General features: G+C 40.4%; 3 protein-coding genes across 3 annotated transcripts; 2 read left to right on the top strand and 1 right to left on the bottom strand.

Moving 5' to 3' along the window:
• Positions 1–22,307: 22,307 nt before the first annotated feature.
• On the bottom strand, positions 22,308–27,964 carry znf16l (zinc finger protein 16 like). The gene is made up of 3 exons (XM_031290830.2): positions 26,934–27,964; positions 24,841–25,050; positions 22,308–23,942 (listed from the first exon to the last, which is right to left on the bottom strand). Exons 1-3 carry the CDS (start codon positions 27,682–27,684, stop codon positions 23,224–23,226), a joined length of 1,680 nt encoding a protein of 559 aa, XP_031146690.1. The 5' UTR covers positions 27,685–27,964; the 3' UTR covers positions 22,308–23,223.
• Positions 27,965–31,982: 4,018 nt separating this feature from the next.
• Positions 31,983–65,340, top strand: LOC116043839 (SH3 domain and tetratricopeptide repeat-containing protein 1). Its single transcript, XM_031290819.2, has 19 exons — positions 31,983–32,213; positions 34,441–34,512; positions 41,189–41,319; positions 42,935–43,040; positions 45,314–45,454; positions 46,801–46,999; positions 47,086–47,162; positions 48,050–48,245; positions 49,605–49,735; positions 52,298–52,336; positions 52,452–53,804; positions 54,502–54,642; positions 55,057–55,278; positions 55,791–55,971; positions 58,689–58,839; positions 59,630–59,752; positions 60,400–60,550; positions 62,159–62,355; positions 64,508–65,340. The coding sequence occupies exons 1-19, from the start codon at positions 32,099–32,101 to the stop codon at positions 64,760–64,762; spliced, it is 3,981 nt and encodes a 1,326-aa protein (XP_031146679.1). The 5' UTR covers positions 31,983–32,098; the 3' UTR covers positions 64,763–65,340.
• A 16,755-nt stretch (positions 65,341–82,095) lies between these two features.
• htra3b (HtrA serine peptidase 3b) lies at positions 82,096–106,652 on the top strand. Its single transcript, XM_031290844.2, has 10 exons — positions 82,096–82,884; positions 94,892–94,991; positions 96,039–96,171; positions 97,007–97,096; positions 102,993–103,187; positions 103,342–103,374; positions 104,417–104,531; positions 104,619–104,676; positions 105,841–105,936; positions 106,059–106,652. Exons 1-10 carry the CDS (start codon positions 82,470–82,472, stop codon positions 106,225–106,227), a joined length of 1,404 nt encoding a protein of 467 aa, XP_031146704.1. The 5' UTR covers positions 82,096–82,469; the 3' UTR covers positions 106,228–106,652.
• Positions 106,653–107,977: the final 1,325 nt, after the last annotated feature.

Here is a 107,977-nt window from a genome sequence, read left to right as displayed (position 1 = left end):
AAGACAAAATATCTCTATTTATTAAAACAAAGGCACTTTGTGGTGTCAAAACAGTACTAATGTTTCGGTAATAAAACTGGAACACAGGTACACGCTCCACAAGCAAAAAAACAAGAATAAACAAACAAAAGAGAAACTCACACGTGCAGACTATTAGCCTGCTGCATTCATGGGAGTTGACTTAATAGCTCCTATACATCAAGTGATGCTTTACACTTTAGTTGATCCACTTTTTGCAGTGATGTCTTCGCTGCAGCTGCATATACAGTACCATACATCCATAATCTATTGTCGACCTCATATTGCCCTGTACGTGTCAATTAACGCCTGTTTGTCCAGCCTCTAATCCCATCCAGGCACAGTTTGTAAAAGATTTATGACTTTTTTTGGCATTTTGTTGCGAGTGTGTGATATGTAATATCCATGTATATTTGCTATCTAGCCATAGACCCAGGTAGGCCTACTTAAATTCAGACATCCTCTCCATTGGCTGACCATATAGGTTTAATGTTAGGGCTGTTAGGGTACTCCAAAAACGATAACTATGACAACAATGATGTGAGCACCCACACTTATGAATGAGTAGCGCCATGCACATACATAATACACTCATACAGCAGACATTGCCACGTAAGATTACAAGTATGTGTACTAATAATATCCTACACAATTCATGAACTCTGGTACATTTTATGAACCTAAAAGTAAGGTTATAGTCTGTGCTTCCGACTCTGCGGGCGAGGGTTTTAGATCTGTCCACAGCACCTAAACAAAAACACTGACACATCAGTGATATATGATAATAATAGCCAAATCATTCACTCTCAGTGGTTTCTGTCACACTTCTGTGATAAAGTTTCAAAATATTAATATTTAAAAATACTAAAAACTGCCATCAATAGAGCCGTAACCCCACCTAGTGGAAAAGTCCCGCCACGTCATTGACTCTCCGGTGTGGAACAAATACACTTCCATATTCCTGAGTGCTGTGGTTCATACATTTAAAAGGTAACTATTTTATTTCTGTTTTACAAAGGCGAGAAGGAAAATCAAGTCCTCATTAAATGTCATCTCTCTGCAATGACATCTGCCGTGTCAGGTTGTAAATTTGGATGGTCCGGAAAAATTGTGAATATTCAGCATTATTTTCAACACATTCTCACTACCATCGTGTCAAAAAGCAATGCTTGGTCACGTGTCTTTTGGCGTTTATTATTGACGCAAAAAGTCTCCTTTAGCGTCATATTTAGACGCGCTTGGTCGGGACTCTTGGCGACACTTTTTGACGCTCTGGGTCGGGATTCTAGGCGACACTTTTTGACACTCTGGGTCGGGATTCTAGGCGTCACTTTTTGACACTCTGGGTCGGGACTCACGTATAGCCCTTTGGCGTCATATTTAGACGCGCTTGGTCGTGACTCTTGGCGACACTTTTTGACGCTCTGGGTCGGGATGTACGTTTAACTGACATGCGGCACAAGAATGGGACAGTTAGGTTTAGAAAAAGACGCGGTTACAAAATGCACGTTTCAGTGACACGCGGGACAAGAACGAGACACGAACGGCACATGAACCCCGGTCTCTTGGGTGAAAGTCCTGTGTTGTTTAACCCAACCAACCTTGTGACGCAGATTTTCTGTCTTTCATACTACTCGCTACCATTGTCGCTAATACTACGTCCTCATACAGCACCGTGGTCGAGCTGCTACTCTGCTCGGTGTGTTCCATACATACGCTAAAGGGTGATTATTGCGTCGGTATCTGACGCTGAGAGATACTGACCAAGCGTCAGTATTTTTACGAGTTCGGAGTGAGAACAGGGTTGGTATTTTTTTTTTTTTTACTTTAGCAATTTAGCAGTTGTTGTTTACGCTATCCGCAATTTTTGTCAGTCAAAAAGTGTCGATCTCCGAATGCGAATGAACGGAATGAACATAGGAGGAAATGTCATTCTTATATGAGGCTCCTTTTTCAACTAAAAGATCAATATTGTTTTTCACTAACAACAAAACAACAAATTATCTGTGCATTAATAAGGAACTAAGCTTTAGGAGAGTTCCATCTTTACTCTCCTCCCTGTTACGTTGCATTCGGAGGTCGACTATTTTTGACTGACAAAATGGCGGATAGCGTAAACAACAACTGCTAAAGTGAGTGGTTCAAAACCTTTCTTTTTAGTAAACTCTGTGTACACAAACAATGTTCTCAATGCTGGAGTTCATGTGTAGAGCCCCTGGTGATACTTCGAGCAAAGTTTCATGTTGTGTCGAGCCTTCTTAGTGTTTTAAAAATAGTGATTTTGATGCTATCATAGTAGTGCCCCTAGCACTCCCATTCAAAAGGCCATTTGACTGAAAAAACGAGAATACGGTAAATCTTAAAAGTGGCGCTTCTGTCCTAATTATGCTTTTAAGCGAAAGATTGACTCAGGTATATTCACAAAAATACCCTAGGTTGCATTTTGGCGAGAGTTACGCTTTAACATTAATATTTTTTGGTGATTAACAATTTTTATCTTTTTAACAAAATACACAGAATTCGCAACATGAACACTCCGCCCCCCCCTCCCTTCGTCATCACCACCCACCCAGACAAAAAACAAGAAAAGATGACTGATAACTACAACATTCCAGACCATTCAACAAAATAGTAACAAAATAGACAATAAACCATTAACCAATAAAACATATGTATAAATGACAACACCATAAGCCCATCATATATGTCTCTCCCCAGCACAAAGCTTCTTAGGAGCCCTCCAGAAAGTTCAGCTACTTTCCCCATTTTCTAGTATAGACATCCAACCTGGCAAACTGTTTATATGACATTTTTTTAAACGTCGCCATCCTAGCCATCTCACAAGCCCACTCCTGGATTGAAGACAGCCCTTCATTCTTCCATCCCCTTAAAATAATCTGTCTGGCTATCATCAAACTGGTCTGGACCCAGTTTTCTTATATGCTTATCCATCCCGCTTATTGAAACATTAATATTAATGTCAATAGAAAACCTAATCCAAGCAGCAATATGTTTCCTTCAAAACATACATAATGTTGGAAATTGCCTGCGTGTGAATTTAATTTCTGGTGTTAAACGAAGATCATGAGATGCGATTGAAAGGTCCAGGAAAAGCCACTAAATGGACCTTATTCTGTCAAACTAAAATCCTCATCTTTGTTATGAAAGAGCTAACCTGATCCCAGTAGAGATCCAGGCATGAAAACAGACTGGAAATGTAGAACATTGTATTTATTTATGAAGTAGTGTTGTATATTTGAGCCTTAAAGCCCTCAGAGACTGATCTGACATCAGCCACCATCTGTCACCTGATGGAACAATTCCTCTTTTAGACACCATCTTATGCTTGTTTACAACCTCCGCTGTCAATGACCTTTTGCTCTCGCATAAATACATACGAATATCATGCATCTATAACAGCCATGTTACTGATGAGTGATTCATATTGAATGCTAAATGAAACCTCCCATGTCTGCTCAGTCATGAGGTAGCTTACTTGTTTCATACGGTAACAGGTTGTGTGTGTGTGTGTGTGTGTGTGTGTGTGTGTGTGTGTGTGTGTCACGTCATGGATTACAACAGCCCATTTGCTGTTACCATGGCAACCATGGCCCATAGTAGAGATACACACCTGACGATTATACATGTGTAGATATGTTTGTTCAGTACAATCCTCAGACCTCACTTTTTTTTTACCTTCATTAATTTCCTGCAGCCGGGCTTCACACTCAGTTATTCTCCATAGAAAATCTCTGGAGAGAGGCGGCGTGTGATTCTGATGTCACGACACTGATGTTCGCAGCAGAAGAAGAGTCAGATCCAGTGAGGTGGAACAACGGAAGCAAAGACAAATGACTGATGTTCAGGCTCAGTACCTGGATTTCCACTTTTTATCCGTATTGAATAACATCTGGTTGGGAATTCAGTCAAATTAGTCGCAATAAAGGAATAATTAATTCTGGAAATACACCTATTTGCTTTCTTTTTTCGATTAATATCAGTCTCGTGTGTGTGTGTGTGTGTGTGTGTGTGTGTGTTCCTGGAGCTTCGCTGTCGCAGTCAGGTTTAAAATTTGGTCCTACTGTGCCTCTACAGAGACCAAAACCTGTGTTAATGGACCGTGTGTGGCATCCTCCGCTATAGCTTGGCTATAGTTGTGTTATTGGGATATGTGCGATGCTTTTGAAATGTAAGTAAAGCCTTGCCGATGTATGTACCCATACCGCTAACATTAGAGCTAACGTTAGCCTTAGCTAACATGGTTGTTGTTAGCCTGGCCTGCCAGTCTGAATAATCCAGAAACAGAAATGTTTCATGACGTGGTGTATGATGTAAAGTTAATGTGTGATTGCATTCTACTAGGCCTGTAACAATTATTACATAATTGTCCAACTGTCCATTTTTTTAACGTAATCGCAGTTTCTTTGTTTAACTACAATTAATTGCAAACATTATCTAAAGTCCTAAGAGGCATGACTGTTGATGGTAATTGTTGATTTTGTTTAGATATGCCAAATTGTAATTATATAAGTGATTATTGGTCGGACTGCTGAGCTAAAGCTATGCTAGTTGGTGGCATTTGACGCTATACATGTTCATAACAACAAAAATGACGAGGGGGATATGGTTAGGAAAAAAATGTTTTGTGATAATAAAGAGACATGGTTTACATCATAGGCTGTGTACCTGTGTCACTACATTATCGGGGTCACATGACAGTGATAGAACCAAAAGATGTATCCTGGAATTAAAGACTAGATATTTGACAGAAAGAAACAATTATATTGCTAATCGCAATGATTCTGAGACAACTAATTGTACAGCAACATTTGGAATTGTTACAGCTCTACGTTCTACTAATAAGTTAAACATGCCAAAACTTATATAAGTATTTGGTTAGTTGGCTCTAACTTTCTGTTATGGATTAATCACACTGGCTGGCCAGGCTAAACAATAGCCATGTTAGCTGAGGCTAGCTCTAATGTTAGAGATAACGGTACATCGCATACATCGGCAAGGATTTACGGACATTTTAAAAGCGTCACACATATCCCAACAACAGAACAGATGAGAGACACTTATACATTCCTTTATTTACGATGCTGTCTTGCGCTACATCGTTAAGAAAGACAGAAAAACTCTTTGTCGGCCAGTACACCAATTTCGGGCTTCCTGAACGATAGCTGTCAATCAAGTTAGACTAAGGAGGTCCATGTGGGGAGATCGCCTTGAAAGTGACCAATCATAGGAGGGCCAGGCACTTCCTTGGTTTCCGCCCCCAAAATTTCATTAGAGCGTGCAAAAATCAACTTTGAGAGCAGAGCTTACCTGCGAGAGCGTGTATGCCTTCCAGCGCTCGCAAAGCAGATACTCGCGGGCGTGTGGTGGCTGCTCTGTGCGCATGCCATTCTTTCCCTTGCCCTATGTTTTGTTTTGTGCTCGCAGCTGTCTGTACAACTGTCGATTGTTGAATTGGTGCACGAAGAGTAATATCTGTGCATGTGAAATTATATAATTTGCTCGTGAGCATGTTTTATCGTGCTCGGGAGATTTGACAAAATCCTGAAGCTGTAACAAATCCCATGTGCAGACGCAAACCAACAATGTGTTAGTTTCTCTCTAAATCAAGGGTGTCAAACTCAATTTCACTAAGGGTCAAACTGAAAAATGAGAATCACATCAAGGCATCAAGGGCCAGCCATGTAAAAATAAATTGACATGCTTTTATTTAAGTGAGAAAAGTTGAATATGTTTACTGTATTATTGCATGTCTCATATTGCTTTCTCACTCTCTAAAAAAGTTGGGAAACAGGTCCTTAACCATCATAGAAAAAAGCGCCAAAAACGTTGAAAAAAGCAACAAAAACGCCAGAAAAAGCGACAGAATTGTCTAAAAAAGGGCCCCGATTTTGCCCACGGGCCTTGAGTTTGACACATGTGCTCTAAATACTTTCAGTATACTCTTATCTCATTATACTTAACAATGCCCAAGCTGGGCACATACTGCAAGGGCACTGGCCATGATTGCAATTATTTTTAATCATGTTATCTCAAGAGCATGATTCTGTAATCAACCGTCTTGTTTTCCAACAACTTACTGATAAATTAACTGGTGTTCTCGAGATAACAGGATTAAAAATAATTACAACCACTTCTGCTCTCGGATTTCAGAGAACAGAGTGCAGCCTCGCTGTAAGCATGGACACTGTAGGACTTGGGAATGAAGCAGAGAGCCACAGACAGGGTAGGGAAGTCAGAAAGTAACGAGAGATGGACTAACACATTGTTGGTTTGGCTCTGCACATATTTGTTGACAGTATCAGAAATATAAAATAACACCAGGCTAATCCTTTAACCTTATCGGCTCTGAATAATGTAGGATGTGTGCAGATTAGCTGTATTACGGGTTAGGGTCACTTAGGAAATAATCTCTATTACACTGCAGGGGTGCAAACTTGTCAGGTTTCGACAAAAAAAACGTACCGTATGGAATCCAATATAGCTCATTTGTGTGATTCGTGTAGAGCCGGTGAGTTTTTGAGATTTTAGGGCGGGTCTGAGTCTGCGAGGACAGAGTCATGGGGCACTTTTGACTGCCCAGCAAACCAAATTTACACATACAGTATACACCCTCTGACAATGGCTATCATCAAAGAACCTAATAACATAGTTCCCAGGGTGGATTCTTGTGCACTCCTTGGTTAAAAAAGATAAATACCACCTTAAAAAAAATAAAGGGATTAACATTTATGTGTTTTAGCTTCTTAATCAACATGTAAGGCTGCAGCGTGTTAAAAGCTTAGCTAAATTCAACAAACAGTAGGCATGGATAAGCCTTGGGGTCGTCTATGTGTTTACTGACCTGTTGTGTAATGCTATAAACAGCATCATCTGTGCCACACCCTCGCTTGTAAGTGAACTAAAAGGGATCTAATAGTGCAATTACCTCTTTTCTAAACAAGGACACCATGATCCTCTCAAAACATTTTATAATAATGGATGTCAATGCAAAAGGCCTAACATTACTGTTTATCTTCGGACACATTTTTTTAGGGACAGGTGTTATTGTGTGAATGCTGATTCAGCAACATTCACAGTGTTGTTATCCGATTTTTTCGTTAGAAGTTTGGTCGCCTACTACTTTTGCATACGCCTACTACTTCTGCATACTTTCAGCTACAAAAAACATTTAAATATCAAAATGTGTGCTTGTATTCAACTTTTTTCTACCATTTATACTTTAAAAAATATTAAGCTTTTTTGTTTTTACATTGAAAGTCAATTGAGCAGGCTTTAAAGATGCAGTAGGTAAGACTTATAAAACTAACTTTCTGTCATATTTGCTGAAACTGACCCTATGTTCCAGTAGAACTACATAAAGCAGGTAATTAAAAAAATGTAATTTAAAAAAAAATTAAAAACTACAGCCTGTAGTGCAATTTGCAAAAATCCACCACTCCCTGTTCAGATGCACCAATCAGGGCCAGGGGGAGTATCTACCTGCATGTTAATCACTGCTCATGCACACACATTCATTCTCCCTTGTGGGGGGAGGGGCTTAGGAGACCGTTTGGGCTTTAGCAAAAAGGGGGGAGGGGCTGAGAAGTTGTTGATGTTCAAATTCTTTGGCTAAGTCCTGGATCTTCACAATCCTACCTACAGCACCTTTAAATCCTTCAAATCCTCTTCCACTTCAAAATGCTACTCCTCCTACAAACTTTACTACAGACGTCATTCAAACTTTAAACTGTTCACAAAATCTTTAGCTATTACAGTTGTATTCAGCTTTTTGATATCTTTTACAGTTTGTGTGTTATCACTGTTAAAGTTTAGCATTTCTTTCGGATAATGTTAACTAATGTTACCAACCTCCCTGTACACAGTACAGCAGCAAAGACTTTCACGGACTTTCGCGAGGTTTAACCAAACAGTTACATGAGTTCCACCAATCAGAGGCATCACTGTGGGATTGTGGGATTGTGGGTAATGAAGTACTTATCCAAGGCATCGCGAATAAAAGACATTTATCTCAAAACAAGCTTGGTGCCCCATGAACTTTTGGCGTCTATATGAGCATATACAATCGCTTAGTCATGTCGTAGCTGGTTTTAAGTCTACCATTGACAGTTACGATTTTAAGGCTTATACTCCAATTGTCAATGGAGAAATTGTATTGTATTTTTACTTCTGGAACCGGCTGTGGGCGGGACTGTTCTATTAGCTCTATTAGGTGACATAGGCTACATTCACACCAAAAGTCTTAATGCCTAATTCTGATTTTGTGCTCAGATCTGATTTTTTTGTTGGGCTGTTCACATTACCTTTTAAAATGTGGCCAATATCAGATTCCAACGTGAACTGTTTGCGGTTTTGAAATGACCCGCATGCGCAAAAGAACAATAACAATGACATCAGACGCAGCACGCTGTTGCACTAAAGTTAGGGAGGTTATGGAGGAAGTAAGCATTTCCGCTTTTATTTATTTAAGTGCTTGTGTAATGGCACCCTTAACATTAATGAGCAGGTGCTGAGGAGGAGAAGAATTAAGAGAAAGAAAGACAAATTGGCTATTTTGGCCTTTTGTGGGGTTATGGCTGCAAATTCACTATAGAGGTCTGTGTGACCGGACGACCAATTTGCACGTCAGGACCGCTAGGGGCCTCCACCAGAGTTTCCTCTGGCTTCGCCCTTGCACGCGCTCACGCTCCACCTCCCCGACGGTGCGGGTGAGACGGCCCGGTGGTGCACCGGCCCTCACTTTCATTGCGCCACGGAGCGACCTGCGCGTTAAACTTCTTGGTCGGTGTTTCAAGACAGCTCGGGTGGGTTGCCGACATCGCCTTTTTTACGTGAGCCGATCCCCGCCCTGGCGCCGCGACGCGGTTGGGGCACACTGAGGACAGTCCGCCCAGGTTGACAGCTGCACCGGGAGCAGGGGACCCCGCCCCTCCCTGCAGGGAGAGAGGGCGCAGCGAGGGTCATTGAGGTAAAAGTCGCATCAAATCCGCCTTGGTTGTTCACACTGCGGCCGCATTGAAAAAAATCAGATATGGGTCTGATTCAGGACCACATATGGAAGTGGCCTGAATCTGATTTGAAAAAATCTGGGCTAGATTTGAGTGTTCACACTACTTCTGAAGAAGTCTGACCTGGTCACAGATTTGGGCCACTTTTGCCTTCAGTCTGAATGTAGCCTTAGAGGGGCTGATGACATCATTAGAGTGCGGAACCTTGATAACTTGCTGTCATGCCCACAATTTGTACTTGTCATACACCGTTTATACGTCAAAACGTAGATATTCTTGTCTACTTTCAGCCAATGTGCTTATTTAAGCAATAGGAATTATATATTCGCCGGGGTGAGCTTCCGAATGACAAGATGCACAAGCATTTCTCGCCTCACACAGCCATTGTTAAACATCCTCCACATTCCCGGACAAAAGCACAGCGTACCAGTTTTTCAAATCACTGATAAGCCCACATTTTTTTATTTTATCCACACAAATTATATATCAATATGTTCGGAAATGTTTTGTGGTGCCCACAGTGAGGTCATTATATTGATATCATGTATTGTTTTGGCTTTTTTGAGGCTTCTTTGAAGGGAGGCTTAATAGTGCTCCTTTAGTAAATCTCAGTATATAAAGACATCTATCAACCACCAGGTGTTGTAATTAAACATCAAAGCCAGGGCAAGGCCTGATCACAGCTCGAAGGACCAGCTGCTGTTTTACTATACCATGACACTGCTCTTTCCCCCAGACAAAATTACAATTAAGAGACAGTAATATAAACAATAACACAACATTACAATTGTTTTACATTAATTATATATATATAGTATACCGTGTGTATTTGTGTGTATGTGTTTATGTATTTGTAATAATAAGTAATAATGTACTTCTACTAATAACAATAATTGCACAGAAGACCAGAAGCCTACTTTGGTGGTGAAACAAAGCTGTACACCTATGTTTGTCACTAAAAAGAGAGAAATAGGTTTTTAAAAGCTCTCAGTACATTTGTGTGTGTGGCTGCTTCAAAATAAAATTAATAATTTTAATTTATAGCTCTACATTTTTTTAAATAAATAAAAATGTTTAATAAAAAAATAACAGGGGTTTATAAATGGTAAAGAATTTATGGTAAATTAACTCTTTTATAAGGCTCACACTGAAGATGTGTACACAATGGTGCTGTGGAGATAGGTCTGGCAGTGCGATACGCAGATGGCCTGGCAGGTTGTCCCAGCCCATAATCACGTAATGTATGATAATTAGGGCTGTCAAACGATTCATTTTTTTTAATCGCGATTAATTGCTGAATTTAATTAATTAATCGCATATTTTATCACATGATTAAAATTCTATTATTTTGCATTTCAGAACAGTTTTTAAGTACATATTGACAATCAAAAGAATTTTTTACAAGTGTATCTTGATTGGGAATCAAATGAATGCAAAGAAAGTGACTTTATGAACTTGATTTTAAGTAATTATTTATTTACTATAAACAAAAGAAAAATGTGTGAATCTGTCATTATTGCACAATTCCTCCAAGTACCTAACTAAAAAACTAAAAATCCCTATCCTTACTAGAGTCAATATAGTGTTTAGTAACTCGTAAATAATGTATAATAACGTCCAGTGATCACCGGTTAATGAGACAGCGTTTGCAGCACTTTGCAGCTGTTCTAGTTGGGCTGCTTTCTCCGTGTCATACAGGCTGTGTATCTGTGAAAACTACTGTCCCCCTCGACGGCAACGAGACAGGTCAACCGTAGTACGTCTTTAAGACCAAGTCCTCTACGATGCTGACAGGTCTGCAGTTAGTTGCCACCCGTTTCACAAGAGCTGTAGCAATTTTTTGGGATTTGGTTTCATCCACAGGTCGGCAAGTAGCATGCCGGTCAATGCTACAATTAAATGACAACGTAAGTTATACGAGTTACAGTTCTCAAGGACCACGCACACACGGACGCGACAGCACAGTCTCTTTTTCCTTTCTCTCAACTTTTCCACCTTGTGTTGCGCGTACCTGCTCGCGGTGTGAACTGTACTACTATGCTTAGCTCCGTAGGTGGTAGCTCAAGCTTGACGTGCTTCGGCGATATTTTAATTCGGCTTTACACAATGTGCATATGGCTTTCGACTTGTCTACGAGCCGTCCGGGAGTTTTGGAAAATAAAAAGCGCCATGATTTCATTGCAGCAGCAGGATGTGTTACAAGGAAGTGGCAGCTTGATGATAAGTAACGGTGCTGCAAAGGGTCGAAATAGTAGCCTGTTAGGCACGACGCAAAGCCGAGTGAAGTGTAAAATAAATTAATAAATGCCGGCATGCGATTAATGCGATTAAAAAAAATTTATCGCATCGCGTCGGCCCTTAATCGCATCGCGATTAACGCGTTAACACTGACAGCCCTAATGATAATACATCCAAAACAAATGTAGTTCTGCTCACATGTTTTTAATTAATGCATTTTTCAGCCAATGTATTTCACCCCTCAGCTCTTTAGGGTGATGCTTTTTTGTTCTATGCAATGGATATGTCTGATAATAATACAAAGTTCTTCTTTTCAGTCAATTCATTTGAGATTCCATTATTGACAGTATTACAGTTTAGCATTTTAGCTTTTCTAGCAATGTATTGTAACTGCATTACCTAAATAAGCTAAGACTCTTAGCTTATTTAGGTACTGCAGTTCATTTTTATATCAGAATACAGCATAGAAAATCTGATTAGAAGTATAGGAAATATTGAATAGGATAGAACAACATAATGTAATTCTGAATAAAACATCACATTCATTATTAATTTCACTTGTTTTCATTTTAAACAAATTGTATATCCGAAAACAATACACTTTTTCTATAAGCACAGCAAAGCGCAGAGAGCAAAGCGCTGCCCAGGTATTTGACATCAAGGGTGGAAAGAAAGCTATTTCCCGTTGCTAGGTCTCATTGGTTGCACTTCCGAAAGGTCAGCTGCAACTAGGTCAAAGTTGAAGTGGCCCTTCTAGGGGGCAGAGGGTTGAATTAATGCAGCCTCATGGATGAGTGGAGAAATGCCAATACATGAACAGCAAGTAATGTTGCCTGTGACTCATGCAAAGCCATTGGTGCATGTAGGCTCTGACAGTCTATGAGAAGGACAATAGCTAAAGAGAATTTGGCCGTTCTTGGCTTTAAAAAAGGGTCCCTGTCCAGCAGCTGACTCTTAGGGCTCAAATGTCAGAGTGTTCTTTAATGCACCAATAGCTTTCAAATCAGTCCCCGGGCCCTCTTGTATAAGCATGGAATAAAAAGGTCACCGTGATAGATTACCTATCTGAACAAAGTTTCTGCACAATGATTTTAATAGTGCACTGAGATGAGTAAAAAGCAAAAGCTGCCTGGAAGGCAGGAAAGCAATCGTAAACATACTGTATGGAAAATAGGTTTGGAATATGGGCAGCAGTAATGTAAGGTGTACAATATGTGATTTATAGTTATATAATAATATATAATGTTTGCATATTTAAATAGGGTATTTCTTGAAGGGGTGTTTTGCTATGCCCTGCTATGGCTCGACAGAAAGATTTTCTAGAAAAAATAGTACACAGTTCACTCTTACTTCGTTACAAAGTAGTTTTGGGACCACTGGTAGGGAAAAATCAGTGGTAAAAGTCGTAAAATTATGAGCTGTGCTGAGGAGGAAGGTCTGGCAAAGCAAGACTACTCGCCCACAGTCCTAGGTTGCTGTCAAATACTTAAAGAAATAAATAAAATAAAGACCTCCTATCTAGCAGAGGACGGATTGGACAGACGGACTGTCTGTCTTTTAACAGGAAGGAGAGGTGAAAAACACGGAAAAGCGCCTACTTTTAACAGACACAGTCCGTCTGTCCAATCAGGAGGATCCGTCCTCTGCTAGATAGGCCCTACCTTTTCCGGTAGAAGTTAATGTCGTTGTCTTTTATGATTTGTTGAAGTGTTTTTATATTTGCTGTCGTGTTTGCCTATTTGCTGTCATGTTTTCATATTTGCTGTCATGTTTTATGATTTGCTGTTGTGTTTTCCTATTTGCTGTCATGTTTTATCATTTGTTGAAGTGTTTTCCTATTTGCTGTCGTGTTTTCCTATTTGACGTTTTTTATGATTTGTTGAAGTGTTTTCCTATTTGCTGGAGTGTTTTCCTATTGCCATTGTGTTTTATGATTTGCTGTCATGTTTTCCTATTTGCCGTTTAGTTTTCCTATTTGCCGTTGTGTTTTATGATTTGTTGAATGGTTTTCCTATTTGCCGTTGTGTTTTATGATTTGCTGTTGCGTTTTTCTATTTGCTGTTGTGATTTGCACTTCAGGGCCACCGTAGTGCTGAGGGTAACCCAACAGTAGCAGCAAATCTTGCTACAGTGTTGTAAACATTAAAACAGCATAGCTTACGATACAAGTGCATACGCTGATGTGCTTTTTTTTTTGCACAAAGCATCAACATGAGGCTCAAAGCACAGTTTATCATCTTCACTCGGGGACGCAATCATTGGGACAGTCGATGTTATTGACGTGGGTTTGCCATGGTAAAACTACAATGTTACATCGGTTGACGGACAAACAAAAGGGCATCTGGATATGTTGCCTCGTGCGTTCTTACCGTGTTGTTTTATGCAGGCTCTACACGTGGACAACCGCTGGAAAATATGACTTAATTACCAGGGTTGGAATGGAAATAAAAAAACAACACTAAAGTGAAACGGAATGGTTGACAAATTGGGAATGTTTTTTTGCCCCCCCCTTGTCCGCTCACATTTATCCACATGAATCCCAATTGCTATGATCGCATTAAAATATTTTGTTACATTGATGCAAGATGAGCATAATATGTCAGGTCTACAAATCTACTGTACACATCATTATTCTGAAGTTTCAAACATGTTGAATTAAAATCTGCTTAAAATTGGTGTCATATTCCCTTTCCTTGAAAGACAGACTTCTGCGTTATGGTTAGGATACTGCTTATGATCTGGGGACTGTTGAACAAAACCAAGATAAGGGATTAAGCCGGGATATTCAAATTATACTGGATTAATTTAGCCTTGACTTGGTTGCACAAAAGCAGGTTGAATTAAACCCAGCCAAGTAACCATGGAGATGTATTTTTTGCAGTTAGCCTGCTAACAGCCAGGCTAAGATTAATCCCGGAGTCTTATGTGTTAAATCAGTTGTTGCTCTCATCCGAAATAAACATGTTTAACAGTTATACCATTGGCTTCTGAATGTGTTCTGCTTTATTTTTATTAACATGCATTTCAGTCAGGAACACTCTCGTCATAGATGTAACCATTTATTGCAACAAATGGAAATACAGTTATACTTGGCTATGAAGGTTCTTGATCAGCCAAGTACCATGCTAAGATGACACAGGGAGCACGCTACTGAGACCCCCTTGTACACAAGAGTGGGCCCAATCCAAGATATCTAAACAATTTCAGACATATTTATGATGACACCCAAAACCAGGAAGTGGAGGCTGGGGTGGTGGAGGCAAGCTTTGCCAGCAGCGGCGGTGTGAGGCAGCATTATGGCTGTGATTGGTTGTGACTGGCTGGAATGATAATTCAATCAGTGGGCCTATGACTTCCTTGTCCTGCATGAACTAACGCAATGCTTAAGTACTTGTCACTATTGCTGTCACAAGTTTGATTTAAATCCTACTATTGCAGTTGTTTAGATGGTTGGAAATGGTTGATGAAGTTGCAATGGTGGTTTCAATGAAGTCAGTGATGAGGGCAATATATAAAGTCCCATTCACCTATGTTTCTTCCTGCACCATGGCATGCCCATTAGTGTTGATGAACTGACCGAAGAGCCGGTTAATTAACCCGACTCGTGTCACTGAACCGGGAGAATCGAGTGCCATATGTAATGAACCGACACTTCTGTTTTTTTACCTCATTTGTGCCGTTGTGTGTAGCTGGTATTCTTCTGCTACTGTGTGTGTAGTAATCTAGGCCATTAGCACCTCCACTGGAGTGGTGGTAGAATCAATCAGGAAATGGGCTACCTGAGGAGACCGCACACCAGGCCACTGAACGAGACCAAATGTAATCGTGCAACCAGCTGATCGAGTCGAATGTAATCAAGCGCTGTCTTGGTTCTCGGCAAGTTTGAGTTATTAACCAAGCCTTGTTTCTGGTGCATCTTAGATGATTGTGTTCATGGCAATTCACACATTATCAGTGGGGAAGTACATCACCCCCCGCGACCCGATACCGGATAAGCGGACAAAGATGGATGAATAAATGTTTGTTACATGGTAGGCAGGCTGTCACGAGGAGACCGCGCACCAGGCTACTGAACGAGACCGTAACTGTGCCTAATGCATGAGTCTATGTAATCAAACGAGGTTCTCGGCAAGTTTGAGTTATCGACCGATAGCAGAAGCCTTTATGTCTCGTGCTTTTTAGAATTGTGTTCATGGAAATTCATAGGCTACATTACCAAGGAGAAAGTATTATATCACATACAAATATACGTCATGTTATCTTGGTAGTTATGTTAAGTTAAATGTTAGAAGTGAACTGTTGCTACATGGTAGTTAGACTGTCATGAGGAGGCTACTGAATGTAACCGTGACCAGTGCGTGGGTCTAGCGTAGGTCAGTATGAGTGTGTAAAAAGTATGTCGAGAACGAATGTAACCGTGCAACCACTCGAGTCTAATGTAATCAAACGGTGTCTTGGTTCCTGGCGGGGGATTTTTTCTCCGGAAATTCACAGCCAGACTGTCATGGCAGCTTGTTCAGAATACGATCTCATATTGTACTAAAATAGTTCACCGAAACGTGTTTCTGAAAACATTTTAAGCGAGAAATAGGCCATGCAGTTGCTGAATCTGTCTTCATTTCAGATTGACAAAGGTCAGTTTAAAAGATTTTCGTCAGATTTTGAGAGGCTCATCCGCTCCCCATTTCCGGGTGAGTCCTGACTGCCCTGTCTCCGACTGAACATGTCAGGTCGGCCCAAATGAAGGCCGACGGCTCCTCGGACGGCCGACGGCACGGGACACACCGACCAGACTCGAGTCACGGACCTCACCAGACGGCCCGACGCCCGATTATCGGGATGGTGTGTCTTCTCTCTTAAACTACTTAATAAAAAAAAATTTATAGCAAATCTTATAATTTTATAACAGCTTAGGTAAATCCTTGTGTGTGTTCATGTTTGTATTCAAATCTGTGCAAACTTTATCTTATTTTATGGTTTTGTATTATTGCACTAATAACTTTTTTCTTTCTTTCCGTTGTTTGTGAACACTGTTGTTTCTTGTGCCAGCGGTCTCCTAAGCCCCTCCCCCCACAAGGGAGAGCTCTGCACGATAGAGCATGTGTGAAGAGGGGGGAAGGGGAGGAAACCTATCTGCAGCTCCTGCGTGGGGAAGGGGGAGGGGAGGACGCTATGAAATGCGTGTGCCTGAGCAGTGATTGACACGCAGTTAGACACCCCCCCTGGCCCTGATTGGTGCATCTGAACAGGGAGCGGTGGATTTTTGCAAATCGCACTACAGGCTGTAGGTGGTGCCAGAGGAGCCAGATTTTTTTTTAAATGATCTGCTTCATGTAGTTCTACTGGAACATAGGGTCAGTTTCAGCAAATATGAGAGAAAGTTAGTTTTATAAGTCTTACCTACTGCATCTTTAAAGTGGCGATATGTAACTTTCAGTTTGTGTTGGTTCTAGCAGCCCCTTTGGACAAAAGCAGTAGTGTTTTTACCACACCTGCTGTCCTAAAGGTCTTTTCTTTACTGTGCTGTATTACCGAGTTAGTGTTACCGGGAGGTCATATAGTCACGATGAAAATCATTCATTTACAATAAGAGAAAATGTTACAGATGCATCGTTGCATTTCAAGTGTTACATACGGTAACTTAGCCTACTTTGGATCTTTTTGTATACTTTTATATCACTGTCACTGGGTCACGAGCCAAAACATTAAGAGATTGTTGTAGCAACCAACATAATAATAATTTAGATTAATATAGCGCATTTCATGAAACGCATGATGCTTTACACAAGTAACGTTACAGGGGGACAAGGGAAAAGAAAATAGTAGGCCAACACAAACATGGAGTAAAAGGAATAAAAATCAGGTGCTAAATGGAAGTGGGACGTCATTTCATGTTGGCTACTGACGTATAACCACATCGAGCATTGTCAAGTTAAATAAAAATATACATAGACATATTACATACCTCAGGGCCAATTCTGGGACTTTTTTTAATCATTTCATAAGTCACAGAATGATACTTAAGTAAAGGATCTGATTACTTCTTCCACCCCTGTCGGCATGCTTGGATTGTGTTTGACAGCCATTTACATATTTACTGGGTGTAACTTTAAAAATGTATAAAAGCACCGACTTTCCAAGTTGATTTAAAGTGGGTGCTTGGTGTTCTAATAATGCAGCAGCCTATAATGACATTAGATTAGATTCAATTAAATTAGATAGACTTTATTGATCCCAAATTGGGAAATGTCAGTGCTACAGCAGCAAATGATCAGCCCACACAGCATATAGCACATACAGAATATACAAGGAATTATAAATAGGATAGAATCCAAGAACACATATTCAATCAAGAAAGATTCAAAAATACAAAGGAAAGAATGTACAAACGTACGTTTTGTGTCATCTCGGCAGTGACCACTGGGTGGTGGAAGAGACCATGACCAAAATGTGAGGATTTTTCTTCATTGAGTACTTTTACTTTTAATACTTTAAGTACATTTTCCTGATGATACTTACATACTTTTACTTAAGTAACATTTTCAATGCAGGACTTTTACTTTTACAGTGTTTTTACAGTGTGGTATTAGTACTTTTATTTAAGTAAAGGATCTGAATACCTCTTACACACACACACACACACACACACACACACACACACACACACACACACACACACACGCAGCTGCTGACAATGTGGCTGAGGTCTAATTCAATCAAGAGAAACTTTTTTAGAGGTTACTGGATGTTACTGGCTCTGTGCCAGTGCAGGCTCCATGCAGATGAACAGAGCCAGTGGTGTATATATGTTGGCCAGAATTTGCCTTTTGGGGGCAGGTTTGAGCATCAACAACTTCATTTCCTGTATTCAGATACACTTTTATGCACCAATTTACAGTGGAAATACCTTTATTTAGCCTGTGTGAAGAAGAAAAACACAGATGACAATTCAAAATATATCAAAACTACAATGGAAAGTATGTTGTTGCGTGTCATTGGGTATTTTAAAGTGGGTATATGGAAATCCTGGAGCTTTCCTAGTGGGTATACTGCGTATACCTGCATATCACGTAGACTACAGAGCCACTGCTACAGCAGCTGCGATGACAGCGGCCGAGCTGGTGGCATGGAGGGAGGCGCTGCAGTGACAGAGCCTCTAGAAAGTCAGCAACGTTTCCCTTTCATCTGTCTGTCCTCCTCCAGAACGAACTGTTGCGTTGAGGGAAGATTGTGTGGAACCATTGCCAACAATCTGCCTACTTCTTAGCGGTCCAATCTAGTGCAAAGTGTTTGATTTACCACTCAAATATTCCGTTTCACTAGGAAATATGTCACAGAAAAGACGCTAAAGGCGCTCCAACTTTAACTGAATGGCAATATACCATGTATAAAATACAACTAACTCCAACCATTAGTTTTACACTTATTTTTGGAATTCATGGTCAATAAACCTCATTTATAGGAAATTATACCTAATTCTTGATTTAAAAAAAAAGCAGAAATTATGAATTATTTAGACTAATATTATAGGAAGGAAAATCACAGACTGGGTATATGTCAAAGTTCAGTGAGGATACTGTTTCGAAACATTTCAATTTCTTTTACAAATGCTAAAAAATTGAACAAAACACCCCAAATTCAATGGAAGTTGAGATCCGAGCTGTTGTTCTACTTATGAAGTGCGTGTATGGAATTTTTGGGTAATTAGAATTAGGTAGTTAAAAAGAAACCCATATTTCTGATATAGACATCTAATAAATCGGGAAGCCTCTGTGTGTGTTTTTGTGTGTGTGTGTGTGCGTCTGTCTTTAAACTATCTCATGAACCGTTCATCCAATCTACTTCCTACTTGGTTTCCTGGGTACCCAATGAATTTGGGGTTTGGATTTTGGAGCATTTGGAGCAGTATGGACAGCATTGGACATTGGATATTAAAGTTCTCATATTATGCTTTTTGGCTTTTTCCCTTTCCTTTATTGTGTTATATATCTTTTTTGTGCACGTTATAGGTTTACAAAGTGAAAAAGCCCAAAGTTCACCCCAAAGGGACTTACCATCTCCAACAGAAAACACTGTTCACAAACTGCTCCAAACAGCTCTATTGTAGTCCAGCCTTTACTTCAGAGACAAACGTGGTCACTTTGTAACACGTTATAATGCTCGCCTAGCTGCTAGCATGGCACGCCCTCATACTCTGCTTCTGACTGGCTAGTAGTCCTTACCTAGGTACTGTCAGGGCACGCCCTCATAGTCTGCTTCTGACTGGCTAGCAGTCCTTACCTAGGTACTGTCAGAGCACGCCCTCATACTCTGCTTCTGACTGGCTATTAGTCCTTACCTAGGTACTGTCAGGACACGCCCTCATACTCTGCTTCTGACTGGCTAGTAGTCCTTACCTAGGTACTGTCAGGGCACGCCCTCATACTCTGCTTCTGACTGGCTAGTAGTCCTTACCTAGTCACTGCACATGTGTGACTCCCAACAAAGATGGAACAGAAGTGAGATGTCTCACTCTGTAGCTAAAACAGAGAGCTCAACACAAAAGAGGAGCTGCAGCAATGTGCAGTACAGCAAAAATAATGTTTTTTATAAATTAAACCATGTAAACCTATTCCGAAAAAAAACATCTAAATACAATTATGAACCTGAAAATGAGCATAATATGAGCACTTTAAAACAAACGGGCAATAAAACCAAACGGCCGAAAAATAAAGGTTGAGGAAAAAAGTTGACGTAAAAAATCAAAACAAAAAAACCCTGCAGACGCAGCAGGCTGTTGACAACAGGTCAAATTGGACCCGAGGACAACTGGAGGGCTACGTAAAGCACTTTGAATTGTCTTGTTTCTGAAATGTGCTACACAAATGAAGCTGCCTTTGCCTTTCAACATACGATCATCACCCCCCCCCCCCCGCTCCCTGTCTGTCCTAGGATTGATTTTTAAAAACACTCACAACGTGACAACAACTGTTTATTAGATTGTCAATGGTTAGCGTTTCAATTCCACAGGCTTGGATAAGTTAGTCTTGCGCACGGTGCTAAGACCTTAAAAAACTCATTTTACAGACAAGCGTGAGTCTTTTTAAATGGGCTTCCACTGAATCCGATCAAATAAAGTAAACACTCCTTTGATGCTTGGCATGTTATTTTCCATAAAGGTTGTTTTTTTCTGACATCACAGTTTTCTTAGTTGTCATACAGGCAAATATATAAAATAACCAATATATATAGTCTGTAACATACATTACACTGGTTAAAAATGATATAATAAACTTCCTGCTCTACACACAGCACCAAGCAGTCTTGATAGAAGATCTTTTTGTTGTAGTTACACAGTCTGTCCACATGTGGGTGCTGGTGTCCCACTAAGTCAGGCGTCCTGGAGGCTCGGCAGGTTATGGCGCAAATGAAAGAATGGATTCAAACCCCCTCAACACTTTCATTGAGTACGTTCACATGCACACCAATATTCCACTACTTTTCCAAACTTATTCCGAATGTGATACAGGTCATGTAAACAGCATATTCCGGTTGGATATTCCGAATAAGGCCTTTTTCCGAATATAGCATTTTCCGATTAAGACACGTAGGATTTTAGAGGCATTCTTTGGACAAGTATACACCGCATTCAGAATATGCGTCTCAATCTGGGTTTTCACTGCAGTTTACGGCCTCTTGCTTGTTTACGGCTTATGGTCAGCTCTGTGCGTTGCTATGGTTGCTGTACACAAACCAACCAGCCGACAGTTTGCAGGGTATTTTGCACGGCTACATGTAAACGGGAATATTAGTGGGATATTCACTCTCATTAGCCATGTAAACGGCTTAGTCGGAATACAGTCTTTTTTGGAATAAGGGCAAAAACCGGAATATTATGTTCATGTAAACGTAGTCACTGTTGCATTCCACAAATCAAAGTCTCTCCCTATGATCCATGTAAGTCTTCCTTCCTTTTGGGAGTTCCTGTTGTGCTCCAAACTGCGTGTATCAGTGTGAACTGTACAGAGCCCCTACAGCACACGTGTCAAACTCAAGGCCCGCAGGGCCAAATCCGGCCCCTTGCAGATTTTGATCCGGCGCCCATATCTATTGAGGTTCACAATTCATTTTGGCCCGCCTAGCTTTGTCACTTTTTTCAACGTTTGACGTTGTTTTTCGGCCTTTTTGTAGTTTTTCCCCCCCCCACATTTTTGACGCCTTTTCCAACAATTGTTGGCATTTTTGTCGACCAAACTGTAAGTGAGAGCACTACGTGAGACATGAAATAATCCAGTCAAAGATATTTGACTTTTTCGATGAGATAAAAGCAATAAACTCTACATGTCTGGCCCTTGATGTGATTCTCATTTTCTAGAGTGGCCCTTAGGGAAGTTGAGTTTGACGCCCCTGCCCCAAAGGGACATGGGAATTAGTTTTTCTCTTGGTGCACACGAGAAACCAATCAGAGTAGCAGTCAAAATGGCTGCCGAGGAGGAGGTATTCATCTTCCTGAAAACACAACGAAATGTACCTGATAGTGTCTTCAACAATCTTAAAGATGATAAGGCAACTGTTAATTGATTTCATGCTGTGAATGTGAAATATTAACTTTAGCCACGTGATGTTAGCGTTACTTTTTTAGCATCATTTTGCTAGCCTTGGATTGGTTTCTTGTGAGGACGAGATACTTTTGCGTGTGCAACAGAAAGGCAGGCCTCAGAGCCGGCGCCATATCCTGTCTGTGACACAAATGTCTTGGTATCAGAAAGTGAAACAGCAGCTGGTGGGGCGCGTTACCGCAGGGGTGACCATACATCATTTTGGACCCATGTATTAATTCAATGACCCACGATCCAATATTATCGATGCAAAGTGAAAAACATCGATACATGTCGTCTGTAAGATGCCCCTTTATTTTAGATTCCCACTTCATATTTATTCTTTTTATTAAAAAGAGCAGTTTGTTTTTTTAATTCAATGTCTGGAAGAGCTCAGTAATAAAATTGTCAAATCATATTTAGGGTTGGGCATCGTTTTGATTTGAACAATTCTGATCTTCCTTTGGATTCCGCTTCTTATCGATTCTTTGCGGGGTGGAATTGAAACGGGTCACATGCTTATTTCACAGATAAGAGGAAGATTTTATTTAGATTGAATGGTGATTTACAGTTTTACCGGGCTTTTTTCTTCCATGTAAAATAAAGCCACACTTTAGAGCGCCGCTTACTGTGCTCCATGGCTGCAACACAACCAAGAAGCGTGGAAGTACGGCGATCGCTACGGAAACCGGACCTTGCCTGTGTTCAATTTGGAACCGACGATCGGATTGGAATCTAATTCATTTCTCGGAATTTCTGAAACAGTTTTCAAGTCGGAACCGGTTCATCGCAATATCAACTTGCGCAATATACACATCGCAAAAGGCTACAACATATCGCAATAGACACTCAGAGATTTTTAGTGTGAGTTGAAAGAAAATATCAGCCGAAAACTGCACATAAAAATGTAACAACGTTCTTTTTTTAAGTGGTGCCTTTTACATTCAATTCGATGTTCAATTTGTTCAATGAAAACATTTTGGAAATTATTTCCTTTATTTGTTTTAAATTCAACCAGCGATTTGCTGTAATTAGCAGAATACTAAGAGCAGCAGAAATGCAGAACTGAGCACACTTTGATATCTGTTTATCGCGAGTAATATCGTTATCGCGATATTCAACAATGTCATCACATATCGCATATTTTCCTCGTATCGTGCAGCCCTACTCGATGCCCGATCCTAATCATATTTTAGTGTAGTGTAACTGTGTTAAATGGGCGCGTGATATCGTCTCATATTGATCGCAGGCCCCTGAATTGAATGGTCATCGTATCGTGACAGACTTTGAGATATCAGCTAATAACCGTTGTACAAAGAATCAATATGATATCGTATCGTGATAAAAAAAAAAAAAAGTGTGATTTACACCCCTAGCGGCGTGCAGCGGTGGCTCTTGTACGTCCCCAGGTGGCGGAAGCTGCGGCCACACTGCTGGCAGCAGTAGGGCGTGGCGCCGCTGTGGATCCTCTGGTGGGTGTACAGGTTCCCCAGCTCCTTAAAGCGCCGGCCGCACTGTGGACAGGCGTACGGGCTCTCGCCTGTGTGCACCCGCTGGTGTCTCTTGAGTCCCGACAGCACTGAGAAGCCTTTCCCGCACTGGGGGCATGGGAAGGGGCTCTGGGCGCTGCTGTGCACCAGCCGGTGGCTTTTTAAGCGGGCGGCGTGGCGGAAGCGCTCCCCGCACTCGGGACACATAAAGGGCTTCTCCCCGGTGTGGATGCGCTGGTGCTGCCGCAGGTTGCCAAGGTAGTTGAAGCGGCGGCCGCAGTCCCCGCACTCGTACCCGCCCTCGATTTTAATCTCCTTTTTCACAGGTGCCGCTCCCCGCGCCATGCCACCGCCGCCAGCCCCAGCCCCTGTGCCATCCTCGCTCTGCCCCCCGCCGCCGCTGCCTCTCCTCGGGTCAGCGCTGCCATCCCCCATGGCGGGTGCCGCCGAGCAGGTGGACTGCAGGGCCTGGAGAGCCTGGGCGCCGGCAGAGTCCGAGTGTATCAGTTTGACATGTTCCTCTAGGAACACAGAGTCGGGGCAGAAGGTTCCACACAGAGAGCAGATGTAGGTGTGGCCGGGGAACTGCTGGCCTGAAACCACAAACAAAAAAACTAGAGCTGTAACAATTCCAAATGTTGCTGCACAATTAATTATCTCAGAAATAATTGCGGTTAACAATATAATTATCTCTTATCGTCAAAATTAAAAAAGATATATTACTTTTTCAAATAAGCTAAAGTTTTCCCAAGTACACAGCCTATTTAGTACACCACGTCTCTTTATTATCATAAAACATTGGTTTTTTTTTCTTAAATGAACATAAAAATGTAGCAATTCTCTCTGGCTTTAGGCAGCTACAGCCCAGGATGTTTGGAGTTGCTATGGCAACAAGTGACAGCTGCCGCTGGCATAGTTTTAGCTACACAGTCCGGCCAATAATCACTTATATAATTACAATTTGGCACATCTAAACAAAATCAACAATTACCATCACCAGCCATACCCCTTAGGACCTTCGCTAATGTTAGCATTAATTGCGGTTTAACAAAGAAACCGCGGTTATGTAAAAATATTGGGATTAGACAATTATGTAAGAATTGTTACAGGTCTAAAACAAACATTTTTTCTTGGCTAGTCTAGTTTTGCCAGACCTTCCTCCACAGCGCTGCGGAGGAGACAGCTAGCTAGACAACTGGCTGGACTATCTGTCCAATCTGAGTTTTCTGTTGCACGACTAAAACAACTTTTGAACGTACACATGTTCCACCAAAACAAGTTCCTTCCCGAGGCTATTTTGCAGCAGCACCGTGCTGAGCTTAGCGCCGCCCAAGACAATTGTGATTGGTTTAAAGAAACGCCAATAAACCAGAGCACATTTTTCTCCCATCCCGGAATGCTGTGTGGTCTAGCCAGACCCTCCTCCACACCTCCACAGCGCTGTGGAGGAGGGTCTGGCAAATCTCCCCCATCATTCCTTTTCTCACCAACCTGCCACAGGCCTGTCTGTGCTGCCCTGCAGGGGACTCCCCCCCTCCCCCGGAGAGTTCTGGGGCTCCATGGAGAACTCGGAGGGATGGACGTGCGACAGCGGGGCCTGGGCCGGCTCCAGCCCTCCCCCGTCCCTCCTCGGCAACTCTTCTTCCTCATCGTCCTCGGTCGGGGCCGTCGGGCTGCTCTCACACTCAGGCTCCTTCAGAACTGGGAAACATTACATCACATAAAACTTCTCCAGAGGAAAGTTGTACCGTGGGAATAAACCGAAAAAAAGTTAGCAATGATACAAATAAAGCTCTGTTTAGTGATTGATGAATCCGTTTGGATGTGGCCTTTTGTTTGCCATACTACAATTTAGGGCTGGGTGATATGGAAAAAAAATCAAATATCACGATATTTTTGACCAAATACATCAAAGTCCATATTGCAGGGTTGACTTCTGGTGCTTTCACAAAATATTAACAGAATGAGATTTTTGAATTATACATACTAGTGCAGTGCCCGTTGAAAATGTGCCTGTTTGGAACGGGCGATTACTTGGCCTGTGGTATTGCTGCTTGTAGAATTCATCAAAACCAAATTGTACCCCAAAATGACTTACAGAAGGACCCCAAACCACTTAATATGCAACTCCACTGTATAGCCTACTACTGACTTACAGTGTAGGCTACGTCTACATCAGAGGAAGACATTGTACTACTATATTTACCTGACAGAGAACGCTGCAGATTCAGAATGTAATCACAAAATATCACAATGAAAATGTGGAGTAATCAGACATAAGCCTCATGGACTCATGACAGTGGGCTACCCATCCGGCCCGTTATGAGAGCTAATCAGCACATATTATACCGGAGCTGTGCAGGTTACCTTCCCCCCAAACACGGACAGATACGTCTCCCTTTATAAGATAAATAGCCTGCCTATAAGTGGCATCACGCTCTGTCTGCACTCGTTGTCTGGTTGTGCTTTGCATGTGTGGGATTCTGAAATGTCCTTAAATTTGGGAATTGTCGTCAAAGACAGTCCAAAGTAGTGCTACTTTGCACATTTTTGTGGGTCTGAGGTGTATGTCACATTTTAGCTGCCAAAGCGCTGCTGCTCTCTGTCTCTGGTCCTCAGGGTGAGCGGCTAGAGCGGCTTCTTTTACTTATATATTTAACGATATCTTTTGTATTTCTAATCCAAACAACGTCAAACTTGGCACCGCACTTACTCGTGCCCGTAGCAAGACACCTGTCAAGTTTGAAATCCATCGGACTAACGGTTCGAGATATGCGCATAACACACACACACACTGACCGACAGAAGTTCCTGCAATTTATAGATAGATGCCACCATGACAAAAAACTGCTTGTTTTTATAACAAGAAACTGGTCTTCTCATCATCATAGTTCATGTTAATCCAAGATATTTGTCATGCTATTATTATTTTGTCATAACGTTTGTTGTTACAACAACATATCACATCATGTTATGTCATGAAACTTAATGTCGTGAAGTTATGTTATGAATCTCCTTATTACCCAAGATAATGTTAAATTGTTACCTCATTAGAACAATTTAATCAAAATGCTATCTTAGAATCTCATAATTATGACTCACTATCTCATAATTTTGAATTAGCAAGGGTATTTTTTTTACATCATTGCTAACTTTTTTAAATCAATTTTGCTGGCTGCAATGGGCTTCCACAGCTGTAAGTTACACAGTAATAGATCCATGAGTGCATGTCTTCAGAAGTGTCCTCCATAGTGTAGTAAAAACACATGCACACACGCACGCACACACACACACACACACACACACACACACACACACACACACACATAGTGCGTGGCTCTATCTTTGTGGGGACCCATCATTGACATAATGCATTCCCTAGCCCCTTACCCTAACTTTAACCATCGCAACTAAATGCCTAACCTTAACCCTTACCCTAACATAATTCTAACCCTAATCCTAAAACCAAGTCTTAACCCTCAAACAGCCCTTTAAAGTTATAATATATATATACGAATATAGTTAAATAAGAACACACACACACACACACACACACACACACACACACACACAGCTGTGTTTACCTTTCAGGTCTGAAGAATAATCCATTGGTGCTATCCATTCGTAGTCATACATCCGTTTGCTGCCAGAGGGGAGCATACTGAACAGGTCATCTGTGGTGGACTCGGAGTCTCCGTGCCCGTGCCCGGAGCCAGCCATGCCGCTGTCGGGCCACAGGTTGAGGGAGTGCGGGTCCGGATCTTGGCGAGGCTCCCGGTCGCCGCTGGCTTGGCTGCTCTGGTCTGCGTCCATTTCAGCACACCCCCTCGAGTTCTTGTCTTTCATCAGATAGTCGCAAATAGCATCTATATTCTCCTTCTTCACCCCCGGCATGACAGCCTTGGCTCTCCTTGGGTCGATACTATTGTGTTTGGTGCCTGAGCTGAAGTCATGTTTCTTGAAGCCAGCATCTGCAGACGGCTCCATGGTCGTAACGCCGGGGAAAGGGTCCCTGCCATCCCGCTGGACTGTATCTAGTCTCGCCTTTAAGACTTCAATTTCTTCGGTTTTCTCGCGCAGCTCCATTTTCAGGACTCGTATCCTGATGCTGACCATTTTGCGGATCTCAGACAGCGCTGTCTCCAGCACCACGGTGATGTTTCTGCCGAGGTGCTCGGTGATGTCGCTGACCGAGCAGAGCAGCTCCTCGTCGTGCTCCAGCTCCAAGAAATCGCCGTCTCCTCGGCTCGCTGAACCGGGAGGCTCCATGAAGGCGCCGTGGAGTTCAGGAGACAGGCTCGTTTCAGCGAAACTGTGGTTTCGTTTGCGACTCATAGATTAGCTTGGCTAGGAGCTCTGTTTTTCCTAAGAGTTTGGCTAGCTGAAAAGCTAACCAACAAGCTAATGTTTGGATGATGCTGAAAGACAGTAGTTAGGTTTTTCAGAGTTAGCGCTAGTAACGCCGGATGTAACAGGAATCTGTCTTCAAAACAAAAGCATTGTCATTTCAAACAACTGAAAGGACGTAGCTTGGCCAATTAGACTTTTGTTTTGAAAGCAGTAAATGGAAGTATCACTTTTGATAGTAGTTTACTCATGAGTTTACTTGACATACACAACAGAGTTGCAGTAATGGCTGAATTCGGCAGAGTTTAGATCGATTGTCAAGAGTAGCGCCCTCTAGAGTATAAAGTAGAAAACTAACGGTGGCAGTTAAATCAGTATTACTGTACTACTTGGCACCGTTTCTAAAGGATTTATAAGTTGTAACTAAATGGCCTTATTAATGGTTAATACAGTATTTACTAAAGATGTATGGATACATTATTATCCATTAATAAAATAACTTAGCTGGGTTGTATGGTTGTGGAAAAATACAGTTTCCACATATGTATCATTTCTGTTTGATAGAACTGATTGGTTTCTCACTTTTTAATACACCACAAATTTTGCAGTTATAAATGTTAATAAGTCAGGGTTTTAACAATAATTTTTGCAGTTGTAAATGTTAGAAATGGAGTTTGGTCCAGATTATCTGTATCCCTTTTCTATCCTTGTGAGGGACAGAGCTGTTAGGCGTGATGAGTCACAGACAGATTTTCAAAATAAGAGGGTTTTATTCACCTTAAAAGAACATATGCAACACACGTTCTAGGCCCACAAAAGAGGTCAGCTAAACAGAACTGAACTCAGGTCATGACAGCTGATAATAAACTGACTGGAACTGAACACACCAAACCAAATAAACTGAACTGAGCTAATACATTCTTAAGGAATAAACTACATTTTGTAGCTCAGAAGAAAGTGGTTGCAGGTGCAGCCATCGCAGTCCTCAAACGGTCTATCCACTCGTAGGGGCATTTTACATCCTGGCAACTATTAACAATTTTTTATTGAGGGCATATAACTAATCTCTAAAACAACTCATGGATTAAGCATTAATGAAGAAATGAGTAAACAACTTAAAAACCCTTATATAAAGGTAAACTTATAGCTACATTTAAAGACACACTCAATGATTTTGGTAGATGACCCAACACTGCTCCAATGCTCCAAATTTCTTCTAACTTCACAGTTGATGTTCAACATTGGGAGGGGGTTGAGATCTTCAACTCTCTAGGGAGGTCCCGGGACATGTCTACATGTATTGAAAAAAAAACATTGAAAAGATTGTGGGAAAAACACTCAAAAAATGTGTCAAAAACGACAAAAGGCGACAAATGTCGGAAAAAGCGATAACAATTACAAAAAAAAAACTCAAAAAGGCGACAAAAATATGAAAAGATTGTCAATAAAAAACTTGAAAAAAGGGACAAAAACGTCTAAAAAAGCTTAGTTAGATTAGTGTGTGTGGGGGGGGTGCGGGGTTGTAACCCCACTATCCCGCCAGTAAATTACACTTATGGTACTAACTACATTAACAGAGAGGAAGGAAGACATTTGGCGAATTTTGACTGAATTGTGGAAAACTACAGCCTTTTTAAAGCTGCACCATCAATTATTTTAATTTGTGGGTGGATCAGATGTCTACTGTAAAAGGTGTCGTTCGTAGTGACATACCCACAAAGGATTAACAGAAATCTTCAAATTGACTTCACCTTTTTCGGAGCTTTTCACCTCTTTTATCTCATTATCTCCAGCATTTCTTCAGGAGTTGGTGGAGACCAAAACCGAGCTAAAAGCAGAGTGAACATTGGACTTACATTCATCAGGTGAACACAAACATGACTTCTAATGAATGCTAATCTTGCCTCTGTGTCTGCTGGAAGCTGCTCGCTAACATTTTCACCATGGCTGAAAAATATGATGATGCAGTTTATAACAAGGAGCAAGGAGAATATAACGCAGGGATCATACTTTCAGGGATTCACACTCCCATATAATAATAAAGACTCCTGTACTTTACACTCCTTAGTCATCTGACTACTACTGTGTGTGGAGTAAAAATGAGTAAGTATTTTATGACACCTTGCAGAATGTGTAAGTGCTGAGCCATCGTGTATCTTGTGATCCTTTCCCTGTGATTGTCTCGTAGCTGCTGTTATAAATTCCTGAGCGTTGCTCCGGTTTTAGAACAACGCCACTGCAATTCGGAGCTGACAAGAGGAACTGACTGGAGGAAAGGAAACGCTGAGTCTGTTCCTGGGATGTTTGAGGGAAAACACACACACACACACACACACACACACACACACACTCAACCGAAACACAGAGGCAAACTTTTGCTTTGGGGGGGCGGCGTTTAGAATAGAAAGTGTGAAAGAAAATACGGGCAGTTCTTTGGTTATATTCCCCGAAATTAGTCTAGGTCACATGTGCCAAACTCAAGGCCTGCGGGCCAAATCCGGCCCTTCGCAAACTTTGATTCGGCCCACACGTTATTCAAGGTTCACAATCAATTTTGGCCTGCCTATTTCGGGTTCTTTCTTATTTGTAAACATTTTTTATGCTTTTTCCCGGCATTTTTTTATGCTATTAATGACATTTCTGGTGCTTTTTTGCAACATTTTTGTCACTTTTTTCAAAATTCTTTGCACGTCAATAAACTATTGCACTTGTATATACATGTCCATTTTTTTCAGTAGTTGTACTTTGCTATCTTATTTAATTTTTATCCTATGTATTATTTCTAGTATAGTTCTTGTATTTTCTGTAAGTGTGTGGGTGAGTATGTGTGTATGTCCTTGTAACTTGCTGCTTGTAACAGAGTAATTTCCCAATTTGGGATTAATAAAGTCCATCTATCTATCTATCTATCTATCTATCTATCTATCTATCTATCGATGTGATTGTCTTTTTCCAATGGGGCCCTCAGAGAAGTTGAGTTTGACACTATAGGTTATCTTTATGTATAAGAACATGATTAAAATTCAGCCCTGTGTCCCATATACTGATCTGGAAAATGGAAAGAGCTTTATTTGTTCAGTGAGTGATTATTAACCCGAAATTTCAACTGCACACTTGAATTTTGAGGAGGGATTGGAGCAACCTTTCAATACTTGAATCTCACCAAAGGTGAAGACTGGGTCTTGTTATTTGGATTGATACGCAGATATACAACCTGCAGCATGAATGTAAATAACAAACAGAGGTAATAACACAAACAGAATGAATATGATGATGGTTTTTAGGCCTGTCAGTGCAGATACGACAGCAAAGGGTCTGAGTCAAGTTAACTGGAGCTAAACAGGAAATGTAGTAAATGTAACTTCAAAATAAGAGAGCAATGTTGTATTATAACTGTGTAACAATGGTAGTAGGCTACATTTTTGCACACTTCACTGCTGTTGCCAGCAATCTGATTGGTACACACGTTGCACTCAAGTTCATATCCAGTTGTATGTACTGGGTAAAGAAATACTGAAAATAACAAACTAACAAATAAATAAAGTAAATAACATAACGCAAAATGAAGTGAATAAAAAAGAAATAGTGCCAAAATATCTACTTACAGCAACGCAAGCAGCCAATAAATAAGTAACAATAATGCATTCAGAAAAATGTGTATTTTGAAAAATAAAATGGGAATAAATGAATAATTACAAATAATAATAATAACAAATTCCTGCACACACTTTTCACCTCTGCGTTTGGTTTATTTATCGAAGGTTTTGGTCCCAGGGACCTTTCTTAAGACATGTATAAATAAAAATAAATACATATTAGTCAACAAAAAAAAAATACAATTCATACAATAAGTATGTGATATATTTGTTCAGTTATATTTAGAATTGAGTTTCGTAAAAATGTGGATCTCCCTTTACGTTCATAATGTTTTAAAGCGGTAATATGTATTTGTTTTTTTAATTGAGGAATTATAACAAAACTCTATTAACCAGCATTACATTAGATTGCAAAGCACACATTTGAGTACTGTAAATAGGCTATAACAAAGATCATTTATTCAAACATGAATTCCAACAAGAAGCTATATACATTTCTAAAAAATACTTGTGATTTTAATAACATCCTCTGCCAAAGACAGGAACACGTTTCTTAAATGTTGAGCTCAATCTCAATGTGCATTCATTTGGAAAAAAATCTACGACACAGGCAGGTCAGTTAAGGTCAAATGTTTTTGTCAATGGGACTTTTATTTTGAAAGGAAACACCAGCTCGAGACTTCCGCCTCTGCTCTGATACTTGGAGAGAAGTTTCGTTGGCCGCACCGAGCAGAAGCCTGTGATGTTGAAGAGTTGACCACACACCGGGGAAGTTGGGACACTGTAACCGTACGGTTGTGTTGGCCATGTCAGCCAGGTCGGACCGAGACATCGGCGGCCGCGGGCCCCGGAGAAAGAGCGCTACAGACGGCCAGCAGCACCGTGAGGCGGCAGAGAAATCAAACCGACCCAGCAGAATAGGTAGGCTATTACTAATATTCTAATACTTCAGAACCAGAGAGATAGGCTATCAGTGGTGGAAGTAGTAGAGTAGGTTATTTAGATCATTTACTTAAAGCACCACACTGTAAACAACTGTTACACGTAAAAGTCCTGCAGTAAAAAAGGTTACTTAAGTAAAAGTATGTAATTATCGTCAGGAAAATGTAGCCTTCTTAAAGTATGCAAAGTAAGAATAGGCCTATACTCAATGCAGAAAAATCCTCACATTTTAGAAACTGGAAACGATCTGTCAATCAGTCAAGTGTCAAGTGTTGTGTTGTCTTAACGTCGACTATGCAACTTGTCAAAATTGAAAGTGAACACTTTTTTTTGTTTAATTTTTGTAAGTTTTTGATCCTTTTTTTCGAGATTTGTGTCGCTTTTTTTCAACGTTTTTGGCACTTTTTCCCCCCCCACTACCACCAGTATCACTAATACCAACTTATAACCACTAGCTTTACACTTATTTTTGAAATGTGTGTATATATGTATATATATATATATATATATATATATATATATATATATATATATATATATATATATATATTAATGTACAGTTAGGCTTAAACATCACAGTCAAGAAACAATAGGCAACACATGTTTACTCTGTTAATTATCCTATTAGAATACCTAAATGATATAATTATTAATGGGCAGATTAGTGTAATGTTAAGGTTAAAAAATATATATACGTGAAGTGCTTTGTGCTGTTTTCATGTTGAAGCACATGTACACTGTATACTGTCTACTATACTTTACATGTAGTCCATAGTGTGTGTTCCTTATTGCTTTTCTGTTTCTTTCCTGTTTTGGAAAGAAATGTATTGGATGCCGTTGCCGCTAGCGTCTTTCAGTTGTCATTTTCAATTCAATTCAATATTATTTACAGTGTCAAATGTTTCATTGGCCAGTTATCGTGCCACTTGCACATGTTAGTGCACGTCAGTGCACGGGTCCACTATGTGATAAACCCTATGGAGCATTTCACGTGTGTACATATTACACAAATAAACGGAACGAATCAGAGAAGCGAAAGAACAGTTGTGTCCTGTTCTCTTTATTTATTGTTTTTATACTGTCCAACCAGTAATACATGTCCTGTTCTCTTTATTTATTTATTTATTTTATACTGTCCAACCAGTAAAACATGTCCTGTCCTCTTTATTTATTTATTTTATACTGTCCAACCAGTAAAACATGTCCTGTTCTCTTTATTTATTTTATACTGTCCAACCAGTAAAACATGTCCTGTTCTCTTTATTTATTTTATACTGTCCAACCAGTAAAACATGTCCTGTTCTGTAGACATGGTCCTTATTTATTTATTCATGTTGGACCAGTCCAATATGACTGTCAGTTGAAATAATCCTTGTGTTGCATTTGTTATGAATCTATTTTGATGCGTTTTCCCATAACATTTGTGTTTGTATGTTTAAAAATGTCGAAATTAATATCAATATGGCAATATTCATAACCGATATCGCAATATCACATTTTGTCAATATTGTGCAACCCTAGTTCCAAATATCGGTTATCGGTTTCATTAACGACTAATAATCGGTATCGGCCTTGAAAAACCAGTATCGGTCGATCCCTAAAATGTTATTGTTGGTACTACTGTTGTGGTGTTTTAATGCTGTGAAATTGTATTGTTGTTGTAGTGTTGTCTTCATGTTGTGGTTGTCGGAGTGGTGTTTTTGTGTTGTTGTTGTTGTGGGCGAGTTTTAATACTGTGAAATTTGATGGTTATCCTTGACTGTTGTGTTAGCGTTTTTTATATTCCAGTGTTAGGTTTCCCTTCTGACAGAGATGTTATTCCCTGTTCCTGCCCAGGGACTACAGATTTTTAGCTCATTGCTAACTCTGTTACTGCTAAGGAGCTGTGCATTGTCACTGTCAAGTAAATAAAATAAAAATAAAAAAAAAACTTCCATCTGCTGCTGCCAGTTGGGACACAGAGACAATGATACAGATATAGAGAAATATGATTCACAATAATTATAGCCGTTGGTATGATGAACAGTGGCAATTATTATAGTAACAATAAAGATAACAGAACTATGACTAGAAATAATAGTTGTAGTAGTGCAGCATTTTCCATTTTAAAGAAGACTCTTCAGCCATATGAGTTCTGTAATAGGGCTTAAAATAAAAGTAAGTTACTTGCAATTTTGGTTATGTCTGCATCTTCATGTTTTAACAGTGCGTGGTTTCTCCAGAGATGCTGCAAGTCTGAAGGGAACTGTGTCAACATGTGAGGAAAACTTCCCAACAGGTAACTTTTTGTTCTTTTGTTTTTACTTTTGGACTGGCTGCTACTACCACTGTTGGTCTTAGGGCTGGACAATATATCGATATTATATCGACATCGATATATGAGGCTAAATATCGTCTTAAATTATGGATGTCGTAATATCGTGATATGACATAAGAGTTGTCTGTTCCTGGTTTTAAAGGCTAAGGTGATGTGATTTTCTAAACTTACCAGACTAACTAGCTGTTTTATTATTTGCCTCTACTCACTTAGTCATTGTATCCACATTATTGGCGATTATTTATCAGAAATCTCACTGTGTTAACAATATCGCCGCAATATTGACATCGACGTACAGTTTTTAGTCAAAAAAATCGTGATGTTTGATTTGCTAAAACACTACATTACATACAATGGTGCCGGTGCCTTAACTGATGTAGAAAAAGAAAATAGCACAAAACAACATTGGTCATATGGTCAAATTGAAATGATTTCTTTAAAATGTAATAACAATAACTTATTTCACCAGTCAATTGCTGTTAAATGACAAAAAGAAGAATCACTAGATGGCAGAAGGGAACTTTCCAACTTCATTGAATGCACCATGAGCTTACGAGGTGCAATAGAACGCACCATGAAGTCCTGTCAGTGGTGCAGCTAGTCTCCTCTATGTCTTTAGCTGCAGACTATTGTACTTCCCGGTGCTGGATCATTTCCAGTGAAATACAGCCACACGTTAGACCGTTTAGCTTTCAGCATTTTAACAGAATTTAATCAAACAGTAGGCTAATGTTACCTGCTGCCAAGTGTAATGTTTTTGAAATGTACTTTTTGAATATAAGAGTAAAAAATGGCACTACCGCGGCTATATGCCTCGCGTGATCGGTTGTGGGCCGCGGCTGCGTTCAGTCTCCTGTGATTGGTTTACAGAAATGCCAATAAACCAGAGCACGTTTTTCTCCAATCCCAGAATGCTATGTGGTCTAGCCAGACCCTCCTTCGCAGCACTGCGGAGGAAGGTCTGGCAATGCGAGACTACACAAGTAGTTATGTCTCCCGCTGTAATGGTTTGCCCTCTTATGGACATAATGCGCAAAAATAGTGAGTTTGCAGTGTGTTTAGCGATTGTTGCTGCAATTCTAAGCCAATAAAGTGTGTTCAGTTGGGTGGCGAGGACGGCAAGGTAGCTAACGTTAGTGTTATTTTTAGTGGTTCCCACCGTAATACTAAGACGAGGAAATGTGTCTGTCAGTTGAGTGGAGAGGACGGCGAGGTTGTGGTGTTTTTAGCAGTTCCTAGAGTAAGCCGAAAAAGTGTGTCTGTCAGTTGGGTGACGTACAGAGTTCCATGTGAGCATGGGCTTTTATGACACGTCATGTCAATATAGCCAGCATCTAACGTTAGCTACTCCGCTGTGCTGTGTAATATTTGGCTATGTGAGACAAGCGTCTAGCAACATTGTTGTGGATGCGGCAGTCTCAGCCTGGCAACCTCCGTGAACTTTGAGTCTGGGGAGGAGGGGGCGGGGGAGACGACTGTCTCCAGTATTTTGAATTTGTACTGCAGTAACTATTTTAAACACTAGCTATCAGTATTACATGTTGCAACTTTAACATTGCTAGATAGGGTGTTGGCGCTGCATTCATGTGGTGTCGGAGTAATCGGAAAAAATTAGTTACCTCATGGGAAAATTCACACTGCATTAACATTGCCTTGGCAGAGGACTGCGCTTTCCGAATGCCCTTTTATTAGTGATGTAGTACTCTAGTCCTGGACTCTGACTCGAGTCCGACTCAAGACGCTCTTCTCTGGACTTGTAATTCGACTTGGACTTGCGCACTGTTGACTCTAGGATTTATGAAATTGGACTCGAGCATTCATAAAAATAGGACTCGGAAGTTGGATGAAGTTTCATACTACTTGTATGTGTAACAGGCAGTAATGGAGTACTCAAGTCCTGGACTCTGAGTCTGACTCGAGTCGCTATTCTTTGGACTCGAAACTTGACTCGGACTCAAACTCAGGTAACAGTAACTTGGACTCAACTCAGACTCTTCTTTGGTGACTCTGACTTAGACTCGAACACTGGGGACTCAAGACTTGACTTGGACTCAACAGTTGGTGATTCGACCACAATGCTGCCTTCTAGTCCCTAAGTATTTTACCTTTTACCATCTATCATGGAAGAAAACAAGAGGCCACTGAAATCCTGTTAGTGATGTCCAAATGCAGCTTCATGAACCATTAGTGTTATTAATTGACCCAACCAGATGGCGCTCTTGGTTTAAAGAAAATAGCTCAAGATATGGCAATTCAGTGGGCTTTTAACCCTTTCTCGAACAGAGAGCGCCATCTATTGGGCTCAGAAAACAAAGAAAATGCTTCACGAAGCTTCATTGGAAACTGTTAGTGGCCCCTTGCTGTTATGTTGGAGAGAAATCCCTTATGAAATATTGCCTTCAGTAGCACTGCCAACCTCACCCGGGTCCTCCGAGAACACATGAGCTGTAAAACTGAAGTGACCTCAGTGGAAAGTCATGTGGAAGAATTTGAAGTGGTTTATACCTTGAACCTGTGAGTCCCACCTAAGTCATTTATTAATCGGAGAGTCACGCAGTCGCACAGTGACATCCACTACAATCACTAGAAGAGTTCATAGGGAGCCGAGGGAGTCAAAAATCATATGTATCGTGACTTTTTTTGTGACAATTTTTGAAAGTCATTCTTTTCCCTAGAATCCATATTTTTCATTTATTTGTTTTACTAGTGATTCACCTGAATATTTTCTGTCTATACGGTGTGACGACGACTACATCATATCCGTCTTCTGACCAAAAGCAGAAAAAGCAGAAATTCCATGTTATGTACTTCTTTACAAATTAAACAAATGTCAGCAGGGCTTTTAATTAACTTTTTCTAATCACCAACCAACATAGCTAGTGCATTTTTAAAGTTACCAGCCGTAATCGGATATTCCACTAGCCAATTTGTTTTCCAGGGAAAATAAAACAGATTATGAGTTATTCCATTCTTTAAAAATACTTGATGGCTGGCAGATATTCAGTATATTAAGATATAAACATTTACTTTACTCTTGACAAATATCTCCACATTTTTTTGTCCTAATTAACTTCATTTCAGCTCCTCTGGTTAGATTTGCACCGTTAAAACCGCCCAAATTTCTTGCCGGAAAACAGACCAATCTGTAAACACTGACTTGTCGGATTGTTTCTGCAGCCCGCCGATTAAAAACAGACACTTAGACTTATTCATCACCGGCCAAATAGGCTAGTAACTTTACAAAGTAAATTTTTACTGGCATTTGGCGGGTTGGCGGGTGTCAGTTTAAAGCCCTGAATGTCAGACTGACTGACAGACATGTGATGTACATTCTTCATGATACATTGTCTCTAGAAGTGTATTATTCAACTTTTGTTAATTGTTAAAAGAAGGAAAAGAAAATCACAATACTCAATGCTATCGAGTCGCAATAAATGGAAACCGCAATAAAAATCCAATTGGCACCCATCCTGAAAGAATCACATTGGGACAAAAGCACACCATCCCAGCCCTAAAGGCTCAGTTTGCATTGAAATCGTTTAAGTTGGTCCTATTGTTAGAGGTCCAATGTGTGGGAATTTCTCCCATCTAGCGTTGAGATCATATATCGCAATCAACTCTCTCGCGCCGCGCAGTTCAAAGTACGTATTACAGCTACAGTAGCCTTCACGCTTCAAAAAGCCGGTCTCATGCTCTTTTCAATCTCCTTTTTCTTTTTCTTTGCAAAGAATAAGACTCCTGTTCCTGAAATTTGGATTTTGAATATGTGTGGTCCTCCATGTTTCCGTCTTCAAACTTGCCGGGGGCCGGGAAGCTACGATACCCGTTAGCAGCATTAGCAGCACCTGTGAGTTTATCATGTGACAGCGAAAACGCGAAAGGCGGAGCAGTATGTCCTGTATGTCCCTTACCAGCTAACGTATTTCAATGAATATGGAGCATGAATATGGAGCGTCTACCCCAGTTCATGCGAATGTAAAATTTCAAGCCAAAAGGAATACTTGGAATTGATGGTGGAGGTAAATATTCATGATAAAGGACAAGTTTGTGAATGGGCAACACCGATTTTTTGATAATAAACAACTAAAAATGTTACACACCCTAACATCCATCGAAACATGATTCATCACATTCCCCACATCACAATAATGCCAATTGTCAGAAATGTGGTGCATTTTTAATTTTTAAAATGGTGTCAATAATGTCAATATCCTACTGTTCCTTGTGTATTGAATGTGTAGCTGTTTTGTGCTTTGTGTCCTAAACTCTATTAGCTAAAATGACCATGTTAGGGTATAAAGGACAACCCTGTTTCAGACCCCTCTGCAGGTCAAAAAGTTCTACAAATACCTAAACTTCCTTTTTTTCTCAAAGCACTATATTCAATTATTATTTGTGTTTGAAAAAGGTATTTTTTATTTTATTGTATTTTATTGTAACGCTGGATCGTGGATATTGTTTTATTACACCAGTTAAGTGTTTTTACCACAGCAGCAGAAACTGCTCAGCTCATTCTTTTTTTTTTTTTTAGCAAACATTAACAGGATAGGCAGTCTAATGTCTGTCTCTGATGTTAGGAAAACAGCACATGACTCTACTCACGGAGATGTAGGCGATCCCCATATCTCCCAAAGTCGCCATTGTTGTTACACAGACACCTTTACATACTATATGATCTTTATCATGCAATGCAAAACTGACCAGAGGACAAACAGGGCTCTCCAGTAATTTAGTATGTCCCTTTATAAAGCTGATGCAAGAGACACAGTGATTTACAGTACCTTAAACATTATAATCATTGGCGGAGCCAGACATAAACATTCTGGGCTGAGATTCTTTTCCCATTTACAACAGCTATATGCAGTATTTTTCAAGATATTTGATAAAAGAATGCCTAAAACTCTTTACATCCTTTGGGAAAAACATGATAGTTGCCTAGGAAAACAATCCTCCTGTAGAGCCTACATCCTGTTTTTGTATCTAATTGTTCTCCGAAAAAAGACAAAGACAAAAAATGTTTAGGATTTTCACTCCTGACACCTAAAAAGAGGCAAAAATGTTTTGATGTTACAATTTTTAAGTTAGGCTACAAGCACTATACGAGTAGTATAGGGATCAGGGATCGACCGATACCGTTTTTTTCCAGGCTGATACCGATACCGATTATTAGTAGTTAATGAAACCGATGACTGATATCTGGAACCGATATGCATTTACAGCGAACATGAAAATCTTTAAGTCAAAATAAAGATTTTGGAATGTTACAAACGCCAAATGCCAAAAAATCCTTTAATAAACGAGAAACTTTCATCATAATTCCCAGTAAAAGATAGTCAGATAGTGTTGTGGGCGGGACATTAAGTCAGACTCAGTGGTGAGTGAAACCGAAGCAGAGGGACAGACACAGAGCCGTAGCCGAGCCAAAGTAGAACAATTTTTCATTGATTAACTTAATCGGTTGTTAGGCAAATAAAACACCAGAGATAATCTGCATACTGTCAAAAAACGACCCGATAATCGGTCTGGCCCTAACAGGGATTTGGCATAAAACAGCATTACTAATCTTGAAACCTATTTTTAGTAGAGTTTAACAGAATGAATATTTCCCCAGTAATTAGGGTTGGGTACCAAGAGCCGGTGCTAATATGGCACCGGTGCCTTAACGACCAGTATCTACTGGACAGAATAGTAATGTGGATTGCGGTGCCTCATTTCGGTGCCTCTTAAATGCCTGCGCTGTTCTCTGACGCTGCCTTCACACTGGCACTTGAAATCAGCTCCGTAATACGCAATGCGCCCCCAGTGGACTTCATACTACACTGTTGAAAGCGTCGGAAGCGAGTAGAAAAAAAATGAGAGACTAGTCTAGAGACTAGAACGACTTCTGTCAGTGTCCGAATGTCCAATTCCCTATGACCTCTCATCTGAGGGCTATAGAGATATAAACAGAAAGGCTGCTGCGTGGAGAAAAGTTTAACACCCCTGTGTTAGCTAGTAGCTGGATTTAACACGGTTAAAATGCTCGCCAGCCTCGTGGTGCATTCAAAGTTATTGTAAAATACCCTTTTCCCATCTAGTGGTTGATTTTGTCGTTTACTAGCAATTTACTGGTGAAATAAGTTATTGTTATTGTTATTACATTTTTAATAAATCATAAAATTTTTAACCAAATGGCCTTAGCAATAAACAAGCCGTTCTTAAATTTCGCAGACTGTCGTTTTGTGCTCCTTTTAAAATGTATTTATATATATATATATATATATATATATATATATATATATATATATGTATAAATCTTTGAAAAAGTGTCGTTTCAGGCACCGTTTAGGCACTCAAAACTCCAAACCATACCCAACCCTACCAGTAATAGAACTTTTGCTCTTTTGACTTGCTGCTCCGGTCATCGAGACTGAGGGTAAATGACACAAAGTTGAAGTCATTTTAAAACGTAAAAGATTTGGGGCTTTGGAGACAACATTCGGGGCTGGAGCCCCAGAAGCCACCCCCTCGCTCTGCCCCTGATAATAATAATAATAATAATAATAATAATGACAAGACCCTTAAATGTGGTTATAAAAGATCTGTGGCCAGGAGGATATGTAGTGAGCGCATGATTTAACATGTGCTGTGTGTTCAGCTCTGCCAGTGCTGCTGGATGTGGTCCGGGGTCCAGAGCAGCTTCCTGCAGACGAGCATTCGCAGGAAATGCTGCGAGGGAAACTGCGCATTCTGCAGGCTGACAGCACTGAGGTCACCGCTCTGTTCACGGTACATGGGGGGGGACACACACACACACACACACACACACACACACACACACACACACACACACACTCATACACACACACACGCACACACACACACGCACGCACACAAGCACATACACACATGTACACACACACCACACTCACACAAACACACAAATGCGCGCGCAGGCACGCAAGCACATATACACACACACAAGCACATACAAATACGCACGCAGACACACACACACACACACACACACGCACACACATGCGCACACGCACAGATCCTGGCATTTTCAGCTGTACAAAGTCCAAAATTATGAATGAATCCGGTTGTTAAGGTGGTCTGTCTGCTCAGTTTGCAGTTCTATATTCTAGTAGCCAGAATTCAAGCTTAAAGTTTTATGATAAAAAGTGCTTATGTTTAGGTGTAACGGATACCCAAAAATATATCCTTTTAGTTACAAGTTACACATTGGTAGTTGTATCCTTCATAGAGAATAGAGGTTGTGGTCAACTTTGATTCATTCACATCAGCAGTGGTGGCAGAAGTACTAGTACAAATGTTGAGGTACTTGTACTTTACTTGAGTCTTTTCTTTTCATGCCACTTTCTACTTCTACTCTGCTACATTTCAGAGAGAAATGTTGTACTTTTTACTCCACTACATCCATCTGACACCTTTAGTTACTAGTTACTTTACACATTGAGACTTTTGCACACAAAACACATTTTACAGTTTACAAGTGTAAAAGTCAGAATCAGCTTTATTGACCAGGTTTGCATAAACAAACAAGGAATTTGATTCCGGTTAATCTTTGCTCTCAAAGTACAACACTCACTTAACATATAAAGAATAAAAACAGAAAGGACAGTAAGAAATATGAAAAAATACTGTTAAGTATACAGTATAACAATACAATAGAATTTACAAATTTACAAAAAATATACAATAACAATTGAAGAAGAGAGGGAAGGAATAGTGCAATGTCAGTATAGTCTGAGATTTAAGATTTAAATATAAATATAAGATTTAAATATATTATGATATGAATAATGATTCGCCGATTAAACACAGAACAGTTTGGATCGTTTCCAGTTTCTAAAATGTGAGGTTTGAGTACCTTTACTTGTAATACTACATTTTCCTGATGATACTTGCATACTTTTACTTACTTGCATAAAGTAACATTTTCAATGCAGGACGTTTACTTGTAATAGAGTATTTTGACAGTGTTGTATTAGTACTTTTACTCAAGTAAAGGATCCAAAAACTCCTTCCACCACTGCACATCAGGAAAAAAGTATCTCATTATCCAGAGAAACTTGTTAAACCACTCCTGCATAATCCACATATTTCATATTTGTCTTTAATATGGCTAAATACACAACGTCCATGTGTCACGGACATTACTGGTTCATTGTGTTCATAGTGGCACTACATCCATTAGTGCAAAGTAATGCTTAAAGACCAAATGTTACAAAGAGATTCAAAGAATTATGATACAACTTAAAACAAAAAAACAAGACTATATTCACATACAGCAATATTTATTTACAGAACTATGAGCTGCACACAAGAAAGTCAATATAGAAGTATAATTTATTAAACCTTTTATTTTCTCTGTTTACAGGAGCTGTCTACTCATCTCATCTCCATCAACAGTGAAGAAAAAGTGATTTATGTGACATTTAAAACATTTGAGGAAATATGGAAGTTCACCACATATTACACAATAGGTAAGTATGGAATACAATAAAGTAGTTGTCAGTAACAATGAGACTGAAACTTAAAGGTCCCATATCATGCTCATTTTCAGGTTCATTTTGTATTTTGGGTTTCTACTAGAGCATGATAACATGTTTTAAAGTGCCCATATTATGAAAAAATCACCTTTTCTGGGACATGGGGTGTTCTGTTGTGTCTCTGGTGGTTACACACGCATACAAACTTTGAAAAAAATCCATCCATGCTGTTTAGAGTGAGATACAGTTTCTGAATGTGTCCTGCCTTCAGTCTCTGGGTGAGCTGTTCAAAATCGGCACGGCTTGTGACGTCACAAGCCGAAACGAGCAGGCTAACCGCAACCATTAGCTCGTAGCGTTAGCGTTAGCATTCTAACGCTAATGCTAACGCTAGCATGCTACCTCGTTCTCAATAGCAAAGCACTGCTACAACACACACAAGTTCACCATAATCTACAAAAGAACTACTTCCATGTGCGCCCTCATTTAGAAGTCTCCCAGCTAATCCTGCCTTGTAACTGACCAAAGTTGTAGAAACAGCCTTTCTTTTACTGTCTATGGAGCTAGCTAGTGTAGTATCTGATGGACTTATAGGTTTAATGTCTGTATAAAGCTCAAATGTGCTGAGTCATAATAAGAACGTCCATCATGGGTACTGTGGCAGTATAGGGAGTAATAATTAACCTCTTAGTGGCGTGATTTCGATGGGATGTTTAAAAGACAGGTCTCGGATTTGATGCTGAGGGGTTAACGAACTATAGGAAGCCCCTGAAGAGGACACTAACCTATGCTATGTCAACTTGAATGTTCCATAGGTTATCTAACATGTTACCTAAGCTATCCCATATAAGCTGTGAAATGTAAAGGTAGAATTAGAATGCATATTGGCGGTGTGTTCTCCAGACCTTCCATGGAGTCTGTAAATGGATGCTGTAATCTTTGATGTAATAAATCTTTTTATACTAAGAGCAGTGTCTACGAAGTTCCTTCTCCATACAACGGCAACACAGTGCTGCAACTAAAATATCCCACACTAGCTGACATGATCTACATCTGAGCTACTGCACATGTGCAAGAGCAATCAAAGATAGTACAGAAGAAGAAGAAAAGAGGTCTCACTCTGTAAGCTAAAACAGAGACCAGCTGAAAAAAGGATCTGCAGCAGTGAGAGAGAGCAGTGCAGTACAACAAAAATATGGTGTTTTTTGAAAATTAAACCATGTAAACCTATTCTGGTACAAATATATTCATCATACTGCCTGTCTGAATATACCTGTCTTCACCCTCTGTCTGAAACGCAACTGTCTCTTTAAGCCCCCCTCCCGAAAAAGCCCAGTCTGCTCTGATTGGTCAGTGTTTCTGGGTCTTCGGCATCTGCCCTCTTGGTGTCTCTGCATCGTCATTGCAGCCGGGGAATGACTGTAACGCCACTCTAGCTATATAGTATAGTTGTGACATCACAACCGTGCAGTGTTTCCCACTAGAAATTAATTTGTGGCGGGGTGGGGGGGCGTCAGATGCTGTGTGCACGGTGGGCTCGATGGTGTTTTAAGCCTCCAACGTCGCCTTCCAAGCAGCTAACCCTCACCTTAACCCTTGAAACATAACCATTGCCGCGCTGCCTGAAAAGGGACGTTGGGGGCTAAAAACACCAAACACCGCACGGTGGGAGGAGCTGTGTGTGTGTGTGTGTGTGTGTGTGTGTGTGTGTATGTGAGCGAGACACAAGTGACAGAGAGACGGAGGAGGGCAGGAAAAGGAAATGCAGCTGAACGTGTTTTAAATAGCGTTTAATTTTTTTTTAACGAAACGCAATGTGGGGCGGCCGGTGTTGAGAGTGCTGCCCACCGCCACACGTTAGTCTATGTGTGGGAAACACTGCCATGCAGAAGTCCAGACGGCTCGTTTAAAGGCACAGTTTCTGAATACAGGCTGTGTGCATTTCTCTGTGGATTGAGTGTTTTGGTTTTGATTGACTTTCACAGTATTATATAGCACTTTAACCTGCTTTGTAAATCAAAAAAGTTAATTACAATATGGGACCTTTAAGTATTTGCTATAAGGCAAAAGTGCAAAAGATAATGATTGTATTGTATTTAAATAACTATTCAAACTTTTTGTTGACTTGTGCAGGATGGAATGTAGGAATGTACTTTCTGAGCTATGGCGTCCTGGATAGGACTGCTACTGTACTACTGCTACTGCCGTAGTAAAAATGATGCCAGTACAGTTTAGAGTTTTTAGTGTTCTCGTCTCCTCTCCTCCAGGTTTCCTAGGTCGCTGTATGGAGAATCTGTTGTTAGACCAGAAGTTTTGGCTCACTTCTTTGGAGGAGGACATCGCAATTGAGGTTTCCATTCAGGAGGACACTCTTAACCTGATGTACAAAGGCATCCTCATGCAGGAAGGTATGAAGGAATTCAGTCTTGCAGAGTTGCTCTGCACATTAACAGCACCACCTGCTGGTAGTGATGTTCAAATGACGCTTTACAAACCATTAGTTGTCTTTGTTGATCCATTATAAGTCAGGACTGTAACTGCACCTAAAGTATCACCAATAGTGATGAATACCTGTTAAAAAATAAATAAAAAAAGATATTTTTTTAATTGTCATTTCCATCTCTGCCCTCATTTCCTATTATATCTCTCTGTCAATTATCTACTACAGGCAACATGTTTGCTAAAAAAATACTTTTGATAACTTATCATCGTAACATTATAACAAATAGCATATTTTACCACACATGCTGATATAGCCTTACATCTGAGTGGCAACACCATCCGTAGTATTATTGGTGTGAGGCTAACCTCAACAGCAGATTCATTTGTTAAAATTATAATCTTCTTTTTTAACAGCAACTGCTATACAATATTTTCAATTACGCTATGTATTGACGTATAGTTTTTGTTAGGTATATGCAGATCATAACATGCTTAATGCCAAATATTCACTGCATAGTCAGTTACTTTTTGCACCAATAATTACCATTAAAGCTTTAGTGCGTAAGTTTTTGATATTAATGAACGTCCGTTACATTCAAGCCATTGCCAAATGAGTTGCTACAAAGCTAATTAAGACTATCAGCTCCACACAACTCTCTCTGTATTTCTCAGTATGACTGTGTTCAGAAGATTGTGTCGTCCGGTGACTTTCGCACGCAGAAGTTCGAGTGAAGATAATCAGAATCAGGGTCAGAATCACTTTATTCGCCAAATGCATCAACAGACACACAGGAATTTGACATGGCAATCAGTAACACAGAAGCTCGAAAGACAAACAGTATATGCGTATAGCTGCACAAAGCATGCTTAAAACAATTAAATGAATCAAATAGTCCAAAAATAAAATAGTGTGTGTGTATGTATGGGGGGGAGGCGCGTGCGTGATCACTGAATGCTTGTATCATGTGGACGTGTCGACAGTGTTGTTGTCATTACTCAGAATTCCTCATGGGGGCGACAGAAACTACGCACTACAGCTTTAAATTATGTAAATAATATGCTAACTGAAAAACAATCACAATAAAACACACACTTGCTGACATTTCACATGCACACTCTCTCTCCCTCTCTCTCCAATTGCTTTATTGGCATTAATGTCAGGAAAACAATATTGCCAAAGCATCAAGGATAATACAATTCAATAATAATACAATAATATAATCTCCCTCCCTCTCTCTCTCTCTCTCTCTCTCTCTCTCTCTCTCTCTCTCTCTCTCTCTCTCTCTCTCTCTCTCTCTCTCTGCATCCTCAGGCTCATTGTTTGCTAGTTGCAGTACCAACCAGATGTTTGACAGCTCCACCTCTGGAGGGGACCTGTACCTGGAGCAGGGAGACATAGCCCATTTTGAGCCTCCATTTCTGGGCTCAGGGTGGACTGTCCTCTGCCTGGCCGATGGAGCCCGAGGCACTGCACCCAAACCTGCTCTGGAGCCAGTCATCCCTTTTCATCAGTAAGTCGATCCACACACAGGCCTGTATGGACTTACATACCAGTGACTGTGACCGCTCTCACTAATCTGATCTGATTCATCCACAGATGGTTTCTCAAATCCTGTGCAGAGAGCATTTTAGTTGGTGATGGGAAACCTGCCTGCGACTTCCCTCTGCAGTTTGGTAAGTAGGGCTGTGCAATTAATGGAATTTACATTTTCGTCTCCTAACAATCACAAAAACAATGTCAATGAGAGAAACAACTGTTCTGCACATTCCGTTTTGCAAACACTCTTATTCCATCTTTTGTTACTGTATCAGACAATGAAAAGTGCAATCACAATATGTCCTAAACTTCAAAACAAACCTACTAAGACTGATTTTCAAAAGATCCCGGACGAGCCCCCAAAATTGTTACATCCCTATCATATCTAGGGGCGGAGGACGCTAACAATTACTTAAACCCGGGGGAAAACCAAGGGAAAGGCGGAAAACAGTTCAAAGTTAAATAAGATCATTTATTGTTAGACTAAACACAAACCAACTAAAAACAGTCTTCAACGGGGAAAAGTGTGAAGGACAATTTCACAGTCCAAGGTGTTTTCACTGTTGATTTGTTTGACTGTTTTACTGTTTTTTTGAGTTCAATAAAATGCAACATCTTTCCAAAAGTCAATGAGTAATCTTGTTAAATAATTATGATTTCAACATTGACCAACATAATTGTGATTATGTTTTTCTTCCCATAATCGAGCAGCCCTGTTGGAAAGTGCTGTAAAATCTAGAAAATAATATGAGAAACATATAAAAATGAGAGAAAATATGAGTATGAACTTTTGCGTTACATATTGATCTTTATATTGAGGGCTTATATTTAAATTGTCACTGAAGCTTAATTCAGCACTTACACATAAATAAAGTATGAGGGATGTAAACAACACCCAGTTGAATTCCCCCAGTGATATTTTATGGTCACTATGTACTAAAGAGCATTACAAACTTTATTGTTTATTGTAAGTTGTGGGATATCTGGTCTCGTTTTATCCGCTTCTTACCTCTTCTCTGTTCAGCCAGAGGGACCTGTCTGGCGACAGTGGAGTATGATGCTGAGGGCCCAGATGAGCTGAGCGTGGCACCCGGTGATCGTATCATCATTGCGGGACTTCTGGGGTCTTGTTTTGATTGGTTCTTAGGGCGGAAGGAGGCGACAGGAGAAGTGGGTCTGGTTAAGACGAGCCTGGTGAAACCGTCAGCCGACACTTACAAGTGAGTGCCTCACCACGATAACTGTTAGCCATTTTAAAGGTCCCATGGCATGAAAATTTGACTTGTTGAGGTTTTTTAACATTAATATGAGTTCCCCCAGCCTGCCTATGGTCCCCCAGTGGCTAGACATGGCAATAGGTGTAAACCAAGCCCTGGGTATCCTGCTCTGCCTTTGAGAAAATGAAAGCTCAATCAAGGCCAATCTGGAATCTTCCCTTAATGATGAAGAATTTGGCCCGCCCATGAGAAAGAGAGAGACATCATGGCTTGCAAACGAGCGAAGCATGGCAGTTGGTCAAGGCCACACTCCCACCCTCCACTTTGCTCCCCCTCTCTCTTCCTCAATAGCATTTAAAGCTACAGACACAGAAATGGCACATCCTAAGGAAAGCTCATTGTTGGACTGGCTCTAGTGGCTGTAATTGTGTACCAAGGCTGAATTTCGGGAAAGAGACTTCAGATACAGTATTAGGGGACCACTAAGGTCTATATAAAAGAGACTTCAGATACAGTATTAGGGGACCACTAAGGTCTATATAAAAGAGACTTCAGATACAGTATTAGGAGACCACTAAGGTCTATATAAAAGAGACTTCAGATACAGTATTAGGGGACCACTAAGGTCTATATAAAAGAGACTTCAGATACAGTATTAGGGGACCACTAAGGCCTATATAAAAGAGACTTCAGATACAGTATTAGGGGACCACTAAGACCTATATAAAAGAGACTTCAGATACAGTATTAGGGGACCACTAAGGCCTATATAAAAGAGACTTCAGATACAGTATTAGGGGACCACTAAGGTCTATATAAAAGCATCCAAAAAGCAGCATGTCACAGGACCTTTAACAAAACAAAATATTTTACACTATAGTATTTGAAAATACTGTTTCAGTCAGGAAAACTCTCGTCATAGATTTAACCATTTGTTGCAACAAATGGAAATACAGTTGTACTTGGCGATGAAGGCTCTGTTTTTGTAATGATGCTCCCTGGATCAGCCAAGCAGCATGCTAAGATGACACAGGGAGCACGCTGCTGAGACCCCCTGTACGCAAGAGCGGGCCCAATCCAAGATATTTAAACAATTTCAGAGTTAAGTTATGATGACACTCTAAACCAGGAAGGTGGAGGCTGGGGTAGTGGAGGCAAGCTTTGCCAGCAGCAGCGGTGTGAGGCAGCATTGGAGTAGCAGGAACCAGAGAGGAATAGGGAGACATTTAAATGGACCGCCTGATGTGAAAAATGGCTGTGATTGGTTGCGAATGATAATTCAATAAGTGGGAATATGACTCCGTGTCCTGCATGACCTAACGCAATGCTTAATTTTTTGTTCAATTCTTGTCCCCCTTTCAGCTCAGCAGATATTTTTTTGGACGGAGAGGAAGGGACATTCTTTAGTCTGCAAGAGGACAAAGTCATAGAGGAAATGACTGCCTCCTTGAAGAAGAAATCTCAAAATGATACTGGTCAGAACTACAAACTGGGTGAGACTGAAAGGCTGCAGAAGAACTCACAGGTCTCACGGATTTATCCATAGTTGTGTCATGTGTACAAAGAATCAATAAGATATCAAAACTAGATGACAAAATCATCAAATTTTTGATCTGATCTTGTTAATGCATGTGTGAATTTACCCAGTTAGGACCACATTTTTTTTCCGATAATTCTAACACCACATGAATGCAGCACAAATCTCGCAACGTTACCAAAAGTGTGTATCTCTGTGATTCAAATTCACTCTAAATGTAATGGGTTCTTCCTTGGTACCATGCTACACCCTTCCACCAAGTTTCATGAAAATTGGGAAAGTAGTCTTTCTGTAGTCTCGCATTGCCAGACCTATCTCCACAGCGATGCGGAGGAAGGTCCGCCCCCTCCACACATACACTGCTGCATAGGAGAAAGAACGGTCAGGCGTTGTTTGCATTTCTTTAACCCAATCACAATTGTCTTGGGTGGCGCTAAGCTCCGGTCCAAAAGACGATGGATCTGTAAAATAGTCTCGGGGAAAAACTTGTTTTGGTGGAACATTTGCACCCCACTTAAGAAAACACCACATACAATATTAACTAAGGTTAATTGTTCACACAATGCTGTAATGTCAGCCATTTAAATGAGCTTGATACGTGGTTAAACCTCATTTGCTCTTACCAGTGTATCACCGTGTGTACTTCGTCCATAGTAAATCCCCGGCAAGAGGTCCTAATTTTCGTTGATCCAGACAATTTTTTCCGTATTCCTGCTGACAGACAAACAAACCAACAACCAAATGGACAAACCGAACCGAAAACATAACCTACGTGGTGTAGGTTATTACTGTACAAGACTAAGAGTCTACAGCCATGCTAGCAGCTCTGTGAGGCTGTACTTAGGCACAGTGGCGCTTTGAGTTAAATGCTAATAATGTCAACATGCTAACATGCTTGCGATGACAATGCTAATATGCTGATGCTAAGCAGGTATAATGTTCAACATGTTCATCGTCTTTGTTTAGTGTGTTTGCATTGATAATGTTTGCTAATTAGTGCAGCTGAGGCTGAGAGGAAGTTCATTAGCTCTGCATGTATCTGTTCATAAACCAAAGTCTTGGACAAACTGAAATTTTGACCAAATGATCGAAGAAAAATAGATGAAAAGTCAGAAGGTCACCAAAGTCGTTAGGTCATCCTGTGGGGGACATAAATGTGTGTGCCAAATTTCATGGCAATCCATCCAACAGTGGTTGAGATAGTTAACTGGATAAGGTGGTGATAAATGAAAAGTCAAGGGATCACCAAAAACATTAGGATTCATTGCTGTAAGGCATCATGGATATATGTATAAAATGTAGGGCTGCACGATATGAAAAACGGAAAACATCCAATATGCGATAACGTTGTTGAATATTGCAATAACAATATTACTTACGATAAATAAACATATATTAAATTCTATTCATTTCTGCATTTCTAATGCTTTCAGTATTCTGCTAAAATGCTTGTTGAATTTAACACTAATAAAAGGAAATGGTTTCAAACACTTTTATTAAACAAATTGAACATTTAATTGAATATCAAAGGCACCACTAAAAAAGAATGACAGTTACATTTTAATGTGCAGTTTTCTCTTGATATTTTCTTTCAACTAACACAAAAAATCTCTCTGTGTCTTTTGCGAAATGTTGCAGCCTTTCGCGATGTGTATGTTGTGGCAGTTGATATTGCGATGACGATAAAAAAACTATATATTGTGCAACCCTAATAAAATGTCATCGCAAGTTCGCAACCAGTCCAATCGTTGTTAAGGGATCACCAAAGTCAGTTGCAGTTCATCCTCTGAGGACCATTAATGTCTGTACAGTATCCAATAGTTATTAAGATAGCACAGTTTGGACCAAAGTACTGGACGGATGAACGGACCTGTAGACCACAATTAACATCCCTGGAGCCAAAACATATTCATTATAGCATTTCCTGATCTGCCACTGCTAAGGTTAACATTTTGTTAGGTTTAGGTACAAAAACGACTTGGTTAATGTTAGGGAACCTTCGTGGTCATCGTTTGAAAAAAACAGTTGACTATCAGTAGGAGACGGGAAACAAAAACTAATGATTCATGAAGCTTTATTTGAACATCACTAGTAACAATTTCACACTACTAGTCAGAAAAGTGTCATAATTCACATGGCCACTTGAGGTCCTTTTCTGGAAACAAACGACTGTTACTGTCATTTTTCTTGTGAGGACAATGTCAAAGAATCATCACTAGAAGACTTTAATCTGCAGCCTAAATGGAGCAAAGTAGCTTGAATTAATACCATGCGTCATGCAAAAAGTTTGAACCTGTCTTTTGCTTATCGTAGTGCTAATGTCAGTCGGACTGTGTTCTAAGTCAAATTTTATCTGCTCACTTCAAGTGCAGTAGATGCCTTAGATTCATGAGGGAAGCTTTGTACTGTGCTGGATCATTGTTTTCTATTTGATCTGAAGGGAATTGTTTGAATTATTCATGATGTTTGACGGGATTTTCTCATTCTATCCCTTGTCCTTTTTATTGTTCGATCTCAGATATGTTCAGTTATCAAGACTCTGGAAAAAAAGCATCATGTAAGTATTGCCACCAACAGTTAATGACATGTAAATGTTTTTTTATTTTTATTTTGTAGAAGGATCTAGTCACCTCTGTAGTTCATAATTTGTTCCTCTGATTATTCTTTTCAAGCAAGCAAAGTTGATACTCAGCAAGCTGACCTGAAGAGAAATATTCAGAGGATTATTGATCAAGGAAAGGACTCTTCATCAGATTCTGTAGTGACCGTGAACGGGACTCTGGAGGACTCGGTCTGGGCTACAGAAGCAGAAAACCCAAGCCCTCCCTGTTTCACTGTTCAGCCAGTTGTAGAAGGAAACAACAACACTGAGAACTTCATTCCCCTTTTCTCTTTTTTGGAAGGACAAGACAACAAAATAAAGTTCGGCATCATGTATGGACTGAGTTCTGAACTCCTCGCCTCCTCCATATTTACCGGTCACTCCGACAAAGATGAGCTGATTGCCTTCCTGGGAGTTGCTAGGGAAACAGCCAGGAAGAAGCGACTCCTTTGGTCGCAGACTCGTTTGTGCTTCCTGCTGGGTAAGCTCTGTGCTGGGAGGTTAAAGTTCAGCCAGGCTCGGGTTTACTTTGAGGAAGCCCTCAGTGTCCCACAAGAAGGCTTCACGGACCTTAGACTGTTGGCCAGCATCTACTCCAACCTAATTGCCATATATCTTTTGCAGAAAAATACTGAAAGTTTCTTTGCTCTGACAGAGCGACTTGTTGCCTTGCTACTGGGAATGCCAGACTGCCTGGAATGCTTAGAGGACAACTCTGCTCTTAAATACATCCTCAAGAAAGCTGTTCTCTCTCACAACAAAATGGCAGAGGCCCGGGCTTGTCACCAATTGGCGAAGCACCACTGGACTCGTGCTGAGGGGGTGCGAGTGGTTCCTTATCTTGAGAGACTACTTGTTCTTTGTGCCGAAGCTCAAAGAACATGGGGCATCTCTCCCAGTCATGAGTACCTCGCCCTGGGAAGGCTATACAGCGAACTCCAACTTCCCCATCTCAGTGTCAGTTCAGCCAGGAGAGCTTCTATTCAGCCCTCTGCTACACTGACTGACTGCCTTAGCAGCATGGGTCTAGTTCTGGACAATGTCAACAGACTGTTTGGGATCACAGAACAGGAAACCTCCATCCCACCTCAAGTGGCTCCATATTTATACCAAGCGCTCTTTTCTGACAAAGTCCAAGGACGAGGAAGTGATCGATACCATGTTTTGAGCCATCGACTCACTGTTTGTCTCTGCCAACTCTTTTGCAAGCACAGGATGGTTGGACACGCCATCTGCCATATGCATACTCTCATCAACAACAGTCCAACCTCACAGCGACTCCGCATCTCTGTCCCAGAAAGAAACAGTGCCCTCATCTGGCTGGCATGGCTTCACATTGACAATAATCAGCCACATGTTGCTTTGGATATCCTGGACTGTGTCCTAGCTTCCATGCCAGAACACTGCACTACGCCTCAGGAAGGTCTGTGGATATCTATGGCTTAATGTGTTAGAAATAACAGTTAGAGAGTGTTTCAAGCTACATTTACACTACTATGTTTTGGTTTTAAAAAAACAAATATCTTTTGCTACTTTGACGCCTCGCGTCTGCACTACTCCGGCTTTTTCGAGCCCCTAAAACAAAGGCATTTGTAAACACCACTACCAGCGGGGTTGCTTTGTAGTCCCAAGGTTATTATAGTTTTGCATTTTTCATTAGTTTTTATTTTTTATTTCATTTTGACTTTTTGTTTTCAAATTCAGTTTAGTTTTAATTAGTTTTTAAAGCGGGTTTGCTAGTTTTTATTTTTTGAAAATGCTTAGTTTTAGTTTAGTTTTTATTAGTTTTAGACTTTTTTTGTAATATGGGTTATTTGTCAGGGGATTCAAAAAGGTCAGAAAAAGTATTGTGTAATAATAACTCAACAAAAACATCACACAATTTTAGAAATATGTATTCACAATGTATTACCATAGGCTGTGTGCACATGATAACCACCGGAGTAATTTGGAAGTGAAAAAGTTGAATATTAAAGTTATTACCTAACTGTCAGTTATTAATGTTAATTTGCAGAGCTACTTCCTGGTTCAACGTGGGATTATTTGGACTCTGAACTGAAAAAAATTTTGCCAACTTTATTCTCTCACAAATCAGTTAATGTGTTTAATTTAACGCAAAGGTGTGGTCCTCAACATGCGTGGCGTGGCACTTCGGTGCATGGGTGACCTCCGGAGGGCAGCAGAAAGTTACCAGGCTGCTGTGGACATTTGCCAAGAGTATGAGGACATGCCAAACTGGGCTGTAGCTCAGGCTAACCTTGGTAAGATATGCTTCTCAACAGAGCTGGCACTAACCAATTTGGTGCCCTAGGCAAGATTTCAGATTGCTTTTTTGGCCGTTTATGTTGTTGTTGTTTTTTTTTTATTGTTGTTTTACATTTTTGTCAATTTTTTCTGAGGTTTTGGTCGCATTTTTCAACGTTTTAGTCACTTTCTTTAACGTTTTTGTCGCTCTTTTCAATGTTTCTTGGTTTTTTTTCTTAGTTTTTATTTTTTTCGCCTTTTTCAACATTTGTTCTTATTGAAAGGTTTTTTTTTTTTTCAAAGTTTTTGTTGCTTTTTCCAACATTTATGTCATTTTTTCAAACATTTACACCATTTTCTTCTCAACACATGCTTCTTTTAATGGACTTCAGGTCTGAGAGATGACTTTGTGCTTCTTCTTCCTCATGAAGGGCTGTTATGTCTGAAGGCCGGAGCCAAAGGACTGGCGCAGAGACACCTGACTGAGGCCGTGCAGCTCTTCTCTGAGCTGGATGAAAAAGGTCACGAGGCGAATTTCATCCCAGTGCTGCTGGAGCTGGGGCAGCACTATGTGAGGCAACAGCAGCTGGACTTTGGCAAAGGATGCTACGAATGGGCCCTGCTGCTCGCTATCAGTGCTGACCTGTTAGACTGTAAGTATGGAAGACACCAGTTGTGAAATGTAACTAAGTACATTTACTCAAGTACTGTACTTAAGTACAAATGTTGAGGTACTTGTAATTTACTTGAGTCTTTTCTTTTCATGCCACTTTCTACTTCTACTCCGCTACATTTCAGAGAGAAATATTGTACTTTTTACTCGACTTCATTCATCTGACAGCCTACAAGTCCAGCTGAGATGATTAGACCATTAAACACACAACTGTTTGGATCCTTTACACTTTCTACAATGTGTGGATTTCTCTGCATTGAGTACTTTTACTTTCAATACTTTAAGTACATTTTCCTGATGAAACTTACATATTTTTACTTAAGTAACATTTTCAATGCAGGACTTTTACTTGTAACAGAGTATATTTACAGTGTGGTATTAGTTTTACTTACTAAGTAAAGGATCTGAATACTTCTTCCACCACTGTAGTTCACACATTGTTTCATGTGCTAGTTTTTCAATGAACTGAACTGCACTGTCACTCATTGCCAGGTCAACTGACTGCAACCAAACAGCTGAGCCGTCTCTATGAGTGTGAGAGTCCAGAGCAGGCCCAGTGTATCATCTACAGCCAGCACCAGGTCCAGCTGCTGAGACGCACAGGAGACAGAGGACAGGAGGGAGACGCACTGGTAGCCATCAGCCAGCTCTACCTCACCCTGGCCACAGAGAGGTGTGTGTGTGTGTGTGTGTGTGTGTGTGTGTGTGTGTGTCTTCTGTCTGTCTATCTGTGTATCTTGTGTGTGTCTCTGTGTGTGTGTCTGTTTGCCCCTGTCAAAGATGGCCTTTTTAATAAAACAGAAAAATACACAAGTGTAAGCATTAAAGCCACTTCTTTTTAGTGGAACAACAAATTGTGTGCAGTGTCTTCTGAAGCAGGGTTATTATAGTAAAACGTTCTCTAACCATGTATTCTGTATGTATATGTAGCTACGTACTTCTGAGACATTAGACCTGGCCATAACAAAAACAAACTCAAACTAAATTATAAAAACTAGAACAAAATCTTTCTGAAATACTAAAACTAGCAAACACACGCTGAAAACTAACTACAACTAAAATGAAATTACATAAAACATAAAAAAATATAAAACTACAATAACCTTGTTCGGAAGTGGGACAAATATGTAAAACTGTTATGAATAGAGCAGAGATGGGGACTCGAGTCTGAGACTCGGAGTCGAGTCGCAATTAAGTCGCACAAACAGCTGACTTCAGACTTGACTCGGACTCGACCCAAAAGATTTCAGACTTGACTCGGACTCGAGCTTCGAGACTCGTCAACAACCTGTTTTCATGCAATTATTGCTTTTTAAATCTAAATGTATTCATGTATTTCTATTTTCTTTCATTGGCGCATATACGTTGGGGAAACGTATGACAAGCTGCATGTCCCCTGCCCTTTGCCATAATGTGCAACGTAACTCATGCGCTATGCCTTACGCGCACTCACATAAAAAAATGCATTGACGATGGCGACACCAAGTCCTCCCGGAGTTGTGCCTTTTGTCATTAGTTTTGCTTTCAATAACTTCATAAACAGTAGCAGTAAGCGTACAGCTACATGCAAGGTGTGTGGCACCAAGATAAATGATGCCCGATCAACAACGTCGAACTTCATCAGGCATCTCAAAATGCACCAAGATAGGTCAGTCACTTGCTAATGTGAAAGAGATGTTACATTTAGTCACAGGTAACAAGCTAACCATCGCAAAGTGTTGTGCTAATGCTGGGAACAGGCAAATTGTATCTTTATAGTTAATAGTTGCTTAGGCTCAGACATCCAATGCACCCAGGAGGCGGGGCGCATGGAGCAATCTCCCCAGGAACAAACGCTGTGTCGGGTGGGCAAACTCGTGTGATGCGTAATTGATCCCGTGGATGATTTGTAGGCTATTAAGTGAACAAGGTGTACCCGGTCCACCAAACACATATTTCTGTTACTGTAGTCCTATTTACTATTTTATTATTTCATCCATGCGTGGCGCAGCGGATCCGTGTGCACTGTCACCTGCCGTGGAGACGCTCGCCTCACTAACCTCTCCAACCTCTGAGTTGGATCTCAATCGCGTTGGACTCAGTTTCACTGAGCGTACTAACACTTAGAAAATAAATGGCATTACATTACATCAGTGAGTTCAAACTGCTTTTTGTGCGTAATTTGGACTGACATTGAGATGCATGTTGTTCTGTAACTGGTGTGGCGCTGCTACTATTCTCTTGATTTAGACATTTTTTTGAGTGAAAGAGACGTTACATTTAGCATATATCGTCTGGGTAACAAGCTAACCATCGCAAAGTGTTGTGCTAATGCTGGGAACAGGCAAATTGTATCTTTATAGTCGTATTCATATGATGTGACAGACTTAGGTTAATATTTAATATTAAGTAGACCCCATAAAGTTGTCCTTAAACTGATTTTGATACTGTACTGTATGGATGGTAGCTACAGAACATGCTTTTATTTCATAAGATTTAACAATACAGTGTTAGGGATAGATCAGATGGCCAGAGACTTGAAACTTGACTTGGACTCAAGCTCAAAGACTTGAGATCCGACTTGGACTTCCAAAAAATGACTTGTGAACATCTTTGGAATAGAGAAATGAAAATGCAGCCATTTTGAAAATGAAATCACCTCAGCTGTTAGTTCGAAGGTGTTAATGATTCAATTCAATTTTATTTATAGTATCAGATCATAACAAGAATCTCAAGACACTTTACACATAGAGTAGGTCTATAATCTCTATAATTTACAAAGACCCAACAATTCCAACAATTCCCCCAAGAGCAAGCATTTGGTGGCAACAGTGGCGCGGAAAAACTCCCTTTTAGGAAGAAACCTCAGACAGACCCAGGAATTTGGTGGGCAGCCATCTACTGCTGCCGGTTGGGACACAGAGACACTGATACAGATATACAGCTATAGAGAAATATGATTCATTCATTCATAGGGCTGGGTATCGTTGAAAAATCTTCGATACCAGTACCGATACCAATTTTATTAAACAAAACAAATTACATCATGGCACAAATCTTGTCATTTATTTTTCAGCTCCTACTACGTGAGCCCCGTCTCTGTGCGTAGCGTAGAGTTTTTCCTGCGTGTCTCTACAACAAGTAACGTTAGACAGCCAATCACAGACATTATTCCATCTTGGTAGAAACATGCTGCATGCTGATTGGCTCACTGATGCTGATGGAGATTTACTCCTTAGGTATTGAAATAGGGTACTGAATGACGAGGCATTTTTCGATACTTGATACTAAGGAGGGAATTCGGTCAGTGCCTAAAAAGTATTGAATACGGTACCCCAGCTCTAGTCATTCATAATGATGGGTTTAAAGTTTGGAGCTACCGGACTAATCTAAGTTTTTGAATGTTTTCAGAGCGTACAGGGTGGCTCTCGACTTCACCAAGACCAGTTTGGGTATTTTCATTGATCTGGGCTGCAGGGAGAAGGAGGCGTGGGGCTGGCTGCAAGCTGGGAAGATCTACCACCTGCTGGATCAGACGGAACTGGTGGACCTTTACGTTCAGGTCTGACAGCAGCTGTGTAGCTATGAAACTTTTTTAAAACTCCACTGATCTGTGTTATGTGTCAATGTGTCAATGTATTGTGAATACATAATCCGTCCCTTTTCTGGTGGCCTTTTGTTTTGAAAAATCAGCAGGGAGTGTTGACTGTTAATGGTAATTTATCAGTGACTGAAAAATAAGTTAGCTTTCATGCCAGAACTAACTAATTATAGTTAGTAATAACCATAGACTGTATATAAAGATGGATCCCACTGTATAAAAGTGAAACCAAAATATCCAGAATACAGGCGCTGACATCTTGTGATTTTGGAGCCATACACCCGCCCAAGCAAATCACAAGTCAATCACAGCTGTCAATCATGACATTTCACCCCGTTTTCATAGCATCTATATAACTAATGATACATGGCCTACACTGCAGCCAGCCACCAGAGGGCGATCCAGATGTTTTGGCTTCACTTCCACAGTCTATGCATCAACCCCTAAATATTTAGTGACTGAAAACAGTATTTGTGTTAAAAAGAGACACAGAGTGGTGAGTAGGACTCTGAACTGCTTCTGTACTGAAATGAATGAAATTATGAGAGCCATTATGGTACAAATAATTCCACCCCAAAAACTAGAATAATACATTTTATCAAAAGATGAACAGAGGACTTCACATTTGTAATTTGTGTTTTTAGTGCCCTCTCTGGCCACAGGACCCTAAGCAGCTGCTCGGTTGACTTTAGTTTAGTGCTGCCTTTGACAGGTAAACTAAAACTGTACTTTTCGTTCATGTCGTTGTCAGGCAGCTCAGGATGTCGCTCTGAGTACAGGAGACACCAAGTTCATCCTGAAGCTTCTGGAAGCTGCAGGCGACATTTTCTTCAACAGCAACCACGACAGGGACAAGGCTATCACCTTCTACAGGGTATAGTCTGAATAAAACACTGAGTTGATTCAAATATATACAGTATACATATATATATATATGATTCAAATATATACAGTATACATATATATACCCTTTATAATTATCTCAGTTAGTTCTGATGTAAGTTTAGGTTATTTATCCATGTTTTTAGAAAAAATGTTTAGCCATTACAGTAAATGCAGGGTTGGTAATGTTGAAAAGCTAGCAAGATTTAAAAGTAGCATCTCCTCTGGGCTCCGTCTAACCCCTCCCCCTGCCCTCAGGGCTGGGACAGGAAAAGGACAGCAATTTCACTCCATGTCTGATTCACCGGTGGGGTAGAGTACGGGCAGCAGGGCAAAGAGGCATTTAATTGGTTCTTTTTCCAAGCGGACCGCAAGTTTTTACAGGATTACAGCAGCTACAGATGACAGATCTTTTTTCGCTTTCGAGCCCAGGAATTATTTATGGCTGTCGGGGTGTAAAGACCATTTCAAACAAGTTATAACAAAATTAATATTGTAAATACTTACCAACCCTGCCTTTAAGCAACCTTAGGCCTTTTGTGATGCTACAGTATTACTATTATTGTTAGGAATGATGCTGGAGTTATCCTTTAAGCCTCTTGTAATATCCTGTGTATCTCTGTGTATCCAATCATGTAGGATCGTGCTCTGCCCATCGCTGTGAAGAGCAGCAGTGTGCGTTCCAGGCTGAGGTTGTGTAATAAGTTGACTGATCTGATGCTCAGTCTCAAGCTGTATGAGGAAGCTGTGGAGTTTGCTCAGACTGCACTGGACATCAGTATTACTCTGGGTACGGAAAACCTCCAACACAAAGTTTAGAATTTTTAAATGGTTAGTTTAGGATTGTAAATTATGCTTGTTTGCACTTTGTTATCTGTAGAAAAACCTACTTAGAAGTATTAAAGGTCCCATATCATGCTCATTTTTAGGTTCGTAATTGTATTTCAGGTTTCTACTAGAACATGCTTAGATGCTTTAATGTTCAAAAAACACGTTATTTTTGTCATACGGTCTGTCTGAATATACCTGGAATCATCTTCTGTCTGAAACGCTCCGTTTTAGCGCCTGTTTCTTTAAGACCCCCTCCCAGAAAGGCCACTCTGCTCTGATTAGTCAACGTTTCCAGGGCTTCTGCATCTGCACTCGCGGAGTCTCTATACTATCATTGCAGCTGGGGAATGACTGTAACGGCACTGTAGCGGCACTTTCTACATTTCTGTATATAGTATAGTTGTGACAACACAACCGTACAGAAGTTCTGACGGCTCGTTTAAAGGCACAGTTTCTGAATACAGGTTGTGTGCATTTCTCTGTGGATTAGGCATTTTTATACTTTTACAGTATAGTGCCTGCTTTATAATCAACAAAGGTATGGAAATCTCACTTTGGGACCTTTAATAAATGAGGCAAGCTATATGCAAGATTTTGGACTGCCATCACTAACTGCATGTCACACCACATCCCGGATTAAGGACTTTGATATGTGGTATGATGGTCCTAGATGAACCAATGTAACTGAAGGATTTTTTTTTAAAGATCAACAGTGCCACTTTAAAATTAAATCCTTCTGTCAGGAGGACCTCTAAAAATGTCCACACTTTAAATCCACCAACAGTAAAGTTTTCAGGAACAAACAACATACTAATGATTCAGCTAATTATAGATCTTTGCCAGTAGGGCAGCCCCATCTTAGTCGATAAGTTGAGTAATCGGTCGTTTTGGTCTAAGTTGACTAAGATTTCTTTTTAATGCTTTTTTATGCTGAATAAACACATTTGTGGTAAACACAATATTTAAAGTGGTGCTTTTGCATGATTGTGTGGAGAAACAGATGATAAATGGATTGCATTTAAATTGCGCTTTTCTAGTCTTAACAACCACTCAAACTGCACAGATCTGTCGATTAAATAAAATAATTGATCAGTCGACAAAATGATATGACTGTAAGTCGAGCCCTCATTGCCAGTCCGGGAGCTTAAATGTAAAGTCTATCCTCCTGGTAGCGAAAAGAAAATCTAAAGCATTCAATCAGAAAATGTGTTCAACATGTTAAACGGCAATTCATAAAATAGATTGACAGATGAGATATCTTATGCAAGAGGAAAGTTCATGAGTGGTTCATCCTTTGGGGACCATGGATGTGCTCAGCAAATTTCATGCCCATTACATTACATTTATTTTCTTGCGTGAAAGTATGAAATTTGGTGAGCACAGGCATTAGAAATCTTCCTCTGGGTACCATAAATATCATTATGATATGTCATGGTATTCTGGCCAACAGTTGTTGGTATTCATTGCTCTGATCCAAAGCGGTACACAGGCGAACTGATGACTAAACTCAAGTCATGTGCTGTAACTGAATAACTGTGTCTCCCTTTGTGTTTGGTTGTACATACAGGTGAGCGTCTGAATGAGCGAGTGGCTTACCATCGACTGGGCTCTCTGTACCACAGTCTGGACCAGTATGAACTGGCTGAACATCATTACCTGAAAACCCTGACCCTCTGTCCAACAACTCTGCAGTTTGATGAGGAAACACTGTACTATGTTCGGGTGTACCAAACGCTGGGGGACATCATATTCAATGACCTGAAGGTAAGGGATTATATAATAGATATGTATCTGGAGTTTACTACTAGCACTTAGACAATGCGACACACACAGATTCCATCGTCCATAGATAATGCCCACCTTGTAATGTGAAATAAAGCCCCAAATATCTCACAATATCAGTTGAAAATAGTCTCGCTTGAGCTTCTTTACATTTCATTTTGAATCTTTGCCAATATGTGACCGTTCTCATTTGTAATTTTGACTTGGATCGGAGCTCTATTGGATGTTCTAGCTCGTTTCCGCAGGAGAAACCATGGTCTAAATATAGTTCCTCAGCCATGGCTCCCCAAAAAGAACCTGCTTTGGGGTTTGTACTTTCTGATGGCCAACAATCAGGGAGCTTTAGGTGCCGAATGTTTCTAGCTAGTTGAACATAAACCTCCCGGCTGTTTCACCATGCAGCTTTATTTACACAGTAAGAAGGAATGCAAAAATGGGTTCTTCTAGTTCCCAGTTTAGTTCCTGAGATTATTAAATTAAACTACATTTCGCTGACGCGCTAATCCAAAGGGACTTCCATTCACATACCGATGGCGCAGCATCGGGAGCAATTTGGCGTTCAGTGTCTTCCCCAAGGACACTTCGACATGTAGACAGCAGGAGCCAGGGATCAAACCACCGACCTTTCAGTTGGTAGATGAGCGCTCTTCCACCTGAGCCACGGCAGATTAGTTCATGTCGCTCCTTAGTACCTGAGACTATTGTCAAGAGTCACCAGAGTTATGAGATACTTAGCACAAAGTAGCTGCGGTTCCATTTTTTTTATCCCATTACCTGGAGATCACAAGTTAATTACTTTGCTATGTTGGGATATAAAATAGTTTCCTCAGGCGGAGAAAACAAATAGTTATTGGAATGCTGCATGGACAACAGACACAAAAATATCCTAAGTGTGCCACCGCATTCTCTTCGCACTGGGCACAATGTGTGACTCACAAAATTTGAGCTCATGTCTAGTGAAATTCAGGTAATCTGCCAAAGGTGGGACATCATTCTTTTGCAAGTCACATGTACTGTACAGTATGTGTTAAGTCTTGGCTATTATGTCCTTATTTAAATTCCAAGTCAAAACACTCAAGTCCCAAGCATCTTGTAGGAAATACAATGACTGTGGTGGAATTTCCAGTTTATGAACTCATGCTATGTGAGTTGAGACAGTGGTACTCGGGTCTCATTCAGGTCAGTGTCCAACATAATCTCCAACCATAACCATTACTTTCCAGGCAGAGGAGTACTTCAACTCTGTGCCTTCTTCAGGGAATCTAGGCAGCTGCATGATAAGGGAATGTTTTGTTTCAGGACTGTCTCCTTTTGGACGTTGGTGGGCCTGCCCCACTTTTGCACTTTTACTTCCCAGAGAGAGAGAGAGAGGCTGAACTAGGCTTTAGCATCTGTGTTTTAGGCATCTGCAATATCTTTGTTTACATTGAAGGTTCAGATAAACTTAACGCCTCCCGCATGAGTTTAAATACACCTTCAGGAAGACAGGAACTTCAGAAGTTGGGGTGGCGCCTACACTGTACCGTGTAATCCCAAACTCTCCTCAGTTGTGAATTCATTAAATGCTCCTGTGTAATTCATCAAGGTCCAACGAACCTTCTTCACATTTGTGAAATGAGTTGTGCTGCTTCTGAGTTTTTCCTTAGCAATAGTCTATATCCACAAAGTTCCACTTCCGGGATTGCTCCGTGGCCGCCGGAAAATCCGCCAGATTTCACTCAATTAGCCTGGATATCCGCTGCCTTGGGCTTCCTTTGTGTTGGCATTTTAAACTCCGGTGGATTTCTGAGGACTATGGTTAACTGCTCCTCAGATCTCTGCAGGGTAAATCCAGACAGCTAGCTAGACTATCTGTCCAATCTGAGTTTTCTGTTGCACGACTAAAACAACTTTTAAACGTACACGTTCCACCAAAACAAGTTCCTTCCAAGCCTATTTTGCAGCGGCACCGCGTCTTTTTTCCGGTGCTTAGCACTGCCCAAGACGATTGTGATTGGTTTAAAGAAATGTCAATAAACCAGAGCATGTTTTCCTCCCAACCCCCGAATGCTATGTGGAGTGTGGACTACCTTAACAATGACCAATGTGATTACATAACACTTTGTGAAGTGGTGGTACATTTTGCTCTCTACAGGACCCATTTGACGCTGCAGGCTACTACCACCTGGCTCTGGCTGCAGCCATGGATCTGGGCAACAAGAGGTCTCAGCTGCAGCTGTGCACCCGCCTCGCCACCATCTACCACAACTTCCTAATAGACCGGGAGCTCTCTCTCTTCTTTTACCAGAAGGCTAGAGCATTTGCTGCAGAGCTGAACGTGAGGAGGATTAATATCTCACCGGATCAGCAGTGTAGCAGCACCACACAGTACAAGACCACCGGACAGTAGGAAAGGCATTTTGAGGAGTCAAGTCTTTGTTTTACAAAAAAAACTAAACTTTTGCGAAGTGAAACAAAAACTTCAGCAGATGACTGAATGAAAGTTTTTTGGTACAGAAAAAATTAATTTCCGGAGAATCCTTATGAATTATTATGCATTAAGACTACGGCAACGGATTTACAGTGGCGGTTCTAGAGGAGGGAAGGGGGGCAGTGCCCCAGTAGTATTAAGCCTGTTAAGCTTTTGGACCTTCTAACTGTGGCAAATTCGATCTCGGTCAACATTGCTCTCTTTAAAAGACTCTCTTCTAAAACCTGTGAAGATAGTGGTATCATATGAAAGTAGATAATCCAAGGAATACTTGGTACCAACCATGACATGCCAGTTTGTCGAAGAGGGGGCTAAATAATGCCCTAAAATCCGGCGTTGGGGAGGGAAAAACTGGCATGGCCATTTTCAAAGGGGTCCCTTGACCTCTCATCTCAAAATATCTGAATCAAAATGGGTTCTGTGGGTACCCACGAGTCGACTATTTACAGACATGCCCACTTTATGCTAATCCCATGCAGTTTGGGGCAAGAAACATGCAGTTTTTCTCATGCAGTATAAATGTTATTTTCGCCTATACTAAAATGGTGTATTTGTAAATGTCTGCATACTGGGGCCATCATTTTTCTTAATTAATTCTTGAATGGTCAAAAATTGTTACATTTTGCACCAAATCTGTGTAACATTTTGCACCAAATCTGTGTAACAATTTGCACCAAATCTGTGTAACAAATGGTATCAACCCCAAAATGCTGCAACAACTCATGAGACATAATAGAGTGTTTAAATGGCCATCATATACTTTTATCATCATGTTTAAAGCCCTTATACACTCGCCCAATCAAAAATACAATGTTCATTACAGATTTATGACTAGAAAAACTTAAACCGTGCTAAGATGCATCTCAAATTAATCTTCAGGTTCCCAGCTTTCAGATGATGTTATCACTTATATGTGGCATACTGTATAGGCTACTGTTGACCTGCTGTCTTCCGTAAAGGATCCCCTTTCCTCCCCTAAAAAGACAAAATGGGTCTCTAGGGTTAATATATTTGGTATACAAATTGCATGTAGCCCCAGCCTGACCGCCCCAGGATTTAACTTTACTGTCCTCTCAGGCCTCTGTTAATCCACAGAAAAGATGAATATATATATAGATATAGATAATATAGATAAATATAATAAACCAAAAAATAAAAAAAGCTTTAAGTAATTGTATGTTATGTCTTGACGTTATGTCACTTAATTGTAAGTCGCTTTGGATAAAAGCGTCAGCTAAATGACATGTAATGTTATTGCCCTTATGTGTAAGGTCATTTATGATTCATTTTTTCAGTTTCTTTTTTGTAATTTGTCGAAACAAGAGAAGTGAAATGCAGATTTTAATTGATCACTCATGAACACAACTATCATATAATGATCAATGATCAAATGTGTTCTGGTACCTTAGATTTTTATTTTATTTTTTCATTAAGCAAGATATTTTCTAATGCAGCTGCTCATCTATTGGACTGTATACACCTTCATTTTTTTATTTCCAGATTTTTGGTCAAAATAAAATGATGTAACTGTGTACTTGTCCATACAACAAAACTGCGTTGTCAATTACGTTTGGTAATTGGATGGGTGGCTCAAAAAAACCACTAACACTTTAAGCAGAGGCTGTTCAGGTCTTGTGTGAAAACAAAACCAATGTTGACTTGATTATGTAACATATTTAACCCACGTAGCACACTTAAGTTGTGTACATAACTTTTATTACGTAACAAAAGTAGCTTCTTATTTGAACCCAAACCATCATCGTCTTCTAAAATTTAGATTTGTGGCAGAAAACTAACCATGTAGTTTTTTTTCGATTCACAATATTAACACTGGACTTTCCCCCTGGAGACCGGGATTCGTTTCCCGTTTATGAAATAAATGTAAAGTTTTTTTTTTTACTTAACGGAAACTTACTAAATTACTAAACCTAACCAAGTAGTTTTTGTGCCTGAACGTAACCAAACTGCGACCACTTCACAACGTGAACGACATGTTTAAAAGCGTAACCGATGAGGATGGAAAATGCTCATATTTCCTGCCACCGCTAGGGGCACTAATTTATGAAATACTTCTATGGAGCTTGACAGTGTGGTTCCGGGAGTAAAAATCCCATTCATTTTCTCCATGAGGATTTCGATTATCAGCCATAACGTCTAAACCGTCCGAGGTAGACTGACCACGAGTTACGTGGTTGTGTAATGAAAGTTTCTTCTCCTGTAGAAGCTACAAGTCTGAATGAAATGAAAAACATGTTTTATTCGCGATCTTACGGAGAAATACTACACTTCCCACAAGCGTTACAGTGACATCTCTGATTGGTCCAACTTGCTGTTACCATGGAAATGTTACCGTACCCGCGAAACCGCCATCGGCTATAGCGAGCTGCTACCACTGAAGTCTTCTGTGCAGCATTGTACCTTTGCTTTTTTTTGCCGTTTTCAAAATGTTCTTTCGGCAAATCAAGTGTTTTATGCTCACTATTCAGCTCGTAGATGGTTGGCTTGGTTCCAAACTTAAAACTCTTTATATATAAGCAATTAATCAAACGTCAATGGAAATATTGAACAGGGAAAAACCCTTCCGGAGCCAGAGCTGTTAAAAAAGCAGGCAGATACTGTTGAGCTCTATTAGAGGGTAGGCATAAGCAACCTATGGTCGTATGGTTTGGAGGACTTGTTGGTTTATTACATGGGAATGTAATTTTGCACCTGGCTTCCCTGAGCCGAACTTTGGCTGCCCTGGTTAACCGGAATAATGAAGCTGTTTATCAACTGGCACAGTAACTCTGTGTTTTTTTATGCAGCCACCAGCACATTCATGTGAAAGAGACCGAGCTGTTATTTACAGCTGTTAATCATCAGAACCACGAGTGAAGTATTTAATATGATACGACGATATGATAAGTACGGGAATAGTTTGGTTATAGCGACAGCAAAAACATATTCCACAAGGTGAAACATAAACAGTATAAACACATAACATAAAATAGGATAAGCTGCAGAAACACTAACAATGATTTCCAAATATCAAAGTAAGGCTTAAATAAGTTATTATACATGCCTTTAATGTAGAATGTTTATAGTTTTTTTGTCTGATAATGAACTATTGTGCACATGTGACGCACACACATCTAAAAGTAATTTAAGATTTTCTTTCGCCAAGGCAGAGGAGAAGAAACATATGATTAATATGTGTATCTTTCAGAAATGTTGCATTTATAATTTACCGGGAGCTGATTAATTAACAGTGTGTGGAGTATTTTTGGTATGATGTCTTTTGGAGCTGCAGTGATGGAATTAGAGTGTAAAAGCAACAACCCTATCAGAAATCCCATCAACAGGACTTTGACACTGCTGCCTTTAAAGAACAATAAGAATATTTCACCTGCTGTCTGTAGTAGTAGTAGTAGTAGTAGTAGTAGTAGTAGTAGTCGCTGTCTCAGCATGTACTAGTGGCAAGAAAAAGTATGTGAACCTTTTGGAATTTCATGATCTTCTGAGTAGATTTGTCATAAAATGTGATCTGATCTTCATCTAAGTGAAGGATATTGACAAATATAATGTGTCTTAAATAATAACACAACCTTTTTTTAATCTTTCATGTCTTTATTGAGAACAACCAAAAAGACCTCATAGTGCTTGTGGAAAAAGTATGGGAACCCTTGAGTTAATGGGCTTGGAGGTGTGGACTACAGCTACTTTGACTGATAAAAACCCCTCAAACTTCTGGAGTTTGCGTTGCACAAGAAGAACATGCTTATGTGAGCCATGCCTCGCCAAAAAGAGCTTTCAGAGGATCCACGATCAATAATTGTTTATTTACATAAAGCTGGCAAGGGTTACAAAGTTATTTCAAAGACTTTAGAAATTCACCAGTCTACAGTTTAGAAATTCACAATCTACAAATGGAGACACTTTGGGACTGTTGGCACTCTGCCAAGAAATGGGCGCCCAGTCAAAATTACACCAAGAGCACAACGAAGACTCAGCAACGAGGTCAAGAAACAATCCTGAATGACAGCCAAAGATTTGAAGGCATCATTGGAACTGGCTAACATCTCTGTTTATGAGTCTTATAATACGTAAAACATTGGACAAGCAGGGTATCTACAGCGAAGGAAGCCACTGCTTACTAAAAAGAACATTGCTGCATGACTGAAGTTTGCAAAAGAGCACATTGACACTCCACAGCGGTATTGGCAAAATGTTTTGTGGACTGATGAAACTAAGATTGAATTATTTGGAAAAAAAACACACAGCACTACATCTGGCGTAGAAAGTGCACGGCATATCATCATGAAAACATTATCCCAACCGTAAAGTATGGTGGAGGAAACATCATGATTTTGGCCTGCTTTGCTGCATCAGGGCCTGGCCAGCTTAGAATCATTGAGGGGAAGATGAATTCCCAAGTATATCAGACAATTCTTCAGGATAATGTGAGAATGTCTGTACGTCAGCTGAAACTGTGTAGAAGGTGGGTGATGCAACAGGACAACGACCCAAAACACCGGAGCAAGTCCACAACAGAATGGCTTCAGAAAAATAAAATCCGCCTTTTGGAGTGGCCAAGTCAGAGCCCAGACCTCAACCCAATAGAGATGCTATGGATTGACTTGAAGAGGGCCATACACATGAGACGTCCAAAGAATATGACAGGTAGGTCTGCCAGGAAGAATGGGCTAAGATTCCTCCTCAACGATGTGCAGGTCTGATCCATAGCTACAGGAAGCGCCTGATTGAGGTTACTGCTGCCAAGGGGGGGGTCAACCAGTTATTAATTCTAAGGGTTCACTTACCTTTTCCACTGCCATTTTGAATGTTGAATGAGTGTGTTCAATAAATACATGAAAGATCAGAATGTGTTCATTATTTTAGACACAGTGTTTGTCAATACCCTTGACTTAGATGAAGATCAGATCACATTTTATGACAAATTTATTCAGAAACCCATGAAATTCCAAAAGGTTCACATACTTTTTTCTTGCCACTGTACCATGAACCATCTGAACAAACGCACATATGCTCTGGGTTGCAGGCAAGATCTTAAATGAATGTAGGATGGAAATATCAGAATTATGTTACACTAGTGACAGACTTTCTTAATGAAGCATAGCGTAAGTTCTGGCAGACACGGAGTCAAGCTCGGCTATTATCTCAGCTCACAGCTGACAGTTCCTAAGCCAGCACCCCAGCTGATGGCTCAGCTGATCTTTTGATTGGATTTCCAAATTGCACGCTCTATTTAAACTGCTTTTCCCAGCCTACCTTGCTGCACCTCTGCTAGCGCTTGCAACCCACCTCCACCCCAGCTCCTCTTTTTAAATTCATGTTGTCTGACTTAATCAATGTTGTGTCTCTGTCATTGATGCTGCTCTGTTCTCTACCCTATGGGGATCCTGCACTGCTGCTCTCCCCGCTTAAGGCTTTCCATACATGCACATGGAACGGCAGGGGGGTGTGCTCTCCCTGCCTCATGCTTTCCACATATGCACGTGGAAGTGTGGAGAGGTCCCAGAACAGAGCCATACCGCCCAATACAAATTGCAGATGAATGAATCTATTTTGACAAAGTGGTCCTGACTGAAATGATCCATAATGAACTATACACTCGATTACTCTGGAAGAATCTGACAAGAGATGGATGTTTTAACAAAGGTGGGAATTCGCCAACTGTCTCTACAACAGGGTTTCCACGGGGTCTTAAAAAGTCTTACATTTGCTGAAGTATTGTGTTTTAGGTCTTAAATCATTCTAAACAGGTCTTAATTTTCCTACTCTAATAACCTCTGAAGAGTATCCTCTTATGCTCATTGAAATGCTCCCGCAGTGCTTTAGAATGTTGTTTTTTCATTCCGTGGTGTTGTAGTTTTTTCTTTCGCTAGTCCAAATATGATTCGCTGTATTACCACTACAAATGAGACCAACATGCAACTTATATTTCAGCCAATCAGCTTTCGTGTTATTGGCACGAGTCTCTTTCGAATTGTACCTCAGACATGAAACGGATTGTATTCTTCAGCTATGAGGAAGTACAAGTTTAGCGATACTGAAGAAAAACTGAATTTAGGGTTTGGTTAAAGCCAGTTGCTAACAACGTATTTGAAGCCTACTGCTTCTTATGCAAGAAATCAGTTAAACTGGAAACGTTAGGAAAAAACAACAGAATTTGCCTTAGTGATTGGGGCATACATACATATGCAAATATATTAAACATTAATAAGAATAAACAATAAATACAGAAACAAATACATACAAAATAGCTGTTTAAACATTGGGCAACGGGCAGATGTATAGTCCAGGATGAAGGTTTGTGCAAAATGTAAACAGATACTTGCCACTGTCGCACGAAATGCTTGCTCGTGGGAAATTGTTGGGTTTTTAATTATAGTGTATTGGTCTTACAGTATAGAGTGTGGTCTAGACCTACTCTATCTGTAAAGTGTCTTGAGATAACTCTTGTTATGATTTGGATATGATATGATAGGGTTTGTGTCCCGTTTGAAATAAAAGTAAACGCAACTCTACGAACTTCACGCAGTCTATATCAATGACGTTTCATTTCCGGGATTGTTTAGATGCCGCTGGAAATTCCCCCGTATGTCCTTCATTTTAGGCCGGATGTCCGTTACCTTCCTCTTTCTTTGTGTTGGCGTTCTAAACTCCGGTAGATTTGTGAGGACTATGGTTAACTGCTCCTCAGATCTCTGCAGGGTAAATCCAGACAGCTAGCTAGACTATCTGTCCAATCTGACTTTTCTGTCGCACGACTAAAACAACTTTTGAACGTACACATGTTCCACCAAAACAAGTTCCTTCCCGAGGCTATTCTGCAGCGGAACCATTGCTCCGCCCATGACGATTGTGATTGGTTTAAAGAAATGCCAATAAACCAGAACACGTTTTTTTTCTCCTATCCCAGAATGCTGTGTGGACTAGCCAGACCCTCCTCCGCAGCGCTGGGGAGGAAGGTCTGGCAATGCGAGACTATGTTCTGTGTCACATTCGTAACCAGTATTGAAGTAACGCAACAAATGATTTTAACCTAACCACAAAGTTTTTCTCAAACCTATCTCAGTAGTTTTTGTGCCTAAACTTAACCAAGCCGCGACCGTTACGTTCTCTGGTTTAGATATGAGGAGGTATTAGAGGGTTGGAATGAACTATCTATATCGTCGTATGGTCTGAAGGACTTGTTGACTAGTACCTACCTGTAGCTGACATTACAACAGCACATTTGATCAGCTTTTAGGATCTTCTGCCGGCCTTGTCATTGGTTCCCAAATAGGCCTATGTTAGTGTTAGCATGTTTCCATCTATCAGATTAGCAAAAAAAAAAAAAAATGTTTACTTCCTCCAGGTTCACACAAAAGTCAGGAAGTAGAAATATGGCTGACATGATAACAAGTGACTTAAAGTATTTAAAAAGTAGAATGATTTAAACTTTAAACCAATGCATGGATTTATTCATCTTTCAAATGATTCTGATGCCATAATTTTTAATAATTTGCGGTATTGGAAGCATTTCACTGTCATTCTTATTTTGATCACTGGATGGCACCAAAGTAAGGATGTATCCTACTGTATACACAGTGGATTCAATAATAGTAGAACAATAAAAACAGTTTGGGTTTAAGGCCTTCAGGCTTGAGGAGTGTGTAATTAATGAGTCATAGTGTGTCAAACAGTCGGATAAATATTACAAGTGCTGTCTGCATCCCTCCATTGCCTTCAGAACCTGTGTATTCCTGCTGAACAAGGAGCCCTGTGTTTCCTCAAGTGACAGACTAGTTCAAACAAACACACCCACGGCTGGGTGAGCAGCACATGTCTCTGTCCTCACCCCTCTCGTCTGAGAAAACAAACTGGGCCACTCAGCGTTGTGTAGACATGAGCGCTCCACAGTCTGCCTCCCCTCTGGGACTGTGCGCCTGTCAGAGGAAGGCAAGAATTCAAAAACAGCCTCACATCTATAGCATGTGTTGGTGGGTGGTGGAAGAAGCATTCAGATCCTTTACTTTAGGTAAAAGTACTAATACCACACTGTAAAAATACTCTGTTACAAGTAAAAGTCCTGCATTGAAAATGTTACTTAAGCAAAAGTATAGAAACGGACTAAAAGCTTTAGTGCGTAACTTTTTTTTATATTACATTCAAGCCATTGCCAAATGAGTTGATACAAAGCTAATTAAGACTATCAGCTCCACACAACTCTCTGTATTTCTCTAACCCGTTCTCACTCCCAACTCTTAAAATACTGACGCTTGGTTGGTGTCTCTCAGCGTCGCGTACGACCAAAAATTCCCCCTTTAGCGTCTGTACGGGACGCACCAGGCAGAGCAGCACCTTGACCGAGCGATGTAGTATTAAGAGAGACAACAGTAGAGAGTAGTATGAAAGATAAAATAAATCTGCGTAAGGAGGCAGGAGGTTAGGTTGGTAGATGGGTCAAACAACACAGGACTGTCACCCAGGAGATTTGGGTTCGTGTCCCGTTCTTGTACCGCGTGTCACTGAAACGTACATTTTGTAACTCCACCCACCATCTTTTCCTAACCCTAACTGTCCCGTTTTTGAGCCACATGTCAGTTAAACGTACGTCCCGACCCAGAGTGTCAAAAACTGACGCCAAGAGTCCCGACCAAGAGCGTCTAAATATGACGCCAAAGGGCTAGACTCGAGTCCCGAGAGCGTCAAATAGTGACACCAATAGTCCCGACCCAGAGTGTCAAAAAATGACGGCAAGAGTCCAGACCAAGTGCGTCGAAATATGACGCTAATGGAGACTTTTTGCGTCAATAACAAACGCCAAAAGCACCTGACCAAGCGTTGCTTTTTGACGCGATGGGAGTGAGAATGTCAATTTTGTCAAATTTGTCAATGTGGCTATGTTCAGAACATGGTGTCGTCCGGCAACTTTCACGCACAGAATCTCGAGTGAAGATGATTACTTCTTCCAAAGAGTCCATCAGGTTTTTTATAAATCCTCCGTGTCCTCCTTGGCTACTAGCAACTGTGTGGAGGAGGGGTGGGGGTGGTGAGCGACCACAGAAGGCTTGTATCATGTGGACGCGCCAACAGTGTTGTTGTCATTACTTAGAATTCCTCATGGGGGAGACAGAAACTACGCACTATAGCTATAAAGTATTAAATGTAAAACTAATCAATGCATCCTCACATTTTAGGACCTGGAAACGATCCAAACAGTTCTGTCAATCAACTTAGTGTTTAATCGGCTTATCATTTCAGCTGGACTTGTAAGCTGTTATATTGTTGGGTAGTTTCATTTATACAGTGTTGTAATGTAACGGAGTACAAATACTTCATTACTGTACTTAAGTAGAAATTTCACGTATCTATACTTTACTTCGCTATATAAATTTATGTCAACTTTCACTTTTACTCCACTACTTTCCTAGATAAAATGTATACTTTTACTCCGTTATATTTCCACTAAGCATCTTCGTTACTCGTTACTAAAAAAATAAAATTAGAAGAAATGTGTGCGACTGCAATAAGGGAGGTTTGGCGAATCACTGCTCCTAGATTGCATACGCACGCTCCGCACGCGGCACGCTCTATTTCAGTGCTTGTTTGTTGCTAAAGGAGGAGGAGGACGCACAACTGAAACCGCCATGGAAGCAGGAGCACCTACTGGAGGACCTCCCGTTATCGTAGACGACAACCCCGACAATAGTGGTGAACTCGGTGAACAGGGTAGTGGTGAAGATAACGTCATACACCCGTGGCCGTATTTGCAAGAAATGTTTCTGTACATTGGAATGAAAGATTCTTCCTACCGGATGATAAGAAGACATGGGAACCCTGAATATGCTTTATGCTTTACTATAAGAAAGCCACAATAAAGTTCACAATAAAAGTTCTAACCGCTTCCTTTTTTAAAAAAAAAAAAACCTTTTTACTTTTACTTCAAATACTTAAGTACATTAAATATCAGAAAATTACTTTTGATACTTAAGTACAGTATATATCAGATACTTTAAGACTTTTACTTAAGTAATATTCTAAAAGGTAACTTTCACTTCTACCAAAGTCTTTTTCTAGTACGATACTTGTACTTTTACTCAAGTATTGCTTCCTAGTACTTTATACAACACTGCATTTATAATAAAACATTGTATTTTATAAGCTGCATGTGTTTTGTGTGCAAAAATCTTACTTAGTCAAGTAACTAGTAACTAAAGCTGTCAGATTAATAAAGTGGAGTGTAAAAATACTTTAGTAAGTGTACTTAGTTATATTCCACCACTGTGTCGGTGGGTGAGTTCTTATAGTATACTCCCAACTGTGTGAGAAGCAGCTTAGTTAAAGACTCTGAGAGAAACAACATTTTTGCTGAGTGAGGTCATTTTGGACCATGGGAAATTCCACTTCTTACAACCTGAGTCTTGTTTTTGTACTTTCTAACTATCATTCCTGGTGGTTATAATAACACCAACTTCATTTATCTGGGGACACAGTGACTACGTTTACACGAACATAATATTCCGGTTTTTGGTATTCTGAAAAAGACGATATTCCTACTAAAGCCTGGTTCCCACGGCAGGATAATTAGGCCGATTTTAGCCCCGATTCCCCCCTTCCAACAATCTTAAGGATGCTCCGATTATCGTAAAATAATCTGATCAGATGTTCCTGCCGTGTGTGGTGTGTTAAGACTGCTCTCGTCTGCTCGGAAGGACGTCGGGACCGCTCCGATCTCAAATCGGGGATATCCAACATGTTGGATTGTTTTGGCCTGATTTCTCCTCGTGTGTGGTGTCCCCCGGGGACAAACAAGCACGCAGCCTGTGGACTGTGGCGTGTAGCCAATCAGAAAGCGAGGTGACGAGGCGGCGAGGAAAGCACCGGGAAACAAAATCAAAACAGCCGGCGGCACGGCGCACCAGAAAGTCCGGTGGACGTCGGAGATAAGTATAGCAAGTATAGTCCATGCTCGCGTTGTCTCCACTTCTTTGACCATCGCCTTTTCTTTTGATGTTTTTTTTCGGTTAAAAACAAACTACAAACTATTGCCACTGCATCCTCTTGTTGATTGTTTACTCTGAAGTCACGTTTGATCTCGAGGGATTTTGCGAGATTTCCCGTCTGACCTGGGAATGTCAAATCGGTTCGTGTGTGATGTTACATTACATTACATTACATGTCATTTAGCTGACGCTTTTATCCAAAGCGACTTACAATTAAGTGCTTTCAACTGTGAAGGTTCAAACTCCAGACCACAAGTAGTAAGTGCAAATACAGTAGCTTTAAATAGGCAAAGCTACAAAGAGACATATGAAAGTGCAGGTTCGAAAGTGCAAGTTCAAGATTTTATCTGAGGTGTAGTCGGAAGAGATGCGTTTTTAGCCTTCGGCGGAAGATGTGTAGGCTTTCGGCCATCCTGATATCGACGGGGAGCTCGTTCCACCATTTGGGAGCCAGGACAGTGAACAGTCGGGATTTCGTTGAGTAATTAGTTCTCCCTCGCTGTGAGGGAGCAGCCAGCAGTTTGGCTGATGCAGAACGAAGTGGGCGGGTTGGGGTATATGGTTTGACCATGTTCTGGATGTAAGCGGGTGCTGATCCGTTCGTGGCCCTGTACGTAAGTACTAGTGTCTTGAAGCGGATGCGGGCCGCAATTGGTAGCCAGTGAAGAGAGCGGAGGAGAGGTGTAGTGTGAGAGAACTTGGGGAGGTTGAAGACAAGTCGAGCCGCTGCATTCTGAATGAGCTGCAGGGGTTGGATGGCACATGCAGGCAGGCCAATCAGGAGGGAGTTGCAGTAGTCTAGACGTGAGATGACTAGAGCCTGAACCAGAACCTGAGCCGCCTTCTGCGTTAGAAGGGGACGTATCCTTCTGATGTTATGCAGCATGTATCTACACGATCGGGTGGTTGCAGCAATGTTAGCAGTGAAGGAGAGTTGGTCGTCAAGTGTTACTCCCAGGTTTCTAGCAGTCTTGGTGGGGACTACTATAGAGTTGTCAATTGTTATAGTCAGGTCTTGGGTAGGAGAGCCCTTCCCTGGAAGGAAAAGGAGCTCAGTCTTGTCGAGGTTGAGTTTCAGATGGTGTGTGGACATCCAAGAAGAGATGTCAGTCAGACAGGCCGAGATACGTGCTGCTACTTGAGTTTCAGACTCAGGAAAGGAGAGAATTAGTTGGGTGTCATCTGCGTAGCTGTGATAAGAAAAGCCGTGCGACTGAATGACAGACCCGAGAGAGTTGGTGTACAGAGAGAAGAGGAGGGGACCCAGGACTGATCCCTGAGGAACCCCAGTTTTAAGTGGGCAAGGTTCTGAGCTAGACCCTCTCCAGGTTACCCGGTAGGTTCGGTCTGCCAGGTAAGATGTGAGTAATGAGAGCGCAGAGCCTGAGACACCCAGATTTCGGAGTGTCGAAATGAGGATCTGGTGGTTCACTGTGTCAAAGGCAGCAGAAAGATCCAGAAGGATGATAATGGAAGAGAGAGAGGTTGTTCTAGCGATGTGAAGCTGCTCAGTGACAGCAAGGAGGGCAGTTTCTGTTGAGTGGCCAGCCTTGAAGCCAGACTGGTGGGGATCAAGAAGGTTGTTCTGGTGGAGATAGGTAGAGAGTTGATTATAAATGACGTGTTGATTTTGCCGTGTGCTGCGCACCACACACTGTACGACCAAAACTGTTAGACCGTGATTTTTTATCTCCGTGTGTGGGATCTCTCAGGATTGGAAAATCGGCCGACAATTTTAAAATCGCCCCGTGTGAACCAGGCTTAAGCCGTTTACATGGCTAATGAAAGTGAATATTCCACCAATAATCCCGTTTACATGTAGCCGTGCAAAATAAGGTTTTTTTTCAAAGTTTTCCAGCGGTGGCGGACTTGTTGGACCGTGTGAACACAGTGTCCCTCTTTCATTCCTTCAACCAGCTTCTTGAAAAGGTCAGTGTAGCGATGTGTGCGCATATCCAAAAACTGGTTGATATCCAAGTCTTTGATAAAGTTTAAAAGTAGCTGTGCTTCTCCTTCTAATCGGGTCTGCAGCCTCACAAACTTTTGGCTGGTTGGTTTGTGTACAGCAACCATAGCAACGCACAAAGCCGTAAACAGGCAAGAGGCCGAAACTGGGTGTAAACTGCTGTAAAAAAAAAACATTGAGACGCATATTCTGAATGCGCTGTATATACATCCAAAGAATGCCTCTAAAACCCAAATAATACTGGAATATCCCACGTCTTTATGGGAAAATGCTATATTCGGAAAAAGGCCTTATTCGGAATATCCAACCGGAATATGTTGTTTACATGACCTGCATCAAATTCGGAATATTGTCATATTCTGAATAATAGTGGAATATTGGTGTGCACGTAAACATACTCAGTGACTCAGTCTGAGTGCACGTTGCAACAACACAAATATAAAATATTGTTGTAGCCAATTTAGACTTGCGTGTGTATAGTGTGTGTGTGTGTGTGTGTGTGTGTGTGTGTGTGTGTGTGTGGTAGGTTTGTGTGAATGTTGTTGGTCACTATGTCACCTGCACACCTGTGTATGTGTGCTTATTACGGCAATCACAGAGGTTTAGAAAGAGGGAATCCCAGGTGAGCAGCGAGAGGGAATTAGAATCCGGTAAGCCCAACAATTTTTCAACCGTAGCTATGGGCGCGTGATAGGGTGTTTTTGGTCTAGTTTGATTTTATTTATTTTTTTACTTTTTCAGTGGGCAAAGTCAGTTTTTGTAGATATTTTTAAACATATTAATAAATAAAGTGTTATCATTTGCACCAGCACGAGTCGGAAATGCCTTCAAATTCCCTCCAGTGGCATTCTTTGTTGTTAGATTGCCACTACAATTATGATATCATGATTAAGGGCGCTTTCACACCTGTAGTTCGGTGGACTGTGCGATTTGGGGGGGTGAAGTTCGGTGTCATTCGGTTCGGTTTACTTTCACACTGCACTTTGTCAAACGCACCGAACACTGTACCGAACACACGTCACGCGATCAAGAACACAGACTCCAGCCATGCTAACATTTTAACTGGCCACACAGAGGTGAAGCATGCCAATGAACCACATATGTAGTACTAAGTAGGGGTGGGGGAAAAAAAATCTATACAGTATAGCAATATTTTCCGTGGCAATACTGTATTGATTCACAGACGTCAAGTACCGATCTATTATTATATACAGTATCTGTTGGTCAGTTTGTCTGCTTGACAATCCCATTGTGCAGCAATACAATTGAAGTGAGCTGAACAAACAGAGAAATGGATCTTTTTAGATAAAACAGATGTTGACCAAGTTTCCTTTTGGGGACATCATTTAAAATTGGGAAAAATTTGAAGTTGGAAAAAAGGTAATAAATTGCAGTATATCGCAGAATATTGCAATATCTTTAAAAATCACTATTGTATCATATCGTTACATAAGTATCGTGATGATATCGTATCGTGAGGCCTCTGGTGATTCTACTATGTTCATCAGGGGGGGCTGCAAAATGTGTGTGTGTGTGTGTGTGTGTGTGTGTGTGTGTGTGTGAGACTGCATGGTCTGGTCGTCTTAAATTGCCCTTACAAGGGGACAGTAATGAAAGCATGTCCTCATATCCCCCCAGTCTACACCAAATAATGAATGACTTCATGTTTTGGAAAGAAAGAAAGAAAGAAAGAAAGAAAGAAAGAAAGAAAGAAAGAAAAGCAGCGAGCACATGGAGCTGCCTGAACACACCATCCCTGCAACAGCTACATGTAGAGTCCCTTATGTGTCTGTTCTCATTGGTTAAGAGGATTACAGTGTTGTACACCAGTCATTGTCAAACTTTTTCACATCAAGGACCCCTGAACTGACACACATTAGACCCCCATCTGATATGACTTTGTCCCAGGGTCCCCTACCTGATAGGGTCCCCTACCCTACTGCAGAAAGTGAATGAAACCCATGAGCAAAATAGTCATACAATCTGTCATTGTGTTACTTATGGATGAAATTATAGTGAAAATAAATGTCTCCCCTTTTTGTTGAGGACCCCCTGGAACCTCTTCAAGGACCCCTAGGGGGCCCCGGACCCCACTTTGAGAACCACTGTTCTACACAATACTATTGCTCACATGGGCCACTGCTGTTGAACGTTAATGCTAGGAGCACAAACTGAGAGCAGCTGAACAGAAGATCCATCAAAAGAATGACAGGAATGGGCAATAAATGACAATGTTTGTATACTGTATGTCAGTCAAAGGTGTAGATTTCAATATTTGGATAAGTTAGATTTGTCCGCCTAAAAAAATATGAAACAACCTACTTCCCCAAAGAGGTAAAAAAAATAACTGTGCAGAGGGGCTCAAAACATGTACGGAAAACAAGAACTGTCTACTTGTGCTACATCGGGGGGGTTTAAAGAAACACAACAGGAGCGAGAATAATAAAGATGTGATTTATGTGTATTTAAACTTTGGAGCGTCTGGCTTTAAGAAGGTCTCATTCTCCAACAGATTTGTTGTTGAGATGTACATGATTCCTAATAAAAAAATCACGAAACTCGTGATGATGTTTTGAACAATACAGGAGAAAAATAATTTCCTCTACATAAATAAAGACATTTACACCATAAACTGAAGCACAAAAGGCACAAATTGTTGCAGAAAAAATTCACCAGGAAGGCAGGAAATGAAGTGCTTGACACTCAAAATTTTGGTTATAATGTTGAAACAAAATCCTACGCCCTTATTCTCAGTGCATTGACACACAAACGCAATGTGTTTGATGCACGCGCGCGCGCACACACACACACACACACACACACACACACACACACACACACACACAGCTAAACTTAATTGTCAGATTGAGTTTGAGTTAGAAGACACTGTCATAGGTTAGGTAAAACCTGAGCCTCTTTCACACATGCACTGCAAAACGCAACGTCAGAATGGAAATGTCGGAATCAGTTGTTGACTTGTGTTGCATCTGTTGTTACTTGTACTTGCGTAGTTGTCTTTCTGCAATGTTTTGTTGGACTAAGAACACAGACTCCAGACTGGGTTATTTCCTGTTAAGCAGGTGCGGAACAGCTGGCAGTCAGCTATGGTGTTTGTTTATGCGAGGTGATGTGAGGCAGGCTAAGTGTTTGATGAGTCGGTTTCTGTTGGCGTACATGTGTTGGCTCTGAGACATGATACATTTACAGTTAACGGAATACATGGCATGTATTAAAAAGGTTAAATAAAGGGCTTGGTGCATTGAGGGGACTTGCACTCATGACCCCTGTATTTCTAAAACTTTGGCATTGCTGTGGTAACAGCCTCCCTTTTGACTGTCCCCACCAGACCTGTTAGACATAAGGGAGAATGTGACCAGTGGTAGTATGGAATGTAACTAAGTACATTTACTCAAGTACAAATTTGAGGTACTTGTACTCTACATGAGTATTTTCATTTCATGCCACTTCCTACTTCTACTCCGCTACATTTCAGAGAGAAATATTGTACTTGTTACTCCACTACATTCATCTGACAGCTTTAGTTACTAGTTACTTTACACATTAAGACTTTGCACACAAAACACATGTAGTTTATAAAATCTGATGTTTTATTATAAATAAAACTAGCCAACAATATAACGGCCTACAAGTCCAGCTGAAATGATTAGACCATTAAACACACAACTGTTTGGATCCTTTACACTTTCTACAATGTGAGGATTTTCCTGCACTGAGTACTTTTACTTTCAATACTTAAAGTACATTTCCTGATGATACTTACATGCTTTTACTTAAGTAACATTTTAAATGCAGGACTTCTACTTGTAACAGAGTGTTTTTACAGTGTGGTATTAGTACTTTTACTTAATTAAATGATTAAGAAAAATTATACTTCTTCCACCACTGCACATCAGGAAAAAAATGTATCATTATCCAGAGAAACTTGTTAAACCACTCCTGCATAATTCACATATTTCATGTTTTTCTTTAATATGGCTAAATACACAACGTCCACGTGTCATTTCAGGAAATACTTGTTCAGTAATGGACATTATTAATTAGAGCAATGCTTTGGGACCAAATATTACTTCTTTATTTTTAAATGATGACACAACTTGAAGGTGATTAAAAAAACAAGACTAGGCCTATTCACTGTATATTTATTTAATAAGTAAAGGATCTGAATACTTTTTCCACCACTTAATGTGACTTTAAAATAAAGTCTGACTGAGGTCATACACGGTAACAGTGGTGTTGCCAACATCTGCGTCTGAGTCCCGTCGCCACGCCTCCAGGAGCACAGCTTCTCCCCACATCTCCTCCCTCTCTCCGGCCAGCTTCACTGCTAGAGGCGCTCTCCCTGCCGAGCGGATGTGCACTCTGCCTGGGCAAAGGAAGCACAGCGTCCCGTCTACCTCCGCTGGATACTCTCAATTACACGCGGCTACTACAAGATAGCAAATATCAAGCCGCACCGTCCAATTTACAATATCAGGGTCTCTTTATTCTGATGTATTTTGAAATATTAAAGAGACATTTGTCTTTCGTGTGTGCGGATTCTCATCTGTAAAGTCTCCACAAAGTGATGAGCAGCGCGGAGCTAGGGAATGTGTTCTGGTCGTAAACTTCTCTAAGTTTCCATCCGCTCGTACTCCCGCCATTTAAAAAAATGCAAGTCCTCCTGTACACCGCTGTGTTCCTGTACCTCAAGGAGTCTGCCCACGCAGAGCTAAAAGACAAGTGTCCGACCCGGTGCGACGTGAGTACCTGTCCGAGCCCCAGCTGCCCCAGCGGCTACGTGCCGGACCGCTGCAACTGCTGTCTGGTGTGCGCCCAGGGAGAGCGAGAGCCGTGCGGCCGCAAAGACGACCTGCCGTGCGGGGACGGACTGGAGTGCAAACACCCGGCGGGCAAGCGGCTCTCCAAGGGCTTCTGTCGGTGCAGGTTCAGCGCCGAGGTGTGCGGCAGCGACGGGAAGACGTACGGCAACGTGTGCCAGCTGAAGGCGACCAGCAGGAAGGCTCTGCAGCAGGGACTGCCAGGCGTCACCCAGGTCCAGAAAGGACCTTGTGAGTCCAGCACAGGTACGATTTATGCATTGGTGGCTTCATTTAGTAAACCAGACAGTCTAAAGAAGAGGGTCCATGGCACCTAGGGGGGTCTCAGAGTTAGTGCAGAGTTGAAAGTTTAGTTTTTCAAAAAATAAAATATGTCTGACAATGTAGGCTACGTTAATGTGAATCTAATATATCAATAGCAAAGATAAATCGGCCTATTTGTCGAAAAAAATATGTAAAATGTATTTACACATTGAAGATATGGTAGGTAACGTAGCCACCATGGAAGCCACAGGTTGTCACATGACCAGCCGGCAGTCCCCTATTTCGTAGGATATCATACAAATTGTTGTGCATCACTTTTTGTATGATATCATACGAACACGTTTATGAGAATGTGTTGGTATGTGCCAATATATCAGATTTCTCGTTCATTTTCTCTTGGTTTTCTCTGCTGATGTTAATCAGGGTCCTCCTCCAGTCCAGAAGGAGGTGGAAATGCACCTGAAGCTGTCTGTAACAAAAAAAACACCAGAAGAACAATACCTTATAGGGCTGGGTCGATATGCGTTTGTCCCCCTTCGATTCTTTCACGATGCATGGGTGCCGATGTGATTTGTATTGCGCTTTTCATTTATTGCGATTCTAGAAGTATTGCGATTTGATAGTATTGCAATTTTCTTTTCCTCAAAAGCTGAATAATAATTTCTAAAAACTGATTGTTTTCTAAGAAGAATGCACATCACATGTCAGTCAGTCAGTCTGACATTTATTTCATTTGTAAAGAAGAATATTACGTGGATTTTCTGCTTTTTCTGCTTTCGGTCAGAAAACGGATATGAGGTAGTCGCTGTTGGCGGTATGGTATAAACAGAAAATATTTAGGTGAATCATTGTTAAAAAAATGAAATAAAAAAATCGATTCTAGGCAAAAGAATCCATTTTAAAAATCGTCTCAAAAAAAAAAAGTCACGATACATACGATTTTTTTTGTCCTACCCCTAATACCTTGTGCACTTACAGCAATAACACTTGTTTTATAAACTGCTATTCCTTAGGCCAAGAATTAACTTCAATCTGATGTTACTATAGTAGAAATGGGTTTCCCACAATATTAAGTTGACTCATCAGGAGAGTGCAGTCTGGCCCTCCACCCCCACCTCAATAAACTGCCCTGTGGCTTTTCTTACTGTCTCCAACTCACTAATAAGAGCCAGATTAATAAGGCTTGGTCTCCAGAGTAATGCTCCACAGCAGCATTAAACACCGGTTAGAGGGCAGGTGCAGGTTTAACAGCCCGTTAAAGCAGACCAGAAGCAGTTATTTGGAACAGTGAGAATGAACCCCACCTCCTGTAAAAGTTGTTATTCTGTCCTACAGACTGGCCTAGATAATTCCTCAACCCAAACACAGAGTTCGTGTGCAGGCCTCGCTCTGTAAACAGGGTTTCCGTCAGAGAGTGGAGACTGCTTCATGAAAGGATGTAAGTAGATTCTATCTGAGCAATGGTGTGGGCTCAGGCAGTTTCTATCTTGGAAGGGGAGGGGGACTTCACAGCAGACTGCTTTTAGACTGATATGAGGCCGGTGCTGATGTAGTTACATTACATTACAAGTCATTTAGCTGACGCTTTTATCCAAAGCGACTTACAATTGCTATATATGTCAGAGATTGCACGTCTCTGGAGCAACTATGGGTTAAGTGTCTTGCTCAGGGACACATTGGTTGATATATCGCAGTGGGAATTGAACCCAGATCTCCCACACCAAAGGCATGTGTCATATCCATTGCGCTATCACCACCCGTTTGTGTCTATATCAACAACGTTTCATTTCCGGGATTGTTTAGTTACCGCCGGAAATTCCGTAGGATGTCCCTAATTTTCCCGTTACCTTGCGCTTTCTTTGTGTTGGCGTTCTAAACTCTGGTGGATTTCTGAGGACTATGGTTAACTGCTCCTCAGATCTCTGCAGGGTAAATCCAGACAGCTAGCTAGACTATCTGTCCAATCTGAGTTTTCTGTTGCACGACTAAAACTACTTTTGAACGTACACATGTTCCACCAAAACAAGTTCCTTCCTGAGACTATTTTGCAGAGGCACCGTGGCTCCGTCCAGAGCTTAGCACCGCGCAAGACGATTGTGATTGGTTTAAAGACATGCCAATAAACCAGAGCACATTTTTCTCCCATCTAGGGCTGAACGATACATCGAATTTTCATCGTCATCGCGATATGAACTAGCGAGATGAACACATCGCAACAGACAGCCTGACACGATGAATAAGGGAAAACAGTTTACACACTGAGACGACGCGAAGCGTAATACGCTGCTCTGTATTGTTTCCATTAACAGTCTGATTATTTCACAGAAAATGAAAACCGGCAGCTGATTGGACAAACGCGTCACGTGGTTCTTTTTTCTCCGGAAATTCACAGCAAAGAATTTCTAATATGGGAAGAAGTTCCACTCTCTCGTTACTTCCGGCTTCTGAACTGGTTGCAGTTCCACCAGAGTTCCATATAGGGGGCGCTCACAGGCCAGTGCAGAATGAATGGGACTCTATGGAGCTATACCCCTCAAAATCCACTTTTCTCAGAATATAATTTTTTGTCTAGTAATTTGAATGTTGCATTCGAAAGGGGAGGCTAAGAAAATACACACTGCTGGGTGTTACATTTTTTTAAAGTGGCTTTTTTGTTCTAAAAAGCCTTTTAAAATGTCAATGACGTCATACACATATACGGCCAGAGATTCTGCTTTACGGCAAGCTCTGAGTCACTTCCTTTTTTCTCTCGAGGCATCGACAACACAGCTGACAGGTTAGACTCTCCCTGTTAATACACGTGCTAGAAAGAGGTTTGCTAATGTTTTAAAGACCACGCCGAAATATTCACTCTGGCATTCTGGTTCTGCTTCGGATGCCGTCAAGCGGGATCTCCGATCGTAATCAGTCCTTCACTGACCAATCAGCATTCATTAGCAGAATGCTAGCGTGTTATGGGCAACAACGACTCAACCTGTAACAAATCGAAAGGGCTTAAGTACTCGTTCATTCAACTTTTGACCTATAATCCATGTTGAACTTGCAAAAACTACAATCAAATCTGAGATTTCTCAACGACAATCAGGCGAAAGAGACAAATTTAGCCGTCTAGCTCCATAGGGTCCCATTCATTTTGCACTGGACCGTGATCACCCCCAGTGGAACTCTGGTGGAACTGCGACCAAAGTAGGTACAATGGGGCTTAATAGGGAGTGGAACGACTTTCCGTAGACGGGCTTTGTTCACAGCCAGACTGTCATGGCGTCTCGTTCAGAATACGATCTCATATTGTACTAAAATAGTTCACCGAAACGTGTTTCTGAAAACATTTTAAGCGAGAAATAGGCCATGCAGTTGCTGAATCTGTCTTCATTTCAGATCAACAAAGGTCAGTTTAAAAGATTTTCGTCGAACGTTAATTTCTTATAGTTATAATGCCTCATTTATGTGTCATTTGTTCAATAAAAGCATGTCAAAAATTATCTATTTGATTTCTTTATTCAGTGGGAATAGGCTATTCAATGTTTAGGTTCACAAAGAACCTATTAAAGCACTAAGACATGGGAACAGTATAGCTAACATTCACATTTGAATATTTATCGCAAGTCATATCGTCATCGCAATATTAAACAATGTTATCGCACATCGCAGCTTTTCCTCATATCGTGCAGCCCTACTCCCATCCCGGAATGCCGTGTGGACTAGCCAGACCCTCCTCCGCAGCGCTGTGGAGGAAGGTCTGGCAATGCAAGACTAGTGCTGATGTGTCTGGTGCTGGTAGAGGATGACTTGGCCACACAGCAGAGTGGCTCAATGGATGGTTAGTCAGTGGGTGCACTTTGGTTTACTTTGGAGTAAAATATCTAAATGTTGAACTGCCACACATATTTCATTCCTTTGTGGTAATGTCTGAAGTTCTACCATGGACTCTGTAACATTTTTTGTGGAAAAAATGCCTTAGTTACCTTGTTTCTAGCCATTCTAGCGTGGTATAGAAAGCCTGCAGGAAGACTCAGCTCGATTTGTGCCAGTTCTCATTAATATTCAACGAGCTAAGCTGCTTGACTCTGATTGGCTAACAGCTAGCCAATGAGAGCCTGGCTATCAGCATCCTTTACTCAGCGCAACTGGGCTGACTTTGACGATCTCTTGACTTTTACTCCACCAACCGGTCAAATTTACATTAGTCTCGCATTGCCAGACAGACATACATTCCAGGATAGGAGTAAAAACGCTTTGGATTGTTGGCATTTCTTTAAACCAATCACAATCGTCTTGGGCGGCGCTACGCTCCGAACGCAGAGATGGTGGCTCTGCAAAATAGTCTGGGGAAGGAACTTGTTTTGGTGGAACATTTGCACCCCGCAAAAGAAAACGCCACATACAATATTAAATGAAGTTAACTGTTTACATAATACATTAACATGAGCTATTTAAATTAGCTGGATATAACGTTAAATGTTATTAGCTCTCACCAGTGTATCGCTGAGTGTAATTTGTCAACAGCAATTCACCAATCTGCCCCAAAACGAGTTAGAGAGGAAATGCCGAAAACATATTCTTTGTAAATCTTTACAATCATTCAAAGAACCAAGCAGGCCTGCCTTGTTGCACGATCCAATTTTTCTTCAAAACTTGTCATTTTCAGCGTGTAGCTTGAAGGTTGTTGTTTTCCCTATTGGAAGGGAGTTTGAAAATGGCGACACAAAGAGAGCGGACATCGCGTCGGCTGTCCCTCATCTTCCCCAGGCTTTATCCTGGAAATGTACTTCTGTTGATTCAGACTAAATATCCACTTATTCTATTAAATATTTCATATATGGAACCATGGATTGGCGCCACATTTTGCACAGACGTTCATGGTTCCAAGACGATGAGTCCTTCTGACTTAGTGATCCTCGCATTGAAATGTGTAACAGTGTGTGACAGTGCATGTTTCTCATTTGCTTTGTCACACTTATATACATGCTCCTACCTGCAGTTCCCAACAATTTATTAGACTACTGTCTCCATTCAAAACTAAACGGGGAGAAAAGTTACTCGCCATTAAATAACCATCCTTCCTTCACTATATGCTGTTTTACCCTCTTCATTTGTACCACATTCTCTCTCTCTCTCTCTCTCTCTCTCTCTCTCTCTCTCTCTCTCTCTCTCACACTCCCACTGTGCCATCTACCACCCTGTTCCAAACAAAGGCTGACCATCCGTTTTTAGCCTGATCTCCTCCAGCCATTGAGTTCAGATAATTTCTGAACGCTATCAAGATCCACTCGCGAGAGTTGCGTTACCTTTACTTTTATAAAGACTACACTCAAACATCACTCATCAAGCTCACATTGTTATTAACTGTTATTTTGGGCTGCAGTGACGGACTGGCCATCTGGAATTTGGGCACTGCACATCTCTTTATTAGTCTCGCTTAGCCTGACCTTGCTCCACAGCGCTGCGGAGGAGGGTCTGGCGAGTCCACACAGCATTCTGGGATGGGAGAAAAAACGTGCTCTGGTTTTTTGGCTTTTTTTTTTTTTTTAAACCAATCACAATCATCTTGGCCAGTGCTAAGCGCCGGACGGAGCCATGGTGCCGCTACAAAATAGTCTCGGGAAGGAACTTGTTTTGGTGGAACATGTGTACGTTCAAAAGTTGTTTTAGTCGTGCAACAGAAAACTCAGATTGGACAGATAGTCTAGCTAGCTGTCTGGATTTACCCTGCAGAGATCTGAGGAGCAGTTAACCATAGTTCTTTGAACTTCTTCCTAACATTTAACAGAGGTAACACAATAAAATACCTTACAATCATTTTTGGTTAATTTCAAAAAAGTCATTTCACACATGCAGCCACAAACACTTCTGTGTTTTGGTGGAGCTGTTGCATTATGTACTGTGCTTTAACGTCGAGCCTTTGTCTTTGTGCTGGATGTGCCTTTAGGAGAGCGTATCATGTCGTAGCACCTAGCGATCTGCCGACGCTCTAAGATGTTAAATTGTTGTCAGCATATGTCACCGACTGTAGCAATAGCGCCCGTCGGTCGAGTGCGCGTTCCAAATTTGTGCATTTTTCAGTCTGAAAATCAAACGTGTTGTGTTGGATAGGCTGGACGTTCAGTGCTGATGAATAAAACAGATCTGCTGCTCTACTGACTGACACACACACACACACACACACAGACACGTACCAATGGGAGATATCAACTGAGGAAACAGGAAGTCCCTGCAGCCCAGAGTTGTGGCAGACTCCATTTACTTTTCCCCTTGATCCTTTTTGTCCGGGTTTAAAGGGTATGTGGCGGGCACACACACACACACACACACACACACACACACACACACACACACACACACACACACACACACACACACACACACACACACACAAACACAAACAATGTCACTAGAGCATTACGGGCGTGGTTAACTAAAAATATACTGTATGGGTGACTGACCTGCATGTCTCAACTCCTAAATTGGTTGTGGTAAATTATCCATCATGCCCATTTATATCAGTAGTAGAGTTAAGCAAAATTGTCCTGAATTGCCAAGGCAAAAAAAGAATTCATTTTAAGCAAGGAAGTCTTTTTCCCCCAAAAGAATCAGTAGAAGTCGAGTTTTAAAGCCTTGATTAATCAACAAAAATAGAATTAGTACACTTCAGTTTTACCTTTTGACTATTTCACTAATGTGATTCAAATTCCGTACAACTCATGAAAGCTTTCACATGTGCTGTTTCAAACACCCTCCATCTGGTCCATGAGCCTCTCTGGGGAAGAATTGTCAGACAGAGAAAGTTATTTATTTGAGCTTTCTGACAGGAGCATCAGCAGGGGGGGGATTCTCTCTTTCTTATGGAAGTGTGCATTACCTTATTAATGGAAAAACCTTTTGACTTTTGTCACTCCTGCCATGGTGATCCATGACAATTTGGTGCTCTCATAAAAACAATTCTACTGCAAGAGGATTAGGGCCACAGGTGAAAAAATATATCGAGTTCAGAGAAAAAAGTCAGAATCGATAGGTTTACATGGTTTAATTAAAAAAAACAAAAACATTTTTGTTGTACTGCTCATTGCTGCAGCTCCTCTTTTCACCCTGTGTGTTGAGTTCTCTGTTTTAGCTACAGAGTGAGACATCTCACTTCTGTTCCATCTTTGTTGGGAGTCGCACATGCTCAGTAGCTAGGTAAGGACTACTAGCCAGTCAGAAGCAGAGTATGAGGGCGTGCCCTGACAGTACCTAGGTAAGGACTACTAGCCAGTCAGAAGCAGAGTATGAGGGCGTGCCCTGACAGTACCTAGGTAAGGACTACTAGCCAGTCAGAAGCAGAGTATGAGGGCGTGCCATGCTAGCAGCTAGGTGAGCATTATAACGTGTGTTACAAAGTGACCACGTTTGTCTCTGAAGTAAAGGCTGGACTACAATAGAGCTGTTTGGAGCAGTTTGTGTGTTTTCTGTTGGAGATGGTAAGTCCCTTTGGGGTGGACTTTGGGCTTTTTCACTTTGTAAACCTATAACATGCACAAAAAAGATATATAACACAATAAAGGAAAGGGGAAAAGCCAAAAAGCATAATATGAGCACTTTAAAAAAAAGTCTGAATTCTGACATTAAAGTTTTAGTGCGTAATGTTTTTTTAATAATGAACATCTGTTACATTTAAGCCATTGCCAGATGAGTTGCTACAAAGCTAATTAAGACTATCAGCTCCACACAACTCTCTCTGGATTTCTCAGTATGACTATGTTCAGAAGATTGTGGCGTCCGGCTACTTGCGCGCGCAGATCATGTTTTTTTTTTTAATCCTCCGTGTCCTCCTCGGCTACTAGCAACTGTTGTTGCTGTGTGGAGGAGGGGGAGGGCGGGGGGTGGCGGATTTTTTATTTGTTTTTATTTATTTGGATGGTGATTGAATTATATTTAAAGGCTGTATAATGAGCAATGGTAGAAGAAGTATTCAAATCCTTTACTTAAAGAGGCTATATCTAACTTTCAGTTTGTGTTGATTCTAGCGGCCCCTTTGGACTAAAGCGGTAGTGTTTTTACCACACCTGCTGTCCTAAAGGTCTAGGAGTTAGCGTTACGGGAAGGTCATATAGTCACGATGAATGTTTTGTACAGACAGAAAATCATTCATTTACAATAAGAGAAAACGTTACAGATGCATCGTTGCATTTCAAGTTTTACATACGGTAACTTAGCCTACTTTGGATGTATCGTGAGATAAACCGGGTATCACTGTCACTGGGTCACAAGACAAAACATGAAGAGATTGTTGTAGCAACCAACATAATAATAACTTAGATTAATATAGCGCATTTCATGAAACATACGGATGCTTTACACAAGTACAGGGAGACAAGGGAACAGAAAATAGTAAGCCAACACAAACACGGAGTAAAATAAATAAAAACCAGGCGCTAAATGGAAGAGGGTCGGCTATTGACGTACAACCACATGGCGCATTGTAAAGTTATTTCATGAATGAAATAACTTGAAAGACATATTACATACCTGAGGGCCAATTCGGGTTCATTTTTGAATCATTTACAATCCTGTAATTGTCTCCATCTGTTGAAAGCCTGATCGAATATGACTCACGTTATCGCCCGTCATCTTTCACTTTCCCTTTTATCTTTTAGTTGTTCTTCGTTTAATTTCCTTCTTTCCTGTGATGGCCCTGACCCAGTATCAGCCATAACTACAACAGATAACTTCTAATATAACATACAATTAGGCCTATATAAAGACATCTCCTGCTACCTTTTACCTGACTGGATAAGCTAACACAAGCTTTTCAGCATTAATAAAAACTATATAAAACTAGCGTTCTTTCTTACTGTCACAACAAAATTGTACAAATGTATGAAGTGTGTGTGTGTGTTTGTTTGTATTGGGAGAGGTAAGGATTTTGATTGCATAGCTTTGTTGGGAAGGGGTGGGGGGGACTGGTTTTAGGAAGTGGGAACGATTGAGCCCATGATAGTTTTTATTGTAAATTAGGTGTGACTGTGATTGTAAAATTGTATATTCTCATGTTTTGTATTTCACTTGCGTTGAATATTTATTGTTTTACTGACCTGCCAAGGGACTACAGTCGGAAAATAGCACTTATGCTACAACCGGGTACAATGCATGTCTCCTTGTTCTTATAAAACAATGTTAATGTTAACTTGTGCATTGTCCCTGTTTAAATAAAATAAATAAGTCTCGTTTGCTGTTACAAGTCATTTATGATCATCAGATGGAACATCACAGTTTCAGAAACATTTAAAAGTTACAGATAGTCACTTTAAGTAAACGTATTAATACTACCCTGTAAAAATACTCTGTTACAAGTAAAAGTCCTGCATTGAAAATGTCGCTTAAGTAAAAGTATGTAAGTATCATCAGGAAAGTGTACTTAAAGTATTAAAAGTAAACGTACTCAATGCAGAAAAATCCTCACCTGTATTTAATGGTCTAATCATTTCAGCTGTACTTATAGGCCTGTCTATAATTGGCTAGTTTAATTTGTAATAAAACATTGCATTTTATACGCTACATGTGCTTTGTGTGCAATACTCTTAATCTGTAAAGTAACTAGTAACTAAAGCTGTCAGATTAATGTCGTGGAGTAAAAAGTACAATATTTCTCTCTGAAATGTAGCGGAGTAGAACTAGTAGATGAAATTGAAAAATGAGAAGAAAAATCTCAAGTATGTCAAATATGTACTTAAGTACAGTACTTGAGTAAATGTACTGAGATAGATAGATAGATAGATAGATAGATAGATAGATAGATAGATAGATTTTTATTGATCCCAAAAATGGGAAATTACAGCCCTACAGCAGCAAAATATCAGACACACAGCACACATACAGAATATACATGAAATAATAAATAGGATAAAATACAAGAACAAATATTTAAAATGTATACAAGTTAGGAATAAAAATATTCTAACTACTTAAATAGTATTAATAAAAATGTAAGTAAACATATTGTGCAAGTTGCACTTAGTGCAGTTGTGATGTATATGAGTCTTATCTAACAGTGATGAAGTGTTAAAAGTTGGATTGTCTGTTGTAGGAATGATTTCTTGACTACATTCCACCACTGATTATAAGAAATAAATGAATTTGTAAAGACCAGTAATGTTAAGACTTAAACCCGTTGGCTTTTGCCTTTGGTTGGATTCTGCCTGTCATTTGAGAATCTCGTTTCAGTCTAAAATCCCAAACCACAGCCTTGGCTCAGCAGCGTACAGTGCAGCTGTAGAGAGCACGTGGAACTCATTTTCACTGGTATACAGTAAAAGGGGGTCACGACATGATCCTGGCAAATTAAACTTAGTTTTCCATCAGTGCTGCCAGCTTTGTGCCATCAGGTGGGTTTGTTAATGTTTGGGTAATGGAACAGAGGGGAACTGGTTTGCAATGTTCTGATGCAGATTTACTGTCTTTACTTTTGACTGTTCACTGCATATTTCAGGAGTTAAGTCAGAGAAAAAAGGATTTTGGTGCCACCATCAGAGGCTCTTAAGTATGGAGGCCCTAAAGTGACAAAACTAAGCTAGCCGCCTAGTTTGTATCAGGTTATGTGGATACTGCCAATACACGTTGGACAGAAAAGAGGTTATTACTCTTGGTCCAAATCTGCTCACGTTATCAACAAAAAGAGCTTTCTAAGCAGCTCCTTAGAAAATGTCAGAAAATGGTTAAAAGTGTCAATCAGTGTTTCCCAAAGCCCAAGATGACGTCCTCAATTGTCTTGTTTCGTCGACAACTTAAAAAAGATATTCAGTTTACTGACACAGAGGAGTGAAGAAACTAGAAAATATTCACATTTAACAAGCTGGAATTAGAGAATACCACAGTAGTTGGCGATTAATTTAATAGTTGACAACTAATCGATTAATCGATAAATCTTTGCAGCTTTACTTAGAACACTTAAAATCAAAAAGTTCATTTGAACAATTTCAGTCTGGATGCTGCCAAATTCACAAAACTAAGACTTGTTTGTGCCACGATGACATTCTAATAGACTCACAAACTGGCAGGTGCTTGGTGTTAGTACTGTTACATTTACTGTAAGTGCTGTGGTTTGTTTCTTATATGGTTTATTTTAGGGCTGCAACTAATGATTATTTTCATAGTGGATTAATCTGTCGATTATTTTCTCGATTAATCGATTAGTTGTTTGATCTATAAAAATGTCAAAACATGGTGAAAAATGTGGATCCGTGTTTCCCAAAGCCTAAGAGGACGTCCTCAAATGTCTTGTTTTGTCCAAAACTCAAAGATATTTAGTTTACTGTCACAGAGGAGAGAGGAAACTAGAAAATATTCACATTTAACAAGCTGGAATCAGAGAAATCTTATTTTTTTTAATAAAAAAATGACTCAAACGATTAATTGATTATCAAAATAGTTGGCGATTAATTTAATAGTTGACAACTAATCGATTAATCGATTCATCGTTGCACCTCTAGTTTATTTGGTACCTCCCCAACGTGAAGTTTTCTTTCACAACTGGTAACTATTCTACTGTCCACCTAGTGATTTGTGGGGTACAGCAAGGGTCTGTCCTTGACCCTCTGCTGCTTTTTTTATATTGTATTAAATATAAATATATCTTCCTGCAGTTGAGTCTCAACAGAACTGAGATATTAATCTTTACTAATATTCCTACTTGTATCGTCAAAACTGTTCACCATTCTCTAGCCATGTAATGCCGATGTGCAAGAATAAAGTATTCCATTTTGACTCAAGTTTATGTTTCAAGTTACATCACAAAATGCCTGCCTCTGTCAGATCCATCCTTTCAATTCATGACACTGAGAAAGTCCTCCATTAACGCCTTATTAGCTTCTCAGATTCAGTAATCTAACTGAGAAGCTAATAAGGCGTTTGTAACGTGCTTTCTTCTGGTTTGTCAGTTAAAATTTCATTGAATTGCTGCTTAATCAAAGTGTTGACTGGTTATTCAAATACATAATTCTTTTTGCCAGTATAGGTCCTTCACATGCTGCCAGTCCTCGTTACAAGTTCAACTTCATAGCCGACGTGGTGGAGAAAATCGCTCCAGCTGTGGTCCACATCGAACTCTTCCTCAGGTATTGTGTGTGTGTGTGTGTGTGTGTGTGTGTGTGTGTGTGTGTGTGTTTTGTAGAGGTTATGTTATCATGTCAGTTCAGAACATGTGACTTTAAAAGGTCAACTTTTAGAATCCATTAAAAAACAACTTTGCTTACATGTTAAGCAAATGGGTTTCATAAGGTAGCTGTAATATATCCTTATTGAAGCGAACCTTCTCACATAATATTGAAGCTATGTCTCAATTCAGGGGCTGCAGCCTTCGGAGGCTGCATTCGTAGAGCGATTGCGTCACACCGGCGCGACCAAGTCCGTCCCATTTCATTTAATTTTGAAGGCTCCTTCAAATGCGGTCCACAAATGTGGCCTCCTTTTACAGAATTCGGAGGATCCAATAATTGTATCCTTCACAGCCCCAGGATTCCTAGCACTCATTTGGGCCTTCAAGCAGAAGCACAGGCAAGCACAAACGGCCTACAACTGATATTTCTTCTTTTTACAATTTTCCTCTGCTATTTTATTATTAAATTGACTTCTGAGAATGTTTTAGGGGAGAAATTAATTAAAATTCATGGCAAATTAAAAAATTTTCTCCAAGTGTAGAAGCTCCACAAATGGCAGCTGGCTCTGCGAGGGGGTAGCTGGATATATGGCCGGAGACAGGAGATGTTCACGTGTAGGCTACATGAGGGATTATTATTTATGTTCCTCTCTTTGAGACACTTGACTAAATGGTAAAATAAAAAGAACAACTTCTGGCTCCATTTCGGTCAAAACCTTTTGACCACTTATCAGCTGCAGCTGTCAAGGTTGCTAGGCGACAGGAGCGGCGCTTCGACGCAAACTGGAAATGCCCTGCAGACCAGACTATTTAATTTCGGCCTTCTTGAGCTTCGAATGCTGTGGCCTCCGAAGGCTGCAGCCCTTGAATTGGGACATAGCTTGAGATTTATGGCACACAAGTCTTAAACTTGAGATAACAGGGCCAAGAAAATGTTTAGCAATCACATCTTCTCTCTGTAAGCCAGTCCAGCTCCATTTCCTAATGTTTGTATTCACGCCCCCAGGCATCCTCTCTTCGGTCGGAACATCCCTCTGTCGAGTGGGTCTGGCTTTGTGATGTCAGATAACGGACTGATTGTAACCAATGCCCATGTAGTCTCCAGCACCACACCGGTGTCCGGTCAACAGCACCTCAAGGTACTGAAATACTGTTTTCGTCACTTATGCTTCACTTTAAATGCTCACGGACGTGTTGGTTTGGTGTATTTTCAGTGGGGGAATGTAACTAAGTACATTTACTCAAGTATTGTACTTAAGTACAAATGGTGAGGTTCTTTACTTGAGTCTTTTCTTTCCATGCCAATTTCTACTTCTACTCCACTACATTTCAGAGAGAATTATTGTACTTTTTACTCCACTACATTCTTCCGACAGCTTTAGTTACTAGTTACTTTACATATTAAGACTTTTGCACACAAAACATTAAGTTTATAAAATATGGTGTTTAATTATATACAACTATATATACATACATATATATATATATATTTACACGTCCAGCTGAAAAGGTTTGACCGATTAAACACTTAGTTGATTTACATTTTGGATCGTTTCCAGTTTCTAAAATGTCAGGATTTTTCTGCATTGAGTACTTTTACTTTTAATACTTTAAGTACATTTTCCTGATGATACTTACATACTTTTAGTTAAGTAACATTTTCAATGTAGAATACATTAAAGTTGAACACTGACACCAAATACTGGCTACTGGCAAATTCAAGACATTGTCAATTACCTTCAAAAAATGATATCTAATTGAACCACAATTGGCTAAAACATAACTTACTTTGGTTCTGTAGAAGGTACGTACAGTATGGCATTAACCCTCGTTGCAGAAAAAGTACTGGATGCACTGTATTTGATACAAGGCTAACTCCACAGAAATGGACCAAACCAAATCCTATGCTCTGATTTAAGTTTCAGTTTAGATGTTACATTTCTTGAAATCTCATTCTTCCATTCTTTCCTTAAGGTCCAGATGCATAATGGTGACGTGTACGAAGCCAACATAAAAGACATCGACAAAAAGTCAGACATTGCTACCATCAAAATCAATTCACAGGTGAGTGCACAACTCCATGGGATTTTATGGGATTTTCTTAAAGCAACACTAGAGAACTTTTCCCGCTTCAGTCCCCCTACAGGTTGTCTCATTGGAACTACAGCTCGCACTACCCGATCTGGCAAACTTGCATAATGTAATGTAATGGACAATTCCGCTTCCAACCTGTAGGGGGACCAAAGCGGGAAAAGTTCTCTAGTGTTGCTTTAACAAGCAATAAATAAGAACGGAATGTCATCGTTTTGCTGCCAGTTTGAAACAGACCATTGTGGTCACGTGAGAAAAAACACGCCAACAACACAGAACCTTTCACTAATTGTTGAAGTAATGTTGCTTCAAAGGGAAAGGATGTTTACACTGAGTAAATAACCTAACCTAACGATGCCATGTTGTTATTGGTTGCATCATTCCATCAAATTGTATTTGTGATGTCTTTTGCATCATTTGATATTCATTCCACACATGGATGACATCAATTTCCATCGGGAGGGGGGGTCGCAATATTTGTTAAAGGCCAACGATGTGTCAAACCATTCTGAATGAAGTATTATAGTGCTGCAGAGACGTCCCGACCTACAAATCCCATCCTACAGATTTACGAAAAACTCTTTGTTTGGTACAGATCCTCGCAAATATGACACTATAATCATTTACATTTTTTTCTAAATTGAATTTTTTTTTTTAGATTTGCCAATAGGAATCTGGTGCAAACCCCACTCAGAAAGACCCCAGTATTAAATTCAATAAGGATTTGTTTTAAAATTTGAATAAAAGGAATAAGGGAAGTCTGAAAACACTCGTGTCTAATCCGAGAACACCCAGATATGTAAAAAAAAAAAAAAAAAGTGGCACATTCTTGGCTATGTATTGGTTTTATACTTTATGGAAATGTTCTTGATGTTTTGTGCACTATTTCCCCAGAATTAAGCCATCATTTGTTTTTTACTTGGAACACTGTCAGATCTCTGTCCGAATTTGAATTAACTTTTATCGTTTTGAGCAAACATAAATTTGCCCAAGTCACAGATATGTCAGTGGAAGAGGTTAACTACATATCTCTTCTCTTTTGGTTTGAGTCTGTTGTACAATACCGCTAGCAAATATTTGCTAACATTTGCAATGAGTGTGTTGACCAGTTAGTATCACGTTCTTTAAGTATGGTTACAAGGACCTATACGCACACCAAAAGCACAAGGTGATGATATATATATATATATATATATATATATTGGAGAAGAGGATTATCAAGTTATTATATACAATACAGGTTCAAAACCCATTAAAAACAAAAGAAAATGTTTTTATTTAAAGATAGGAAACCCATTCAACATGTCTGTTAAAGGACACATATCATGTTCATGTTCAGGTTCATACTTGTATTTTGGGTTTCCACTACAATATGTTTACATGCTTTAATGTAAAAAAAAACAAAAAACATTATTTTTCTTATACTGTCTGTCTGAATATACATGTATTCACCCTCTGTCTGAAACGCTCCGTTTTAGCGCCTGTCTCTTTCAGCCTTACCTTGCACGGCAGCAGGATTCTCGCGATGTCACGCGAGAGAGAATTGAAAGAAAATCCATCTTGTCAGGCTTTGAAGTAATGCGTCAGTGTCTGTACTACTAGCTTGCCGAACCAATCGGTGCCAATCTGGCAGCTACGGGCATTGTTTAACCAATTTAACAATGGTTAATGTTATAGACAGACGGTTCCTCCAATCGCCTGCCAGGTATTTTTTAGAGGTGCAACGATGAATCGATTAGTTGTCAACTATTAAATTAATCGCCAACTATTTTGATAATTATATCGTTTGAGTCATTTTTTTATTAAAAAAAAATAAGATTTCTCTGATTCCAGCTTGTTAAATGTGAATATCTTCTAGTTTCTTCTCTCCTCTGGGACAGTAAACTAAATATCTTTGAGTTTTGGACAAAACAAGACATTTGAGGACGTCCTCTTAGGCTTTGGGAAACACTGATCCACATTTTTCACCATGTTTTGACATTTTTATAGATCAAACAACTAATCGATTAATCGAGAAAATAATCGATAGATTAATCGACTGTGAAAATAATTGTTAGTTGCAGCCCTAGTATTTTTTTTAAAGTGCCTGCCCTTTTCCAAACAGTTTCCAAGGACTGCTTCTCAGATGGTTCTGTGTAAGAAAACCATCTGGCGCATCAGGTTACTTTAAGCCCCCCTCCCGAAAAAAAAACCCCAGTGTGCTCTGAGTAAAAAGATTTCTCACCTTTGCAAGGTAGTTCTCGAGCCTTGGGTGGAGATACTCAGATTGGGGGGGGGGGGGTATACTCTAATGAGGCTGCATGTGACATAAGAAGGGGAGCCAAATCTAAATGGCTTGTTGAATCCCATGTTTTCTCAACAATGCAGCCCACAAAAACTGACTGAGTTGCCTTATTCCACAGTTTGGAGGTTGGTAGGCACACAAGATACCAAAATGTATGTGCACAAGCACTGTAAAGTTACTTTTTGATTTAATGATATGCCCGCTTTAATCCTCACGGATAAACTCTAGATAGTAAACAAAACAGTGTCTGTTTACAATGATGACTCCACAGTGTAGCATGCACCCGCCTCCTGGCCTCCACTAGCACTCGTTGCAGTAAAACTCCAGCAGATTAATGATTCTGTTCTGGGCTTGTGTGTGTGTGTTTACAGTGTGTGTCGTATATCCAGGTTCACAGTGGTGTTAATACTGTAGGGTGGGGTAACGGACCATAATCCAAACCTCCCCCTGGGGTGATACCGAATACTTCCAGCTTGAGTGTACAGCACATACCACCTCAGGGATTATAGGGGGATTTTCTTAGTTTTCTTGCTCTTTCGTCAACTCCCAAGTGAAGTCGCATTAGTTTGCTGATTTTACTGGGCTGGACTTTTCAATAATATTGTTGAGAATTAAATCTTCATTTAGCTTCTTAAGGACAAATCCGGCACAAAATGAACCTAGGGGTTAATAACATGTGTACCGAGTTCACCGTTCTCTGGGATATGTTTTCATGCTAATCGAATGTGACCAGTTTTAGCGCAAACCGCTAATTAGCTTCTACCGCTAGTCGTCGGGGCACGGGTAAAGTAAAAAGAAATCGCTATTTCTTTACCACTAACAAGGCTCAAAATAGCACCACACTTCAATGGTAGCATAATGAGGGTCCCTACATGTAAACCGAAGCATTGAGAACTTTGTAAGTGTACGGACAGTTTATTAAAAAGAACCAGACAACCAACAGTACCGTTCACGTATACAGGCAGGCGCCATCTTGGGAAAACCGTCAAGACCAGTCAACGTTTTGCGAGTATGGAATGCCTTGGATGCCGACTGTGCTGAACCATGGATGTTGGAGTTAGGGATGTCAACGTTCCTTAGCTGCGTGGTCCTCCAGAGAAACTGGGACCATGTCTAACCTGCAAAGGTTAGACATTAAAGAAGCACTTGTACCACATTAGGCTGGACAAATAAGCACATGTCCTGCACGCCATGCAAGGTGTAACCATTCATCCCCCAAAAAAACAAGTCTAGAAGATTTTTAAGACAAAGTTGTGCAAGTTGTTGCTGTGTCTGGCATTGAACCAAGCTTACACAATTTGGCCAGTTTGAATTTCCTCAAACAAGACAAGAAATTCAAACTGACCACACTGAAAGGCAGGACTGTGTCCCATGTTTGGTTAGGTTTAGGCCACAACCACACAGGTCGAGGTTAAGCAAAGATAATGATTTGGTTTAGAAAAAGATTGTGATTGTGGCAGATACATTCCATATGAATATGTTGTAATTATGAAGATATGTTCATTAAAAACATTTGATTTAAAAAAAAAAGCAGTAGCACGAAAACCTCATTTTCAGAAGACAGCGATGGTTTAAAAACAAACAGTGAGCAAATAAGACTTTCTGCTTTGGGGATGCTATTGCAATTTTCTTTTCTTATCTTTCCATGACTCAAAATGAAAGCATATGTGTATATCCAATCAATATAAGGCAGTTGTGTATCTGTCAGCAAGTTTAATATCTTTCTGCCACGTAGAGGCCAAAAAAAAAGCTTTACACGCATATATACTTTTAATATCTTGTTCCAACAGTTCAATGAAACTTGGTTTAGACTGAAAACATTTTTTATAGCTGCCACATTTCACAAAATGGAAATATTCTAGATGCATCATTTTCATAAATACTTCCCCAAAATTTGTCTGGAGAGCCTTATTTGGTATCTTTGGAAACTTGGAGATTTTCACTAGAAATTCAAGATATTTGAACAGTACTTGACCATACAAAATGTGAGTGTCTAGATGAAGACACAGATGGGTGGGTCATTTCTGTGCAAAAATATCAGTTGAACCTCGGTTGACATCTCTGCATTAGAAACAGGGGAGGAGTAAGAGAAAGAGAAACACAATCCAGAGCACTCCACCTTAAAGAAATCCTTTCTGCTCATTCCTTCTCTCCCTCCGTCACACCATCTGTCTGCTGGGAATGTGTTTCTACTCAGCTCCATTTTTTTCCTCCCTTTTCCTTCACTTTCTCCACCAATTTTTTCTTCATATGCCCTCCCTTTTTCTTTGTATTTTTTATATATATTGTATAGAATTTGGCTGCATAGTGATATTTTAGGCCATAGAGTTTTCAAATGTACTTTTATTGATTTTTCTTTTTTTGTTTTACAGCATTTTTCATCATCATCAGGCTGTCATTCATGGTTTTCCACTCTTTATCTAATTTGTGTTCATCACGTTCCACACGTGTTGGAATTGTTGATTGTTGGTTGTGCGAAGGTTTGATAGTCTCTTTTGCCATACTAGCACACTGGATTCTTGGAACTGTTATATTTGTAACATGCATTTAGTCTCATTTCCCTGAGTGTGCAAAATGTAAATGTACAGGCCTCTGGGCCGAGGTCATTTTGGGTGTATGGGAGATTAACGAGCCGAGGAGCAGCGGTTACACAGCTGTGAAAAAGGTTGGACTAGGAAGAATGCAGTGCAGACTAATGGAAAGCTTTTTTGTACTTTTGCTCTATGCCTTTAGATTAGCATTCACATTTTACCATTCATAATATTGTTGTAGAGAAGTGCTCCTTTGGAAACAGTCCAACAAAAGCACAAATATCAAAAGCATACAGAGCTGAACATTAAAAGTTATTACCTTGATAATCTTTTATCTTTTATCTTGCAGTTCAACCTCAGCTTTTTAGTCCACGGCTCTGTTTTATTTACAGCGGGATGTACCTGGCTAGTTTTAAGGTTTAAAGGTCCCATATTATGTTAATTTATGTAGAACATGTTTACATGTTTTAATGTTCAAAAAATACTTTATTTTTCTCATACTGTCTGTCTGAATATACCTGTTTTCACCCTCTGTCTGAAACGCTCCATTTTAGCGCAAAATATTAACAATAGATTCATGTGATTTTAAAAGCATTATTTTTGACTGGAAAAAAATGAATGACTAATTGTGATTTCTATTGGACCTTTAAGGCTTGTCTTTCCTTGGTTCCATCTTACTTATGCATATTATGCTTAAGTAGTATTTCTTTATAATAAACTGTGTATAGACAAGATGCAACCAGAAGGGCTTCCTCCATGTGCTCCAGTTCAATTCAATTTTATTTATAGTGTTAAATCATAACAGATGTTATATTAATAATATTAATAGCAGTAACAATAGTACTAATGATAATAGTATAATAATAATAATACATTTCCTAAAAAACCTTTCACATTTAAAAGCATGTTGGGTGAATTGGACACTCACACTTGTTTGTAGGTGTAAATATAAGTGTGAATGATTGTGCTTTCTTGCTTATAAAGGGTTCCCCCAAATGTCCTATATCGTCCTACAGCGATATCTTACCCTTTGTCTGTTCTTGCCTCTTCCTAGACAAAACTGCCTATATTGTTTCTGGGCCACAGTGCAGACCTGAGACCCGGGGAGTTTGTTGTTGCAATCGGCAGCCCCTTCGCCCTCCAGAACACCGTCACCACTGGCATCGTCAGCACCGCCCAGAGAGACGGCAAGGAGCTGGGCCTCAGAGACTCCGACATGGACTACATCCAGACGGACGCTATTATCAATGTGAGAATATATCAAGGCAGAAAACATGTGCTCTGCGTCAAAAGTATTGTTAAGCAGTGTAGTATGTTGAAGTTGTTAAAATGTCACATTGTAAGGTGTTTGTGTAGTTTGCTACGCCACAGTGAACTACTGTTTTTTGTGTTTTCCTTCACAGTATGGGAATTCAGGAGGACCTCTTGTCAATTTGGTAAGCTTTTGGTTTCCTACCTCAAAGCTTGCCTGCTGTAAAATACCTTTCTCTGCTTGGGTCTGTTGTAGGGATGCACCAAATCCAGGATTTGGGTTCGGATTTGGCCGAATATTGGGTTTTTTGACGGGGTTCGGTTTCTGCCGAACCTTAGAATTGTTTTCCACCGAACCAAACCCTGGCTGCTGCTCGTTAGCTAACGTTAATTAATTAAACGCTAATTTCAGCCACCCAACATGCCTTCTGTAGTGGAATGGCTTCCAATGACGACCAAAAACGCTTGTATTTTACTGTGAACATTTACTGTTCAATATGTTGCAGTTTTACAAACAAGAACAACTTAAACTTGACGGACATGTTTTGCATCTAGCGTCTCACGTTCATCTCAGTAAGCTAGCAAAAGTACACAACAGACAACTTCTGTGTAGGCTACTTCAAAATAAAAACACTTCCTGTGACAGTTCGCAGTAAAACTAAATTACTGTTTAACAAATAAGGTTGTGTACCTTTTCACATATCAGCTGTAAATCAAGTACTGTAAATAATGTAAATGGTGAGTTTTAATCACACTATAATTTACCATTTCCTTTAGACTGTTTTAAACTAAACAACATGAATTTCTTATTTAAGTGCTTTAAACAAACATTTCACAACACCTTCATCATACACTGGTTAGCGAATATTTACCAAACAAAATTGTCACTCATCTGGCGATAGCGATGTGCTTTCCTACGATGTGAAAAGAGTGTGTGAATTCAACATTAAGTTGTAACATTTAACTATTTTAGAGGCTGTGGACGTTGTTTACTTCATAAATATGTTATTGTGTTAATGGACTGAGGATGGGAATAGTACTTATTCGGCAGAATCTTAACCAGTGTATTCGGTATTCGGCCAAATCTCAAAAATCTGGATTCGGTGCATCCCTAGTCTGTTGTTTAACTTCACGAACAGGAACTCTTATTCTTGATGACAGCAAACTAAGAAACTTATTTTTTTCTGTTGTATGGCCTCACAATACTTCTGTGTCTCTGTATTTGAGGATGGTGAGGTGATTGGCATCAACACCCTAAAGGTTGCAGCAGGAATCTCATTTGCCATTCCCTCCGACAGGATCACTCGCTTCCTTAATGATTCATTTGACAAGCACAGCAAAGGTGAGTCTGGTAAGGATAGGGCTTGGATTAAACATCTGTGAGTTTCTTGCTGAATATACAGAAACTAACTGTCTAAGTCTCTTTCAGATGTGAGGTCAATAAAGAAGCGTTTCATTGGAATTAGGATGCTGACCATCACACCAGTGTAAGTCTGAACTGATGATTATGTTTATGGGAAATATGGCAAATAGAGAAAATGGATAAGAATATAATGATGGTATCATATGTTATTTCATTAAATAATATCCAACTTTGTTCAAATACTTAACTGCCGGCCTTTTTTAATGCATGTTACATACTGGAACCACATGTGCACAGCTCAGAGCAGGTTACAGCACAGCAACATTCAAATTCAAAGCTGTTGAAAGTAGCAAAGGTGTCCCACAAGGATCTCTTTTGGGTCCTCTTTTATTCACATTATACTGATTAGAAATACCCTAAAAATGATCCCCTCTCTTTCTAATTTGTCTGATGAAAATGCACCTTTTATGCTGATGAGTTATTTATTGCATTGGCTCTCTCACAACTTTCTTTTAACTGATCTAAGCATTAGTTAAAGCTTGTCTTGGTGATAAAGTAATGTTATTTACACATTCTAAAAAGAAGCTATTGGACCACCCAACTACTTTAACAGGCCATGGCAAAACTGTTGTTTCTTCTTATATATTTTTAGGATTTGTTCTAAATGATTTCATTCAATCTCAATATTCAGGGGCCTGTGAAAATTCTGAAGAGGAAATTGGGATTTTATTTTTAAAACAAGGCCTATCTTAGCTTAAAGGGGCAGTTCAGATATTTTGAAGTTGGGTTGTATGAGGTACTTATCCATAGTCAGTGTATTAGCTACAGTACTGTAGATGGCAGTCAGCACGCCCCCAGTTTGGAGAAGCAGGCAGGGTACCAACATGGAATTTACTGCTGTTGACGGGGGCAGCCAGCAGCAGCAAAATGTATTTTAGTCACCTGAAAGTGTAAGCTATATTTAGAATATTTTCACCACTTTACCTTGCTGAAATGAAATCTTTTATATGAATGTATTATACATTTTATTTTTCTCAAATTCTGATTTTGTGGCATATTTTGTGTTATCCATCTGTTATTGTTTATATTTAACTTTTTACATCCTGTCTTGGTCAGGACACTCTTGCAACGAGGATTGTTTGGTTATATAAAGGTTAAAGGTTAATAAATATATACAGTATTTATACACCTTTGGTTCCTGAAATAAATTAGTTAAATCTCACCAATATCGGGGACTTTGGTAAGATAATGGACTTTTTTTGAGAAACTGTATATTTGTTGGTTCCAGGTTAATTGAAGAGCTAAAACAGCAGAACCCAGACTTCCCTAATGTTACCAGTGGGATTTATGTCCATGAGGTTGTTCCTCACTCACCTGCACAGAAGTAGGTTTACTTCATTCATTCTCTCCTCAAACAAATGCAGCATACAGTGTTTTACTCATTTCTGTAGTAAAATCAATGCTTTACCTATAACAGTCTCTCTTTGTCCATCTCTTTGTCCCCAGAGGTGGTATCAAAGATGGTGACATTATTGTGAAACTGAATGGCAAACCTCTGATGGCCACAGCTGACTTGCAGGGGGCACTGCAGGAGGAGACAGCCCTACTACTGGAGGTCAGGAGGGACAATGATGACTTGCTCTTTAACATCGAACCTGACGTTATCATGCAGTAGACATGGGAAGCAATGCACTCATGCAGAGTTAGACCAACATCTAAGGCCCTATTTTTGTGAAAAAATGTTGGATGGTGGAAGTTCTGCACCTTTGCAGTGAAACGTTTGTCAAGGGCACACAACTTCTGATATTTTACTTTTAAAAGTAAAAGGAGCCAATGACCGACATTGTGCAATTGAGTTTGGTATCAACGATTTACAGTTGTGCCTTCCGCCTGTTCAGACCAGGTCAATATTGGAACAGGTGCGCACAGGAACCCCCTACCGAATCGCATAAACCCAAACCCCTTTGGTATATGTTATGTTTTACTTTGATTATACATTTTTCAACCAGTAAACACATTTGCTGGACAATTCCCTTTAAAAAATATGATGTTAATATGAGGCAATAACGGCTAAGTTAAGCAGCCCAATATGGTGCACATCACAAAAAGATAAAAGCAAAGTTGGTGAATGTTATTGACTTGAATGTAACTTGAAACTAGCTAATAAATTAAAACAAAAACAAAGGTGATGATAGTGAATTAGCTTTTAAGCATTTTTCTGACTGGGGGACATGGTCATAAGCGTTCTACAAGTCCTGCTGCAATGACCCCTCAGTATCCATACAAGAGTAAGTCCACTGTTCCACTGTACCATCCAAATTGCTTCTACTTAGATCTAGTTTCCGTGGCTTGTGGTCAGCACACAAAGTCCCCTGCCATCACATGATCCATCCGTTTGGTAATTCACTTGACCTTCACCTGAGAGAGATGCAACAAAGGTTCATTGCCGGTGTCTTAACCCCTTAACTTGCTCTGCACTTGACCCTTATGTCCTGGTGGGGCCAGCAGTTGCAAGCCATGCCCTCTGGTCTCCCTAATCTAAATCCAGTTGAGGTAGCTTGCTTCTCAATTAGCCACTCCATAGGGAGTGAAGAGGGGACTGACCTGGAACAAGCAAAGCTCTTGAAACTTGCGTTGGCAATAAATCTCATACTGATTCTGACTCACCAGTCCATCTACATTCAAACCCTCAACTTTGTCATGAGTTTTGGATGATGACTTGAAGAACTGTGGATACAAGCATTCAATTTGAGTTTCCCTTGCAAAGTGTCTGGGCAGCGTTAGGAGCTCGAACAACCACAACGAGCTCAGAGTAGATTGGCTGCTTCTTCGTGTTGAAAGGAGTCACTCGGAGTGGTTCAGGCTTCTGATTAGGCTGTCTTCAGGATGCCTCCCTTTTGAGGTGTTCTGGCCATGTCCAATGGTGAAGAGACAAAGGGGCAGAGCAAGAATACACTGGAGGGATTATATATCCCATCTGGCCTGGGTACACATTGGGCTCCCCTAGGAGGACCAGGAGGAAGCAGTTGGGGAACATGATGTATGGGCTTCTTTGCTGAATGGGTGGATGATGAGAGTCACTGGGTATGGCTTATTATTGCCAGTTTGACCCAACAATAAATGCACCAATGCCAACCTCACTGTTAATGGTGAACAGAGTTGTATTGAATGATAGAGGTTAATGAGATCAAGTCTGTGTTCATAAAATCTTTCAGGTCATTATCAAATGCAAATGAAGTGCAATCTTATCAATTCAGTCACATTCATCAACTCTGCTTCTATCATTTGAGTTCCCTCCTAAACTATAGATGATTCTGAACAGTATACCAGCGTATAGTGTCAACATAACATCAACTCGTAACCTGCACGTGGACTACACTTTGCACCACCTTTTTCATGAAAATAGGGTTTTAGTTTTGTCGATA

The sequence above is a fragment of the Sander lucioperca genome, chromosome 17, assembly GCF_008315115.2.
Source record: "Sander lucioperca isolate FBNREF2018 chromosome 17, SLUC_FBN_1.2, whole genome shotgun sequence".
Classification (NCBI taxonomy): domain Eukaryota; kingdom Metazoa; phylum Chordata; class Actinopteri; order Perciformes; family Percidae; genus Sander; species Sander lucioperca.
The sequence above is the reverse complement of the archived record's forward strand: the minus strand, read 5'-3'. Positions and strand labels throughout refer to the sequence as shown.

Coding starts and splice junctions, on each gene's coding strand:
- znf16l (XM_031290830.2), bottom strand. CDS start 27,684: ATGAGTCGCAAACGAAACCACAGTTTCGCTGAAACGAGCCTGTCTCCT. Junction 25,051..26,933: donor TTATTCTTCAGACCTGAAAG/GTAAACACAGCT, acceptor AATGTTTCCCAG/TTCTGAAGGAGCCTGAGTGT. Junction 23,943..24,840: donor CACAGACAGGCCTGTGGCAG/GTTGGTGAGAAA, acceptor TTGTGGTTTCAG/GCCAGCAGTTCCCCGGCCAC.
- LOC116043839 (XM_031290819.2), top strand. CDS start 32,099: ATGTCAGCCAGGTCGGACCGAGACATCGGCGGCCGCGGGCCCCGGAGA. Junction 59,753..60,399: donor AGGCTATCACCTTCTACAGG/GTATAGTCTGAA, acceptor CCAATCATGTAG/GATCGTGCTCTGCCCATCGC. Junction 60,551..62,158: donor GGACATCAGTATTACTCTGG/GTACGGAAAACC, acceptor TTGTACATACAG/GTGAGCGTCTGAATGAGCGA.
- htra3b (XM_031290844.2), top strand. CDS start 82,470: ATGCAAGTCCTCCTGTACACCGCTGTGTTCCTGTACCTCAAGGAGTCT. Junction 96,172..97,006: donor CCGGTCAACAGCACCTCAAG/GTACTGAAATAC, acceptor TCTTTCCTTAAG/GTCCAGATGCATAATGGTGA. Junction 104,532..104,618: donor ATTTGACAAGCACAGCAAAG/GTGAGTCTGGTA, acceptor AGTCTCTTTCAG/ATGTGAGGTCAATAAAGAAG.